The 144179-nt window shown below is 45.9% G+C and overlaps 3 protein-coding genes across 4 annotated transcripts in view; 1 reads left to right on the top strand and 2 right to left on the bottom strand.

The window, feature by feature from the left end:
* The window catches only part of SYNJ2 (synaptojanin 2), a 104574-nt gene extending 72590 nt beyond the window's left edge, over positions 1–31984 (bottom strand). For both annotated transcript variants that reach the window (XM_049653119.1, XM_049653120.1), the window contains exons 1-2: positions 31775–31984; positions 5346–5432 (exon numbers count right to left, since the gene is read on the bottom strand). In XM_049653119.1, the coding sequence (XP_049509076.1) occupies positions 5346–5432; positions 31775–31901 (214 nt within the window). In that variant the 5' untranslated portion in view covers positions 31902–31984. The remainder of the gene's footprint in view (positions 1–5345; positions 5433–31774) is intronic.
* LOC125938076 (28S ribosomal protein S21, mitochondrial-like) lies at positions 11102–11399 on the top strand. Its single transcript, XM_049653155.1, has one exon. It carries the CDS (start codon positions 11121–11123, stop codon positions 11382–11384), a length of 264 nt encoding a protein of 87 aa, XP_049509112.1. The 5' UTR covers positions 11102–11120; the 3' UTR covers positions 11385–11399.
* Positions 31985–54687: 22703 nt separating the features above from the next.
* On the bottom strand, positions 54688–122957 carry SNX9 (sorting nexin 9). Its single transcript, XM_049653124.1, has 17 exons — positions 122598–122957; positions 119783–119857; positions 118381–118506; positions 96261–96426; positions 94567–94720; positions 90651–90735; positions 88461–88586; positions 88223–88340; positions 78689–78819; positions 73907–74010; positions 71950–72053; positions 68203–68280; positions 63928–64004; positions 62527–62616; positions 60597–60711; positions 58629–58720; positions 54688–56668 (listed from the first exon to the last, which is right to left on the bottom strand). The coding sequence occupies exons 1-17, from the start codon at positions 122673–122675 to the stop codon at positions 56621–56623; spliced, it is 1767 nt and encodes a 588-aa protein (XP_049509081.1). The 5' UTR covers positions 122676–122957; the 3' UTR covers positions 54688–56620.
* Between the last annotated feature and the right edge of the window lie 21222 nt (positions 122958–144179).

Genomic DNA, 144179 nt, shown 5'->3' with positions numbered 1-144179 from the left:
CACGTGGCTTCCTGTTTCTTCAGTGGTGGCCCCATCTTGTCTGGCACCCTTGGGTGTGTGCCACACATGATAGGTTTCAAGGAAAGGGTCCTGGTTCGAGCCTAGCGCTAGACTACCGGGGGTCACTATCCCCCGGCCTGTCAGTGTGGTGTTGTCTCTAGGGGATAAAAGGGGGGCTGGCGGGGCGGGGGGGGGGGGGGGGGGCCCCCCCGCCCCCGGGGGGGGGGTGCCCCCGGGGGGGGACAATTGGGGGGGGGGGGGGGGGGGGGGGGGGGGGAGGGCGCTCACCTGCCCCAGGTGTGAGATGTCCCCGTGGGTGCTCACTTTGAGCACAAGATCTAGGCTTTGTTTTAGTAAGGCAGGATCGGTGTTCTCCCAGGGAGGAAGCAGGGCAGGCCTGAGTGGGGGAGGGTCTCAAAAGTCCTTAGTGGAGGCTGAGTTCAGGGGCTTGAAACCAGTAAGAATCTTACAGCAGGGGAAAGACAAAACTCAAACTTGTTTTGGCGTCAGAAGATGAGGCTCTCGAGTCTGCAAGCCTCCACTGGCCTGTGGGGCCTCTGGCCGGTCTCCTACCCTCTCTGGCCCTCAGATGCACCAGGTGGCCTCTATGTCCCTTCCAGCTCAAGGAACTCTGGTTCCAGGGCTCTGGCCAAAGGGAGAGCACACCTGGGTCAGGGCTTGCTGGCCACAGTCAGGGGAGGTCACAGGCCAACAGACACACGAGGCAGAAAGGATCACACAGGGACACACACACCCCTCCAGAGGGCAGCAGGCTCACAGTCCAGACAACTCCTACAGCCTGAGCAAACAGGCTGGAGAAATGGAAGGCAATGACCCCAATATATATTGTTTAAGGGGAGGCAGGGTTTCCGTGTGGGAAGACGAAGAAAGTTCTAGAGACAAATGGTGGTGACGGCTGCACAACATTGTGAGCGTCCTTCATGCCACTGGACTGTACATTTGAGATTAGTCCAAATGGGAAATTTCATCTTCTGTATATTTTACCACACACACAAAAAACCGTGGAGACCTCAGTGTTGATTTTAGAAATTCTTTCCCTCAAGAGGGCTGCCTTCAAGACCCAATGCCAAGGCACCGCTGCCCCAAACCCCCTGGCCCCTGAAGTAACGGGGTCCGTGTCTTATCGAGCTGTGGCCATTGTCATCTGGCTGGGCAGGGCTGGCGCTGGAGTCACCATGAGTCACGCGCAGACACAATGCCATTTGTGCAGGGACAATGCTGGGTGTGTTCTTGCCACTGGGCCTCTGGCTTCCCCTGTGCTGGCATTTCTCTGTTTGCTCAGCCTCGGAGCTCACTCCCTAGCCAGGTTCGTGCCAGTCTCAAGCCCGGGGTTCCCACAGACCACCTTACCTATCCTGCTCGTGCAGGACACTCTCCCACTTAAAGCTGCAGACAAAGTAGGAGCTCTGGGCTTTCCCACCTGTGGAGTGGGGCGCTTTGGCCAAAGGGTCCCCAAGGCCTCCCCCCATGCCGACAAGCTCAGAATTCTAAATACCCTGTATCCACATGGCACAGTTTCAAGGATCTCTTTCACCTTCCCTTTCTAGAACACGAAAGTGGTGCAGATGTCAGTGTGCTGGCAGCTTCCACCAGCTCACGGGAGCCAGCCATGCACATCTTTCCCCAGCTCTGCACTGCAGCCTGAAATCAGCCAGGGGCGGGTTATCTACACCGTGGAGATTGGCAAACACTACACATTGGGGCTTTCCCCCCAGAGAGCTGGATGTCAAATATTTACCAGCACCCCACTGCAGATAGGTAATAAGTCATTCTAACTCTGATGAAGGCCATCAGACCATTGCAAGACTTTCTGGAGAATACTGCAGGCCCTGAATGTCAAGACTAAAGACTACCAGGGGTGCCTGGGTGGCTCAGTCCGTTAAGCCTCCAGCTTCGGCTCAGGTCATGATCTCATAGTCTGTGGGTTCAAGCCCAGCACCGGGCTCTGAGCTGACAGCACAGAACCTGGAGCCTGCTTTGGATTCTGTGTCTCCCTCTCTCTTGCCCCTCCTCTGCTTGTGCTTTCTCTTGAAAATAAATAAACATTAAAAAAAATTAAAAAAAAAAACCTAAACACTTTTAAATCTCCTGTTCCTGCAACTTTTCAGGTTGCATTGACTGCCCATAGAAATCAGCCCTACACTGGCCTGTGTGCAGACTAACCACCCACTGGGAGTCAGTGACCTGACCTTTACCCCACACCTAGTTCTCCCAGAGAGACCCCTCTGCAGGCCAGGCCTCCCACTCAGTACAGACTATGTTCATTCTCCCCTATAAATCTCTTTTGAATTACGTAATATAGAGATGAGGCAGTTTTCCTGATTTTGCACGTGGGAAAACAGCCCTAGGGAGATTAATAAATCCAGAAGGTGAGTCTGTTGTGAAGCTGGAAAGAGAGTCGAGAAGGGCTGGCTTGTAGGCTGGGTACTACATAACTCCAGAGGACACAATTCATTACAGACCTCAACGTACTCAACCCTTGAGGCTATGAGCCAGGGAGGCTGTGAGAGCTGAGGTTAAAAGGGAGTTAAATCCCTGTAATCATTGGGATAAATTCTTCTGACTGCTATACCCTCACTTTCTATGCTTTGTATTACAGATGCATCAGGAAAGCCAACTCTCTGGCTGACTGTGGAGGCTCCACCCCCTTCCTGCTGGCATTTCAGGGAAGGAGAGACTTAAGCTCTCCATGAAAACCTAGGAACCTGGGATAAAGCTTTTATGTAATTTTTGTGCATGTTTCTTCATTTCTAACATAAAAAAGCTATTTTCACTTAGGCAGACTGAAATTGAACAACTTGCCCCAAGTCACAAGCCTGAGGGGAAGTGTCTTTCTTTGTCTAGAGACCCTCAGCCTAAAACAGTCAAAAGGGAGGCCCGTCCCCAACTGGGGCTGGCTGCCTTTGTGGCAACCAAAAATTGGGATTTCTCTCTGCACTGCCCAACACCCTCAAGAGGTGAGAGGAAGACATTATAGTTCTGGGCTGGGGCCTTCCAGCAGGAAAAGAAAACCAAGTTAAAGCCAAGCACTCCTTCATGGAACTGAAGGAGATTTGAAAAACTCGATTATAAGGCCCCATCCTTCCATCCTTCAGATATCCTAGGGCCCTTTCAGGAACGTGTCGAAAACAGGCCAAATAATTCTGGCATCCTCACCACCTCAGACAGCTTTAGCAGCATGACCACCAACCCCCCACCCCCCGGAGGGTGACTCTGGCAGGTGAGGCTGGGAGTATTCAGAGGACAGAAGAAATGGGCGCTGGGGACTTGACAGGTGTCCGTGCCAGGGGCTTGGCCCTGCTCTCGCCCGGCCCCCAGGGGCTGTGCACACTCACCCCTCAGGGGAAGGGCAGGGGGTGGCTGTGAGAAGGGAGGAGGGTCTTGCAGCTCTTGGAGCTGGTCACCTCTCTCCGAGTCCTGCCCTGGGATGGTTCCACGACATCCTGCTGTGACCCTTGGGCTGGATACCCTGCAGACACCCTGGCCCCTCTGACAAATACTTCTCTGGGAGCTGACCAGTTTCTGCCCAGCTTCAAGACAGAACAGCCCAGCGGCTGAAAACAGCCCCAGGTACCAGAAGGCACAAGCTTAAAACCCAGGTCACCACCTGAGGACTGCCCAACCTTAGGCGAGCGACAGCACTGTGCTAAATCTGGGACTCGGTCAGGTGCAAAGTGGATCATTAATTTATTTAGGAGAAAAACACTGCCAATTATAACTGCAAGATGCCAACAACTGTAACACATCCTAAGAGCCAAGATGCTACAATGTAAAAAAAAAAAAAAAATCTGTCACAGAACAGACAAAATAAAGCACTTAAGTTTTCTCGGCTTCTCTTTCTCTGCCTGTAAAGCAGGACATTAATGGCACCTGCCTCACAGGGTGTTGGGAGAACCAGGTTAATACATGAAAACACTTAAAACGGTGTCTACCACAGGGTAAGAAGGGAAGGTTAGCCGTCATTCCCACATCATCATCATCACCGAGGCTAGGACCACAGGCATTTTTTGTAACCTTGGAAAAATCACTGCGGGGACAAATCCTGGCAGGCAGCCCCATTTCATGGAGAAAGCAAGTGTCTGGAGGCAGTTAGATCTGCGTTTGAACCCTAACTACACTCCTTACCTTAAGCAATTACGTTAACCCTCTGAGCCTGCTTCCGTTACTATAAACAGCGGAAAAGATGCAACATCAAATTGGCTTACTTTTAGGATTAAATAAGTTCATGTATCTCTAGCCCTTGGCACAAAACACACATTTAATAAACACATTTGTCGTGGACGTGCTGAATGCTTTTCCTACACACTATTTGAAAAATGATCAGTGCAATCATCATAGTTCGGGAGAAACCATCCCATGAAAGAAAGACCCAGAAAAGTAACGGCTTAGAAACTCCTCAGCCTCTGAGCACAGCTGCTGGGGGAGGCATGGAGCCGTGACATGCTCGGCTCAGGGAGAGCCATGTGCCCGAATGTGGTCATCTCACAGCCAATTCTCATTTTGAGAAGCAGCGCTGAGAATCGGGGATGTCACCTGTGCTCTCGTCTTGGCCCCACATGTCCCTGGAGACGCTGGGTGGGACCAACATAAGTCAGGGGGCCGAGAGAGGAGAAAGGAAATGGTGGCCGCAGACCCAGAAGAGCACCAGGGCTCCCATGAGGTCCAGGAGCACAGAGGTGACAATGCAGGGGCCCCACGGAAAGGCTGTCCAGCTGACAGCTCAGCCCCAAGGGTGTCACGCTGAGATGCCCACTTGTCCCTGTGAGTTCTCTGCCTTTTCCAAATCAGACGACATGGCCCATTTTTCACATGTACTTTCCTTTCCTCTCCCTCACGCCCCACCCTCGGCGTCCCATGGCAGGTGCTCTGGGCTCCTCTGCCTGGTCAACACGCCCAGTCCTGGCTCTTCTTCAAGATACCCTGCGAGTCCAGGGGACTTCTGACGTCCCGCATCCACCCCTTCCCGAGTACAGATCCCTTGTAAATGACAAACAGTCCCCTGGGCAGACCCCACAGACCTGACTTTGGAAAAACTCGGGTCCTGGAGGGCAAACAATGAAGGTGAGCTTCCTTTGCACACAATTCTTCTCCTCCAGCGGCACAGACAGGTGAGCGCCAGGCTGCATCCACCTTGACGTCCTCCCCAGCGTGGAGGAACAGGCGCAGCGAAATAAAGAAACGTTTTAAAAGATCCTAACAGCTAAAATGAAATGCCTAAACCCGGCAGTCTTTCCAAACGAGCACGAGAGAAGCTCTGCCCGGCTCCCTAGAAGTGTAGCATCAGACGTTCTGACAGCTGCTGTTCTGTCTGATCGGGGACTTACCAGATTTTAACCTGAGCTCCCCCAGGCAGCCGTAAGCGTCGGTGATCTTTCCATACTGGCCTTTAATGACCTCCTTCTCTTCCGGAGCTAGGGGAGAAACACATCACAGACAGCATCAGCCTGGGTCTCCTGTTGAAGTTCCTTCACTGCAGCCTTCTCCAATCTGGCTCCCCACCCACTCGAAAAAGAAAACGCAGAGACAATAGCTCGGCCTCAAGTAACGTGTGTGGAGGTTTTATGATCAGCGAATCACCAAGCTGCAGAGATTTAGACCTTCCCACAAAAAGCTTGGTCTCTGGAAGCGCCCACAGCTCCCTGGGGCCTGGGGAGGGTGAGGAGAGTCCCCAGCTGGCCAGAGGTGCTGGGGTGCAAGCCAGGAGCAGGTGCCTCAGGCCCAGCCCTGCCCACAGGCTCTGAAACAGGAATGAGTCATTGTTACCTGATGAGGGGGACCTTCCTTCCTAAATATTGGCCACTGGAGGCTCGTCCTGTGAGCGCCCTCCTCCCTGCAGGGACCTGCTAACACAGGGGAGGCTGAGCAGAAAACCCACGTGCCCCCAGGCACCCCAGGCCTGGGCCCAGGGGATCCCAAGGAGAGCCGCATGAGCAGAGCCCCCGGTCTTCAGCAGTGGCCACCGGTGCTCAGGACAAGACACGGCCCAGGGTGAAAGCAAGACAAGACAGCAGACTGACAGACAGAAGGACCATTGGGAGCAGGGAGCCCATGACCTACAAGGGCCCCACAGACCCACTGGCATTTACAGTGGCAGACCCTTGGACCCCTTCTCTGAAAAATGTTTCCACATGCAAAGAATGGGGAAAAAACCTCGATGAATCCTCAAATAAGGGCCTGGCAAACACCATTAGGGAGATTTACTAAGAGAGCAGTCACTCAGCCTCTGAATTACTGTGATAGACAGACTCTTAATCTGGGGTGACGGAGGAAAACCCAGCAGATGCTGCAGCTTTGCAGGATAGCGCTGGGGGGATCTGTGTAACCTCTACAACTGTGTGCAAAATATTTGGATATATATATATATATATATATATATATATATACACACACACATACATACATATATATATTCTTTAAAGTTTATTTATTTATTTTGAGAGAGAGCAAGCAAGCAAGCATGGGGCAGGGGCAGAGAGAGAGGGAGAGAGAGAGAATCCCAAGCAGGCTCCACACTGTCAGTGAGGAGCCCAAGGCAGGGCTCAAACTCACGAACTGTGAGATCATGACCTGAGCAGAAATCAAGAGTTAGACACTCAACCAACTGAGCCACCCAGGTGCTCCCTGGGTATATATTTTTATGGGGCTGGAGGCACAGTTTTTGTCAGAATCTCAAAGGACTTAGTGACTCTGAAAAGGTTAAGAACCAGTGTAATCAATTACATTTCCCCCCAACATTCACATGGACTTTTCTGATTGATTAGGCTTTTGATGGGGGGAGGGGAGAGTAACCTAAAGCTAATTATGAGAAGGACTGGGGGCCACGGTCCCACCTCCTCCATCCGCTGGGTTCAGAGAAGGGGCGGCCGGGAGGCAGGTGATTCACTACTCTCCTGCTGCTGCTGTGGTGACAAATGACCAGACCCAGTGGCTCAAAATAACACACATTCATGAGTTGACACCTGTGCAGGTCAGAAGTCTCTGAAATGGGTTTTACTGGGTTAAAATCAGTGTCGGCAGGACTTCATTCCCCTAGAAGCTCTGGGGAAAACCTGTTTCCTGGCATTTTCCAGCATCTAGAGGCCGTGTGCCTTCCTGGGCTCCTGCCCACCTTCTTCAAAGCCAGTGACTACATCGCTCGGGGCTCTGCTCCCACTGTTACTTCTTGTTCTCTCTCCCTCTCCTGCTACCCTCCTCCTTCTTTTAAGGGCCCTTGTGAGTTACCCAGGTAACCCAGGACAAGTTCCTTAACTTACTCAAGTCGGCAAAGTCCCTTTTGCCATGCAAGGTAACAGGCACAGGAACTAAGGACTAGGATGCTGACATCTTAGGGGCCCACAGATGGCCACAGCCCATTTCTTGGAGGCCACAAGCCTCCTGCTCCCACACGGATGATGGGTGAGAGGGACAAGGTGTTCTCTCCACTCCCTGCATCTGTTCCTGGCTGACGTGAACAACATCCTCTGCCCAGAGGTGACGACAAGCCCACTGGATTTTTTTTTAAGTTAGTTTATTTATTTATTAAAAAAATTTTTAATGTTCATTTATTTTTAAGGGGGAGAGAGACAGAACACGAGCAGGGGAGGGGCAGAGAGAGAGGGAGACACAGAATCTGAAGCAGGCTCCAGGCTCTGAGCTGTCAGCACAGAGCCTGACATGGGGTTCGAACTCATGGACCATGAGATCATGACCTGAGCCAAAGTCAGACGCTTAACAGACTGAGCCACCCAGGCGCCCAACAAGCCCACTGTTAAGGGCCAAGTACTGTGTCATGTGCCTACAGAGGCCTCCTTGAAATGGGCCTGCTCCCTGCTCTGGGACAAGTAAACCCCGTGAAAACCCAGGCTCACAGGAAGACACGAATGTCCCTCCTGCGGGCCACAGGCATGGCCAAACTCTGCATACGGGTGCTGCGGGCAGAATCAGGAGAGGTAAACCAGGCAGCCCGTGGCTCTCATCTCAGTACACATGCTGGTAAAGCAGGAGAGTAATTCGGACACAAATATATATATTTCAACCCTCAGAGCTTTACAAAGCCTTCGAACAGAATCCTTAAGCCTGACTATCATCGCGTTCTCATTTTGCTGACCAGCAACGAGGAGGACTTTGTGCGTGGCGTGCATTACCTCTGCAAACAATCCTGACCAAAGAAAACAAAACATCAGGGATCTGCTCCCCGAAGCGATGTGGTCGAATCCACACTTCAGAGGTGGGGACGCGCCCACAAGGCCAGGCTGAGGGAATAAAACTGACCGCTTGCCCTGCTGGACCACAGGTGACAAGCACGTGTGTCACAGCCCCCGTCACCAGGAAAAGTAAACTAATCCAAATTAAAAAAGACTCTTCATCCTCATATTTACTTATTACTTATTTTTTAATGCTTTATTTATTTTTGAGAGACAGAAAGAGACAGAGCGCAAGCAGGGGAGAGGCAGAGAGAGAGAGAGAGAGAGAGAGAGACAGAGACAGAGACACAGAATCCGAAGCAGGCTCCAGGCTCCGAGCTGTCAGCACAGAACCCAACGTGGGGCTCAAACCTACAAACTACGAGATCATGACCTGAGCTGAGGTCAGACGCTTAACAGACTGAGCCACCCAGGCGCCCCTGAGCCAGTCCTTTTAAAGTCCAGACCCCCTGCAGGCTGTCTCTCCTGGAAGCGTATTTTCTCATTTCTTCTTCTCCAACGCTCCTTCTGACCCTCACCGTGTACGAGGGGATATGTTCCGCTCCCACAGTGCAGACCCCTGCCCTGCCTTCAATGCCCCCCCGCCAGCACTCCTAGAGGCCTGGCCTCTCAGGCAGCCTGTTCCCAAATCACCCGACACCCCTCCTTGTCCCAAACAACTATACTTCCTCAGGTTAGAGGGAAGAAGAACTCCGTTATCCATTTTGCTCTTCAAAAGGGAGCTCACAGCTCCAATGTCTACAAGCACGAGGCAGGTAGTGAGTGAATGAAGCTGCGGGAGGGACCACAGGTGACCAGGGGACACGCGGCCCCTCTAACAGGGGGCAGATGGTCAGTTCCAGGCCAGCCCTGTGCCGGCGAGCTTCCAGTTTTTTGAGAGAAATAGGACACTCCTGATTTTTCAATGCTGGCAACCAATCCACATTTATTTTAGGCATCGTGTGGGCCGCACACACCTCTGCAGACTGTATTTGGCCTGCCCATTTGCAACTCCTGTTCTCCCTTTCTTAATGTCTCGAAAATAGTCTATTCCTGTCTTTCACACTTTGGTTGCACTTCCCGTAGGTTTTTCCACGTTAGAATGCAATTTGCTTCCCCTCCCACTGGCCACGGATTTCCAGGCCTTAAAGAAAGTCCTCTCATTGGCTCTCCCACCCTCTTCCTCATCCACCCCTTGCCCCTGGGCCTCAGCCGTGCACCCAGCGTACCGAGAGCCTGCCACAGCTGGCACTGGCTGAGACACACATCCAGCAGCGAACCAAACAGGCAAAATCCATCTACAGCAGGGCTGGCCAAGGCAGGCATCTGGCGGTGTTGCAGAGAAGGAACGTGTGTCATGAATGGGTGTGAGATGACAATGGAGGCCAACCCGGGAGGGGGTGGGAGCCAGGTTGCCACGGCACACGTCCGCAAAGGCGGGGCGGGCGAGGCCACCTCGGCACCAGGTACCGCGCAAGCTTCCTGCCAAGGAGAACAGGCCGGCTCAGTAAGCACAACACAGACAGTGACATGGGCTAAGGACAAAAAGTGAGCAGGGAAGAGGGCATAAAACGTGTGTGTGCGCATGATTTCATATGGTGTAGTCCGAGAAGGCCTCGTTGCAAGCGTGGCTTTCAAATGCAGGCTCGAAGGGAATGAGAGGGATGGCGGAGTGAAGGTGGGGGGTGGGCACTACAGGCCCAGGAGATGGTGTGTAAAGGTCCCGGGGCAGAAGCAAATTCCTGACATATCCGAGGACCAGCGAGGGGCTCAGTGTCTGACAGAGGAAATGGAGTTGGGGATCCATTGTAAAAGAGCTCTGTAGGTCAAGAAAAGACTTGGGGTTTCACTGTAGGGTAGAGGATTGCTCTGGCTGCTCTGCTGAGAACAGATCCTAGAGGGGCAAGGGGAAAAGCAAGGAGACCCCTTAGGAAGCATTACAATGATCCAGATAAGAGATGATGCTAGCTTGGACCAGGGTGGTAGCAGTGGAGGTGTTGAGAAACAGCCCAATTCTGGACACACACGCACGTATACATGCACACACACACACACACACACACACACACACATCTATACGCAAACACGTGCTTTTTCACTATGGACGCTTCCAAAGAAAACAGAGCACTGTAACAACCCTATGTACCCACACTACCATGATCCTACCACCTCCCCTGCCATCAGCTCTTGGCCAACCCTGTTTCACTCCTACCCACCCCACCCCCCCACTCTCCTGTACCTTAGATCAGTGGGTCCTATAATGTGGACCTGAGACAGTAGGCATCAACCAGCATTAGAAATACAAATTATTGGGCCCACTGCAGCCCCAATGAGTCAGAAACTCTGGCCTCGACACTCAGTAATCTGTTTTAATTAGTCCTTCAGGTAAAAATCATTGCCCTAGATTATTCTGAGCAAATCCCAAACTTCCTGTCACTTCAGCTATAAATACCTCAGTAAGAATCTCTGAAAGATAAAGGTTCCTTTTAAAAACACAACCACAATACCATCCTCACATCTAAAAACTTTACCCATAATTCCTTAACATCATCAGATATCTGCATATATTTTGAAGGTTGAGCCAAAAGGATTTGTGGACAGACTGGACGTGGGCTATGAGAGAAAGAGAGGGTCCAACGATGATGCCAAAGTTTTCTCCTGGACAGCGGGAAGGCTGGAGCAGCCGTCACCGGGATGACGGAGACTGACAGGACAAGCCTGGATGGAACATCAGGAGCTCAGGTCAGATGGGTCAGCCTGCTGTGCCCCCAGGCGCCCCAGCACAGACATGGAGGGCACAGCTGCACCGGCCTGGAATCCAGCCGAAGATACAAACAGGAGCCCCAGCAAAGAGAAGGTCTTTAAAATCCAGAGACTGGGGAGGCTGGTTCCGGAGGGCGTGGGATCCTGCAGAGTGAGGATTTAAACCCCAAGGTGATGGCAAAACGTCTGAAGTTCATTGCCAGGACTGTGGTGGTACAGGAAGGAAATGTGGAAGGTGCATACAGGACCCTAAACAGAATTCTCACCATGGATGGGCTCATTGAGGACATTAAGCGACGGCGGTACTATGAAAAGCCTTGTCGCCGACGACAGAGGGAAAGCTATGAAACCTGCCGGCGGATCTACAACATGGAAATGGCTCGCAAGATCAACTTCTTGATGCGAAAGAATCGGGCAGACCCATGGCAGGGCTGCTGAGGCCTGTGGATTGTAGGCCCAGTATGAAAATCCCTCTCCAGCTGTCTCCTTCCTATCTCAAACCTCATTTTTCCTCCCCTTTTTTATAATAATAAACTCAATCACATATATGCAAAAAATAAATAAATAAATAAATAAATAAATAAAATCCAGAGACTGGAGGGGATCACCCGGGAAGTGAGCGCGTCTGAAACAGTGTGTTCAAAAGTCAAGTAGAATCAAGAGAAATGTCCAAAAAGATGTTAAGGAAACAGGAAGTGCGTGGTGTCCTGGAGGTCAGAGAAGAAAGAGTTTGAAGGACACAGGAGTGGTCAGCAAGTTCAGATGCTGCTCTATGTCCCACAACATGATGACAGAGCGTCCTTCCAGTTAGGCACTGATGAGCCAGAAAATAGCAGTGTACGGGGAGCTGAGGGGCAAGAACCTAAATGGAGAGGGAGAGGGAAATGGAGGTTGTGTGTAGAGACAATTCTTTGAGGAACTGTGTGTGTGTGTGTGTGTGTGTGTGTGTGTGCATGCACGTGCCTATGGGTCTATGTGTCTCTGTGTGTGTATGTATGTTTATGTGCATGCACGTATGTGCATGTATGGGTATGTGTCTATATGTGTCTCGTGCATGCATGTGTGTGCATGTGTGTATACACGCATTGACGTGCACGTAGGTACGCGTGTGTGAGCATATGTGTGTGCCTGCGTGCATGCACTGCTGGAAATGCTCTGGGACAGTAAAAACTGATGTAGTAGGAGAGGGGGAGCTGTGAGGTGGCAATGGCATCTGTCTGCAGGGTAGTGGGTCTCCAGAAACTTGCAGCTACACATGGGCAGCTTCTGGTGAGGGGAAGAGGATGTCACTGGTGGTATCACCAACTAAGCAGGATGAAGCGGGAGGGGGGCAAGGGCACACAGGGCGGGGGTTGGGGGGATGTGCAAGGCAGAGCTAGCGGCTGTGACTCGTGAAGCCAAAGGGGGCCGGCGCGGGACTGTGGTGGGGTGGCAGGTCTGGGACCGCAATCCCAGCAAGGGTCAAAAATCGCTGAGCTGGAGAACTAAGGGCTGAGTTGAAAAGATGGGGGCAGTAGGTGCAGAGTGCACGTTCTGACATAGATGGTGGGGGCACCAGAGCATGGCCGTGGGAGAGAGTGGCCGAGCCAGGGTGGAGGACACACTGGTGGTGGGGGGAGGTCAGGGAGCCCAAGGCCAAGGTCTTCAGAAGGATCCCCGTGGTGACTAGAGGTACCAAACATGAGGGCAAGACTCAGCCTCAGAGAGACCGACAGAGAACAGGGTAAAATCCCCAGGAAGCAGGCAATTCCAACGCAGGGCAATGGGCAATGGGGTTCCTTGATGTGTGTGGCAAAGGGTTAACACAGCCTCCAAGAGAACTGACCTTAGATTACCATTCTAGTCCTGTTTCCCTGGTAACCTGATAAAAGTTATCTGTGTTACTAGACAGCATGGCTTAGGACTGAAAATAGTCCTGACTGGTAGAAGGCATCCGGGCTGAAAGGAACCACAGGTGACCCATCATAACTGTAATGGGGCCATGTGGACACTCATGGAATGAACGAGCCTGTTCTTGGAAGCTCTGCCACCCGACACTGGACTCTGTAGGGAGTTAGACTTCTCTGCAAACAGCCCTGGCACGCACATCTAGTGAGTGAAGTATGCCTAGGGTCTCCGGATGGCCATGTGAACGTACAGGGTCACTAGGAGGAATACTCCAGAGAAGGAGCGTGCCCCCCTGCCCTGCCAGCAAGGTGTGGTTCCTGTCCTAAATCCCCAGCGGGGTCCTGACAGACTTGGTGTTTGGACGAGGCTTGGAAGTCCTCCAGTAGGCACTGTACATTGAGATTGCAAGTTAAGTGCTTTTAGGGAGGAGGGAAGCAGAGTGTCTGGAGGTGGCAGAGAGGGGACTAGGGGGCACACATCGCACCCCCGGGGCCAATGGGCCAAGGGAGTAGAAGAGAAACAGCCACCACCTAGGCCTACCGGGGAAGGGGTGGCTTGCCCCAAAGCAAGACAGACTTGGCCTGATGTCCCGAGGCTGGGGCTGGTGTCACCGGGAGCAGGAGTGACTGAGGCAGCCAGAATGTTCTCTGCTCCTTAAGACCCGGGCCACACAGACCATATTCCTGGTCTGCAGATAGCCAGTCCAGATCAATAATCAAACCAGCCACGCGTGTTTTCTTTCTTTCATAATAAATTCCACGATAACACACCATAAGGAAACTCCAGTGAAGCCCAGCCCACATGTCACAAAAATAAGTAGGTCAATTTAACAATGCCGACAGCCCAAGACCGAGGTACCATTTGTGGCTGCATTCTTGTGCATGATTTTAAACCATCTTCTTGTATTTCAGGGTCCCAAGAGGATAGCAGCATCCAGATCAAGGTCAGTGTCTCCTCCATGAGCTCAGTTCAGACTGGCTTGTGACTGTTCCTTCCAGAGTTATCAGTTTAGAGCTAAAGCAGCTCTTCAGAAAGACAATGGATTTTCTCAGGCGGCGGATGGAGGCGCAGGAGGGTTGCTAAGCAAAGTGCAAATCAAAACATCAGTCTGTACTGGAAGCTTGAGAGCCAAGATGAAAGCCAACCCGGGAGACACACGTCAGCCCCAATAAGAAACTTTCCTGTACTGGCCACTGCTTCTCTTTCTCACCAAAAAAGTCCAGGCCACACAAAAGAGCCAGGGTGGGGAGGGGGAGGAGGGAGGGCACTGAAAAACACATGAGCAAATGTACTGCCTCCCATCGAGGCTGTGTTCGCCTGTATAAACCAACCAGAGAAAATAAAAGGGAAATTTATCATCGCCTGCAGCCACAGCTGGGAAAACATCTGTGGGACAGGGGTGGGCCCCTCCACACTCCCCTCCCTGCACTGAGGTCAGCTGTGGCTGTGACCAGGCCAGAGGAGGAGGCCAGCATAACAATACCTGTTTCTCTAGAAACATGTGCGTGTTTGCTGGGTACATAGGGGCTGATCCCGTAGCCCAGATCCTTGGGGGCAGTGTTCACCGCCTGACCACAGATCTCATTCCTGGGCCTTCATTCCCCACCCACGCCCCGCCACCCCCGGCTCTCCTCCTGGAGCAAGTCCTCATGTGTCACCACTCCCTCATATAACAAGCCCTTCACTTTGCTTCCTATGACTAACAAATTAGGTCCACCGGCCCCCTGGCACTGGAGGTTCTATTTACAGCTATCTTTTCAGTTTCCTCTCTGACTAGCCAAACCAGTTCCTCGGGACATCTCTCTCTCTTCTTCCTTCCCCAGTTATCCCTTCATCTGAAAGACCCTCCCAGCCCTGCTAAGACCCCACCTCAGAGCCTCCTCCCTTGCAGAGAAGCGCTATTTCCATGCATGCCCCTTCTTATGCTGTAGGACATGCGGGGACAAAGGTGTGACTTTCCCCTTCCTTCGGTCACTCAGCAAGGACTCCAGATGCCCACTCTGTGCCAGATGTTGCTCTGAGCACCGGGGAGAATGGCAGCAGCAGCGAGGCAGGGACTCGAAGGAGCACTGCTTCACAAAAGGGGCGTGATCACCTGGGTGGTGCCGCTGGTTGGAGGGCAGACCCATAAGGTGGAAGTCATGGGGATCTTAAGGAGGCTCAGAGGCGTGGCAGGTACCAAAGCCGGGCTTAAGTGTGTCACAGGAGGATGTGGGGTGAGTGGAGATAGCAAGGGAGGACGACCTCTTCATGTGCGGTAATGGTAATGGACCCGGGGTGGGGGTGGGGGGTTGGGGCCAAGAGAAGGCTTATTAACCTGGGATATGACCTGGGATATGACTGTCGGTTTAATGATGGAAATCACCTGGCTAGGAAGGGAAGGGGGAAATAGTGGAAACAAAGTGTTTAAAGGGGGGAGGGGACGAGGCGGAAAGATAGAGAACAGGGGCAGGGGTCAGCGCTGTAACAGAGGGAAGGTGGCGGGCGCCAGCAAACACGTTAAGTGGTGGGGCTTGCGAAAGTTCTCCTCTTAATTCCTTTTATTTTCTCAGTGATATAGGAAGCAAAACACTAGCTGAGAGGGCCAAGGTGTCGAAGGCTCGAGAAGATGTGAAATAGCCATCGTGCAGCACGGAAGAGCAACCTGGGTAGGAAAATCCGGTAAGATGACTGACCAGCGCCGACGACCCCATGTGAAACTGCGACAAGCCGGCGCCGTCGTAGTTTCCTCCAGCCACGCTCAGCCACAAGGGCGCATGCGTGGGGTGGAAGGGGCGTGGCCTCACCCCAGGCTTGCGGGGCGGGGCTGCTCCGCACGCACCCAAGGGAGGAGTGTGTGCAAGAGAGCGGAGTGTGTGTGCAGGAGTGGTCACGGCCACGAGGCGCACCGTAAGCAAGAGAAGGGCGGGGGAGGGGAGGGGAGGGTGGTGGGAAGGTTGCGGGGCTGGGACACTAAGGGCTGGCGGCTGCAGAACTGTCTGGGGTGCGAGGCGGACAGCGGGTCTTAGAGAAGGATGCCTGAAGCTGAACTTGCAGGTGGCATGGTACTTGGTGCCGGGAAGGTCTAGCGGTGTGAAGTGAGGGGAAGGGAGGGCTCGGTCGTGAGGAGGTGAGGCCAGAGAGAGGCCAGAAGCAGGGGCATCATGCTAAGAGGCGTGAGCTCACTGGGGATGGGGACAGGAGTTGCGGTGGGAGAACCCAGGAAGCCAGGAGCCCAGCTCCTCTGTGAATGACAGCGTGGCCCGGAGGAAGGGAGACCTCAATAAGGAGGCGTGTGCGTCCACAAGAGTCCACAAGAGCCGTCTTTCTAGGGGAGGAGGAGGAACCATGGCCTGAGAGTGGCAGTGAGCGACAAGAGTGCCTGCCCGCCGCCAGCAAGGCTCCGTCTGGGGGAGTGCGTGCAGGTGGAGGCAGTGTTCCAAGAGGCTGGCGGGTGAGGATCTGTTGAGCACAGGTCACAGTTCCAGGAAGATGAAAGCTTCATCCGTCTACAAAAGGCCAATTCCTATTCTATGTTTTAATCCAGAATCCAGAAAACAGACTATAATTCATTTCTCAGGCTTCTCTGATTTTTAAAAAATTGTTGTTGTTGTTGTTGTTGTTGTTGTTGTTGTTGTTTAGGAGAAAACTAGCATTAGAGACGTGACTGGAACACCAGTCCGCTTACCTGGATTAGATGCGCCGCAAAGACACAGAGCTGCAGCCTCGCGGGGGGCAAACACTGTGCACAGAGACCCAGGAAACATGAAGCAAGTTCAACTCTGAGCAGACGCATTAACTGTGCTGTGTTATCCGCATCCCCACACACAGTATTTGGGGGCATCTACTGCGACTACTTTGGCCTCTCCTTCCATACGCGTCTGTTAATTAAACATGCCTGCTCCTTCACAGAGGCCCCTCACAACATCGGGGGAAGACGGTCACGCTATTTTTACAAAAAGGCAGAAGACACCTTCTCAAATGACCCTCTTAACCACATTTCATTGATTTGGGAACCGCCTCCTCTAATTTACCAGCCGGCCAAAGGCTTTCTTTTTTTTTTTTTTTTAATTTATTTTTTAACGTTTTATTTATTTTTGAGACAGGGAGAGACAGAGCATGAACAGGGGAGGGTCAGAGAGAGGGAGACACAGAATCTGAAACAGGCTCCAGTCTCTGAGCTGTCAGCACAGAGCCCGACGCGGGGCTCGAACTCACGGACCGCGAGATCGTGACCTGAGCCAAAGTCGGCCGCTTAACCAACTGAGCCACCCAGGCGCCCCCCAAAGGCTTTCTATACCTGGAATTCGCTCCGCCCAGCCTTGGTAACAGAAAAGTCTGTGGCTGAGTCAGAACCCGACCTTTCAATCTCAACCACTTCACAGCACAGCATTCCCCAACGCCACTCCAGGAGACCCCGGCGTGCCCTGAGATGTTATGTGTGCTCCGTGAACAGAAGGTCACACGTGCTTGGGAATCCCTGGGCTAGCTGAGCAGCCGGATTTACCACCCGGCCTGGCAATCTTTTCCATGCTAACCTGAGTGCACATCTCCAGGGGGTGGGAGCCATGTCTGGACCCCCCTGTCATTTACCTGTGAAATCCTTCTGTTCAGCAGCCTCTCTCTGGGGAAGTTCGCCTTTACAGAATGAACACTTTGCCTGTCCCGCACTCCTTTCTGGGGGCCTACTTTGTCCTCCTCAACTCCCCTTTTTGAATGGATGCCACACCTACCGCCTGCCCCAACCCCTGGCAATGGTGGCCCCCTTTCTACCTTCTGCCACTCCCGGTGATACCACAACTGCTGTTCGCGCCTCAAGCGCCTGAGCCCGGCCCTGATGTTCCTCGTGCTGAGCTTTGCCTGAACCTGAGCAGGGGTGTCCCCTGGAGGACAAGTCAAATCTGGGCTTGTCTAGACGCCTGTGGGGGATGACCTGGGAGCCAGTGCATGAGAGAAACAAATGTCTCCTGGGAGAGGGGTAAAGGCCTAAGGGGAGAGACAGGTGTGAGGGCACAGCTGCAGGGCCAGGAGGGAGGGGTGACACCGGGTGGAATGCAGTGTCTGTCACAGGAGCCTCCATGGAAGAATGGAGAACGGAACCAGCACTCCCTTGTCGGGCACTGCTGACAGCCCAAGACGGAGTGGCCAGTGCTGGCTCCATGCCTTGGGCCATTTGACTTCTTCCTTTTGAGGAGGACTTAGATATCCTTTGCCATCTTTTCTGGTAAACTGTTCTTTGTGATCTACGGGAGCTCTTTTATATCCAATGATTATCAGTCTTTGACCCTTTTATATATTGCAAATAGTTATACACAGTTTCCTTCCAGGCTGCTGCTCGTTTTTAAACTACCTTTATGGTATCTTTTTATATCCTGGAGTTTTAAATATTTATGTAGTCAGTCTATCAGTCTGACACAGGGTGAAGCCTGAGCAGGGGTCCTTGGGTGCCCCCAACGCTCTGTTTCTAGATCTCACCCTGGTGATATGGGTGAGTTCACTTGGTGAAAATTCATGGAGCTGTACACTTAGGACTTGCTCATTTATATATATTTCTTAAATCTGTCAGGTTTTTTTTTTCTTTTATGACTTCTGAGTGTTATGTTTTGTTTAGAAAGCCTTTCACACTATGAAACTGTGCATGCTCCTCCTATAAGTTCTTTTAATACTTTAAAAGTTGAGCTCTTTATATATATATATATATATATATATATATATTTAATTTTTAATGTTTATTTATTTTTGAGAGACAAAGCATGAGCAGGGAGGGGCAGAGAGAGAGGGGGAGACACAGAATCCCAAGCAGGCTCCAGGCTCCGAGCTGTCAGCCCAGAGCCTGACGCGGGGCTCGCACTCACAAACCATGAGATCATAACCTGAGCCGAAGTCGGATGCTCAACTGACTGAGCCACCCAGGCGCCCCTCTTTATATTTAACCTTAATGACCTCTGTAATTTCTTTTAAAGTCTGATATACTATAGGGCTCTAACTTAATTAACATCCACATAGGCTTAACAAAACCTAGGAACCCCATAAAGGTAAACCATCAACTACGTTACTAGATAACATTGCTTTTGGTAAAAATGACCTTAATCGGCCAATTGCTCCCGGACAGGGAAGAGCCATACATGAATTATACCTGCCGACGAGGACACCAGGCTCAGGGCTTGGGGGAAGCCTGGAATCTATACTTGTCGGGGTTTTATAAAGGATATGGCTCCTACAGGGTGCAAGGCTTAATGATGGGAGGAGCTAGGGACCCGATGGATGGCTGTGCGAAGCAGTCACCTGCAGGAGCTCCCGGAGAGACCACTCACTGCCCAGGAGAGGGAGAGCCAGCGCTGTCCTGTGGGCAAGCCGAGGTTTCTGCCCTCCTCCTTTCAGACTAGAAAATCCAAGGGGAACCCGATCTGAATATCTGGCTGAATAAACGAAGAGCCCCACGGGGCACAGCACTGGTTGACGACACCAACCAACACCATTCGTTGAATATCCACCTTTTCCCTGGCTGATTAAATCATCACCTAAGTTATAATAAACTAATCTATTTACATAAGACTGTGAGCCCTCTCTTCTATTCTATTGATTCTTGTCCATTATACCGTTCTTCTGGTTTTGTGGTGTGCTTTACTATCTGGGGGATCAAATCCGTCCTCACTGATCTTTTTCAAACTCTTCTTGGCTATTTTTGTCATTCCTTCGTCATTCAGCAGTGTTTCTGGGGCTGCTCCGCGCCCCAGACAGGGCTGAGAAGACAGTCCCGAACAACAGACGATGCCCTTTGTAGGGGTTTCCTGGGGCTGCTGGAACAAAGTAGCACAAACTGGGGCACTTAAACTAACTGCAGTTTATGCTCTCACGGTTTTAGGGGCCAGAAGTCCAAGATCAGGTATTGGCAGGACCCTGCTCCCTCTGAAGCCTCTAGAGGAGGCTCATTCCTTGGCTCTTCTGGCTTCTGGAGGCGCTGGGTGGTCCTAGGCTGGTGGCCAAGATGTCACTCCAATCTCTGCCTCTGTCGCATGACCGTCTTCCCTCTGTGTATGTCTATTTCTGTGTCTCCTTTTTTTTATAAAGACACCAATCCTACTGGATTAAGGGCCCACCCTATGCCGGTATGACTTCACCTGAATTTACATCTTAATTATGGCTGCAAAGACCTGATTTCCAGGTAAGGTCACATTCAGTCACCGTGGGTTAGGACTTGAACATTATCTTTTTGGGGGACACAACGCAACCCGCACCACCCTGCTCCCATAGAGCCTGCACTCTCATGGTGAACAACGTCACGTAACGTATGCAAAAGCAAACACAGAAGTTGCTTTTGGTGACTAGTGGTAGGAAGACAAGAAAGCAGGTGACAGAAGGGAGACAACGGGGGCGTGGGGAGCGTGGAGTGCACAGGTTAGTTGCGCGAGGGTAGCCAGGAAAGTCTTGCCCAAATCATCGAGTTAGCCCTGAATGAGGAGGCCGCAGCCGAGCAGAGGTCTGTGGGGAGAGCACTGCAGGCAGAAGGCACCACAAATACAAAGATGAGGCAGGAGCCAGTCAGGGCTGCTCAAGTGGCTTAAGCTCGGGAAATGGCAAGAGAGGAGACTGGAGAAGGAGCCAGGGCAGAGGACGGAGGTGGTGCAGGCTCGAGCAGGCCCCTGCATGGGGGCTGGGGAAGCCTTGGGAGTGGTGGCTGGAACACTAGTTAGGAGGCCAGTCCAAGTGACTGGACTAGTGCTGTACCTACGCAGCGGGGCGCTGGTGGCATCCAGGTATATATGCAGGTAGAGAAGTCTGGACTTGCCAGGGGATTGGGTGGAGTGGAGGAAAACAGTAGGACCAGGATGACTCAGTCGTTTTTGTCCTGAGTCTCTGCCCCACCCATATGGTGCTGCCATTTAGTTTAAGTGTGTGTGTGGGGGGGGGGGGGCAGGGGGGTCCCAGACATACTCCAGTCGGCCCGTTATGTTTTATATCACACTGCTATTGGAATTTCATTGGATTTTACACATAGATACTTGCATTTATAGATTAACTGGAGAAGAACATCTTCACATTGTCAGTGTTCCTATCAAAGGAAACAGTATACCTTTCCAATTATTTGATGCTTTAGTGAAGTTTTGTAGTCTTCTCCTTTTAGACCTCACATATTTTATTATGTTTATTCTCGGAAACTGTTGTTGCTGGGGGTAGAATCTTTTTTTTTTTTTTTTCCTATTTGATACTCTAATTTCTAATTGACTAATCATGGTGTCTTGGAAAGTCATCAATTTTTCTCTGCTGAGCTTGAAAAGCAGCCAGCTTATTAATTCTCTACGTCTCACAATCCGCCACGTACCTGTCACCTGGCTCCAAGAGTTATCAGCATTTCTCCAGGCTCATTTCACTTGCTTCCTCCCCCCGCCATGTGTGTGTGTGTGTGTGTGTGTGTGTGTGTGTGTGTGTGTACGCGTACATATGTGTCCATCCATCTGCTTCCCATAGTATTGCCAAACAAATCCCAGACCTGATATCGTTTCACTGCCAGATACTTCAGGATGTGTCTCCTGGCTGTTCTAGGTGCACAGTCTTATCACCTGCACCCAAAAGGGTTGACAGTGCTCAGGAGGGGAGCACACACAGGCCACAGGGCTGAGGCTTCTCCTAGAAAGCCCAGGGGGAAGCCAGTGAGTGAGCTAACCGGAGTCACAAAGTTCAACCTGTAAACTTTTCTTACAGGATCACACGCCCAGTCTTCGATCTGGGTCCATTTTCTCTTTGAAGACAAAATTCTTTTTTTTTTTTTTAAACGTTTATTTATTTTTGAGACAGAAAGAGACAGAGCATGAACGGGGGAGGGTCAGAGAGAGAGAGGGAGACACAGAATCTGAAACAGGCTCCAGGCTCTGAGCTGTCAGCACAGAGCCCGACGCGGGGCTTGAACTCAAGAACCGCGCGATCATGACCTGAGCCGAAGTCGGACGCTTAACCGACCGAGCCACCCAGGCGCCCCTGAAGACAAAATTCTAATAAGCTCTCAGCTACGTAAATTTCCTGACAGCAAAGGAAACCAGAAACCTGAGGCCGAGAGTGCTGAAGTCGGACACATGCCTGAAACCCCCCAAGTCTGGAGCCATCGGTCTGCAGGCAATGGCATGTCATGACAATGCCTCACTTCGCCTGTGTGATCTTATGTGACGCGCGCCCCTACGTTGCAGGGGTAAGCTACAAATTCCAGTTCCACAGTGGGATTCAAATTTTATCACTGCCATAAAAGTTCGAAAAAGGCCTTTAGAGGACTACCTTCTCCAAGGCGGCCTACGGCCCACACGGTGCCTTTCTGTGAATTAGAGAAAAGTGCCCCCTCTAGACAGATCAGCTTGGAAAGCAAGGGACGTGGTGGAGGAAATGGAGGACAGTACTGGCTCGCTCTTCCCCTCTGCCCCACGGCTCCTCCCTTCCAGAGCCACAGGCCCCTCCCCTCTTGAGCCACAGGCCCCTCCCCTCCTGAGCCACAGGCTCCTCCCCTCTGCTCCAAGGCTCCTGCTCCCCTCTCCTCTCCTGGTGGTCTGCGTAAAAGATAAGCAGATACCACTATGTTGGACCTTGTCACGAGGGCCTGGCTCAGGCCCGGGCTGGTGGCAAGTTATTTCCGGCCCAGGTTTTCCAATATTCCTTTCTTTACCCATAGCATTTAAATAAAAACAAGTCCATTATTGAAGCAGGCTGTGATGCGAGTGTCACAGTTCTGTTGAACCAGAGCACATTGATCGATCGGACTGCATTCTATCAGTCACTCTTTCTGCCAGCGGGATCCAGCTTGGCTCCGGACCTCAGTTCTGCTTAATCGGGAAGCAGGAGCCGCCGAAAACGGCCTCCTCTCCTTAAAGAGTTTCTCCAACATACAGGATTTATCAGCCATGAATAAGATTCATGGTGAAGCTTAAGTTCTGCAACACACAGTCAGTGAAGCAGCTGGAACTAGACCACACATTCCCAGGCACACAAACTCCCCCTCCAGAGCAGACTGTTAAAAAAACAAAGCTATGTTTATGTTGAAGGACAGGATTTTCAGAACGTTGATGGAAATTAATAAGGACCAACTAAAGGAGCTATTTACTTTAGCACACTTTATGCTATTTTAATAAATACCTTACTCTGTGGCCCTAATTTAAGCTAAATTGTTACTGCTTTTTAAATTTTTTCTGCTGGTTATCGGAAAAGGGCAGAATCAAGGAGAGATCATCTCATGCATTTTAATTAATTCATAAGTCTCTAATACAAAATGTATAGCATACATTCTTAGCTCAGACTTAGATCAGAGCCACCTTAGATTTTACCTGGCCAGATAATTTCTCCCAAGATTCAAATGTGGATTAACTCAATTCCCTCAGATAAGGAGCCAGGGCTAGATAGAATTCAGGTCTTCCCTCTCCTACCAGTAGGCCTCACCAGAACATTCTAGAGTCAGACCCAAGGAAAGGGAAGTAGTTTGCTTTTTCTGAGTAGAGATTACCACCACCAATGGGTAATAAGTCAATACAAGTTGAATACAAAAAGGCAGCTGGCCAGTAGAGAGAAGAAACCGTACGTCACGCACTGTTCGCCTTAAATCGGCCATTTTCCAAGATCTTGATGGGTTCCAGGCCACCCGAGTCCTATGCCGGGTCTGAGCATCAGATGTTAACTCCCTGCCCTCTCCCCACCCCACAGCCCCCAATCCCACATCAATTCCAAAACTAGGAATGTTTTCGGTGGCCAAGTTCTGCTTCGGACCTCACACTGCTTTCAAGAACAAAGGAACGTCCTTCTTCATTTCTTAGCACCTGGTTTGCCCTCAGCATCTCCTCAGATCTTGTCAGGGGGCAGCAATGGCAGAAGATGAGGACTGTTGGGGCACCTGAGTGGGCTCAGTCGGTTGAGCGTCCGGCTCCTGCTCAGGTCATGATCTCGCGGTCTGTGAGTTCGAGGCCCGCGTCGGGCTCTGTGCTGACAGCTCGGAGCCCGGAGCCCGCTTCGGATTCTGGGTCTCCCTCTCTCTCTGCCCCTCCCCCCGGTCATGCTCTGGCTCTGTCTTTCTCTCTCTCTCTCTCTCAAAAATAAACATTAAAAAAAAATTAAAAAAAAAAAAAGATGAGGCCTGTTCTGGGGGAGTGGACAAATGCAGCACAGCAGCTTGTGGTCAGGGGCTCCAGGAGGTCAGGGAGGGTCGGCTCCATCAGGCTCGGCCTCAGAGAAGGGAGGAGGCGGGGCAGAAACGCACAGTGATGTGGGAACAGAATTCAATACTAGCTCCCATGATACTACAAAAGGCTCTCCGGGAGAGTTCCTTATCCTGCAAAAACTGCCATAAGATTAAGCTCAGACTTTCGCGTTCATACTTTGGAACTGCTCCCAGGAATTGGTTCTCCAGAAGGAGCTACCCTGCCTGCCCTCCTTCGCTACCATGCTCCAGGTGAACCCTCCCGCCTGGAGCCATTTTCCGAACCCGGAAGCTTTACAAGCAAATGGCAACCCTCCAGCTTCGTGTGTCATGAGTGCAGACTGCCACCGCCCCAGGACCCGGCCAGAGGCATCCGGCTGTCCCGGACAGGCCCTTTGCCAAGCGCCGTGCCCACGACAGTCGCCCAGTGCCCACCTTGGGTGCAAACCACAATTCTGTCCCCCCAGTCGGCACAGCGCCCGAGTTCTTCAACACAAGCAAAGGTAGGGCAGGAAGATACCTTCACTCCCTCAGGCATTTCCCCCCCACTCCAAATTGAGGGGCTCTTCAGGAAGACACCAGTCCGACATGTTATCTGTTTGATGGTCCTCACACTCGGAAGCATGTCCTGGGGGAGCCTGGCCATGCTTATAAGCCTCCAGGCTAAGAAACCTAGGACTTTCTTCAGAGCTTCGAGTCCTAATCAGGCTCTGTTCTAGGTGCTGGGGACATCCGTATGGAAGGATACCAGGCGCAAGCCTCGGCCCTGCTGGAAGGCAGGACTGAAGCCCACACGCTTCTCTTGAAGATGTCCCCTTTGTGAGATCACATGCACCTCTCAGTGGGTAGCTGCTTCCCCAAGCCTGGACACTCCTGTTTACGCAAGCATCGGACAAAGCTCCAGTCACGACGGGGATGCTGTACTGATGCTTACACTCACCAGCACCCCTGATCTCCACCGACCACACGTGTGTTTTGAAACCCAAAATAAGCACACAGACGATGGGACGCAGCTAGTCTTTTTCATACACACATTGAATCTTCTTTTTTTCTAGGGAGGAGATTTTTACTAAACATGCTGTTCTCTAGAGCCTCCGGGCGTTGTTCAAATCATGGCTCCACCACTAACTAGAGGTAGAACCTCATAACGAGTTCTTATGCTTGTCTGTGCCTCACTTTCTCCAAGTGTTAAATGGAATCTAATTCGTAGCTGCCTCATTGTGAGGATTAAATAAATCAATACATGTCAACCCCTTAGAATAGCACCTGGTACACAGTAAGTGCTCCATAAATGTTAGCTATTTTTTTAATGTTTATTTATTTTTTGAGAGAGTTGGGGGGGGGGGTGGAGAGCAGAGAGAGAGGGAAACACAGAATCCAAAGTAGGCTCCAGGCTCCGTGCTATCGGCACAGAGCCCGATGCAGGGTTTGAACTCACAAACCACGAGATCACGATCTGAGCTGAAGTCGGACACTCAACCGACTGAACCACCCAGGTGCCCCAAATGTTAGCTATTTTTTTCCATAAATATTAGCTATTATTATCAAGTTGGACCAAAGTTATGTTGTCAGCTAAAAATTCAAAGCAGCTTGCAATGAACATCCTTAAAGCAAAATGGGCTCATGATGTATGAGTATATCCCGAAATTAATATCTGTCCATTGATACCAGGATAGTATCTACCCTTGATACTAGATCAAGGTCATACATATTTCTTAAGGTTTTCATTAAATTGTCCTCAAAAATGACTCACATTCACATAACAGTACCCCGAGGCTCCTTCCAGCATTCCTTAGAAACAGAAGGTGCCCATAACTGGGCTCTTTTGTGTTGACCTTGAAGGTAGACCCTGGCGTGACCACTGACAGCCCCTTATCTAATAGTGTATGGACGACATCTACCCGTGCATGGGCAATGTCTACCAGAGTGCAGATGACGCCTACCCGTGTGGGGGCAACACCTACCAGTGTGTGCACAACAGCCACCAGTGTGGACAACAGAAGCACCAGCCACTGCAAAAGCTGCCTGGAAATGCTAGTGCAGCTCGGGGGGGCTTTGCTTGCAAACCCTCAGCTTGGTCAGGTGCAGACACCCTCGCAAGCTGGATCGGATTTTCTCCTTGAGGTGAGCTGGCCACCACACCACCTAGCCCTGCCTGGAAATGCTTAGGGACTCCCCTCCCCCCCCCATCTTATTCCCAAGTCTGAGCCTGGGGCAGTTCCCCAAGGTGTTAAGGACACTTCAAGTGGGGGGGGGGGACAAAAAACCCAACAACAACAGAACATATTCCTCATCGCAGGTGGAAAGGCTGACCCAGTCCCACAATAGAAGCTGAGCAGCCAAAAATCACGCAGTGGGACCTGGGTACCCAAGGAACATCCCAGAAGTGATACCCAGACTTACACAGATACTCAGAACACTTGCCAGAGTTCTGTTTAACAAAATATGTTCTACCCTCTTAGCTTGAGAAGTTCACCCCTGTTGCTAACTGGAAGATCAGGTCCAGCATGTGGCCAGTGGGGGCAGGTGCCCTAGCCTGAGCCCCTTCTCTTTCCACTGACACTGTCCCCACTCCTGCTTCTGGGCTTCATACCCCTCCGCCAGGGGCCTCATGCACACACCTGAGGACACCCCAGCCAGGGTGGCATGGGTCCACCTCCACCCCTCCGGGCACCCCTGCCACACTCCCTTCGTTGGGGTCTGGAGTGGACACGTGCACTGTGCAGTCTGTCACCGACCCTGGGAAAAGGCACAAGCATGTTGGAAACAGACTGGGCACCACCTGGGTAGGAGCCTCCAGAGTCCTATGTATCTGGACTGAGGTCCAGGGAGGCGGGTGCAAATGGCCCGACTCCTCGTTTCAGTGAGAGGCACAGGGCAAGCCCCCAAAGGTGTCCTTGTGAGCCCATCAGTGCCATCCCAGGGTGGGGACACTCTGCTCTTCCAGCTGATGGTTTACTCTTCCCATGGGATCACTTTGGTTTTTCAAAATGTATCCTGGCCAGAGTCTCAGAATCAATTCACACCACCATCTCTGTTCCTGCCCACATCTCAATCCGTCCCGCAAACTTTGAACTTACACAGATACACACGGATGCAAGTCAAGAAAAAAGAAAAGCCAAGCCAAATAAATTAAAATCTTATTTGAAATCGAATCAATAAAATGTTAGGAGATTCATTTTTCATAAAAAATACAGGGACGTGTGACACAGAACTGAAATATACTGACATATCAATGCTGGGTGACAGGTACAGGGGATTCATTTTTCCTTCTACATTTGTTCACTTCAAATGTTCACAATTAAAGGTTAAGGGAGGGACGCCTGGGTGGCTCAGTCGGTTAAGCATCTGACTTCGGCACAGGTCATGATCTCGAGGTTCGTGAGTTTGAGCCCCACGTCGGGCTCTGGGCTAACAGCTCAGAGCCTGGAGCCTGCTTGAGATTCTGTGTCTTCCTCTCTCTGCCCCTAAGCTGCTCATGCTCTGTCTCTCTCTCTCTCTCTCTCTCTCTTTCTCTCTCTCTCAAAAAATAAACATTTAAAAAAATTTTTTTTTAATTTTTTTTTTTAACATTTATTTATTTTTGAGACAGGGAGAGACAGAGCATGAACGGGGGAGGGTCCGAGAGAGAGGGAGACACAGAATCTGAAACAGGCTCCAGGCTCTGAGCTGTCAGCACAGAGCCCGACGCGGGGCTCGAACTCACGGAGTGCGAGATCATGACCTGAGCCGAAGTCGGACGCTTAACCCACTGAGCCACCCAGGTGCCCCTAAAAAAATTTTTTTTTAAAGAAAAAGGTCAAGGGAAATGTTTTTGAGCCACATGGCCCTAAAAGGGAGGCTGGCAAGATCTGAAATCACATTCCTACGGGTGAGTTATGAAAACGACAGGTAGAAGCACACACTAACCCAGTTTGTGTATTTGTAAATGTTATGCTGAGCAGACCTACCAGTAGGAAAAAAGACCCGGGCATGAGCCTTGGAGGCCAACAGGCCATGTGGCCCAGCGGGGGTGGGGAGGGGGGGTGGGGCGCTTCCCAAGTTAGGAGCCTGGGGCCCCCCATCGGGTCCTACCCGCGCTTCAGTCTTCACCCCGGAGTGCTGATAATATGGCCACTTACTGATTCTCTCAGGTGCTCTTAAGCAGGTCGGACTTTAAGGCACTGACCTATAATCCCAAGCCACAAAGCCAGGGAAAGTGGGCAAGGCAACAGTTCAGAAGAAGCCTTGCCATTTCACCAATTCAAACAAAGCAGGATATTGTGGCCTCTATATAAACACAGCAGCTGGGAAAACCCAGGCCTGGTGTTTACACAGAAACTTTTCCCCCAGAAGCTCAAAGTAATTTAGGGGCATTTACTAATTAACTTAATTAAGTCTCCCAGGCCTCCTTCCTACCCCCATCCCTGCTGCTGACTGTTCAACAGTAGGCGTGGCTGCGGGGTGGGGCGGGGAAGACCCAGTCCCACTGGCTCACAAACACATGTGTAAACACACCGACACTCACAGGCCACCCTTCCTAGGGGCTGTTTGGAGAACACTGACCTTTGGAGTATCAGTGTTCATTCTGACAATGAAATCTATGAACAATAGTCACACTTCCCTTTGTGTGGTCCACACTAGGTCTAACAGAGACAAAGGGAAAGACGGCAACTACCTTTTGTCCCAATGTGCCAACAAAGGAACATCTGCATGCTAACTCTGGATTGCGGACCACAGGGAATTGTTACGTGCTATGGCTTTTCACCTATACTTGAGAAGCCCCCCACTACTAAATCAGCTCACCAAGAAAACTTAGTAACAACTTTGAAAATTGGTGCCATCCGTTTAGCTTTTCTGGTTCCGAATTCCTGTTCCCACTGATCTACATTTAAGTTAGATTCTCAACCTAACTCTTTTAGAAGCAGGAATTTAGAAGTATTCCCTCAGCACCCTTCCTGCTAGCAGGCTAGATGGCCTGGCGTGGGGACCGTCTGCAGAGTCACAGTGGAAGAGAAGGACTTTGCCCAGCAACAGACCAACCGAAGATCATCAGCTTTTTTCCTAAACTCACCGCCCAGTTCAAGCCCCTGAGCACTGCCTGGAAATGCTAAGCAGTTGTGAGCCCCTACCCGGTGGTGAAACGCCTTTTGAAGTGTGGGTCCTCATGGGATAAAAAGTGCCTTGAAGAGCTGCGGGATCTCCAGCTGCTCCCTATAAAAGCAGCATGCCTCTGCCACAGGGCTGGGCAGAATTTAGGAACTCTCACTGGCTGGGGAGAAACCACCACCCACATGCTAATAAACCGTTCGCTTAGATCTTCCTGGCCTCAGATTCCTCCCTGGGGAGACCCATCACAGGAAATCACAGCTGAATTCAGAGGAAGCTGCCCACAACCTTGAACCTCCTAGAAAGGGCAACCGGTCAGGATTCCAACACCAGCTATGCCGGCTTCCGCAGATGCACGGTCCCACGCAAAAGCAGACATTGAAAGCTTCTGGGGAAAAAACGAAAGTACTCTTTTCCTCCTCAAGGAAAGGAAAGCGCAAAAGCTAGCCCTTTGAAATCCAGATGGGAATTTCAAGTTCAGAGCCATTCTATCAAATTGTGGCGCGTTTAGGATACTTGAAAAGTTTGAAACAACAACTTTCTAGTAACAGAAGGCTATCAGAATCCTCCTCTGGACGAGCAATACCACCAAGCACTACAGCTGCTTTTTAAAAATAGTTTCACTTAGCGACCGACTTGGGTTGAGGTCATGATCTCACGGTCCGCGAGTTCAAGCCCCGCGTCGGGCTCTGTGCTGACAGCTTGGAGCCTGGAGCCTGCTGCGGATTGATTCTGTCTCCCTCTCTCTCTGCCCCTCCCCGTTCGCACTCTGTCTCTCTCTTCAAAATAAAGAAACATTAAAAATTTTAAAAAATAATAAAAATAGTTTCACTTAAGAAAAACAGACTTTACAAATTAAGTACTCAACCCAAGTTCTACTGAAAAATGACCACTAGGTTAAGTGACAAATGTGGACTTCAGGACATGCCAGTTCCTTTCATTACATCCTCTGTACTAGAATCCAGCATACTGTAATTCCGAAAGTAATGTACATGCATCACAGCCCAAACTTCATTTCCAAATGGAAAATATGCATTATACTACTTTCATTAATCATTTTTAAAGTCTTCGCTTTTGAAAAAAAATAAAGCCTTTTTGTCCAAGTGGCTTCAAAGGAACTCTTAAACAGGCATGAACCTTGCTTAACGCTGCTGTAATCCAACTGAAGGACGTTTCAATCTTTTTGATGAAGTAGGATTTTTGCACCATGAAATTAATCTCTCAGCTCTGATAAATGTGGTATGAAGTAGACATCTGAAATGGAATGGAAATTTCTGCGGTTTTTCTTTCCAAGACCTCAACAAATGACCAAACTTGGATTGGGGGGGGGGGGACAGAGCGCAAACTGGAATAATCTGATAATAATTTCACCGACGATTCGATGCACACTATGACACTGACAATACTGGAGACATTGTTTCAGTAACCAAGTGACTGAAAACAAGCCAGATGACTATAGGCTAATGACATGCTGAGGGAAACTGAGATAGAAGAGATGATTCTTCCAAGCCCTATATCCTAACTGAAGGATGCACGCATACAATGCAGGGAAAAAAGACTAGACACATTGATAAAGTGTTTGTTCCACCAGTGAGTGTACCAGTTGTCCACAACCTGGACAGTGACCTTCCTCTGAGCTGCGTTTAGCTACCAACAAGGTAATATGGTCCAGCTGGACACCAACAGGAAGGCTACTCTCCAGTGTCCATAAAGTTCTAACAGTCCTACCTGGTTTGGCTTGCTTTGGCCATCCTCATGAAGTTGGCCACCAAACAAGAGACGGGGTGGCTGGTGGTACCCGGACACCATGCGCTGTATTACGTTATAAACACAGCCACACAGGACTCAGGTAGAGGTGTGTCACCTCAGGCAAGCAAGTTTCATAGCCTCTTCAGGCCTCAGTTTACTCATCTACAATCTGGGGATAATAGTAGCTCTTTTGTGGAATTGTGAAAGTTAACATGAGATCATCACTAAAGCCCTTGGCACCGTGCCGGTCTCAAGACTTCCTGAAGCACAGACATGAAATACACTGGCTGGGCACCCAACTTCAAATACATCCAAGCACAGAGGTCGAGTCACCAAGCAGTACATCTGCTTCCAAGTTCTTTCTCAACTTTGCAGAACTGACGCTTCTCGGCCAAGTATTTACGTAGGGCAGAGGTGCCATCAGAGAGGGGTTTCTTCGGCGCCCGTGTTCCGGCGCTTGCGTCCCCATCCCCTCCGGGAGTGAAGCTAGCCCACGCACACCAACGGGCACTCACGGATTTCATCAACAGGTGCAAAAGAAAACGAGCGCCAGGCACAGGGGCGGGGCGGCTTCTAAGTCAATCCCCTGGGATCTCTCTGAATCTGTAACGTGTCCCGGCGGAGCGCGGGGCATAAAAGGCCACAACCGGCTCTCCAAGAACGCGACCGTCAGGCGGGCGCGGTGAGGGCAGACCCCCAGGAGGTGCTGCGGGCCACCGCGTCCCGGGCCCTGCCAGAGGGGCACTCGGGCGTCCCCGGCGTCGCCTCATTCCAACAAGGGCGCCCCCCAGCCTTCGCGCAACTCCCTCCCCCCCCCAACCCCGCACCCCGGCTGTCTCCACGCCTCCCGGCCACGGTCACCTCGGGGAAGGGAGGTGCCCGTTTCTCGAAGTCTCGGCAAGGCAGGCGTCCTCGCCTCGGGCGCCACTCCCCGGGGGCGCCGTGGGGTCGCACTCACCGAGCGTGGCCACGGTGCCGGCCTCGAAGAGCAGGCAGTCCCCGCGGCCTCGCGCCTCCAGCAGGACGCTGCTCTCCCCCGCGGGGTCCAGCCGCCCGAGCAGCCGCAGCCCCTTGCTCAGCGCCATGGGCGCCGGGGCGCGTCCGGCCCGAGGGCGCGCAGCCCGTCTCCGCTCCCCGCGCTCCCGCAAGTGCCGGGAGTTTCACTTTGCGCCGGCTCCCGGCCCCGCGCAGGCTCCTCCCCGGCCTCCTCCCCGGCCTTCTCTCCCGCCCCCTTCCCCCTCTCCGCCCTCGCCGCGCCGCCCGGGGCAGGTGAGGGCGCCCGGCCGCCTGGCCGCCTCCGGCTCCCGCTCCGCCGGGGCGCCGCGCTCCCCCCAGCGGCGAGGCAGCCGCGGGCGGCCGGGCGGGCCTGGCGGCGGCTCCCCGCGCCCCCGGGGCTCGCTCTGGGGGTTGATCCCGGGGCCGGGGCCGGAGGGGACGTCCTCCCTGCGGTGGGCGGCGGCCGAAGAGGAAGATTCCACACGTTCCTGGGCGCGCGGGAGGACGCGGGGCGCCCCGGGGAGCCTGAAAACGCCGCTGGACGCCGCGGCCTTCTGTGGGCAGCCCGGGGCCTGGCCCGCGGGGCTGCGACGCTGGAGTCCGGGGCCGAGGCCGGCCCTCGCCAGGCCCAGCCCGAGAGACCCTGGGCCGGTCACTTCAGAGCTAGGTGCCTCCGCTGCCCTGCGGGGAAAGCAGGTTTGGGGTTGGGGTGAGGAGTAAGGGTTGACTCCCAGAAGGGGCCGAGCGAGTGCCCGGCGAGTGCCGAGTGTTCAACAAATGTCGCCTTTTAGTAGCTTTCTATACGTGAGGATATTGTGGTCCACTGGCACACCAGGCAGAATTTGGGGAGATCAAAGGCGTGTGGGCTCAGAGAGAACAGAGACCGTGATCTCTAGGCGTGCCGCTTATGTGACTTTGACTTCTCTGGGTCCGCTTTCCTTGCCTGTCGGATGGCGGCAGTATCTGTCCAAAGGCTAATCTGTTGGGTGCGGAGTCAGAGGAGGTCAGGACCGAATGCTTAGGAAGTAACCAGCGGGGCAGCTGCGAGATGCGGAGAGAGGGGTCTCTTCCCTCTCCCTGCGGATGCCTTTCCCCCTCCATCGTTCAGTCCCTCCTCCCACTCTGTTGGGTATAGTCCTTGACTTCAGGGCCGGCTGTTACCAGCCCGTTTGTACTCGAAGCATATGGACCCCTGCACATACCCGTGCATCATCCATTATTGTATGCTGCCTCTCGGTGTATGACCTCCCAGCTCAGTCCAGGAAGGCAGGGTCCCTCTGGGCACTGGGTTCTAGCCAGATGTAGGACTCATCTTCAGGGGAGGAGAGAAGGGCAGGGGATTACCTAAAATGGCTCTTGGGGTGGGTTTAGAGGTTTTATCTCCCTCTGCTGTGATGGGTATGTATGGGTATGTATGTATGGACAGCCCCAGAGATCTCTCCATCCGGGTGTTCCTCCCAAAACAGCCGAGCCCCTCTCGCCCCAACCTACTCACACTGTGGGTCAAGCTGTTTGTCTCTGGCGCATGTTCCAGAAGGAACAGAGCCCCCAGTGCCAAGCAGGACGCTGTGGTGCCCTTGCAGAAATTCGGGAATGACCAGGAACGACAGACATTCAATCCTCTGTGGACAACCTCCCAGGTGATGATTTGGGGAATAAAATAAATGTGAACACGTGGCACAGATTCAAGTCATTCCTCAGCCTTCTGTCCTGTTACTCACAAATTCACTTACAAAACAGTGGATATCCCAGGAATGATGCTCATAAGCTGTCCAAACACTTTCATCCTCTATAAGATGGAAATTTTTATCCTCTTGAGAACAGGGTTCCCATGAAATGACACAGACTAGCCTTTGGCCCACTTTTCCTTTCCTTTTATTTATGTTTTTAAGTGTATTCATTTTGCACGAGAGAGGGAGAGGGAGAGTATGAGTGGGGGAGGGGCAGAGAGAGAGGGAGAAAGCGAGAATCCCCAGTAGGCTCCGCTCTGTCATTGCAGAGCCCCACTCAGGGCTTGAACCCATGAACCTTGAGATCATGGCCTGAGCCGAAATCCAGAGTCGGACTCTTAACCAACTGAGCCACCCAGGAGCCCCTCCTTTCCTTTTAGACTTGAAGCTCACTTCTTCCAGGAAGACCTCCCGAAATAACGAGGTCCCAGGAGATACCGTTTGTATGCACTCAGATTCACAGAGGTACACTTCAGCTCTCATTTGCTCACGTGTTGCTTGAGAAGTGTTTTTATATTTCTTTTCTTTTAGCTCTGTTTCCCAAATTAGGACTAAGATCTCAGGGAGGGCTGTAGACTTTTTAACTCTCTCCCTCTTTGGTGCCTTCTGTAGCATCACATAAGTGAAAGCTCTGCCTAGTACATGCTGTATATATTGTAGAAATTTCCCTACAGCGAAGACCAGCACTTGAGCGTTACAGCTTATAGAATCTAAGACACAACCAGTTGGAAGATGAACCACTCTTTTGTGTACCACTGAGAAAGAAAAAATGCTGCCCGCTGAACTGTGTAATTAAATCGTTGGCCGTACCCTGATTTCAGCAATAGTATGATGTACATCTTAGACTCCGTGAACTATAGTGGCTGCTCCCCTCTCTTTGATAATTGGCTGAATGATCCCAGAGCCTGCTGGGTTTTCAGGTCACTGCCCTCTGGTTTGGAGTGAACGGTCAACATGGGGGCAAAGCACTGGCCTGACATGCCCTCTGCCTTGATGGGTCAAGGGTCACCCCGGCACTGGCACATTTAGCAGATGGAGAAAGTAACAGAGCTGGAGACATTCAAGAAAAAGCTCGGCTCTGATACCTAAGTGGCGAGTGCAACCTGGAAGACAAGGAGGCCGGGCCCATCCGAGGGGGAAAGTTTGGGGGTATTCGGGTCCTGAGATGTAGCGCTCCTGGAGGTCCCATGAGTGGAAGGGGAGGAGGTAAGGAAGGAATGAAAAGTCACCTCCATCAGCCCCTGGAGTAGGCCACCGCGGGAAATTCAACTTGGCTTCGCTGTGGGGAGGCAGGCAGGTCCCGGGGAGCCTGGAGCCCAGCGCTATCAAAGCAGAGAGAGAAATAGGGTCTTTCACATAAATGAGAGGCTGTGTCTGGGGCCTGATTGCATGAGAGGCCAAAAGGACAGCAAGGAGTCAGAAAGGAGCCCAGTGTTCAGAGAAGGGGACAGTGTGGCACCATCGACGGGGACAGGAGAGGTAGGGAGCAGGCTGGTGGGTGTGGTTGGGGTTGAGCTGAGTTTAAGATAAGGAGGGTCATCCAGTGGAAAAAGCCAGAGATGAATGGTGGAGGCTCTGAGGAGGCTGTGTCTGCAGGGGCCTGGAGACAGGCGTCTGAGCCTCGGAGGGGCAGGGGGGAAAGACCAGAAAGAAGTAGCCTGAGAGATTAGAGAAGCCACGGGAAGCAGGGAGTGGTCAGTGGTTTGTCAACCTCAGCAGGGTCTGTAAGAATGAGGACTCAGAAGAGCCCCTTGGTTTGGGTGGCCTTTGAGTGGTTAGTTTTATTAGAGGGTTGTGCAGAAAGCTTGCAAAGAATTGAGGAAGAAATGCAGGCAGTAAGTGTAGTCTGCTGGCTCTAGGGGCCTGGGTGGGAGGAACACAGATACGATGCAGGCGGAGGGGACGGTAGAGGCTTCCTGAGACGGGCTGGGCCTTGGCATGTCAGAGGGGAGACCGCACGGGAGGGAGAGGGGGCGTTAAAGACACTTCATGGAAAGGACGCGTCCCCTCTAGACATAAGAAGGGAGGCCCTCCGTGCAGAGGGAAGGATGGGCTCTCCGGAGGGAGGGAGGGAAAGGACAGCGAGAGGGCAGGGTGGAGAAGGATAGGAGGCACCGTCCTTCCAAAGGCCGGGCCCTGGCTGAACCCCCAATAAGCAAAAAGGGGGTGAGAATAGGAGCTGAGGAGAGTGGGAAAGGCCCAGAACATTTGCTGTGGCTTAGGGTATCCAGAAGGTGTGTTCCAAATCCCTTGGGCCTGAGGAGATACTGAGACCCTAAAGCTGGGGACAACCTCAGCTGAATCCCCCAGGATTCTTGGCCAATGGAGGCGAAAGTCTGAATTCTGTCAGCTCTACCTTAAAAAAACAGGGTCTGACCACTGTTTGCCTCCCCCTCGATTCAAGTTGGGTTCCCTGTGACATACACTCTGAGCTGGGGATCTGCCAGCAAGAGGTGAACTGGGGAGGAGCTGAGGGAAGGGGAAATGAAGGTGAACTGCCGTGGGCCCCACTGACCCCTCGGGACCTCCGGAGTGGGGCGGCCCCTGGTCGACCAGTCTTTGCCTCCAAGGCCAGGCGGCTCCTGCCAGCCAGGAACAGCATTCCAGCACTGGGAGAATGGCTGCGTCCCTCCACTGCATCACCCCTGCCCCCTCCTGGCCCAGGATCATGAGCCTGGAACTCGCCACCCTCCCCGCTGGCCCCCATCAGCAGCCGTGTTCCCAGAAGCCCACGTCCCCTGTGACTCAGGACCCTTTTCGCTCCCGGACCATCTGCTCCGGGCTCCGCTTTGTTCAGCCAACACACCTAACCTCGCTCTCCTGCTCTTCCTCAGATGCGCCCGGGACCTTTGCACTTGGAATGCTGCTCCCCCACGTATCCCTGCGGCTGGTGCCCTTCCTCTTTCAGATCTGCTAAAAGATTGTCTTCTTAGCGGGGCCTTCCTGAGCGCGCCATCTAAATTTCCTCCACCCACCGAACCCCGTTATGGGCTGAACTGTGTCGCTTCAAATTCACGTTCAGCATGTGACTGTATTTGGAGACAGGGCCTTTGAAGAGCTGATTCGGCTAAAACGAGGTCATATGGGCGGGTCCAAATCCAACCTGCCTACGTCCTTAGATTAGGACACAGACACACAGAGGGAGGACCGTAAGAAGACACGGGGAGGAGATGGCCGTCTCTAGACCAAGGAGAGAGGCCTTAGAAGGCCCACACTTACCAACACTGATCTCTGATTTCTCAGGGATGAACAGAAATAAACTTTTGTTGTTTAAGCCCACGGTCTGTGGAACTTTGTTCAGGTGGCCAAGCAGACGGATAGACTCTGTATTTTGTATCTTCTGCCCTGCTTAAATTTTCTCCTTTGCACGCATCACTCTCTAACATAAGAAATCGTTTGTTTGTTTACTTATTGATCGTGTGTCACCCTCCTCTCACTATATCACAAGCTCCCTGAGCAGGGAGGCTCTTGTGTCGTCTGATGTGTCACTGGCATATCCCCAGTCCTAGGACAGTGCCCGATAGGTAGAGGGATCCAGAGGGGCCAGGTCCCTCTTAGCACCACCTTGTCTTGTGAGGATTCGCAGCTTCTGTGGTTGTTTCGTGACAGCGATTCTTACCCTGACTGATGAATTTATTGAACAAGTATTTACCGAGCACCTACTCTGTGCCAAGGATTGTTCTAGACGCTGAGGAGGTAGCCCCACAAAAAATGGAGAAAAGTCCTTGCCCCACAGGGGACATCAAACGAACAAAATGCATAAGATGCCAGCTGGCGATAGTGCCGTGGAGACAAGAAAGTGCTGGGGCGGGGGGCGGGGGGTGCAATTTTAAACAGGGGTCCCGGAGGGCTTTGTTGAGAAAAGACATCAGAGTTAGGAACCGAAGTAATCGAGGGAATGAGCCCTACTGATATCGCAGGGAAGGGCATTCCTGGCACCAGGAAGAGCCAGTGCAAGTCCTTGAGGAGGGAGGAGCCCGGACAGGGGGTGGCAGAGGGGACGTGGGTCACTCTGACACTGGCTTGTGCTCTGAGAGACGGGAGCAGAGCAGTGACATGCTCCAATGCTGGTTTCATCAGACCATCCTGACTGCTGAGTTGAAACCTGAGGGTAGGGCAGAGGGAGAGAGAGCCGGGAGGGTAGAGGGGAGGCCATTGCCATCCTGGGGGGTTGCGGGCAGCCAACAAGGAGGATGGAGGGGGACGGAGAGAAACAGCCCTACTCTGGGTAGGCTTTTGAAGCTGTGCTGTCAGAGCAGGTAAGTGTCCTGGAATCCAAGGGAAGGAAGCTCTCAAGGAGTTGATGGCAAAGGCTGCGGCAGGTCTGGTAGGACGAACACTGGGGTTCGGCCAGGTGCCGGTCACGGCTGTCCCTATGGAAGCATTTGCAGAAGATGGGTGGGGACACACAGGTTCTTTTTTACGGTGCGTTTCTTCTGGTTTCACCCTGTGTATGCTCACGGATCTAGTTATCGACTTCAGGTGATTAAAGGCACACAGTAAACTTGGAGGCCGTGACTCTGAGCCCCCTCGATTTCCCCGGTGAAACACTCTAGGCTCCCGTGACTGCTCCCCGTGCCTCCTGGTCTCCATCACTCATGTTATACTCATCGCTTTCTCGGGCTGTCTTCCAGTTCCCCCACTTCTGAAAGCCTGGTGAACACGCCCGACACGGTCCTCTGACGAGGCTCTGACTCGTGTGGGGCATAATTAAGGGGATGCCACATACGGTTTTCTGGATTCCCTTCCATTTCGTGTACCTTTGTACTTTCCCTAAAAGGGATTCATGAAACATACGACTAATTATGACTTAAATGTTACACCTGAATAGGAGCTTTCATCTAAATACACTCACAAATGAGAAAATACCCTGTTGTCAGACCACACGCCCCATTCTGGGGTTCGGAACACTATGATCACTGTAAGTATGCTGGAAAAACAAACCAACCTATCGGCAAATAATGAATGTATTTATTGAGACTCTATATGCACTGACTGGCTTTCAAAGATTTCGAGCCCTAATCTTAAATCAAACTACAAAGTTTTCAAGTACTTTTTTTTTTTTATTGATTTGTTTTGAGAGAGACTGAGAGGGAGTGCGTGCAAGCAGGGGAGGAGCAGAGAGAGAGGGAGAGAGAGAATCCCAAGCAGGCTCCAAGATGTCAGCATGGAGCCCAGTGAGGGGCTGGATCCCACGACCCTGGGATCACGACCTGAGCCAAAATCAAGAGTTGGATGCTTAACAGACGGAGCCACCCAGGAGCCCCTCGAAGTACTTTTTTATATACAATATCTCATTAGATATTTAACAATACTGTGAATATTTAAGGCAAAACCCCAATATTCTCAACTCATGGATGAGCTGACTCATTCATTCGCCCATCCTCAACCTACCAGGAGCTTGTTTAATAGACATTCCCTCCCTTAACTCTAAATCCTTCATAGTGGCTGGATAAATTGCATAACCTTGCAGATTGGTGTCCTTTTTCCAAACAATATTAAATGTTCCTACATACACAGTCAGTATCCATTTTTCCAGTTGTCTCCTGAATGTTGTCAGTTGCTGCTGGTCGTTTGTATGAATCACACAAATAATGCTTACATGGTGTGACTGATGTGTCCCTTAAATCCCCCTTTTTTTAAAAAAAAATTGTTTTTAACGTTTATTCATTTTTTTGAGAGACAGAGAGAGACAGAGCATGAGCGGGGAAAGGGCAGAGAGAGGGAGGCACAGAATCTGAAACAGGCTCCCGGCTCCGAGCTGTCGGCAGAGCCCGACGCGGGGCCCGAACTCACAAAACTGCGAGATCCTGACCTGAGCCGAAGTCAGATGCTCAACCGACTGAGCCACCCAGGCGCCCCTTAAATCCCCTTTTAATGCATGTTTACCTTCCATTTCTTTTTTTCCCCATTGCAGTTTATTTGTTGAAGAAACCGGGATGCATGACACGTGCCCAGCAGTCCTCCACAGACCGGACTTTGCTGAGTGTGGCCCTGTGGCGTCATTCAGCAGGTCTCTTTGCCCTCTGTATTAGCCGTAGCTCAAGGGGGGCAGGGGGTAGCGGATGGGGAACATGGAGCAGATCCTGTCTCGGGGGGCTGGTGTGCTCTTCCCATCAGGAAGCATACGTCTGCTTGTTCCTCTTTGTGATGTAGCGACTATTGACCACCGATGCTGCAATCCTTGCCAACAGTTATGTTCTATTCTCTCATCGCTTCTTCGTTTGTAGCCAGAATTCTTCTGTAAACAGAAAATTCCCATCTACTGTATGTTTACCCTGTGGCCACACAAACAAAACAAGCAGAATGGGATTCTTTTCCTTTATTTACTAGCATTCAAAATAAAGACTTATTTTGAACTCAGTGAATTGGTCCATGAACATCCTCCAGTGGTGACCAGTGAGTTTGTCTTTCCACTTTCCTTGTCCCCATCCACTGTGGTTTTGTCCTCACCGATGCTCCAAAAGTTCCCTCCTTGGCCGGCGCTCCTTCTTCAGCCTGCACGTGACCCTTCAGAGAGCTCTGACCAGGCCATTTCCCCACCACGTGTCCCTGCTCTTGCCCTTGGAGGCAATTCACTCTCTGAATCCTTCATGCAGCTGTGGTCTTCGGGGTTGCCTTCACATGGGCAGAATCACATAGGAGTCAAATGCAAGAACTATGCAGCCTGTTCCTGTGGGTTTGGAACCTGGATCTACCCTTTCCCCGATGGGCAATCTTGAGTAATTTACTTAACTTCCTGGTGCCTCAGATTCCTCATCTTTTGTGTGGATTCATGAGAAGGAAGCTGCACGTAAGGGGCAAGGACAGTGCTGGGCCAGAGTGGACGCCGGGGAGGTGCTAGCCATCAATGCACATCGCCCACTGTCCCGCTGGCTCTGCAGAGCCAAGGCTGTGTCTGTAGGGTTACTGTTGGACACCTGGAACCTGGTGTTCAAGGAGTCCCTGTTGCGCGAAGGAATGAAAGACCCACGAACACTTGCTTGGAACTGGCTGGGAAACTGAGCCTCCTAAGTAGACACTGAGCAGCTCAGACGGCACCTGTCTTTATCTTTCATTCCCAGAGTCCAGAATCGAAATACTGATGCACAAAGTCCTGGTAACACGGGAGGCACGGGGGAAATACTGAGTTGGCACAGTCATCGGAGCAGTGGGAGGGTGGTTCTGTATTCCTGCCCGTAGCCCAGGAGAACTGGGCAACCCATCGGATTGAGCTGATATTTACTAGCTGCGAGGAAATCAGGTGAATTCCTGTCTAGCTCTCTGCCGTTGCTCGTGGCAGAAACAGCAGTGGATCTTGGCCGCCATCCCCCACTCCCACCCCTCTGGGGTTAGGGAGACCCTGGTGGGCTCTCAAGTCCCGTGGCTCAGCTGCCTGGGAGAGCTGGACGGGTTCCTTTGGCCTTTATGCTGTGGGTTGCGTGTTGGGCAGCCTTAACAGGAGGGCGGTTGGAAGGTCATTTCATTATTATTTCTGTGACAAAGGAATATGAGACACGACATCTATCTATCTACACACACATGCTCACACGTGACTGTGCTTATGACCTCAGGTCAAGGTAACTGGGTATGAGCTTTCTTAACTTTTTCTCATAACGCACCTCCAGCAGCAGAACCTCTGGGCTGCGGCCTCTCTGAGGATGATCCCAGAGCCCGCCAGCCACAATTAAACCTCTCCCGGAGAGCGTGCCTGGCAGCCAGCCCCCACCCCCCCATCGCAGGCGGTGGTGAGCTCAGCAAGATCACCGGATGCCCCGGTGATTCAGAGACACACGTGTTTGTGCCCTTTCCGCCCCCAGGTCCTGGGCGTCTTCCCTCCTGGTCTACTACGGTAAGACAACAATACCTGCTGCTTACATGGGTCGAAACAGAGACTGTTTGTGTGGGCACCTATGGGCTCTGGGGACCAGGGGAAATTTCTTCACTCTTGTGGCTGAGACCAAGCTCCGCCCACAGGTGTACCAGCTGCCAGTCGGGCCTCGGGCCTGAACCCAGCATCATCACAGCTGGAGAAACAACCCAAAGCACACCTGCCCCGGGTCGGGCTGTGGGGCCTTTCAGATGCCGAGAACGGCTAGGAGCTGCTTGCGGACTCTTCAGCTCAATGCCACACTCGGGGAGAACCTACCGGTAGCAGAGTGATTGTCTGGACTGGATTCTGACTGCTCAGTCATTGTCGACTGGAGTTCTGACCACAGAAGTCTCTGTCCTGTACCCCTCCTCTGCCCCAGCCTGACAGCCAGGCAAATAGATGGTGGGTGGGAGGAAGGGGGGAGGGCACACCAGTCCTCCTCTCCACATTCCTGCTCAAGAGGAGGCTCTGGCCTCTGGAATGTGCTCGCACTTCAGCAGATGGACAGGCCTGTTTCCTTTCTATCTGTGACCCTCCCCTGAAATACCCCTCTTCTGAGTGGGCTCCAAGATCCATAGATAGAGAAAATGCCCTCAGGCTTTTATAACAAGGCCTATACACTGTCACTCTAGAGAGCAGGGAAAAATATTACAGGGGGTAAGTGTTAGTTCAAGGTTCAAAAGATTTTTCTAGCAATTAAAAGTTAAAAAAAAAAAAAGAAAAGAAAAGACTGCCTTGTAAGTTCCCCATCTCTGGAGGGACACAGGTAGAGGCTGAGCAGTGGCCCCTCCCGTGGGTGTGTGAGAGAGGAAAAACATTCTTTATGCTTGTGTTTCTCTGCACGTTTGAAAAATTTCAAAACATAAATCTGTAGTGGAATTAAACATGTTTCTGGAGCTAAAGCAGCCATTTTGTGATCATGAGACAACAGGTCAACATGCTAATGTTGCAGGTAGGTTAGTCCAAGGACAGTAGGGGCCCGGCAAATCGGCTTTGTGCAGGATAGAAATCAAATGCAAGCTGAGAAAGTGAAGCAGAGTTTACTGGATAGCGAAAGTGCTAGGTAAAGAGCAGCTGGAGTGTCTGGGAGACTCCGAAGGGAAGGGCGAATGAGTCTTCATCATTTGGAGCTAGGGGTTCGTACTGGAAAAGGAGTCCAGGATATGTGTTCCTGCAGGGATCCAGGGTAAGGTCTGATCAAAGGTGAGCGGCTGAATAATAGGTGTTTTTTTATGGATCATTGAAGGTAGGGGCTGCTGATGCCAGGGTAGGCCGAGGTTTGTTTGAAGCCAATGTTCTGGAACACATTTGGGATCTGACTCTTCCTAGATGTGATCAGGTGTTTGGGAGCCTAGGACGAAAACTCAGAGAACGATGAACTTTCTTGCTTCCCTCTTACAGTGGGAACATCATGAGGGCCTTGCAGGAAAACAGAGATGGAGTGTTTCTAAAATGGGGTCCCTCCAGTCTCCCTACCTCACTAAGAATTATGGTACAGAAAGAATCTGAGCTGTTCCCCCAGCTCTAGATGACCTACCTTGAAAGTCCTTGTTTCAGATTTTGATAGTGGAGTTTTCTGTTGCTTCCAGCCGAAGCATTCCAAAGTATCTCGGATACACTGGCCCCAATACATCATTACTGCAAGATTTAACTAAATTAATTTTACCCAAAAAAGAATGACCATGTAATGATCCGAAATTTCACTGGACTTTTCAAAACTAACTGTAGGATGAAGCAAAATTTAAGAGTAAATTTTTTTTAAATCTGTATTTCAAAAATTTTAAACATACAGAAATCCAAGTCAGCTCGGTCCCTCTTATAATAAAAAGGCAAAAGACTTTCTCCAGAAGTCCCCGACAAATTTCCACTGAAGTCTCATTGGCCAAACTGTGTCACGTGGCTGGCATTAGCTACAATGGGGACTTTTCCTGTCTCTTCGATTGAGATGGGCAAGAGAAAGGGGAGGGGAATGAATGGGTTTGGGGCTGGGTGACAGCAGCATCTCCCCTATCTAGGACAGCCAGCATCTGATAATCAGTCTTGTTATTTTAGCATAAGCCTTAACGCTGCCCTAGAAACATTTACAAGTTATTTTAATTTTTTCCACATGTTATTTCTTTCCTTCCAAGGCAATCATGAAGTGGAATGGGCAGGAGTGATCCCTGATGGGCTCACGAGACACGGGCGGAAGCCCATATAAAACTTGCTATTAGACACCGGCTCTCCAGACTTCCCACCGTGTGTGTGTGTGTGTGTGTGTGTGTGTGTGTGTGTTCTCTCTTTGAGAGAACTTAATTTTCCACTGTGTTGCTGATGAATTCAGCAGGCTGGAGGGTTTTTCCTCGACTGCTGAGTAAGGCCCCCATCATTGGTATGTTTGGCATAGCTCTAGAAGCAGGAGGTCAACTTGTCACTGGAACCACGGACATATTTCTTCAGGGAGCATGGAGGAGAGACTGGAAAACTGTGACAGCCTTTCTCAAATCAAGCTATGTGGCTTTTTAAAGCACAAAACTGAATGTGAATCCACGTTAAGATGTAACAAAAATGAGAGCTAAGAAACGGTGTGTCACAGTTTACTGAGCAGGAAAGAAAGCAAAAGGGAGGTGTGACCCCAGGTCACTTGGCTCTTATCCTTCTTAGGTCCTTATTTCTAGAGCTTCCTAAAGGACCCCTTGTTAAAAGAGGCGTTCTGGGGGCGCCTGGGTGGCTCAGTAGGTTGAGCGTCAGACTTCGGCTGGGGTCAGGATCTCATGGTTCGTGAGTTTGAGCCCCGCATCAGGCTCACTGCTGTCAGTATAGGGCATCCTCTGTCCCCCACTCTCTCTCTCTGTCCCCCCCTCTCTCTGTCCCCCCCCCCCTCTGTCCCCTCCCCCCCCCATGATCTCTTTCTTAAAAATGAATTAACATTAAAAAAAAAAGAGGCGTTCTGTTTGCTTCTCACTAAAGACGTGGCTTCGGAACTACAAAAATGTCCCAGAGTTTGAGCTTCTAAGTATATTTAGGTTAAAAATCCGAGGTGGTTCCCCCTCTAGCTTCACCTCAGCCTCCAGTCACAGCAGCGCTTTGCAAGCTTGACCTGCTTCCTGCCCTCCTCTCCCCGGCAGACCACCTGGGCCTGGGCAGATGTATTTAAACAATAATACGGCCTAGACGGCCAGGTGTTTTTCACTCCCTTTACTGCTCTCTCTTTCCCTTCTCTCTGCCCCAACTTTCCCATTCTGTCCAAAACCCTTCCTACAAAAATCTCCCACTCTGCTCAGGAGCCAAACAGGCCAGTGGGCTCTGAAAGGAAACACACCTTGTTAGCAGAAGGATCCTCTCCTTTCTCTTCGAGGCTCAGCTACTTTCTATTTCCACTCCTTTGGCCAAAGGGTGAGAGCAGAGCTTTGCTCTGCCTTCAGTGACCGCTTCCCACAGATGTTCTGAGAGTGAAGAGCCCCCGGCGATTTCCACAATGACCGCTGGATTAAAATACTGGGTCTCGCTCAGACAGCTGACCTGGGGAACCAGCTGGAAGCCTTTACGGGCTAAGTGGAAACGGCCTCTGGTCCACTTGTGAGGTGATTCATCCCTCCCTCTTCATGACATTCCTCTGTCCACGTGTTAAAAGGAAAGAGAGGGGGGAGAAATCATGGGAAGAACAGGATGTGGTCCGTGGAGTGTGTCTGGTGAGTCTGGAAATTGGCTTTGTCTTTCAAGCAGCAGCTCTGAATCCTTACCTGAGTTATCCATACCTTTAAAAAGACAGGGAGGGGCGCCTGGGAGGCTCCGTCGGTTGGGCGGTTGGGCGTCTGACTTCGGCTCAGGTCACGATCTCCCCCTTTGTGAGTTCAGGCCCTGCATTGGGTTCTGTGCTGACAGCTCAGAGCCTGGAGCTGCTTTGGATTCTGTGTCTCCCTCTCTCTCTGCTCCTCCCCGGCTCATGCTTTGTCTCTCTCTCTCTCTCTCTCTCTCTCTCAAAAATAAATAAACATTAAAAAAAAATCAGAAAAAAAAAGAAAAAGCCGCTAACCCAAGTATCTCTAAAGGTGGCGGGGAAGTAAATCTGAACCACAAAGAAATTTCCAAGGCCCTAGAAAATGCAGTTAAACGTTATACAAAACAAGAAGATCAAGAAGAAAGGGCTCCTCAAGAAAAACTTTAATTCCCTGGGTGGCAGAGGGGGTCAAAATTTCTGCAGTTGTAGGTATAGGCCTACCCTTTATGTGAACTCATTTCCCACTCCGTTCGAGGGAAGAATAAACCCTTCCAAATTACAATGGATCGATCTGTCTAGAGTGATTTAAACACACCAACAAAAGAACTCAATCTCACGAAAATGGTTTATTTGCTTTTGTAAACATCTGTTTTGTTTTCCTTCTTCTTCCTCTTCATTGTAAGGTGGGTTGATAGTTTTCCAAATGGTACATTTCCAAACCGGCCTGCTTCATTAAAGCCAACCTGTTTCTAGACACCTGTTTATTAAGAAAAAAAATTTTTAATGTTTATTTTTGAGAGAGAGACAGAGAGACAGAGTGTGAATAGGGGAGGGGCAGAGAGAGAGAGGGAGACACAGATTCTGAAGCAGGCTCCAGACTCCTAGCTGTCAGCACAGAGCCCGACGTGAGGCTCAAACTCACAAACTGTGAGATCATGACCTGAGCCGAAGTCGGACGCTTCACTGACTGAGCCACCCAGGTGCTCCGTGTTTATTTATTTTTAATGTTTATTTATTTTTGGGAGAGAGAGAGAGAGAGAGAGAGAGAGAGGGCAGGGGGAGGGGCGGAGAGAGAGAGAGGGAGACACAGAATCTGAACCAGGCTCCAGGCTCCGAGCTGTCAGCACAGAGCCCGACTCGGGGCTCGAACTCAAGAACCGCGAGACCGTGACCTGAGCCGAAGTCCAACACTTAACCGACTGAGCTGTCCAGGCGCCCCTAGACACTTGTTTAGAGTCAGGGTGAACTCACCCTCTGGCTCAATAAAGAGCGACTACCCCAGTCAGAGGAGGGGGGCTGGTGTAGCTCTTGCCGCATCAGAAATAACTCCAAGCTCAGTGGCTCCACGTGGCAGGGGTCATTTCTTGCTCACGCAAGTCTGCGGGGGTGAGGGGACAGCAGCCTCCCAGGCTGCCTCCGTCTGTGTGTTGGCTCACAGTTCTAAGCCGCCTGAACCCTTCAGCCCCTCGATGTCAGCGCTTTACTCCCCCGTCACCTCGGGCGGCGGCGAAGGATCTGGAGGGACGCCCACCAGCAATCGCTCTTTGGCCAAAGCCAAACACACGGTTTTACGGAGACGGGGAAGCCTGGTGGCGTCGGGGGGCCCGGAGGAAGGAGCAAGCCACGAGATGCTAAGACACGTGATGCCTGCCGCGGGTGTTGTCAAAAATCCACCTTCGTGCCGTGCAGTCAAAATATAACTTAAAGACAGAGTTTGGGGTAAAGAGGAACAACAGCTTTACTGCTTCGCAAGGGAGGCCGCGCGGGGGTGGTGGTTACAGGGAAACACACAGGATCCAGCCGGTTTCCCCAGGAATTGTGTGCCTTCCGCCAGCCTCGTCCGTCCGTCACGTTCTCGGGGTGGTGCCGGGGTCCTGAAACCAAGGGCTGACGAGGCAGGAGGTGAGGTTTGCAGAAGAGGGTAAAGGTGACTTAGAGTAACACTGGGCCTCACTGAAACTTTAGTGCAGCCGTCTCGATTTTGCTGCCACTTTATGCTTCTAAGCGGCTTCGCAGGGACGACTGGAACAGATTTCGAGCCGTACGTGTGCCAAGTGCTGTCTGCAAATGGGAAACCTGCCCCAGCCTTAGATTTTAAAAAATAAACCGTATGTTTTCCACTTTCAGCAACGATGGAGGACCGGAGGCCAGTTTACCCCTCCTTAAATGAAGAAAAAACTGGATAGACGATATGAAAAATGGTTTCAGACATCAGACAACAGGTGGTGCCAGACTCTGATCCTCGAGAGGAGAGACACAAACAGCGTGAGCCCCCCGAGGGCCCCAAATTCCTGCCTGAGTGCAGATTCCAGGCCCAGAGCAGGGAGGGGGAAACCAAATTGAGTTTTGTGGTCTTGCCGAGTTGAGGAGACAGAGATCCGTCAGGGGGACCAGGCGGCCAGGACCGGAAGGGGCAGAGCAAGGAGAAGGAATCTCCCGAGACGGGGGTGAGGGGCTTCGGGTCTGTGTGCTCCGGGGGCGAGTCCCCTGGAAAGACAAGACCGGCCGCTTCCGGCTGCACGCATTCACGTGAGGGAACCATGTGAGGACAGTCACACGACCGCCAGAACTCAGTTCTGGGCCAGACAATCCCCCCAGGTCACACAGGGCTGGAAATAGGTCCGACAGTCCCCAGTCGGAGTGTGGAGGCAGCGCCTTTAGGGGCTCAAGCTTGTCCCACGAAACCCGCCAACGCCAATGCAGTCAAGGCTCCGGTTACTGCAGAGGAAAGGCCAGACTGTCTTGTCATAGCTCCCGCCACACGCCTTTCAGTTCTCTGTAGCCGTCACGAGCACGCCCTGAAGGCGCCCACGCCAGTTGTGTCTTTCCACAGTGTCGGCCTCGTTCGGTCACACAGCAAAGTCCACATAATCGTGACGCAGGCCCAGCATCCCAAACTCAACGACGCGCACAAAGTGGAACACAAGACAGGTCACACAGCACACACGGTAACAGGGGCAGGGTGGGGGGCGGGGAGCTAACGAACCAAACTCGAAGTCAGTCTGGGGACGCGCAGTTGAAATGAGGCCTCGGTCCGTCCGGGTCAGCTCTTGCTGCCTCTTCTGTCCACGCCGTGGAGGACCCCAGTTCTGTTTGGGGATCATTCCGGCAAAGCCTTCGGCGGCAGCTGCCTTTTTATTTATTTTTAATTTTTGTTAACGTTTATTTATTTTTGAGACAGAGAGAGACAGAGCATGAACGGGGGAGAGTCAGAGAGAGGGAGACACAGAATCTGAAACAGGCTCCAGGCTCTGAGCTGTCAGCACAGAGCCTGATGCGGGGCTTGAACTCACGGACCGCAAGATCATGACCTGAGCCGAAGTCGGCCGCTTAACCGACTGAGCCACCCAGGCGCCCCGGCAGCTGCCTTTTTAAAGTGGTCAGACATAGATAGAGGGGTCGGTGTCTGAAGAGTCGGGCAGCTGCAAAAACCCTCCCTTTTTAAAGAGATTTCGTCAGTCTTGGGCCCCTGCAGACCTCCTCTTCTGCTTGTTCTCAGTGCTGGGGTGTCGTCAGCTCGTCAGCTCGTGCTGGTCTCTGATGTCTGGTGGCTGTGGTACCCTTAATGCCTGTGTCATTGCTTGACACAGGCCCCTGCTTGACACGAGTGACTCCATCTTGCTCTCTACAGTATCCAGCCTGCTTGCCGTCCCTCCAGCTGCCCCATGGCCCTCTGTGCCTAAGACGTGGCATCTCCTTGAGGTCCAGGTGAATACAGAATCCTAATAGCCAACACTTATTAAATGAGGGAGTGAACTGAATTTAGCCTGAGACTGCCGTGTTTCCTTATCTGCACGAGTAGGAACTGGGAAGCGGGTTAACCAGGAACAGAGCTATCTATGTGTGATTGTAGGTACACCTGCATCCCTAACTTTTCTGTTATTAACCGCTTTTTTTTCAGGTCTTCACTGGGAAATTATTTACATTCTGATGGCTAAGAAACAAAATAGAAAAACGTTATTAGTATCTGACCACCCAAAACATACCGGTGCCAGAGCAGAGAGTCCATTTAAAAATAATCTGAAGTAGGCAAACCGGGAGTTCACCCCAAAGTGGGCCGGGAGCAGGTGCCGGCTGCCCTCCATCCGGGAGGCTCCGGGACTGAATTCTAGCAAGGCCCCAGGCCTCCCTCTGGGTCTGTCCCGTGCTTGAGGTTGGCTTTCCAGCCAAACTACATCACGTGATACTGGGTTTACCGTTCGGATAACAAGCTCAAAGGGTCTCAGCCGATCTGGACTCTCCTGAGAGACCGTGCTGTTGCGGGTGTGGCCGGGAAGGCGCAGGTGTTTGTGGGCCAGGCTGCTGGCGAGGACTTCCACAAACCTCGGAGAGAACCGTTCCCTTTCCTGTAACTCAACCCACACCAACCCTGGGAAGTAAACAGATCATGAGGCTCCGTCATCATCCGTGAGGGATCGGGGTTTGCCAAGGCAGAGGGAGTCAGTGAATGTTTACTGACGCTCCAGACATGGAACGGAAGGGGCCGGGGAGGCGTGGGGCAGAGGGGGCGGTTCCTGGACTTTGATGTCCCCGCGGGTGAAAACAGGGCAGAGACTATGATGGAAGATGGGAGAGCGTCAGCCGCCATCCCCCCACCTCGTTACTGCTGCAGTCGGTGCTCGCTGACCGTTTTGAAATCAAGGTTTGGAGCAGAAAGAGGGCACCCCGACGTTCACCCTGGATCGCGTCTGCTCGCGAGCTCACCTTTACCCCCTGCCAGGTGCGATGTGCCTGCAGCAGGTGGTAAAAGTGGCGGCCAGGCCCTGCTTTTGAATGGGCAGAGTTGACAGGTGACGAAAGCAGACGGTTCTGGGACACACCCTGCCCTGCCCTGAAGCCCACGGGGACCGTGTCCCGGAGGGGTGCCTGGGGGCGGCTGTCCAAGTCCCAGGGGTGGCTGTATCACAGGGGTGCTGCCCCCGGCAGAGGCCAGGGGGCCCGGCGCCTCACGCTCACACCCCGCTCTTCCGTAAGTGACTCACGGAGCATCCCAGTGCTGGGAAGGGCTTTGGGACACGTCTGCTCTCGTCCTGGCAGTCCATGGAGGAGGGGCCCCGGGGTCAGAGAGCATGTGTGACTTGTTCGAGGTGACAGACGTTGGCGTCAGACTTGGGACCAGAGTCCCGGGCTCCAACGCACAAGTCAGACCTCTTTTTATTACCAAGGGTTTCTCCAGGGGAAGGACGGTCTTCACACGTTCGCGGGTTCCTCTGCGCCGGGGCTGAACTGACCGGCACCCGCTGAGTGTGCGAGCGTGAAGGGAGTCAGCGCCCGGCCCGGCGTTGGTACTAACAAGTACCCGGGGAACAGAGGATGCGGGAAAGTAAATCGCTGTAAGAGCTTAAACACTTTGAATTACAATACAAGCCCACTGTTTTAAAAAGCTCCAAAAAGTATAATTTTACAATAAAGACCACTCATAATCGTACCCCCAAAGACCACTAGAGAAACTCACCGTTAGCTTACGTTCCGCTTCCTGGTCTAAGTGCCGTGGTTTTAGCCTTGGCGCGCCTCCTGTCACCTCTGTTCCAGCACTACCCTGGGCTCTTCTTTTAGGTTTTACCGATAATAGCCTTTTATCCTCAGCCACGTGCATCTATCGAGCACCTTCTGTATGTATCCTCGTCCACGTGCATTTATCGAGCACCTTCTGTCTGTACCTGAAACCACCTCTTGATCCCCAGGAAAGAGCAATTGTCTGTGTGCTTTAAAGTGGGGTTTCTCAGTTTGGGTACACATTTTTTTTTTTTTTTTTTTTTTATCGTGAGGGCTGTTCTGTGCATCGGAGGATGTTCAACAGCATCTCTGACTTCAACCCACCGGATGACAGGAACGCCCTCAGGAAATGTCTCCTGGGGGGGCCCGTTACCTCTGGCTGAGAACCACTGTGAGGACAACTTACGGGGCTGCGATCCTTTCCAACAGGGAGGCCTCTGTGTCCACGTTCGGCACCAGACGCTGTGACATCTCTTTATCCCCAGAGGAGAAGTGCATGACTCTGGCTTACTGGTGGCCCAATATCACTTTCAGTAAGTCAGTGGCTTTTCTCCAGAATTAATGACTCACCACCAGCCCTACTTCCCAGGCTTCCCCGACTCGGCTCCAGGGGTTCCCTGTGCAGGGCGGCTCCAGGGGCAGGGGGGTGGGGAGCCGGGTGGCCAGCCCTCAACCTTTAACGCAACAGTACTTCCAAACTTAAAAGTAGCTGGTCTTGCATAGCCCGGGTCCCTGGATTCAAGTCACACACCTTACCTGTCTGTCTCCCCACCCAGAGAGTCTGCAAACCCTACAGACCGATTGCCTCGTTGAACTTGGCTTCTCCCCGACCACCCGCCCACCCCGTATGATATGGGCATGTATTTCCCCCTCAGGACCTTTGAACTTACTATTGGCCGAAAAGCCAAAAGTCTTCATCCCGGAGGTTTAATGGCCTTCAGACAAACAGGCTCATTGGTTGTCCTGTGAATCGTCAACGACGTTCAAATATTCTCCATGTCTGGCGTGAGGACTACAGTTGACACGCTGCATTATATATTCGAAAGTTAACAGAGGGGCTCTTAAAACTTCTCACCACGCACACACGAAATTGTAGCTACGGGAGGTGACGGAGATGTTCGCTAACCTTATTGTGGTTAATCGTTTGCAAACATACTCAGATATCAAACCATCACACTCTGCACTTAAATTCATACAATATTATACGTCAATTATATCCCAACGAAGCTGGGGGAAAAAAATCTCCTTCCTGCTTTGCTAAAACTTCAATTTGTTCCTCTGTTTTTTTATACCGTCTGCTGGGGGAGTGTGAAAGATTCTTCCTCATCCTTTAGCCATCTATGCAAATGTATATATTTTTGGCGGCTCGTGGCTCTATTCATATTCTTTTGTTTTAAAAACGTTTTCGTACAAAAGTAACGGCTAGGTCTGGGATTTGGTTATGTTCTATTTACGAGCAAATAAATTAGTCTGTTACCGGGTTATGGACGCTGGCAGGAGGCTTAGGAGAGTCCGACGACAGACTTTATTTATTACCCACGGTGCAGCAAGCACGGAGAGCTTCAGCTTCTTCCTACCTTGCAGGTCCCTGGGGGGCAGGGGGACCAGAAGACCCCGAGGGATGCCTGCACATGCAGTGGGTCCTATTACAGGAGAGGAGCCTGCAGCTTTCACAGAAGCAGCAAGCAGGGCTGCTTTTCTTCCGGGAGGAAGACATTATGTCATCCATCAGGGATGCTTGCTGGAAACAGCCCTGAGAAATGACCTTGGTCAAAGCAGTCTGGGCACAGCATTCTGGGCACGGCAGGCAAAGCCAAGCAGAGTGTAAGAGACCAGCGGAAACGTGCCCCACCCTGCCTGCCAGAGGAACTCAAGTTTGCCTTACTTTCTTGGAGAAAAGGATTTGAAACCAACAGGTTGAAAAAATTAAGACACATAGGGGCATATTTCATGCGGGAGTATCTTCCCTTGTTCCAGGCTTGATGTGTATTTCTCTGTTCCGATCGTGTGTCCCTTGGCACCTGGCCAATCTCCCTGCTCTATCTGTTCCCAGCGGGGAGGGTTGGGGCCCTTCACCTGCTGTGTGAGAGGCGTGTGCACAGACTGCCCCCCTGTATCTGCGGCAGCTGAGACCCGCTGGCTGCTGGGGACCGACACTCATTACTGCAGCTGACCTCTGTCTGCTCCTTCTCTGTGAGCAAAGTGTTCTGTTCGTTCCATCCAGTGCCTGAGCCGTGTCCTCCTTGGCGACCCAGACATCTGCGAATCCTGCAGGGGGCCGACATCCGGGGACTGCCATTTCTGGTGGCAGGTGACCGGTGTCACTTGCTCGACAAGGAGACTCACCCATTCTTCCACCGTGCCTTGACCCCTCCTCTCCAAACGCTGATTTTTACATGGTCAAGATCGGTAAATATCATATTCCGTAATTATAGCTCTTCTGTGACATCTAACGGTTGATACGAATGAAAACGAGACAGCAACATGTAAGAACCACATGTGTTTGAACCCATAAGAGAGTGAAGTATGTCCTAGGTCCTTAACATGCTGCCACTTGCAGGAGAACCGTCCAAGTATCGACGCTCAGTGGGTGATTTTTCACTTTCAAACTCCTGTTACTTTGCCTGGCTTGCAGTCAGCTACCATTTTTCTCAGCACCTCAGGTCATCTTGTTTCCTTGGATTCCTTTTTCTGGCCCCTTCCTCGGACCAGTTAAATCGGTATATGTGGGAGGTATCGACTTGACTAGGCCACAGGGTGTGCAGGTATTTGGTACGGGGTCCAGAGGGGGAGAAAGCTCCCCAGCAGGTGCAGGCTGCCGTGCGATCTGCTCTGTGGCTGGGGCCGTATGATCGAGCACGTTGCGCCTGGAATGTCAGAGCAGACAGGGATGCTGTTTGGAGCCTCTGGCAGCGCCCTGTAGGTGAGTAGCAAAGCAAGCCCTTGGGATCTGGGGGCAAAGCCTTGCCCTCCTCCACAGATAACCACTCCCCTTGTGCCACACAGTTCTTGCCTCGCTATCCGGCCTCAGGAGAGACTGAACGCTCACCCCGTGGGCCACCAAGTTACCAGGAGACCCGAGCTGCCCGCCACGAGCTGGGTGTCGGCTGACCCAGCAGGACACGGAGCTGGACACGCACAGCAGCACTCCATCATCCGACGGAAGGGGGGCATACACGATCGGGCCCGAGCAGGCCCCGGAGGCACAAGGAAGCTACAGGAGAAAGCGGCAGAAATGCCCACGTCCCCACTCCTGCCACATCATCTTCTCTCCCCCAGGCTGATCGATGGCCTCCTGGGGAGTTCTCCAAGATCAGCTGCCGGGGACGAGAAGGCTCAGGCCTGGGGGACAGAAGGTTCTGCCCGACGTACAGACACCGCCCGAACGCAGACAGCGGCAGCACTATGGACCCTCCCGGGGACATCCCTAAAGGACACGGTGAAGGGCGATCCTCCCAGTGGCGGAACTCTGAGCAGGACACCTGGCCGTTCACTTTGCTTGGAAGGAGAAATGGCCCGATGTGCAATTAGGTATCAATTCTTGGGCTGGGGCCAACGGTTTGGCTGGATGGTCAGATTCGGAAAAACTGGTGACAAGAAATTTGGGGAAGAGGAATGTGGACGGTCCTCTCTTCCAAAAAGTGAAGATATTTGTGTCCTATAAATGCCCACCATAGGGTGACTTCAGCAGAAGAGGGTTTTAATAATCAAGCGGATAGGATGATCCATTCTGTGGACACCAGTCAGCCTCCCTCTCCAGCCGCTCCGTCCTGTCCCAGTGGGCTCGTGAACCCAGTGGTGGGAGGCTGCCCATGGAGGCAGGGATGGAGGTCATGCATGGGCTCAGCAACAGACTTCACTCACCGAGGCTGACCCTAACCCTGCCACTGCTGGGTGCCCGATAAAAGGATTTCAATGGTCATCTTTTCTCTTTCTTTTGTGTGAATACCTGTGTATGCGTAAAGCAAGTACCTGATTTCTTTCCTCTTATTCCTTATCATGTAACATAAGATTTCCATACCACAGAATTAAGTTATAAGATATCACAAAGTGCAAACATCGCTTAGGGAACTCACACACACACGCTCTGTAGGCGGTTTCTCTGCAGAACCCAGATACACTGGGCATCAGTATCTGTTTCTTACAGCTCTCTGGTGATTAGGACATGCTTCTAGGACTGATAACTCTGACTTAAATAATTAAATGATCAGTTCCTATTGGGAGAATTAAGTTTTGGGGACAAATTCATTCCCTGGACTATTTTCAGCAGCTGGAAGCAAGAAGCAATTATCAAAAAAAAAAAAAAAAAAAAAAAAAAAAATCACACAAACACCAAAGTGTTTTGAAAATGTGCTTTCAGAATTTACTGTACAGTTTTCAACAATTTATTTATATGTTGGCTTCTACATGCTCTTACATTTGTGTAAAACATTTATACATATTCTTTACAATTTGTACATATATTAAATGGCTGTATCATAAACATTGTTCTATGAGATTTTATAAAAGAAAAATCAAATAGGGAAAATTACTTATAAAACATTAACAAAACCCGTGATATTAAGGAACAAGAAATTCTCATATTCATGTTCATTTGATTTCCTCTTCTACTTATTTTTTGGTTTCATTTCATTTGTGCTGGCCCAAAACTTTCATTTTCTATACTAGGATCATCAGGTCAGGAGAACGAAAGCAGTGGAGATAACGCAGTAAGGCAACTGTGGAGGACAGACATGCTCGTCTGCAGGAGGAACATAGTGTCTGTGAGTGTTCAGATTTAAAGCTGACAGTCGAGAAAGATTATGTTTTGCTTTATGCCATTAACTGGAGTCCTAGTGATCAGAAAAATTCTGTCTGAAGTTTAGGGATGCAGTCAGGGAGACTTTCACGCTGTACTCCTTAAACATAAAAGCTCCGGGGGTTACTGTGTATTGTTCAGGTTGTCACCCTTATGGGTCCCCAGACTTTTCGATGTGGTGCGGACGGAGAGGTCTACTAAGCTGTGTTTTCATTTTTTCCAGAGAATACCCTTGGCCCGCTCGTCTGCCATCCAAATCAAGTGGCAAATCACGCTCTCACACGTTTCTCATGCGGCCGGACTGAGCCACCGTCGGCTCAGATTCGAGGTGAAAGTTCTGGGGGAGAAGGTGTGTTCCCCCCCCCCCCCCGCCCGAGCACTCGCTCCCGAGCACGGGAGTCCGCAGGGCGGCTCCACCACTGGGAGCAGAGGAGCCGGGTCAGATGATTTTAGAAACATCCCCAACTTTCTCAACATAGTCTTTCTGGCAAGAACCGTGCCCTAACCAAGCTGAGGAAGGGAGCGCCAGGAGAGCGAGCCCTCCCCAAGGAGGGGACACTCGAAATGGTCCTGAGGGAAGTGGGTGCACGTCAATCTGATCCTCAGTTTCTGCCCAGGCGCGTGCTCTGATGGGACCACGGGCCACCACCGAGCCGTACGCGAGGGGGCCGGCCGCCCCAGGAGCCCCTCTTTGCTTCCTCTCTCCCGAAGACATGAGCGCCCGAGTCATAAATATGTCAGTGAAAGGCATGTAGGTTTTCCTAAATAGACAGGAATCCCAAAGGACTGAAAAGAGTTATAAAAATATACAAACATATATATTTTTTATTCTGGCATACTTCATATTTTTAAGAAAGCAATTAGTAATTACCTGACATTGGGTAAGAACCAGAAGATCGTGGGTGATGTAAAAATTACATTTTTATGTAAAATATCGGTGGGGGAAACCCCTAATTTTCTGTTCAAAATTCTGATAACTTTAAGTACTTTCCAAAAATAGAGACGATTTCCATCGTTTTAATAACGGATGTGGAAATGAACAAAACAAGACTATCCCTAAGTAACCGGTGCGTTTCAGTTGGTTAATAAAGTAGATGCAGTTTTTTGCCACTCTATTTCTTTTTGGTTTTCTTTCCTTCCTTTTTGATTTTGATGACAGGGGAAAAACATCACATCGCGTTGCCCCAGGTCAGAAAGAACACTTGGGAGTTCGCTTCGTGTGCCGTTCTGTCCTACATCACCGGGAAGCGGCCGAGGGCCTGCCTCAGCTTCTCTGCAATCTGGTGAAAAACGAAACAACCTTGAGAGATCACTCCTGTTACGAATTCATAGTATTCTATTTCCATCTCTTATGAGTAAAACATTACAAATACTCCAGCTGAGGGGCACCTGGGCGGCTCAGTCGGTTGAGTGTCCAACTTCGGCTCAGGTCATGATCTCATCATGGCTTGTGGGTTCGAGCCCCGCGTCGGGCTCTGTGCTGACAGCTCGGAGCCTGGAGCTGCTTCGGATTCTGTGTCTCCCTCGCTCTCTGCCCCTCCCCCACTCACACTCTGTGTGTCTCTCTCTCTCAAAAATAAACATTAAAAACATTTTTTAAAAACAAATACTTTAGCTGGGCTATGCTTCTAGTCTCTTCCAGCACCAGGCAGCCAGAGAGACCCCCTGAGAGCCCAGAGGGTGCCGCTTCTTCCCAGCACGGCCCCTTCCTCCCTGGGGAGCCACACTGCCAGGCTACTCACTTCTGCCTCCAGTGAGGCAGAGAGAGAGGGTTTCAGGCTCGCCCAGATCCCCCTGCCTTGCTGGACACCACGGACTCCTGAGGCCCCGATGCTGAGCACGCCTCTCTGATCCCGCCTGCTGCTGGGCCGCCAACGTGGAGACAGCACACAGGTGCACCGTTACGGCCAGTGCCGTATTGCGGAGGAGATCATGTGTCTACCCTGCCCCCAAGGAGACCACCCGGTCCTTGAGGACACAGATGTCTTCGCCATTCTTGGAGCCTAAGTATCTGGGATACGTGCTTGGTGTATAATAGGTACTCAATAAATGTTTGCTCCGTGAACAAATATGCGCGTTTTACAACTTAAGGGTTACTTTCTCATAAAACTTGTTGCATCTAACAAGGACGGTGATTGAATGCACGGGTTTCTACTTTGAGTCACAAGGTCATTGATAATTACACCTCACTTGGGCTTCAGATTACTGAACAAATCAACATTATCAGAATTTCAGCAATTTGCCTTCACTTCTTTTCTCACGTAGAACAAATGCAATCTGCGATTCCAACACATGATGAGAAGCAACCTTACAGCGGCACCGGTTAACACGGAGCGTGCAGCCGGAGAGCCCAGGAACCACGCTGCAGAGGATACGAAGGCGGAAGGGAATTCTTTCTAGAGACTCAGCGCCAAAACCAGCCGCTTCTGACACGCAATTCGCAACACACGGACAGCACACCGATCACAGCTTCCTTTCAAGAGTCTGTTGGAGACAGACATTTTCGGCGCTGTCTCGCCCAGAGAGGACACGTGCGTGGACGGGAGTTTGGGGCCTGCCTACCACCATCCTGAACATACATGAGATAATACCAAGGAAACAGTGGAAAACTGAGTAAGAAACGGGCAGCCAACACACACAGTCAATCACGCAGTGACAGGACTCGTCTTGCGACATCTGAGTTTCCACTTACACGCCAGGTTCTTTACTGACTGGACACCCTGGTCAACGATAAAATTACTATGCAGAGTATAAGAGTTTACATTTCTGTTGCAGTTTCCTAAATGAAAACATTTGGGGCTTCTTTCTCTCGCTTGTTTTCTTTCTGAAGTTCCTTCTGTGCACAGGGAGACGTCATTCCCACAGGCCGCCTGTGGTGCCCCTTCCCCTTCCCTGTTCCCTAGGCACAGAGAGGCTGCGGGGGTGGGGAACCTCCCAGAAAGGACTTATGGGGGCCTCACAACCAGCCTCCAGTACTCCTTCTTCCTGAAGAGAAACCTTTTCTAATGCTGTATCATTCAAAAAGGAAAAGGCAGATATAATTAAAAGGGTTTTAAAAAACACACCCAATAATTAACCTCCTTTGGTTTAATACTTAGGATTAAAAAATACAAACAGGTTAACTCTGTAGGGTCAAAGTTAAGTGACCACAAATCCTCTGTGTGTGTGTGTGTGTGTGTGTGTGTGTGTGTGTGCGCGCGCGTGCGCGTGCAAAGGGCCTGGGGCCGGCGGCCAACTTACTGTTTCGTAGAACTGCACTTGCTGTTCCAGGTACAGGCGGATGACGCTGTTGTAGTCATAGATCCGGTTGCTATGGAAGTGATTCATCTCAGCTACAACCAAACCCAAGACATCAATCAGTACCCCTGACCTTCAACAGACAACACCTAGTTTCTCTGCTGGGTTGTGATCCGTCATCAACTGGATTTAATCTGCTTGGCTTCAGGGCAGGGGCAGTTCTTGACAAATCGCTTTATACAGAGGCTAGAAAATCTGAGCAGTTGATGGCAAACAATACTTTCCGGCAGAGAGATGAGTTTTGTGGATTTACGTGTTAGATACTAAGAAGCCTGACACGGTCACGCACGTGTGGACTACTGTCCCAACAGAACCGATCGAGCAGAAGGCTGACTTGGTGGTTGTTCTCTGCGGACAACAGTGCAGCTGAGAGCATCACGTTATGGAGGACCTAGCAAGGCGCCTCGTGGGTCCTGCCCTGTTCCCCCTCGCGCGGCCACTGCCTGGGCAGGTTTCTTGGGGCGCCCTGGAACAGCTGTGCAGACGGATGAGACACAGAGAAACCCTCTTCTGTAACGGAGCTTCGCTGCCCTGAGCACCAGGGCTCTCGGAACTCGGCGTCTTACCAGGCGAGAGGACTTGACGCCCGTTCTTTATCTTTGCTGAATCCATCGATTCACAAATGACTCCCTTGTTGAAATTGGCCTCTCGGCGCCACCCCCACCCCATCACCAACTCTGGAGGGGACTTCTCACACCTCCACCTTGCATGTCCCCTTGTTCTCTGTGCCCAGAAAGCCAGCTGCTGGCACCAATTCCTACAAAAAGGGAATTGTTCTGAGTTTCGTGTTAGCTAGAGTCATGCGAAGCTTCTCGTTGATCTATCTGGGTAACTTCAAACACAAGTTCAAAACAAATTTCCCATTGCAAACCCTTCAAAAGCCAAATCTTCACTCAGGCTTTCCCATTTCTGCCTCTAGTTGCCCTAGTTCTGGATATCTTCCAGACATTCTTCTCTTTGTCCCACTAGTTCCCTAGCCCCGAGGGGTGTTTCCTGGCAAAGTCTGTAAATGGGCCCTTCTCTTCTCTGAGCACCACGTCTTTTTCAGCCCCTCAAACTCTCAGACTGCAGAAGCAGTGGTCTTCTCTGTGGGCTTCCTGACGTCTGCCCCCTTCAGTGTCTCCCACCCTCTCCCGGAGCAGTGGACCCCCTTGGCCCCCAACATCAAACCTCTAGTGGCTTCCTAACGCCCACGTCAAGTCTAGGCTCTTCGGCTTGGCTCTCCAGGCCCTGCACAATCACCACACTTACTCCCCAACAACCTGCAGGTATACTTTCTGCCCGGAGGCCAAGAGGAGAGAATCTTGTCCCATTCTTTTGTGCGCTTTTGTTCCAACTAGAACATCCTTCCCCTTTCTCCTTTGCTTACCCCTGTTCTACCCGTCCATCAAAACAGGAAAAATCCGTTCACGGCTCCTCTCTGCTGGAAAGCACTCAAATCTATAAAAATTAACTAATATCTTCTTTTTATTAACAGTCAAACTTTGCTGAAAACGCTCTGTCCAATCTCCCTTTACATTCTAGCGTCCCGGGGGACAGAGGTTACAAAGTGCTGAAAGCTGAATTTGGGAATTTCACACAGTGTTACGAAAGGAGCTAATATTAAGGGTTATAAAAGTAATTTTCACTGTCTCTAAGAGATAATAAAAATGTACAGGTTTGATCAGGTTGTCATCCATAGTTATGTCACGGAAATGTGCAAAAGAATAAATAAATATTACAAATCTTCATTAACACTGGGATCCTGCAAACAACGGGTTTATGAGAATACTTTAAATCAGCTCTTAGGTACCTACTAGCTGTGGTTCACGTTTGGATTTCTCTCCAGCAAGAACAGCAGATTTGCTGGGGGGTGGGGGTGGGGGTGGGGGGTAAAAATCTCCGCTAGCTGTGCACGAACCTCTCTCTTACCTTGCAACGCGTAAGACATGGTACCAACTCGCTTCACCATGTTCTGTTTGTCCTGTGGGGTGATCTTACTAGTTGCCACCAGTTTGTCACTTTCTTTCACTTTTTCTATCGCTGCCTGTGAAATACAAATGCAAGAGTATGAATGAAACAGAGCTAAAAGGATTAGCCATTAATCTAAAATAGAACAGTGCCAACATATTCTCTACCTGACTGGCTACTCAACAAGAAAAAAATGTCCCCACAAAATAAGAACACAGGAAAGCACCTAACTGTAACTTCCCGTAAGTCGCTTGGAAGCAAAAAGGTTGCTGTTCTTGAAATACAGAACTAAGCTAAAATGGGACTGTTTAACGCCACGACAGAATAGAAAACCAAACAGCGCTCTTATTTCTGTAGTACTTGTGAGCCAGAGTCAGGGCCAGGACAAGAGTGGTATGGAAGAGGGAAAGAGGCATTAGCAGTTTGCAAAGTCGTTTGATCAGGGACACGGACGAGCGCATGCGCCCGGGGCCTCTCCCCCTCTTCTGTCCTGGAGCGGCGGGTCACCAGCTTTACTCTGGTTTCTGCGAGGAGCGCTGTACCGATTTCAGATTAATGTGAAAGCTGCCAAATGTTTCCCACTCCAGGACCATCAGAGAGCTCATTAGAGCTGTCTGGAAGGAAAAACTTCACACTCGCGCATACATCAGGCTCCATGCCCAAAACCCTTAAGTGCTGGCACAAATCCCTACAACAAGCTAACCCTTCTGAGCTGGGGTGTTTTTTTGTTTTTTTGTTTTTTTGAGATTTTTATTTTAATTTCCTCTCAGTTTTATTTATAATTGACACACAACATTGTAGAGCTGACGTATGTATATATTGCAAAACGATTACCACGGTGCTATTAACATCCCTCACCTCACGCGGTCACAAGCTTTTTTTTCCCCGCCCCCTTATGATGAGCATTTTTAAGGTCTACTCTCCCAGCAATTCTACTTCTGGGCGCGTATCTGAAGAAAATGAAAACATGGTCTCAGAGCGATAACTGTACCGTCAGGATCACTGCAGCATTACCCACAACAGCCAAGATGTGGCAACACCGAAGTGTCCGGCGACGGGTGGGTTGTAAAGAGAACGTTCTGAGTTTTGTATGAAAAGACCTGAAGTTGCACAAAGCTTCCTGTTTACCTACGCCACCCCCTCCTGACACTTCCGTTGTCAAAGTCAAAGGCTAACGGGGCCTCGTGCCAGGACTGTTAGGGTCACAGACCAGCCCTCTGTGGAGATTTTCCTAACAAACCCAAGTACATCACAATACCCTAGAGAAGTACTAGAGTGGATAAAATAAGTCCATGTTCTGAAATAACGTAGAATCTGAAACAGAGAAAAATTAACCAGAATCAAAATGTGAGGACACCCTAAAACATTTCTAAGTTCAGTTTAAAAATACCTTTACGATGGGAACTACACAGTTTCCTTCTTATTACCCTAAAAATGTAAAATTGACGTTGACCATTGAAGTTTTAGTCAGGAAGCCCTTCATCAGGCCCAGGGACAGAACATCTTATTTCATATCAATAGGGAAGGATCTCAGAGGACTTGCCCAAGCAGCTTACAGGGGTCTCACAAAGGGAAAGCGGTATTCCTAACATTGTCTTCAACTTCAAACAGCAGGATTATTTTGTTTGATACTTGACCTAAGCATGTGCATGAAGGAGCGTTTTTCATATTTTTGTTTCCTCAAAATTATTTTTTATAGAATCCAAAAAACTAGAAACTCCCCATGATCTAAACGTGTTACGGGGACCTCACTATTTAAACAGACCGAGCAGTTTCCAGCTTATTTCGGAAAGCCCCTCCTGACTCAGGGCTGTGCTGACAGACGGGGACCGCGCAGGTGGCCGTGAGTGGCAGCCAGATTCACCCGTGTCATCTTCTGCAATCAAATTACCTTATGGGCGCCAATAATATCAGGGAAGCAGCCAAGGAAACCTTTATATTCATGATTGCATTCCATGAGGAAATGGAGATCCTTCTTTGGCTGTAACAAGACACAGATTTGGTTATTACTGGCAGAGAAATCCAGGCAACGGAGGACAAGAAAAGAGTCATACCTGAGGGCTGTATCGGCCAAGCCCCCAGGTAGTAGTTACTATGGTCAAGGGCTATGCATTCAGCCTAGTTTTCCTGTAAGAAAACAACCCTCCAAGGCTATTACACTCTCAGTTGTAGATTGAAGAGAAAATGATAGAACATCAGATAATTTTTAGGTTGGCTGGTAAAATCAGCTACTTTGAGGTGGCTCAAAATATAACATTATGGGGGAAAAAAGCTAGTTAATACTGTCTGTTTATATATGAGCAAATAAGATGTAATCAATGTTTCAATTTTAGCAGAGAATGTAAAATATAATTAAAAATCTGGCAATCACCTTAAGTGGCAACCTAAAATTTTTCAATTTTTTTGAATTATAATTTTTAATAGTTATGTTATGCACAGTTCTAAAAATTAATCTCTTTATAACAAGCAGACGTAGTCAATGACCAACATGAATGTGCGTGCACAAGGATATATCTCAAGAACTGACCTAAAAACTTTTTTTTTTAATTTAGGGATTTGAAACAACATACATGGTTATTCCCCATTAGGGAATTTATGATCTGTTGTCTATACAAAAGAACTGAAGTTGGGCCACTGAAGACCCCAATAAAAGCCACGTGGCTGTTACAAAGACCTGCCTTTCCCAGGGGCCACAGCAGGTATGTTCTCCTCGTGAGCTGCTGACTGCTGAGATCCTTACGAGGCAGGCTCTCCCGTCACCATTTACCAGCTGAGTGAAGCAAGGCTCAGACAGACTAAGGGTCCAAACAGTGACTTGAACAGTGTTCTTGCTACAACGTTCCAACCGCCTGTTGGTGAAGGATGGATCCGAGCCATCGACACCGGAAGGTATTCCTTTAGTTTTCTTTTTATTTATTTATATAATTTATTGTCAAATTGGTTTCCATACAACACCCAGTGCTCATCCCAACAGGTGCCTTCCTTAATGCCCATCACCCACTTTCCCCTCCCCCCTCACCCCCCATCAATCCTCAGTTTGTTCTCTGTATTTAAGAGTCTCTAATGGTTTGCCTCCTTCCCTCTCTGTAACTCTCCTTTAGATCTCCTGAAGATACATTCATCAAGCACTTTTGCTTAACCAAAGAAAAACTACTACCAAATACCATTAACAAAGATACACAGGGATAGAAAAGAGAAGGATATCTATTTGCGAAGTTTGTTTTAAAATAGGTTAAATATGTGGATTCGACAGCATGAAATCTTTACTGGAATCGCATGTCTAAGTGGATACCTGTTCTGCCACAAGACCGGCAATTTCTTCGTAAGTCTTTCCTGCTTCTGTTATTGCAGCATTGAGATCCGTTTCGCCTGAAAATCATTATGCGACATCAGTGGTCATAAGTTGTATTTTCACTTCATTTATTTTAAAAATTTTATTCTAGAAAATCCTAAACGTTTCAAAACCAGAGGATAGTGTAATGAGTTGGTATCTACCCGTCACCTGGCTTCCCAATGAACAGCTCATGGCCAGTGTTTTTTCACCTGTACCATCCACTCCTTACCTCCCTCTTTCGCTGGCCATATAACAGTTCACTCATAATTTTTACCTAAAAGATAAGGACTCTTCAAAAAGCAAGGACGATACCAACACCACACTGCAGAAAAGACAAACTGTTCCTGACATAAATTATCCAGGCGGTGTGCAGCTCCCTGATGTCCGAAATCAAGGTGGCTGCTTTCAGGAAGCAAAGAACATCCAGGTGGCCGAGAGCCTAAGTGTTTCTTCTGTCTATAGGCTCTTTCTCCTCCCTCCTTTTTGTTTTCTTGCAAATTTCTTTTTCGGGTGTTGAAGAAACCGGGTACTTGTCTTGCTACCTACAGGCTGGGTTCTGCTGACTGTCTCTGTGGGGATAACACAGTCCTCGGTTCCCTGTACAGTCTCGGTCTTTTATTTGAGGAAAGGTTTGTAAACTGTTGCTTTTCCGCTTCGATTACTCTTTCTCGATCTGAAGCACTTCTATAAAAAGGAACCTTCCTTTATCAGCTATCTGCTTACCGTGAGGTACTGGACGAGAAAAAGCACATTAAATGCTTCCTTCTCTTTACCATTTTCAGAATAATGAGTTGATTCCCTAACCAGTCCCCTAAAGGTAACGGAGATCAACTTTTTAAAAAAGCACTGAAATCTGGATTTAAACGTACTCGATAAGCTTCACTTCACAGAAAGTATTACTTGCACTAATGCTCAAATTTTCTCTTTACAGGCCAGCGGAAGGCTCTTCAAACTGGCATCTGAGTTCTTTGTGCTGGGAGCTCTGGTTCATGTGGGTGGAGCGCAGTGTTCAGAAATCCCCCTGTGGGTGGCGCTAGAGGCGCTTCTCACTCCTGGATTGGATATTTCGGGGCCTTTTCAACGTGCAGCGTGAAGCAAGCTGCATTTTTTTAAAAACAGGGAAATCGTAATGAACTCATATTGACATTTCCAATTCAAATTTAGGACTACAGGATTTTTCATAATGGGTTTTAAAACTTTTGATCTTTATGTTTCTCTCTTTTAAAACTTGGTTCCTGACAACAGTAAAAGAATTACGTATTTGCTTTCCCCCACAGTACGTAAAATAGTTTTAGAGGCTTTAGAAAAACAATACCAACATTTTATGCTAACTACATGATTACTGAAAAACGAGATTTTTGAAGTCTTTTTTGGCTTTAAGACACCTGCTACTAGGCACGTATAATCAAAATTCGTTGTTTTAAGGTGATCTGAAGTAATTCTCTACATGGTTATGCCCTCCTCTTGATGCATCCAATGATTCAGTTTGCTTTTGCTTTTTAGGAATTTTTTTTTTGCATTTTCATTTAAATTTGTTTTCTAATAATAAAAGTAAAACAACAAATATAAAAATAAATGTAAAACATTCACATCGTTCCAAAGTCGAATCTACGAAACAAGATAAAGCTAGAGGTCTAGAGGTCTAGCTTCTGTACCCGTTCCTCTTCTCCCCCAAAGATAACCATTTAAATATTTTTATCAGTTGTTTTTCCATGATAATCCATAAGGATATGAAGCGCCTCATAGATCTGTGCAAAGGCCATGCTAACGGTCTCTGTGTTGTTCCAGTAATTAGTTCATGTATTCTTAAAGGGAGTGTGGAAAGTTATAGTTAACATAATCCAAGATGTTCTCAGGAACTGGAATCATCTGAATTACTTCAAGATCAAAGAGTGCAGCGCTGCCCCAAGAAGCCAGCACGTGTGGGCAAAGGAACACGTGATGAGACACAGAACTCAACTCTGCTGACCTTCATTTGCCTTGAAAGGTCAGAGGCCAGTCTTGAAAAGTTCTTTAAAAACAAGATCTTTAGTAAGGTGAATGATATTCAACACAAAGCGTATTACATTGAGTACTTTTAATAGTTGGCAAAGTGCCACTTGCAACCGGAGTATTTGATAATGCACTGAGGATAGTGTTAAGCACAGAAACATGGAGAAAGCAAACAGTGCTTCTCTGAGTGTGGTTTGTGGTTCGGAAGGGAATACACAGGTGGGCGCCGTGGAGGAGGTCATCTCTTACTGTCTCCTCCCCTCTAGGATGTCCTGATATTGTCGGGGCCTCACTCTACTGCCCCCCCTGCAGCCCTCTCTATCCCTCCTTTCTTCTAGGTCGCTTCAGGCTGAAATTACAGAAGACAAAACGCTGGAGAGAAGCTGGTCATTTTGAAGGTACACAGACTCCACTAAAATGTACATACAGAACGAGAAATATATGGGAAGATTTTATAAAGTTACCAAAGAAGATCTTTAGGAACCATTTCTCAGATTACCGAATGTCTTCTGTTTCCCCCTTTTCAAGACTTTTGGTTCAAATTATCTGCACCCTCTATAAATATCACATTTAGTGAAGAGGAGTGATGTGTCTTTCCCAGCATCGACCAGGAGAACCAGTGAGTGAACTGCTGTTTACACATTCTGTGATCTAGCTCTGAATGATTTTTAAGTTTTATACGTGACTTCAAGGGACGAAAGACCTCAAATATGGGTCCACGTGTGATACAAACTTGGAAGCTATTGGAAGGATCATCGTTGGGCTTAAAAATCTAATCTTGGAGCGGTTCCATTCTAGCTTGGATGGGGACACCTATAAGACTGCTGCTCTCAACGTAATAATATCACATAAACTCAAAAGCCACACTTTCCCTTCGAGTCACTGAAGCACTGTAGGAATGAAGAAATCCAAATGAACTAAAATCAGAAAGGGCTGAGCCTGCCACGCGGGTGGAAGAGGGAGCCCTCCACAGGCAGAGGAGCCCCGGGGGGACGGGAGGCGCTGCATGTGCGCTGTGAGGGACTAGAGCCTGGGGAGCCCCAAGTGCAGGGCCAGTTCCCCCACACGGGTTGTGTGCAGGAAGAGGTGACGGAGGGAAGTGAGGGCGGGGCCGGAAGACACCCAGCTCTCAGGTGAGGCTTAAGGAAGGCGCAGACTCGGGTGAGCTCTGACATGTGAGCGCACGGTCGGGGTCCAGCGACTTCAGAACAAAAGCTCTCATCCCATCAACGCACTACAGAACCACAAAGATGAGCGTGCTCTCAGGGTCTTGCCGGCACCCAAGCAGTGGATGTGGTCCTAGACTTGGCCTCTGCATCAACCCCGTGGCACCCTGGCCAGAAGCTTATCTTTCCAGGCCTACGTTCCTCATCTTGAAAGAGGGGGCCCGATTAACTAATCTTCAATGCTCCCATCAATCTGAAAGTTGGGATTATAAGACACAATTCAGCCAGGCCAAAAAGAAATATTCATACACAGCAGCCCCCATACATTTTGGTGAGAGACTAATTTCTCGTCCCTGAAGATACTCAGACACTGACATCCAAAGACCTATCTTCCCTAGGAATTGGGATACACAACTCGGCTGAAGTACCAATTCTATCATTTCTGTAAGTGATGGGACACACTCAGATTTAAGAACTGCCACTCACCTGACAGATACCTGGACTCCCTACCTGCTCCACAGGGCAAACTAAGCAAAAGCAAACCAAATAAGGGGAAATAGGTTGCTTGTTCTCGCAAGTGTGGGCAATGTAAACGTACAATGAATTCGAAAAACCACAGGTAAGATCTACAACGTGGGACAAGTTGAAAATAATTCTAAGCTGCGGAGAGACAGAAAGCAACGTGAATTTGTTACTTAGTCAAATTTTCCCTCCAAACCGCGTTGGTGAATTCTGGCCTTTGTAACAGGAAGACTGGACTTCTGAGTTTGGCGGGGAGATGAGAGCCAGGGCGGAGGCTGACGTATCACAGCTGCCCGTTCGAGCGCAAGAGCTGTGCCTGAGCACAAAGAAAGGTGCAGAAGGCCAGCAAGAAAATACATAGTGTAACAACCCTCCACTCTTCTCAGAAGCAATGAAGTGAGGTTGCAGGAGTCCTGAGTGGAGCAGCCCAGCCAATTTAAGTGTCGGTGACAAGGGCCCTTCACTGCGGAGCCTCTGTCTGCCTACAAGAGGCTGGAGGGGTGGCTGGTCTGCGAGACACTTATGGCCCCAAGACAGATAGACACAGACGTACCTTGATAACCGCTGGAACTAAACACTGTTGCTAAGCTCTGCAGAGCCTTTCCTATCTTCTGATACTCCTTGGGTAATGCTGGAAGAGAAAAAGGAGTGCACGGTTAACCAGTCCTCTGAGCAAACTGAAATGGGCTTTGACTATTTCCTAAGAGTGATTACTTTTATCATAAAAGAAATTTGAAATGATTCAAAATAGTCTATATTCTTTAATAAAATTGTTTTGAACAAAGGATTTTTTAAAAATAAAATTCATTATTCACGGATGGTTCAGTAAATGGCGGATGCTATTATTATTAACCACCGTCACCACCGCCCGCATCCTTCGGAGCGACTGGGAGCTCATTTGGAAGATGTCTGGCTGACAGAGAGGACTTTCATGTACACCACCCGATCACCACAACAACCCATCTACCGGGTGGAGACTCCACATCTTGGTTTTGTGGGTTAGAAAAATAAGGCTCAGATAAAGTGAATGGACTTGCCCAGGGTCACATGGCCGACAAATGGTGGGTTTGGCACGTGTGATTCCAAATACATTGCTTTCCTCACTGTTATGTATGTATGAACGATTATTTGCATAAATAAGTAAGTAAGTAAATAAATAAATAGATAGATAACTGAAAGCAGCAACGTGTGGAGAAAAATATGGCAGAAGGACTCAGGACCAGGGAGGGGGGGTTTTAGCTTGCTCATCTGTATAACATGATTAATGAAATGATCTCTGAGGTCCTTCTAGTGCTAACATTCTAGAATTCTACAGTCACTCTGGAAAACTCTGAGCAGAGTCTATCTTAGGCTATTTTCTCTGCATCTGTAAGTAATCCCTTTCAACACACCAAGTGCTTTTCAAAAGAAAGCCTTACTTGCATTTGAAGGCTTAGTGCAGGGTCTATCTTAAGGAAGATTCAAATGTTTCTTTAAAAACATCTAGTCCAGAGAAATCTGAAATATGGTCTATAAGCCGCAATAATCAGGAGACATGAATTCAAACCATATTGGCTTAATTTTAATAAACTGTTTACCTTTTCGTAACTCAGTTTTTGCCTCTATACGTGGGGTTAAAGACACCTGCTTTACCATACCAAGCATGTGCTACATTTCTCACTTTACAAATCAGTTATTTTAAGACACTCTTTTGAGAGAAAAGAAGAAAGAAGATATGCTTAAATTAAATCCCAAATCAAGTGCTTCAACTCTCCCTCCCCCCGCCCCCCACCAAAAAGGGCACCCTTACACCAATATCCTCTATTTCATAAATCTGGCCTTATGGCTCATATGGAACCTGAACTTGACTAGATATTAGACATAAGGGATTTAACTCTTTAAAAGAAATCATAAACCCAGATTTTTGTGATATCCTTAAAATTTTGATTGGAGGATTTGCACTTGAAATATTTCTAAAAAACAGGGAGCATCTTTCAAAGAATCTACGATTTAAATGATTTATTATCATGGCCTCAAAAGAGCTTACAGCTAAAATTAATTATTTTAAAATGAAATCACTGTTTGAGTGAATGTCACTCCCCCTTCCGTGCTGAGTTAGTTCCCTGTGACCCAAGGCCTGAGCGGGTTTTCTTTTCTAGTGCTGCATTTGTATACATTGCCGTGTGAGGCTTACTTCTATATTTAGGGTACAGCATCATATGTCTTTGCCATGACAAAGGAGCAACTGTTACCACTCCCAGCGTCTGCCCCCCGGGCACGAACAGCTGGCACACAAGTGGTTTTGTTGATATAAAGTATTATGTGAGTGGCAGAGGGCCATTCGGTATAAACAGGGCCTTTTTTTCCTGTAAAGGGCCAGACGGTAAATATTCCAGGCTCTGTGGGGCCACAGGTTTCTGTCGAAGGTACTTGACTCTGTCACTGTAATGGGAAAGGAGCCACGGACAGTACATATATAAGCGGGCATGGCCGTGTTCCACTTTTACAAAAATAGGCCCCAGGCCAGATTTGGCCCGCTGGCCACAGTTTGCCAATTCCTGATGTAATAAGGGCTTGGACTGAATAGATCTTAACACCGCTATGAACTTTGCTGTGCTAGGGTCTGGATTTAATAGATCTTAATATTGCTATTAACTCTGCTGTGGTATCTTAATAATTCATTCACAAGTTACCCCACATTCAGTTTCTTATTCATTAAAATTAGTTTTTGACTTCCAATTTTATTCTTTTCCCCTCATTTAAAAGAAAAATACCACCTGCTAAAAAACTTTACAAAATGGATAATTAAGCTCCTTCCTATGCTGAGTACCACAGTTTAAAAGTGAGTATTATTTTTGTAATTCAAAGTAGAAGCCATTTTATTAAAACACACAATCAACCGCCCACCCCACCCGCACCCAAACCCTGAATACAACCAGTATTCTTATAGGGTGTATGAGCTGAAAGCCAGAAGATTCTTAGATACTGGCCTCATGGTTGACCTACTAGCCTTAGTACTAGGTTAGGTGACTTAGGACTCACGGCACCTCTTTCTCCAGAGATCATCACAAGCGACCATGATGAGAGCTCAGCTCTCTCTCTCTGGGGCTCTGGAGGCCTTGTGGCAATAAGGGCGGGATGGACGCAAAGAGGAGGAAGCTCCCGAGAGTCTATGGCCATGGACAGCCACATGAGCACTTCTGCAGCGGTGACCGGGTCTGTGAAGCCTGCTGGGCCTTAGAGGTGGGAGGGCAGCCGCGGGGTGTTGACCCCACAGCCGACGCTTGAGTGCTTCTAGCCTGGGCTATGTGACAAGAGCTGCAAGGACTTGACTGCAAGACAACAAAGGTTCAGCAGGGTGACAGTTCAGAAACCAAGGCCGTGTGGGGAGGGGGCCGGGGGAGGTACGAAGTCTTCAAGAAAGTGGAAGTGCAGGCAGACGGCAGTGGCTGGCGGAGCTCCTGCCCTCACCCTGCTCCTCGTCTGACCCAGCATCCTGCTTTCTCTTAAATATTAGGTCTGCAGCCACATACAGGTGGTCCCTGACTTAACAATATTTTGACTTTATGATGGTGTCAAAGTGGTATGCGTTCAACAGAAACCGTACTTGGAATTCTGAATTTGGATCTTGTCCTGGGCCGGGGACACATGGGAGGATCCTGTCTGTGATGCTGGGCAGCCGGCGACCACGGGGATAAACAGCGGGCACAGGGCACGCATTCTGCACCCGTGCAGCCATTCTGTCACTTTGAGTCCGGTATGAGACGTTCAACCGTCTCGGTCCTGTGTGAGACGTCTCTGCCCAGCTGCAGGCTGATGCAAGCGTCCCGAGCCGGGGGGGGCCAGGCTAAGCTGTGAAGTTCGGGAGGGTAAGTGTATTGAATGTATTTTCACCTTAGGGTGTTTTCCACTCAGGATGGGCTTTTTGGGATGGAACCCCGTTGTAAATTGAAGAACTTTCTATAAACAAATCTTACCAAATGGATAAACATTACAACGTAAAATCATGACATTAAAAACAACAAGCATTCTCTAAACACGAGAAAGGATTCATTATTCACAGATTATACACCCCAAATAACTAGACACAGTTAAGGGGACACATTTTTGTGAGAGTTCTTGAACTGGATTTGTCGGAGTCCGTTTTCCGTCATCTGATTAGGGCTGACCAGTGAGGGTCCCCAGAGAGCCATGGGTGTGACATTACTGCATGACGTGCATTTCTGTTTGAGGGGACGGTTCCGCAGTGTGGTAAAGGTCACAAAACGGGGCCTGCACTGCCACCTACAAACCCAGAAGTGGCCGCGAGGACGGCACTTACGTCCTGTGCACCGTTTCCAGTGCTCCTGGCCCACGGTCAGTAGCTCCTTCACACCATCATCCATGGCTTTGGTGAATTTACCGACGGCATCACACTTCTGTTCTCTGTGGGGCGAAACACAAGACGGCATGTCCTTGACTTTGCCACCACATGGTCAGTGTGAGGTGCAAGACGAGAAAAATCAACACGGTCAGGGAGACTTGCACCAAACATAACCACGGGCAGTGGTTTTCTGGCACTGTAGCAACGCCCTTTACTCAGGCTTGAAGGGGCACTTGGGCGGCTCAGTCGGGTAAGTGTCCAATTTCAGCTCAGGTTTCAGCTCGCTTTCAGCTCAGGTCATGATCTCGTGGCTTGTGGGACCGAGCTCTGCATCAGGCTTTGCACTGACAGCACAGAGCCTACTTGGGATTCTCTCTCTCTCTCTCTCTCTCTCTGACCCACCCCCACTTGTACTGTCTCTCTCTCTCAGAATAAACAAACTTAAAAAAAATTACCTAAAAATCTGCCATTTAAATTTTAACTCTGCTTCTGTTCCCCCTCAATTCCCTGTGAATTTTAACTAAAATCATTCTAAAGGAAATGAAATCATGGTTTCGTGAATATCTTATTTGGTGGAGGTACCATCGGGTAGTTTATTCATTCATTCCAATAAGTACTTCAATGAATCGGAGAAAGTGACCTGGATACACAACCATCTGAGTGATACTGAATAACTCAGTTCTTTGAAGATATAAAAAATGCCAACCTGAAAAAATCATCCCAACATAATGCTAAATGAAAAAAAAAAAAAAAGCTTATAAAACAGAATGCATAGTGTGAGGTCTTTTTTTGCTTAAACAATTTTTCTCTTAGATACATATGCACAGAGGAGATTTTGGAAGACCTAGGTCAACACATATTAACATTGATTTTTCTCTCTGGGCAGTTGTAACATTGTTTTTTTTTTTTTCCCTTGTCTACACATTTGGTAACACATAAGCAAGAATTTTATAATAAGAAAAAAAACTTCTTAAAAAAAGCCCAAGATTTCTAGTTAGTTTTTAAATAGAAAAGGAACTACTCCAGATTTTTGGCCAAGCCTTCATTTAAAAAAAAAAAAAATTACATAATTAGAAACAACAGATGAAAAAATAGCACAAAACTGCAGGTTAGAGATTTACTTCCTCTGAGGCAATGTTCAGAGATTTCTGCCTTGTTGAATATCACGTAGGCATGCGCTGGTTCTGTGCCACTTTGTTTTATCATGCTTTATTATTATTTTTTTTAATCAGACCTATTTTTTATTTTTATTCATTTTTAATACAATTTATTGTCAAATTGGCTTCCATACAACACCCAGTGCTCATCCCAACAGGTGCCCTCCTCAATGCCCACCACCTGCTTTCCCCTCTCCCGCCATCCACCCTCAGTTTGTTCTCTGTATTTAAGAGTCTCTTATGGTTTGCCTCCCTCCCTCTCTGGAACTCTTTTTTTTCCCCTTCCCTTCTCCCATGGTCTTCTGTTAGGTTTCTCAAGATCTACATATGAATGAAAACATGGTATCTGTCTTTCTCTGACTTATTTCACTGAGCATAATACCCTCCAGTTCCATCCAAGTTGCTGCAAATGTCAGGATTTCATTCTTTCTCATTGCCAAGTACTATTCCATTGTATATATAAACCACATCTTCTTTATCCATTCGTCAGTGGGTGGACATTTAGGCTCTTTCCATAATGTGGCTATTGTTGAAATTATCATGCTTTATTAGAGGTAACTAGAAACCACCATGTCCATTATGAAATCATGGACTTCAAGGTAAAAAGGAAGCAGACTTTAATCTGATGCTACAGCTAGAAAGACAACGCTTCCCTGCACAAGTGATGTGCTCCCCATCATCCAACCACAGCCTCCCCGGCCTGCGAGCACAGGAGGTGGACACAGGTTTGGGAGGAAGGAAAGGCTGATCTCTCTTACATTTCTAGTAAGTCCAAGTCAGGGGCCTCTGGTTCCATGGTGGAAAAGATCATAACTCCTACCAGCTCGTCTTTCTCAGCCTTCCTCTTCCCAGTTTTCCATTCCTGCAAATAAGAACATTATAATATTACCGTGGACAGCACAGTCTTTCAAAACTCCCTAATGCGATTGGCTCACTGACTATCTTTCTAATTGTCGACAGCAGCTCCCATGCCATCGCCCTCTCCACCGAGGGAGTGCGCACACCCCAGATGTAATCTCTGTACACGAAACACGTGCCAATGCGCAGAACGGTCCCTGTGAGCCCAAGTCCCTTCAGAGCGAGGGGACTCAATCCCTATCCTTTCCCAACGCACAGCAATATAACAGTGAACATGAACACACCCTATATTCCTGACCAAGTACCTCAAAGTTTTAGGTTAAATGTTTTCTTAAAAAAGGTAAAAGCTTTTCTAAAATATAAGATAGGAACCAATATTATGAGCTATTTAAAAAAAAAATTTTTTTTTGTAAGATAGATCTATAAAGATCTATCTACACACACACACACACACACACACACACACACACACACACAGAAAAGCGCCTAAAGCCATAATATACAGTGTGACCAATTCTCACAAAGTGTAAGATAATAGCTGTGTAACCTACCCCAAGGCCAAGAGAAACAAGATGGCATTCCAGAAGGCCCCTCATGTCCCTTCCCAGTCCTGACCCCTGCCCTCCCCCACAAAGGTAACCACTATCCTCTTTTAGAGTTACCAGTTCCTCACTTTTCTTTCAAGTTATCCCCTCTAGACACAAGTCCCTCATGGGTAGGTTGGCTGGGTTTCCGAGCTGGTGAAGACCACCCTACCCTGTATTCTCTGTGTCTGGCTTTTTTGGCTCAACCTGTGCTTAGGAGCTACAGCCACACTGTTGGTGGAGCCACAGGTCATTGGTTCCATTCTTGCCTGAACACTCCCCAGTTTGTTCATCCTACTATGGGTGGCCACCGGAGGCCCTGCGGGCAGGGGGGCGGCGGTTGAGCAAGATGTCATGTACATGTGCCCCGATGCGGGCAGAAAATGTTCGCCCTAGTAGGTAACTCTGGGTGACTTTCCCAACTGGTTTCACCCATTTGCACACCCACCAGCAGGTGTGACTGAGCTCACTAAGACGCTAGGTTTAGTTCAGCCATTTCTGGTTAGTGGGTAGTACTGTTCTCGGTACTTCTGATTTGCATTTCGGTGATGACTAATGAGATTAAGTACTTTCCCATACATTCGTTGGTGATTGAGATACTGTCTTTTGTGAAGTACGTTACCAAGTCAACCCTACAACTGGGCTGATTATCTTTCTTACGGATTTGTATGTGTTTTCCTATATTCTAAAAGGCAGCCCTTTAGTTGGTTCTAAATGTTCATATCTTTAGCTTGTTTTTCACTTTTAAAGGCTTCTTTTGATACACAGCTGTTCTTAATTTTAATGCAGTCTAATTTATCAACCTCTTCCTGTGTGATTAGTCATTTTTGTGTCATATTTCAGAAATCCATCCGTCCACTAGGGGTATGAAGATATTCCCCTATGTTACCTTCTAGAAGCTTTATGTGTTGCCTTTCACATTAGACTTGCAAACCACCTGGAAATGATTTTTTTCAAAACTTTATACAATGGAAACTTCCAAATACATATAAAAGTACACAGAAAAGTCTAATAGTTCCCCTCTCAGACTCAGCTGCAAAACAAATATCAACATTTGCCAATCTTGTTTTTTCTATTCTCCTCCATTCTGCATTTTTTTCCTTGATTTTACTGGAAGTCCCAGATATGGTATCATTTCACCTATAAATACCTTTTTTTTTTTTTAAATGTTTATTTATTTTTGAGAGAGAGACACACACACAGAAGCAGAAGCAGACTCTGGGCTCTGAGCTGTCAACACAGAGCCTGATGCAGGGCTTGAATCCATGAACTTTGAGACCATGACCTGAGCCGCAGTTGGATGCTTAACCAACTAAGCCACCCAGGTGCCCCTCACCTATAAATACCTTATATAGAGAAGGCTATTATAGGACTTTAATACAGAAGACCACATTTTCAAAATACATAATCACAACACCAATGTCAACCCTAACAAAATCAATAGCAGACTGTTGTGCGGTAGGGACCAAGTTTCATTTTTCCCCAGTGAAGCCACCCAAGTGACCCAGCACCATTCACTGGAAAGACTGTCCTATCCCCACTGGACTTTGTACCATCTCTGCCTTACATCGCGTCCCTTCTATTCTGTTCCACTGATCTATTTGTCTGGCCTTATGCCAATACCATGCTTTTAAAGTTAGTTTAGTTTTATAACAGGTCTTAATATCCAATAAAGCCCTCTTCCTACTTCATGCTTTTTCAAGAGTACCTTGGCTAGGCTATTCTTAGTGCTCTCATTTTCCACCCGTGGCATCTTTTCTGTTCCCCAATTCCATGGAACACTTAGCTAGGTTTTCTTTTATTTCTCTCAAAAATGTTTCACAGCTTTTTTTTTTTTTTTAAGGTTTACTTACTTATTTTTTGAGAGAGAGAGAGCCAGAGAGAGAGTGAGCGAGCTGGGAAGGGGCAGAGAGAGAGAGGAGAGAGAAATCCCAAGCTGTCAGCACAGAGTCCAATGTTGGTCTCAATCTCACTAACTGTGAGATCATGAGTTAAGCCAAACCAGGAGTCAGATGCTTAACCGACTGAGTCATCCGGGCACTCCTTATAGCTTTATTTTTAATTTTATTCATTTTGAGAGAGAGAGAGAGAGAGAGAGAGAGAGCGAGCATGCAAGCAGGAGTGGGCAGAGAGAGAGGGCGAGACAGAATCCCAAGCAGGCTCTGCACTGTCAGCACAAGCTCGACATGGGGCTCAATCTCACAGTGAGATCATGACCTGAGCTGAAATCAAGTTGGATGCTTAACCAACTGAGCCACCCAGGAACCACCACATCAAAGCTTCTTATGTAGAGTTTTTTGTACATTTTCTTGTATTTATTCCTAGATATATTTTTGATGCTACTGTGATAGTTTTTTTTTTAGATTTTCATTTTGTGTTTATTGCTGGTATGCAAATATGTGTCTTGCATCCAGCTATCTTACTAACCACTTATTTCTAATAATTTCTCCTCAGGTCTTTGGGATTACCTACGTCCATCCATCTAAATGAGCTATTTCTGGCCAAAGAATCACAGCTTTCAGTGACTATCTAGTTTTACACCCTCATTTAGCAGGTGAGGAAACTGTGACCCAAAGAGATCAAATGCCGAGGCCAAGATCACAGAGGGACCCTGCAGCAGAGCCCAGACTAGAGCTCAGGTGTCCTGACTCCCAGGTTCTTTCTTCTTCCTATTATATCAAATCCTAAAGCCCCAGTGTCCAGATTTCTTTTTTTTTTTTTTAATAATAATATTCTGTATTGAACACAACCTTTAGAAGCGCTTTCTAAATCAAATCTTTGGAAAATCAGGACTTCTGTTTGAGCCTTGTGAGTACCAGCAAGGCAAGAAAGTTGGGAAGGGATTCCATGCAGTTTTCGTGTCTCCAAAGTAACAGAACTGATGGACAGAACTCCCTCAAAGAACCTAATTTCACCACTGTATGATTTCACGGCACACTGTGACTGGCATCACATCTCACCAAACAAACCAGACTTGCCCAAAGCAGGTGCAAGTCTAGACCTACAATCTTGACCAAAAATTGCTGAAGCGCCTCGGTGTTTTCTAGTTCCTGGCCTGGTTATATGCCACACACTCAAATAAGCCCGCCAATTCTAGAAATAAGCAGTAACTGAAAAATAAGGCCCAAATAATTGTACAATATTAAGTGTATGGGTAGGTCTGTAAACATACACAGAGCCTGATTATTTATACTTATTACAAATGTGTTCATGTTAACAAGGGAAAGGTACTACAAAGCAGTTTAGCAAGTAAATCTCTGCCTGAAAGTTCCAACAAAGTCTATAATATTCCGGTATTTAATTTAATAAAACACGAAAATAATTTCATGACTTTTTTTTCTAGGACTGTAATATATTTCCTATCTCCTATAAAAACTTATGCTTTTATTCTTTACATTGCTTTCTAAGATATGTCATCTTTGTTGTAAGAGAAATATGGAGAAAACATCTTTCAGAATAAAAAGGTACAATTTAGAGCAAAAGTTTATGGAGAGAGAGAACCATCTCCAAAGCAGACAATAATGAGATGTTAAACAGCCAATGGTTTCTTGACCTTCAACACAGAATACACGGCCATTGGCAGAATGACTATCTACGGGACAAAGAGAGACCAGCATTTAGTCTGGACTTGCGGCTACCGTTCTGGAAAAACGCCTTGGCTTGGAGAAGGCTGGTCCAATGTTGAATCTACTTTTTGTTTCATAACGTTATTACACTGCAAGGTCAAAATGTGATCTTAAGAAATCATTCACTCTGTTTCCCTCACTTCACACTGATAATATCCTGCATAGTTTGGGGCCTATCCTATTTTTAAAAGCATCCAGGAAAAATTTTCATTCCTCATCCTATCATATCCTTCACCTCCTGCCCAGTCTGGGCCAATCCATTCCCAGCTGATGGAAAACCATTCTGGCAAGCGGTTCTTCCACATTATCATGACTAATTTCCCATGCTTAGGATTTAGGTTTCTGTCCCCTCATTGTCTTTGGAGGAAATGAGAAATAGCGAGTCAACATAATTTTAACTTTCAGACATAAAATTGGTATGAATGTGACAATTCTCAATATGATCGATGACTGTCATAACAAAAGGTCCTACCTTTTCATCTCGGAAATTTAGAAACTGCTGGAAAACCTCACTTTCTGAGATGACTGGGTGACGACACATCCTGGTCACCCATGCCTGAAGTCTCTCCATGCGCATCTTGATAAATTCTTCTTCAAAGCGACCTGCAAGGTGGACAAGAGTGATATACACCCCTGTCTAAAGCGGATTACCGTCAGCACAAATGAAAGCCGTTTGTATCTACTGGGTCTTTGGTAGAAAGTTATTTAGTACAAGGTAAAACCATAGGGATTTTTCACTAAACTAAAAACACTAACCTAAAAACAAGCTGTTAACACAGCGGATGCTCAAAGAGCTACAGGAAAGAGATACAACAGGCTTTTTAGTTTTTAAGGATGAGATTCTGATTTAACAAATTAACAAATTTTGTAGCTGTGACAAGAAAAATCACAGCTACAAAGTACTATTTTCTTCAAGGATCCCTGAGTATTCAACAAATTTAGAAGCAAATCTTATCTAAGTATGAAAAACTTCCTCTTTCTGATAAACTAAGACTATGCCAGTCCTGTGTGGCCATATGAAGTCTGTAGGCAGAAAGGGGTGAGAAAATGGAATTTAATAAGTAATCCTTACAAAGCGTGTAAAATTTTTATATCTATAAAAATGTGTCCAAATGCAATATAACCTCGAATTTAGTATTTATGAAAAGTAGCTCAAGACTGTAGCTCTTTATTTCATTGTTTTTTAACGTACTTAAACCAAAAATAGAAAAGGCAATTTTTCCACGAATGCAGTAAAGCTACTACCCCAGAACTTATGACCATTCTAAAACATAGCCAAATGAGTGATATTTCTGTTTTAAAAGCAGAAAATCAGCTTAACAAGCCTGACATACCAAACATCAAGTGAACACTGAAAATGTTTTAAGTCTACCAAACAAAATCTCTGTTCGTTAAAAGGCTCCTGGAGATGAAAATACCAGCTACAGTTGAGTGAGGCAATCAGCTATTCCCATCCCCCCAAAACAATTATAAAGCTGGACAGAACCCAGAACCAAAAATAAGTGTTCTGGAAACCAACCAAAGGCAAACAGCCACGTGAGAAGTGTTTATACTTGCAAAACTGCTGAACTTTATGGAAATCTGTGGCGTTCTGTCTGGTGTGGGGCTGCTCTCATCTCCCCTGTGGCCCCTGTACCTCCCACCCTCTCCCTGGTTGACATGGAGGTTCTGACAGTGTAGAGCAGACTGTGAATGTGAAGGCTGGCCACTGCAGGTTCCCTGGCGAGGAAAAAGGCTCACGTGACCTGGAGCAGGGGGACGTGCTCATACTCAGTGGTGGTGGCAGTGACAATCCAGAGGCTGGGGAACAGAGAGGGCCAATGACCCCACTAGCCAAGGTTGCGTGGTCCAGCCAAGCATTTTCCGGACTGAGGTTGTGTGCAGAAACAGTGGAGACCAGATGGAATCCGAGTCAGCCACACATTCCTGGCCAATTCTGAGGCTGCACACACTTGTAAAGGAGACACAAAAGGTCCGCAAAAAAGTAAAAGCCAGGGTGGCTAACTTTCCCCTACCCAAAGATCCATCAGCAGAGGACAGAAGCCGTACTGGCTTGAGGCAGGCTTACTACTAATCTACACAGACACAAGGGTGAGCCCCAGGGAGCCAAACTTAAAAAATAAAAATAACTGAACTTTAGGGGAGAGACAATTCAGAGACTTGGCCTAAGCAAATTACTTCCCAAACAATCAAATAAACATAAAGTAGAAACAACAACCTTCAGAGATGAAAAATCAGAATTGAGAGTTGCTAAAATATATTCTCTAAAATTTCCAGTTTTTGACAAAAAATTAAGAGATATGCAGAGAAAAAGCAAGGTATAACCCATACCGACAAAAAAGTAGTCAACAGAAACCATCTCTAAGTGTCCCTGGATGTTGAATTTAGCAGACAAAGCAGCTTCCAGAAATACATTCTAAGAGCTAAAGTCATGTTTAAAAATGCAGAGAAATAGGACACGGAATCAAACAATAAAAATTCTCTAGAAAAAGAACTTACAAATAAATAGAATGAAATGTTTGGAGCTGAAAATACAGTAACTGAAATTAAAAATTCACTGTAGAGGCTCAAATGCAGATTCAAGATGGCGGAAGAAGGAATCAGTGAATCTGAAGATAGTGGTTTATATACACAATGGAATACTGCTTGGCAATGAGAAAGAATGAAATATGGCCTTTTGTAGCAACGTGGATGGAACTGGAGAGTGTTATGCTAAGTGAAATATGTCATACAGAGAAAGACAGACACCATATGTTTTCACTCTTATGTGGATCCTGAGAAACTTAACAGAAGACCATGGGGGAGGGGAAGGAAAAAAAAAAGTTAGAGAGGGAGGGAGCCAAACCATAAGAGACTCTTAAAAACTGAGAATAAACTGAGGGTTGATGGGGGAGTGGGAGGGAGGGGGGCTGTGGGTGATGGGCACTGAGGAGGGCACCTGTTGGATGAGCCCTGGGTATTGTATGGAAACCGATTTGACAGTAAATTTCATATTAAAAAAAAAAAACATTTATAAGAAGTAAAAAAAAAAAAGTTATCTAATCTGAAGAACAGAGGGAAAAAAATGGCTGAACCATGCTTCAGAAAACAAAACACGTGAACATACTTGCAGTGGGAGTCCACAAAGGAGAAGAAGTAAAAAAAATATGTGAAGAAATAAAAGGGCAAAGTTTCCCAAATTTGATGGAAAATTTTAATCTGCATTTCCAAGAAGCTCAACAAACCTGGATAGGATAAATAGGAGTATGAATCCACACCAAGATACAGCAGAATCAAACTGTCGAAAGACAGAAACAAACCCTGACAGCAGCAAGTGAAAAATGACTCATTTTGTATAATGGAATGTGCTCTTGTGTGTGTGTGTGTGTGTGTGTGTGTGTGTGTAATCAAAAGAACTGACTGATTTGTCATCTGACACAAAGGAGGTCAGAAGCAACGGAAAGACATATTCATCATGCTGAAGGAAAACAGTCAGCTGTGAATTCTATAACCAGCACACTTATCCTTCAAAAATAAAGGCAAAATGAAGACATTCTCAGATGAACAAAGATGAGAGAATTAACTGATAGCAGAGCTGTATTAAAGAAATACTAGAAGAAGCCCTTCAGGTTAAAAAAAAATACTATGTCAGGCTAAAAGGAAATTACCTAAATTCATAGGGAGAAATGAAGAGCACCAGGAATATGTGGGCTAACATAAAATATGTATTCTTTTCTAATTTCTTCTCTTCTTTAGAAGACATAAGATTGTAGAAAGCAATAATTATCATACCATATTGCTGGATTTATGATATATATGATGACAGAAGCATAAAAAGAGGGAATCAGAGCTATAATGGAGAAGAGTTTCTATCAATTTTATTAGAATTGAGTATTAATCTGAAGTGCATTGTAACATTACAAAAAAGATGTACACAGGGGCACCTGGGTGGCTCAGTCAGTTGAGCGCCCGACTTCGGCTCAGGTCATGATCTCATGGTTCATCTCATGAGCATCTCACGAGCTCCGTGTTGGGCTGTGTGCTGACAGCTCAGAGCCTGGAGCCTGCTTAGGATTCTGGGTCTCCCTCTCTTTCTGCCCCTCCCCCACTCGCACTCTGTCTCTTTCTCTCAAAACTAAACATTAAAAAAAAGTTAAAAAAAAAAAAAAGATGCACGTAGTATCCTCCGAGGTAACCACTAAGAAAATAATTTTTAAAATTTAGTGGAAAAGTGAGAGAAATTAAAACAGCATATTGGAAAATATTTAACGCAAAAGAAAGGCACTAAAGGAGGAACAAGACACATGGAAGACAAATATCAAAATGGCAAACGTAAATCTAACTGGGTCAATAATTATTCAATATAAACGGTCTAAAAACTCTAATCAAAACGCAGAGGTCGTGAGACTTGATAAAAGAGCAAGCTCCAACGATGCTGTCAACAAGAGATACAGATTCAAAGACACTAACAGATTCAAAGTAAAAGATGAGAAAAGACATGCCATGCAAACAGTAACTGTGAGAGAACTGGGGTGACTATGTTAACATCAGACAAAACAGATTTTAACACAGGAAATCTTACTAGAGACAAAAAAGCTCATTAGGAAGATATAACAATTACAAACTGTATATATACCAAAGACCCAGCATGATTTTTTTACAAATATCTACAAATGGACTCTTAAATTATTTGGAAAGGCAAAAGAAAAATAGCCTGAAATTATTTTGAAAAAGAACCAAGTTGGAGAATTTATACTACCTGATTTAAAGATTTACTACAGAGCTACATGAATCAAGACATTGTGGTATTGGCAAAAGGATGGACACAAAACAGAAGAGAATACGGTCCAGAAACAAAACCAAAGTGGGGCACGTGGGTGGCTCAGTCAGTTAAGCGTTTGACTTCGGCTCAGGTCGTGATCTCGCGGTTCGTGAGTTCGAGCCCCGCGTGGGGCTCTGTGCTGACAGCTCAGAGCCTGGAGCCTGCTTCGGATTTTGTGTCTTCCCCTCTCTCTCCGCCCCACCCCGGCTCATGCTCTGTCTCTGTCTCTCCCTCAAAAGTAAATAAACATTAAAAAAAAATTTTAAAAACCCCACCAAATACGTTCAATTGATTTTTGACAAAATGCAAAGGAAATCAACAGAGAAAGAATAGTCTTCCCAACAGGTAGTGCCAGAATCACTGGATATCCAGACGCATAACATAAACTTCTACTTTATTATACCTCACATCTTACACAAACACTAACTCAAAATGCACCTGAAACTACACAACTTTCTGAAGAAAACAGCGTGAACTTGGATTAGGCATACAGGTTTTCACCATGATACCTAAAGCACAATCCACAAAAGAGACAATTGGTACTCTGAACTTCATTAAAATTAAAAGCTTTTTGTTATGCGAAAAACACTGTTAAGAGAAAGAGAAGCCACACCTGGGACAAAATATTTGCAGATTATATTATTTCCAGAATGTAAAGAACTCTCAAAATTCAGTAATGAAAAAAACAACCTAATAAGAAATGGGCAAAAGATTCAAACAGACATTTCACCAAAGAAAATATACGGAAGGGCAATGAACACATGAAAAGATGCTCAACAGTAGTTATAAGGGAAATGCAAATTAAAACCATGATGAAGTACCACTACATACCTAGTAGATCGTTAAAATAAAGACAAACTGACGTTGCCAAAAGTGCAAGCAAGGATGTGGGGCTCCTGACACCCTCATCCACTGCTGCCGGGGATTCCGAAATGGTACAGCCACTTTGGAAAACAGTTTGGCAATTTCTTTCTTTCTTTCTTTTAATGCTTATTTCTTTATTTTTGAGGGGGGAGGGGCAGAGAGAGAGAATCCCAAGCAGGCTCCATGCTCAGTGCAGAGCCCAATGCGGGGCTCGATCTCACAACTGCGAGATGGTGACCTGAGCCGAAATCAAGAGTCAAACGCCCAACCTACTGAGCCGCCCACATACCCCAGTTTGGCAATTTCTTAAACATGAAACATAAGCCTGCCAAATGCCCCCGTCATTCCACTCTCAGGTATTCACCCAAGAGAAATGACAACTTACACTTATACAAAAACTTGTATGTAAATGTTTTCAGCAGCTTTATTTATTATAAATGCCCCAAACTGAAAACCCAAATACCTTTCACCAGTGAATGGAGAAACAAACTATGGAAGTAGCAATAAAAAGAAACTGATGCACATCTTGTGTGTATCTCAAATGCACAACGCCAAGAGAAAGAAGCCATAATTTAAGACTGTGTGCACTGTGTGCAACCATTTTTTTTTTGAGCCACGCCCCCCCCCCCGCCCCGGTTTCATTGATCTATTCCACTGTTCTTTTAGTTTCTATTTCATTTATTTCTGCTCTGCATTACTTCCTTTTTTTCTACTGGTTTTAGACTTCGTTTGTTCTTTTTCTAACTCCTTTAGGAGTAAGGTTAGGTCGTATGAGATTTTTCTTCCTTTCTCAGATAGGTCTATATGCTTCCATTTATAATGACATTCTGGAAAAGGCAAAACCATAGAGACCAAGAACACACCAGTGTTGCCATGGGTTAGAACTGGGGAGAGGGGATAAAGATAAAGGGGCAAGCCCAAGGGAATTTGGGGAGGGAATCTGGGGACTTCCTGTACCTTGAATGTAGTGGTGGTTATAAGACCATAGTGGTTGTCAAAACTTTTTTTTTTTAATACTTTTTGGTTTTAAGTTTATTTATTTTGAAAGAAAGAAAGAGAGAGAGCAGGGGAGGGGCAGAGAGAGAGAGAGAGAGAGAGAGAGAGAGAATCCCAAGCAAGCTCCACACAGACAGCACGGAACCTGATGTGGGGCTCGAACTCATGAACCGTGAGATCATGACCTGAGCCAAAACCAAGAGTAGGATGCTTAACCGACTAGTCACCCAGGTGTCCCAAAACTCCTAAAACTATACACCAAAGGAGTTAATTTAGTGTATGTACGTTTAAAAATAAACTTAAAAACTACAGGCTGGCCTTTCCTTTGGAAATGACAAGTACAAATAAGCACAACTTTCTTTAGAGAGAAGAGCATTCCGGATCCATACCGCAAAAACTCACTACCTCAGAAAGTGTCACCCAAACAGCACGATGGATCAGGACACTTCCTATATATTAAAATACTTCAAATTTTTCAAATCTCAGTAGAGATTAAATGGTATAGAAGCTAATAAGACTATGAAGAAACAAAGTCTCATCCCTTGGAAAGAAGATGACTCACCTCCTGGGCAGAAGAGACCCAGTGAGTCCACATGAAGCTGGGCTATATTGAATTGTCCACATGAGAAAGTGAATTATACCAAGAGTTTAAAACCTACTCCTTGCCTGAAATTAACGAATTAATTAATGCTTACTCCTCCTGAAAAATTTTCTGACGTCGCTGGTTTATTTTCAAACTCTGACTTCAGGTATTATTTTGTGCTTGTTAGGATTTTCCTACCAGGTTCCAGAAAACTGGAACGAAGGTCAGGGGGAGGGGGATTTCCAATTCTCCATTTTCAATGAACCTGACTTAGGCTTTCACCAAGTATGTGAGTATACCAGTTTGGCATCCAGGAATAAAACCAGATTTGTTCAATATTATTTCACAGAGAACAAAATCTCTCAACAAACTAAAACTGTTAGCTGTAAGTTCCTCATGGATGGATTATCAAGGGCACAGAAATATCATGAGATCATCCACTTGGCATTCCTTTCTCTTCCCTCCAGGATGTAAGTGAGAGGGGGGTTTATATAATAATGATCTTGTGGGTATCACAGGCAGGAGGCAAACGAGAGAGGGGACAGATAAAGTGGCTTCTGTGCTTTTCAGTTTCCTCGGCACATGTCCCAGTCAGAGAATCAAAGCTCAACTTTCTTCAGACTGAGCGGCTGTTGCTTTCTTGCTTTCTATGACATCCCTCTGGCTTCGGGCCTGAGCTTTAAAAAAACCAAACCTTAGTTTGGGGGCGGAACTGTGTGGCTCTCTGATGCTTTAAAATAGCACTGAGTTAACGGATCCAGAGAAAACAATGTATTAAAACCTAAAAGACGTGAGAAATCCCCACAGCCTCGAAATAGCTCCTTAGACACAATGAAGCCCATATTGTGCCAATCAAGTTGATAAAGGAGAATGCTAAAATTCAGGAAAACAGACTGAAATTTGAAAACAAGGAGAAAGGCAGAACTGAAGTTTTCAAGGAAATGGATTTAAATTTGAAAAAGGAAAGCTGTGATTTCAAACAATAAGGGTGACAAAAAGGAGGAAGATTGAGTATCTGGATGGGGCACAGAACCCGGGGCACCTCTGCGGGGTGGGAGGAAGCGACAATCTGCGCCAACCTGGCCGCCCTGACGTGGCCTTCACTCAGCAACCCCCCCCCCCCCCCGGCTCCAGGAGGGCCCGCTCAGGAGCCACCCAGATGAGGGCCAGGACGGGTCTGTCACCTACTTGGCAATGCAGCCCCACTCACCCCTCTGCTACAATTTGAAATTTTTGAAAAGTTTTCAAAAAAAAAAAAAAAGAAAGTCACAATCAAAACAACTTCTTTAAAAACAAAACCTTCCATCTCCTCCAACAGTTTCAGAGAAACCTAAATACACAACAAAATACAGCGCCAAGTTTTAAGGAGATTGTAACCGTCTTACCCGAGGTAACAAATTCTGGCTAACGACTAGCTGATACACATCCTGTGACGTCAACAGAACAATCTGGAATCAGATTCAAGCGCCTGTTTCGGCGGCATCGAGTGCCTCGGCCGTGAGAAAGCACGGGGCGGCACACGGGGACACGTGACACCTGGCAGGCAGGTGGCTTCACCCCAACGCCGCAAGTGCCTGGTGCTGGCTCGGCCATCTGGCTCCCAGAGTCCCCATCCCTCTCCCAGCTCTCCCTCCACCTCCGCTCTGGCCGAGTGAGGACTAAACCCTCTCCGGTCTTCCCTGACCTCCAGGAAAGAAGTCCTCCTGCCCAGATTCCACACTTCCTCCCCCCGAGTTCAGGTTAGCCGTTCGGGGTCTCTGACGTGGAGCCTCTCTGGCACTGACCTTTTAGGCCCTACTCTCATCTTGGATCCTTCCCTTTCTAGTCTTACTAGTTTCATTTAGTTGCAAGTTTTGTGGCCGCATTTTAAAACTCTCATCTCTAGTGAAGTTCAGCCTCTTTACACACTTTTATTCCAAGACAAGCATACGGAGTTCTGAGTACTACTATTCCAGGGTCTATACCGGGCTGCAGATCAAAAAAACAAAAAAACAAAAAACCAGTGACAGTTCTCAAAGCAGAGAGAAACAAATACTCTCTAAGTGCATTTTTACAAGGGGCTTTCAGAGCACTGTGAATTACTGACCGTTTGATCATTTGACCATATTGATATTGATCTTCACCATATTGATCATTTGAGGCAGGGGGTGTAGGAGAAACAAACAGGAGAAATAGGACACTTTAAATAATTAAGGCAGAGAGTGATGATCAACAGTAAACAAAAACATTTAAACATTGTCACCAAAGTAACGGAGTAAAGAACTTTGCAACTTCTTACATTAATCCTTAGAAGGTCTGTGGCTTCTACAACATCTGATATTTACATTTACATATTTCTAATGAAAATAACACAGCTGAACTGCATGACAGGTTTACGTCATTTGGATCATACATTGTTATTTCCATTTCAGGTTGTTTGGAGCATTCCTATTTTCTCAGGTGTCACTTTTCACATTGAAAAAAGTCACGTATTTCTTTTACAGGAAATCATGTAGCAATAAAGACACAATGACCGCTACAACTTAAGATGGGTATGCAAGAACTCTGATAAACAATTTTAGGCAACATTCTCATTAGGTGTTTAGGTAACTTCCAAATATATGTCCAGTATACATGGATGTACAACACTTAGCTACTGTTTCCAAACACATATGTTGTTCTTCTAGAAGATGGAAAATGTCATTACTGATTTCCATTAGGACAGATGCTCTATCTGCAGTCTTGTTACTTGTCATCCTGAGTTGAAGGTCACATGCACTCACCTGTGACTTGTTTATCCGGAAGAGAGGGGATTGGAATGGCTGACCCAAACTTAACCAGGAGACGCTCATATAACCAGTCAAAGTGCTTATACCTGTGGTTTACAGATCGATTAGTGTTCTATAATGCAAGGGAGAGAGAAGAAAATGTTACCAATGCCAACTATAGAAGATGAAGAAAAAAGCAAAGTGTAGCTAGGAACGCAGGCACGATTCTGTTTTTGATAACTCAGATACTCACAGTAGGTGTTAGCTGATATTCAATGTAGCTCTTGAGACCATACATTTTGGAGCCTTTCCTGGGATCTGCTACCACACAGTCAAACGTAGAGGTAGGATAAACCCACATTGGGCCATAATCTCCAACCTACACAATGTTCCAGGGAGAGGTGATTTTGTTACATGCAAAAATAGTCAATATGCTAGATAGAAGTCATTAAAGGATTCTTTTTAGGACTAGAGGACTAGAGGTCCTTTGGAGGGTCATTCTTGCTCTTCTCTGAGAAGTTATGTAAACGCTCCCTGTTCCTGATAAGATTGTGTATTAAAGAACACACTTGCCAGGACAAACCCTTCTGCTCCCCATGTGGGCATCTCAGGCCACGGAGGAGAGATGTCTGCCTCCCTCTCCTGGGGGAGGGCAGGATGGAACACAGTTTTCCTCTCTCCCGTTCAGTGGTCCTAGTCGTATGTGTTGACGGGCTAGTTTTAAAACATTTCCGATCTGTCACAGACTGATGCTTTTGTGAAATACAAAATTACACACCTGGATGTCTCAACAACATCAAACTGCCATCAAATTCTTTCAAGGCTCACTCTCATGTTCTGCATGTTCAGTCCTAATTCTTTCTAAAGGTGGAAGGAGGAAAAAGTGGGGTGGTGTATCAAAGTTCAGAGGTTATGAGGTCAGGAGGGTGACCAGGGCCCAAACAATCTTACTGGAGGACTAAATGGAAGACCTTGACAAGGAGCTACTATGACTCCTTGACAGGGAGCTCAGATCCAGAAAACTCTCTGAAAGCTGTGGAGCAGGAGCCTCTGGGGAGCGTCTCTCAGTGACTGAGACCAAGAGAGGTAACTCCGATCAACTAGAGCCCAATATCCAGAGGCTTTTAATTTTCTTAGTGGGTAGAGTTGCTGTGCCTCAAAGGCAAAGAATCACATCTCTGCTTTTTCTTGGTTTTCTGAAGACTTGAAGGCATTTTTCCTCGGCTTCCCTTTTCATGCCAGGAGCCTGCCCGGGCAGGCCCGCCTACAGGGTTCAGGGGCCGTTTCTACCTACAACCTATGGGTCCCTCAGCTCCGTTCCAACCCTTCTGGGCTTGTGATAAAGTCCCTTTTGAGGATCTGAGGGGCAGGGCCGTGGGCTCCAGTCCTGTGGAGTTTTAAATTTAACGAAAAGAACAAAATAATGTATGTTCAGAAGTTACATAAAAAAATCTGAAGAAAAAATTTAAAAATTAAAATAATCTCTAACCACTCAGAAGATAATTACCCCAAATTTGCTTTGCGGGAAAGGGATAAAAGGGGCTCTTGGTTGCAGCCCTTTTTTCTCGAGTTTCTAGGATTTCAAGCTTTTCAAAGATGTAGGAACACAATAAAAATAAATCCAATGATCAGTTCTGCAGTTCTATCAAGTTTCCCAGGACCCAGAGATTATAGAATGAGACCAGGTGTTTCCACCTCCTATTGTTGGGCCTACGGTGATCACACCCAAGGCCCCCACTCCCACCTCCATCCCTGTCCTACAGTTACTAGGTTAAGTCCATAGGATCAAAAGACAGCCAGAGTTCTCTTTTCCAGAAGTTAGATAATGCTTAGACAGAAAATCTATCAGCAGTCAACATTTGAGTGAAACCAGAGAGCCCGTGTCACGTTATGTAATAATCAAGTTATTCTTTGAGAGAGATTCTTAATGGTGTCACCAACTCCCAGTTTTTATTTGCTAGCTCCTTATTGTGACCTGACAGCTGGTTTATTGGAAGAAAAAGCTAACTGTTACCAATGCAGTGGAAAGAACATCTTATTTTGATAATATGCATGTACTTTGCCAGGGCAGAGACCTAAATATCTGGATTAGGACTTATTAGCTAAATATATAGGGCTGGTAGAAAGACAGTATATAAAAGATACTTCAAGACACTTTGGAGAAAAAAAATTATTGAACAAAAATATGCTGTAGGTGCTGCTGGTTCAATTACTAATAGTCTTAAAAGTAAAAATAAAATATACCTAAACAACATAATGACAGGCATTAATGTATGCTAAATATTTTTAGTATTCTTACAATACTAATACATATTGTCAGTTACCTGGAGCATTAGATGTGTGAAAAATACCTTCCAAAAGACTAATAACCCTCTAGGCTTTCAAGCATTATAAAAGAGCTTAATTAGAAACGAAGCAAGCAAACAAAAGTGAATGAACTTACAATGATAGGAATTTTCTCTTTGGGTTTTGCTAGTTGCTTGGCCAACAAATACTGTTCCATACCAGGTTTTGCAAATCCGGGAAATCTGATCATGAAGATAAATGCCCGTGAGTCTTACGTGTTTCCTGAGAGGAACTCTCCAACTCTTGTCCACATTTACTTAATACAACAGTTTTAACCTTGTTCTGTCTTTCAGATGTACCAGGACTAGGAAACTGTGGTAAATGAAACCTAATGTAATCAGATTGTTCAATGGCCAATTAGTCATTTAATTAAGCTTTATCTGGTCAGAGAACAGTTTGACTCCAGAAGGTGTGATATTTATGGGTACTCTATTTGCTTAACTGGATCTGAAACACTCTATCACCCCACAAAGAGTGAAGGGCAGCCTAGAAAAACGTCCCCCAGGGCACAGGAGGAGAAAGTACCGAGAACAGCCATCTGAGTTGAACACATGGGCCAGTGGCCACATGCCAGCATTTTTATATCCAAATTAAAGCTGCCTTTTGACATATTCCCTCAAGGAAGCCACAATTATCCCAAAGAAGCTGTCGCTGTCCATAAGTATTTGTGCCATTTCCTTTTGGATTATCTTCAGACCTGGTTTAGGGGACACAAAAGAAAACCGGTCTCCTTAGTAAAGAGACTCCACACACATTCTAAAATTGGAGAAACACTGGAATAAACATATAGCCATCCAAAGTGCTACTTTTTTTTTAAAGATTTGTTTTTATTTTTATTTTATTTTAAGAGGTTTCTTTTTTCTTTTTTTTTTTAATGTTTATTTTTGAAAGGGGATGGGGAGGGGCAGAGGGATGGAGACAGCAGCGAGCCCGATGTGGGGCTCAAACTCACCAACTGTGAGACAGACATGGCCTGAGCTGAAGTTGGACACTTAACTGACAGAGCCACCCAGGCACCCCCCCCACCCCTCCCCCGCCCGCCAAAGTGCTAAAGAGGGCAAGATTAATTTGGGTTTCAGAAATGTTTTTAATAAGCAGGAAAAAAAGACCCTCAGAAAGCAAAATACCTATAATAGGAAAAGAAGTATTATTTCTATAAAAAAACAACTACATTACTTCTATTTCACTCAAATACCAAATTAAAGGCCAACATGCTGGTCTCAGGGGCCTGTCTTTTCCTTCATCTTCAAAGGACCTACCTCTATCCTCTTTTCCCTAAGACATCCTTTAAACATAGCTCATACAAGAGAGAACAAAGAGGGGTCTAGGAGCTGGATGGCCTTGGGTTCGAATTCCAACTCCAACAATTAAAAGCTATGTGACCTTTAGAGCTCCCGTCTCCTTGTGTGAAGAATGAGACCAATATGACCTGCCTTTTAAGATGATAAGGGAATTAAATGTAAGAGTTATATAAAGAGCCTCACAAATATACTCATAAATTAAAGTTATTTCTAACTATGCCATCATCTCTTTGAAAGTATTCCCTACAGCCTCTGGTACAGCCAGCTCTCTCTGTGCTTCTTCAACATTCTGAGCATACTTCTGCTATACAATTTATCACACTTAATTGCCATCATCCATTTACACATTACAGCCGACCGGAAGCACCCTGGAGAAGGTATTTGTATTTCCAGGACCCAGAGGAGTTGTGGGAAAAATACACTAAATACTTAATGAATTAATGGACTCATCTGGAATAGTTCTATTTAAAAAAAAATTTTTTTAATGTTTATTTGTTTTTGATAGAACACGAGTAGGGGAGGGGCAGAGAGAAAGAGAGACACAGAATCAGAAGTCAGCTCCAGGTTCCAAACTGTCAGCACAGAGCCTGACACAGAGCTCGAACTCATGGACCACAAGATCATGACCTGAGCTGAAGTTGGATGCTCAACCGACTGAGCCACCCAGGTGCCCCTGGAACGGTTTCATTAAAACAACCTATGCTTCCGCTAGAAAATACTGATGGAAAAATTGAGGAAGTCAGAGTGGCAATTCCTTGACTAGACTGTAAGCTTCTGGGTGCAGAGTCTCATTTCACACTTCCTTTGGTATTCTTAGGGATCACAGCAACACTCTAGGGCCGACTCACTTAACACTTACCGAACAGCAGTGCCATTTACTAATTCTCTGAGTGTTATCAAGATAGATTCTTATAATGCCCAAGTACACTTAAATTTCTATTCTCCTTCTCTAGTGTAAGGTTCATGTTCTAGGACTGGAATACAGCTATCATATAAAATGGATTAACTCCTGAAAAATGCTAATACTTTAAAAAGTTTTACAACTGTTATAAGTGAGCCCTTCATACATGAGTCAAGTTAAATAAAAAAACACACAGGATCTTAAACAGCTCTCAGCACCAGAGACAGAGAGAGAGAGAGAGGGAGGCCTCAGAGGTTCAGGTGCAAATGAGGACTCCTCTGATTTGGTTTCAACCTGAACTGAAATTTTAGAGCAGAGAGCATTTTAAATTAAAGCCAGCCCCTTCACTTCAGAGATGAGGAAACGGAGGGTCAAACAGGTTACCCGTCTTCCCCAAGATCACCTGGAAGAGGGGAGCCAGGGCAAACAGAAACAGGGACCCGGGCATGAGACAGAACCTCACTGACCAGCCAGGCACACTCGGCCACACATTTGTTGTAGAGTTTGTGCTTCCTCACTGTCCAAGGGGGGCTTACATGGCAGCAAAACGGGTTTAAATGCACTTGTATTTAGGTTTAAAGAACAGACTAATTCATGTCACTGCGGACCACACTGAGAACTTCCTATTCCACCAAAGGAAACAGCACATAGTCAATACGAATGACTAAGTTTATATGTGTGCAATGGAGCCTGAAAATACATAGTGGAAGAAACTGGAGAGAAGTAGGAAGAATGGCTAGAAGACCGCTCATTTAATCATCTGATGCTACTTAGATATACTAAGGGGAACCTGCACAACTCATATGCAGATCTAGACCCAGATCTTGACATCTAGAAATACAGCAAACATTAGGTTTACAACTTTTTCCAGATACGGATTAACATTCCTTCCTATCAGCTTTGCATCATGGACTTGGAGCATTGAGAAAAAGTGGTCGTAATTTTAGAAAAACCGTATTAAACACACTACGATAAGAAGAGTATTTGAAGATCCTTCTGGAAGTCAGAAATTCTGTCTCCTTCGAGCTACGCTGTGAACTACAGACTTATCCAGAACTCTCCCCCAGGAAATCCCAGGGCACGATGGCCGTATTCCCCCCCTTCCCAGATGCTTTCCTTTAGGCACTGTGTCTACAAGTACTGTTCCAACACTTTTTTTTCTTCTTAAATCTAAGAGAAGTCTACGTGAAAACAAAGTCTTGAAACGTATTAGGCAAGTAGTTGAGAGACTGAGGGACCGACCAGGATCCTGATTAGATCACTTGGCACCTGTGTGAGCTTGGACAGTTACTTAACCTCTCTGGGCGTCAGTTTTTCCCACAGAAAAACAGAGATTACACGTACCACAGAGGGAGATGGGGGTCACACAGCGCGTACAAACCACGCTGCACAACGCCCGGCACAGAGTAAGTGATCAACAAATGGTAAAACATTTAAAAGAGAGTTACTATTATTAATATGATTATATTTAGCTTTCCTGTGACATCAGCAATAAGAACTTAATGTGTCACAGAGCTGACAAAGATAAAAGTGGTATTTGGCAGATCGTTACGTACAACTATTTCACTTTACAGTGAATAAATGTATTTACTTTACATATATATATTTATAATATATATATATGAATACAACATATACACGTATAATGTATATATTTAAAGTGAATAAAATTTTTTTTTCTTTAAAGAAGCTAAAGCTGAGATCCAAATCACCACCCCACACTTCACCCCCTTTCAGATCGCTGAAAAGAGGAACGCCTCCTTGGATCTCCTGTCTGTTTCCGCATGGAGTTCAACGCCCTTCACACCTACTTGTTAAGTGGCAGCTTCATAGAGGAGGAACCAGCCCGGCTGTTGCCTCGCTGAGCAGCCCCTGCCTCTGCTGACTCTGAATCCTTGAAGTAGGGGGCGGCCGCCTTGGGGTCGTCCCAGTCTTCGTCCCAGTCATCGTCATCACCCGCGGTTGCTAGGGGTGGGCACAGAAGATCCCCACGGAAGAAAAACAAAATACAAATGCAATGACTTAATTTTCTGAGAGTAACTATGGACAGGACCTACGTTAACCAATTAAAGAACAGGAGACAAGGGCGTAGCACAGGATTATAATGCAGACTGGAGCAAAGGCTCTAGTTGGGTTTAAAGCTCCAATTGTGGATTCTGCCTTTTAGTGCAAAGGACAAGTTAGAAACGAGGCCGTCCCTCCAAGTAACTTCAGACAGACACAGACTGAGAGCGGCTCTGAGGTGTGTACCCAGGGCAAGGCCCACACACAGATAAATCTCGCCTTATAAACTTGCAAATAAGCATCGAATACCTTCTCAGTCACGAATACTGGGGAGTGTGGGGGAGGGGGACGGGGGGGGGAAATGACAGATCTCTGAAAAGAAATTAATATGAACGATAACACTGGGAAAGGGAGAGAGGAGCAGGGTGGGAGTGGAGGGGGAAGGGATGGAGAAGAAACAAGACAAGAGGGAAGTGGCAGTACCAGGAGCCTCATATCCTAACAGTGACCTCTGTCAGGCTTTCCCTTCCTTCCTGGTCCTAGTCTGGGCTTCTGTCTCCCACCCGGAGGGCTGCAGGTATCCTGGGATCTCTGCCCTAGCGGTGCCAATGGGAGAAGCCAAGAGACAAATGCCAAAACGAAAAAGAAAGGCACTGAATGCACTGGGAGGATCTGGGCCGAGTACAGAGCCAGGAGTTAGCTGTTGGGTCGCAGCCCGAGCCCGTGTCTCCTGCACCTGCCAACAGCCCAGCCCCGGCTGCCAGCAGGAGCCTGCCCGCCACCCCCGTGCTTCCTGCGCATGGGTTCCCTGCCACTAGCACATTCGTACTCCATGTGACGTGCTCAGACAGGGGCCATAAAATAATGAGGGGCAGATCTCTTTTTATTTAATTTCAGAAAGACATAAATACCCTTTTTCTTAATTCCTGAATTGTTTCCCCTTCTATAAATTCCTCTTTTGCCTCTGTATTTCCATTAAGGCCTGGGAGTCAAATGAGTAGTTAAGGAAAAAGAAAACAGGTAAGTCAGAGGTTATAAACCAGCAGGTGACAAATTATACTCACTCTGTATATGCAGTTGTTTTGGCCCAAAGTTTTAAAGCAAATGTGTATCAGTTGCTAAGATTCTGGAGTGGGAAGATGCCATTAAAAAACAGATTTCCTGTCTCTCTGGGGGACCAGGAGCACGAGCTGGGTCTCCTGCAGTGGCAATCGAGCCAACGGCGACAGGAGGCATGCCCTTCCATCTCCAGCAGCCACTGGGCCACTCTGTTCTGCTTTACAAACCCTGCAAGCATTCGCGACTCCATGACAGATGACAAAGACGGAACTAAAGATTATAATGAACGACTACCCACATTTGGCTCCAGAAATCTAGGTTTGCTGTTAGTGAGCAAGAGCATTTGAGAGCGCTCCTTTGATTAAATTCTATTTTTAACTCGGATGCTGTCACTAGTCCCCTTACGGGTGGGCCCGATCACCAGCAGGGCCCTCTTCCTCACCTGGTCCTTGGTAGGCCTGGGGGTGACCAAAGGCAGTGTCCCAGTTATTGGAGGTGTTTCTTTGGGCCGCGGCCCCCTCTGGCTTGGCTCCCCAGCCATCCGTGCTGTCCCAGTTTCCAGATTTGGAAGAACTCCAGGCTGACCAGGGGTCATTGCCACTGCTGACCTGTTGTTAGGGGTAAAAAAAGAGAAAGAATATTTATGACTTCTTGAAAACATTACTCAATTCAGTAGGAATTACATAATAATGAATACAACAGGGGTGCTGAAAAAGTTGACATAAATTTAAAACAATTTTAAATTTAAATAAGTACATTCAAATAATAATTTACATTTATTTTTAATGTTTATTTATTTTTGAGAGAGAAAGAGACAGAGTGCAAGTGGGGGAGGGGCAAACAGAGAAGGAGACACAGAATCCGAAGCAGGCTCCAGGCTCCAAGCGTCAGCACAGAGCCTGATGCAGGGCACAAACCCACGAACCGCGAGATCATGACGTGAGCTGAAATTGGACACTTAACTGACTGAGCCACCCAGGTGCCCCTAAATAATACATTTTACATTTAAATAGATGAGGAAAACACAAAAAGCAGCATCAATCTTTTTTTTTTTTTTTTTTTTTTTTTGATGTTAACCTTTTGCCATATTTGCTTAGGAACTTGACAACCAGGAACAAGGAACTATGAGACACAGCGGCTGTCTACTCCCTTTCTTCTTCCTTCCCTGTCCCTCCTGCCCCATTCGCCTCCTCCCCCACCCCCCCAGCAACTACCTTTCTGAATGTGTATTCATTTCTGCCCACGGTTTTATACTTCCACTACTTACTAATTACATTGTAAATAACTTAAGTTTTAAAAACTGACCTACACAACATTACATTGTACGTATCTCTTTGCAGGTTCTTTTTTTTTCCCCACTTAAATCATGTTTTTGAGATTATACAAGCTGATGAGGTTCTGTTTTACTCACATTAGCAATTTTAGAGCAAATCTGTTGTATTTTTTTTTTTTCCAACGTTTTTTATTTATTTTTGGGACAGAGAGAGACAGAGCATGAACGGGGGAGGGGCAGAGAGAGAGGGAGACACAGAATCGGAAACAGGCTCCAGGCTCCGAGCCATCAGCCCAGAGCCTGACGCGGGGCTCGAACTCACGGACCGCGAGATCGTGACCTGGCTGAAGTCGGACACTTAACCGACTGCGCCACCCAGGCGCCCCAAAATCTGTTGTATTTTTGACTAGGTTTTTATTTTTATTTGAAAAAGTAATACATTCCCAGTAAAAAAAAAAAAAAAAATAACAAAAAACCTCAAAAAGAATAAAAGGATATGCAATTTAATAAATACACCTACCACTTAAGCTGCCATTGTTTCTGGACAACTATTACTAATCAGTTCCTTATGTATACTTAATCAAATATCCCACCCACAGAGATCCTTTTCGTTTTTAAAATTTTTTTAAAGTTTATTCATTTTTGAGAGAGAGAGAGAGAGAGAGACAGAGTGTGAGCAGGGGAGGGGTAGAGAGAGAGAGAGACAGACAGACAGACAGACTGAATCCAAAGCAGGCTCCAGGCCCCGAGCGGTCAGCACAGAGCCCGACACGGAGCTCGAACTCACGAACCGTGAGATGATGACCTGAGCTGAAGTCGGACGCTTAACGGACTGAACCACCCAGGCACCCCTCCTTTTTGTTTTTAAACATACAAGTGGGTCCAAATGATACTTTGTGTTCTGTACTTGTGTTTGTCTCCTTCATTTAATGGCCTGAAACGTTCTCTGAGGTCCATCAGCACGAACGGGTGACATGGCTCTTCTACGCGGCTCTAGGAAGTTCCACTGCAGTTGTCTCCCAGTTGACCCAGCATATGCTGATGCTCACATATCGTACTTTCAGTGTTTGGCTACTGCAAACAACGCCGCCATGCACATGCTTGTACATCTTTTCCCGTGTGTCCCATACGTCTCTGTGAAATTCCCAGAAAATTAATTTCTGGGCTAATGAATGTGCTTCTTCAGCTGACAGATTGTGTCAAATTCTTTTCCAAAGAGATCGTACAGTTATGTTCCTCTGTTCCTATGACTTGCTGATGGGTTCTGCCTTGCATAACAGGGGGCTACCATGCTCCAAAATTATTTTTAAACTTTGTTTTTTCCTGTACTTTAAGTAATTTTATAGTTCATTTATTAATAGCATATACTTTTGGAACAGGCAACGCATGGCACCTGATCTCAGGGAGTATTACGGTAAGACAACGGCGGCCCATCTCCCACACGGCCCCATCCGCTCGGGGCAGCCACGAGCGTTTTATTTCCTTGGTTTACACCTTTTAAACCTTCGACTTGGAACTTACTTTGATGGAGGAAATAATATAGGAATCTGACTTAATTTTATCTTTAAAAAAAATTTTTTTTTAATGTTTATTTATTTTTGACAGAGAGAGAGAGAGAGAGCGCGAGCATGAGTGGGGGAGGGGCAGAGAGAGAGGGAGACACAGAATCCGAAGCAGGCTCCAGGCTCTGAGCTGGCAGCACAGAGCCCGACACGGGGCTCGAACTCACACACTGCGAGATCATGACCTGAGCCGAAGTCGGACGCTCAACCGACTGAGCCACCCAGGCGCAACTGACTTAATTTTATCTTGTAGTCAGTCTGTTGGTCTGACACCATTTAATGAAAAATCCAACTTCCCCTCACTGATTTGAAATGTCACCTTTATCACATCCTGGACTTGGACCTATCTCTGGGCTCCCTCTTGTACCGTCGGAGTCCATCTGTACAAGTACCAAGTGACCTGGGAGCCCACCAGATAGAAAACCACTCGTACTTTATCATAAATCTGTTATTTTTACACACGAACTTTAGCATCAGCTTAATGTTTTAAAACTAAAACAATCTAAACTTTTGCATCAGGATGTAAAGTTTTGAAAAACATGTTGACTTTCATTTGAATCACCTTAAACTTACAAATAAATTCAGGGAAAACAGTGCCTTAAAAAAATAACTTCAGTATTGGATCTGTTTATCTAGGAACATGGAATAGCAAATTTTCACTTTTCTTGAGTCTTTTTTCTCACATAAAAAAAATTGGTGTTTAAAAAAAAAAAAGAAAGAAAAAAAGAAAGAAAGAGAGGGGGATTTGCAAGAAAGTTACCCGAACTGTGTAATATACCTAATATTCTAGAATACTACTCTGGTTGGCCTTTTTTAAATTCTCTACTGACAGGGGGTGGGGGGGGGGTGTGGAGAATAACTGCCCGCCAACACACCAGAAGCATTATAAAAAATGGAGTGTATGTTTTACATGCAGAAATACGATTCCATTCGAACACCTCCTATACTTTCAAGAAAAAAACACAAAGTTACTAGTGGTTTTGTTCTAAGTCAAATATTAACAGCAGAAAGACATTTCATCCATACACCTGTGAACACACAGCTTCCATGAGGATACTCAAGAGCCACTCTAGTGGATTCTGTAGATGAAGGCAGTCATGCTAAAGGGCCTGACAAGCAGACTTCATTTAAGAGAATCCCTTCCTCCCATGGTTTTAAGGGAGGGTGTTCTAGTAGGCCATATGTACTCTGTGCCCTCTAAACTCTAAACAATGAGGTTTTATTTTCAGAATAAGAACTTCAAAAAGTACAGAAAGCTTGGATAGTCAGATGGCAGTAAGTACAGGTATTCATTTGTTTAATATATCTATCAGTTCCTGAATGGGTAGGCCCCACCGTGGAATGACAGGCCAAGGGCAGCATGGTCAGGGGCATTGGTTCTGGTCAGGCTGCCGGGCTGAAATTCTGCCTCTCCCTCTTTCCAGCCAGGAAACCTCAGGCTAGAATTTGAAACCAGGCAGGTGGCCTCAGATTCAGAAAGACTGATGGCAACTACATGAAGTGAACTGAAAAGAAACAGAGGCTTACAAAGTAGGACAGCAAGTGCGAGAGCTCAGCTTTGCCATGACCCTGAGACTGTAATGATAGCGAAGAAAGATTTTCATCAACAGTGAGGCAACAATCAGATGTGAACTGTTCAGAGCAAGCATCCTAAAGAAAAGACAGTTCTTTTTAGAACTACTTTGTTTAAATAAAAACACTAATTCGAAAAGATACAGGCACCCCTATGTTCAGTGCAGCATTATTTACAATAGCTGAGATACGGAAGCATCCCAAGTATCCATCAACTGATGAATGGATAAAAGAACACACACACACACACACACACACACACACACACACACACGAGAATATTACTCAGCCATAAAAAAGAATGATCTTGCCATCTGAACAACATGGATGGACCTAGAAAGTATAATGCCAAGTGAGATAAGTCAGTCAGAGAAAGACAAATACTGTATGAATTTACTCATATGTGGAATTTAAGGGAACAAAAACAACAAAAAAAACAATGAACAGAGGGGGAAAAAATCAAACAAAAAAACAGACTCCGAAGTACAAAGAACTGATCATCACCAGAGGGGAGGATGGGTGCAGGAGGTAAAGGGGATCAAGAGGTCACTTACGATAAGCACTGGAAACATACAGAATTGCTGAAACATGATACTGTACACCCGACACTAAAACAACACTTTACACTAATTACGCTTTCATTAAAAAACAAATCAATGAAATGTTTAAAAAGTTTAATTATGGCCAAAATATATAAAACTGCTTTGTGTATAAACTGCTTGGAGTAATCTATCATTTGGTTCCATATGATGATCTTAGCTCCTACCTATGTTGTGAAATCCTTGTCGGCAAATCTAGTAACTGTTTAGCTTTGTTCTCTGTTATTTTTCCTGACATTCCCTCTTCCTGTTTCAAGGTGACTCCTGCTGATAAATCTTTCAAAACCTGGCCCACTGGAAATCTTTCCAGCTTCAATCACGGACTTCTCTGTCTCTCTCTATCACGGACTTCTCTCTCAGATGACCAGTACTGACCGCCAGGCTCCTCCTCTAATACCACACAGTCTGCCTCTTTCCAACTTTCTCTGAACCCACCTTCCCACACTTTGTCCTCTGACATTTCTGCTTTCAATACCCAACACCCCTTGGGTCCCCCAACCACAGGCATTTGGCCAAACAACCCATTCTGCTCCTGACCCGAGGTTTCAAACCTTCTGCCTCTTCTCTTTCTTCCCGCCTTCCTTCCCTCTCTCCTGCGCGGCAAGGTCTTTATCCTCTTCCTCCCCCCCCCCTTTTTTTTAATGAATATTATACCTATTAATCCTAATGACAAGTTTTACTATTCCCAGTATACGGACGAAGATGCAACAGTGAGGCTTCTGTGCCAGCAAGAGTGTGTTTTGTCTCCTGAGAGAGAAATGTGTATCATATCCAAGACTCTTCTATTAGATATGCCTTGGAGACTGATTTTTTTTTAATATGAAATTTATTGTCAAATTGGTTTCCATACAAAACCCAGTGCTCATCCCAACAGGTGCCCTCCTCAATGCCCACCACCCACTTTCCCCTCTCCCCCAACCCCCCATCAACCCTCAGTTTGTTCTCTGTATTTAAGAGTCTCTTATGGTTTGCCTTCCTCCCTCTCCAGAACTCTTTTTTTTCCCCTTCCCTTCTCCCATGGTCTTCTGTTAAGTTTCTCAAGATCTACATATGAATGAAAACATATGGTATCTGTCTTCCTCTGACCGACTAATTTCACTTAGCATAATACCCTCCAGTTCCATCCACGTTGCTGCAAATGGCAGGATTTCATTCTTTCTCATTGCCAAGTAGTATTCCATTGTATATATAAACCACAACTTCTTTATCCATTCGTCAGTTGATGAACATGTAAGCTCTTTCCATAATTTGGCTACTGTTGAAAGTGCTGCTATAAACATTGGGATACAAGTGCCCCTCTGCATCAGCACTCCTGTATCCCTTGGGTCAATTCCTAGCAGTGCTATTGCTGGGTCATACCTCCCCTGCTCTTTATGGTACCAAACACCTCCCGACTCTGTCAACCACAAGATTAAGAACACCTCATTAGTTCTCTCTGCCCAGGGAGTAAATTCCAAGCTCCTTAGTCTGTCAGTCAGGACCTAACTTTTCCTTGGTCGCAACCCCATTCTCATTACTCACCACTGACCTGCTTTATGCTTCGACCTTCAGGTTCCCAAGCTTCCCTGCACTCTTGCCTCCGCTCACACTATACTCTCTATCTGCATACAAAACCTTCTTCCTCAGCTTCCCAAATTATGTCAAAGTCCTGGCCCATGTACGACCCCGGCCTCAGAGCCTGCCGGCCTCACGTTCTCCCAAAGTCAGTCTTCTACTGGAGTTATTTCATATCAGTTGCTCACTCCCTGTAGTAATTCATGGGCATAATGCCTTCTTTTTCTAAATGTTTTTTAATGTATTTTATTTATTTTGAGACAGACAGCACAAGCAGTGGAGGGGCAGAGAGAGAGAGAGAGACAGACTGACTCCCAAGTAGGTTTTGCACTGTCAGCACAGAGCCCCACTAGGACCTCTATCTAATGAACCTTGAGATCATGACTTGAGCTGGAATCAGGAGTCGGACGTTTAACCAACTGAGCCACCCATGTCTGAAGGCCTTTTAAAAACAAACAAACAAACAAAAAAAAACATTTCCCCCAAAAGATTCTCAAAATGTCTTACATAAAGTGGCAAAAACTCACAAATTTTTTTTTTTTTTTTTACTTAAAGTGGTTAATATGTTTTTTTTTAATGCTTTTGTCACTGGCTTTTCAAAAAATACATGACATTCTTGATCATTTGTAGCAAATACATATTATTCTTGGCAGACACCTAATCTTCATAACATTATCATTTTTTTTCACAAAGAAGGAAATCAGATTTTCCTTATGTTCAGTGACTTCAGTCTTTTCAAGGAAAACAACCTGCTGTGGTTGATCACAGGATGAATAATTTTCAGCACGTGACACTACCATACTCTTAAAATAGCAATGCCTTTCGAGTTATAAATGCAGTTATCAGCCCACTGCAGAAAAGTTGGCAGACAGACAGGCATTAGGTGGACAAAGGGGTGGGCACGTGTGTTTGATAAAGCAAGAATAGTAAAATGTTAATGGTAAAATCTAAAAGGTGAAAACATGATTATTCACTATGAAATTCATTTAACTTTTCTATGCGTGAACTCTTAACAAAATGCTGGAAAATCCAACACACAAAATTTGTTCATATAATCATTTTGCCTTCTGAATTCCAGTAGGGTGTATGCAGGGGATCCAGAGAAGGGCTGTGTCCCTCAGGGCCACCAGTGATCTCCTGTTGCCTATAAACATGGGGCCTGGCATGTAGTAAGTTCTCAATAAATTATTTGTTAATTAGCATGCTCCCAAAGCATGTTTGCCCGAATCTCTATCATGAACACATTTTAATCTGCCTTGCACTAGAACTGGCTGATATGTCTGATGCTCTCCCAGCCCCCACTCCGATGAAATTAAAATGCTTCTTATGGCCAGGAGCAATGTACTCAACATATTTGCTGATCTAAATTTAACAGCTACCTGATCCTCATAAGACAAGTAGAGAAATCCATTTATATTGGCCTTATGTCATGAGACATTTAAATGTATCCACTGGAAGGTAAGGTAAGGTAAGTTTCTTAAGAAAGCAGACTGGCTTGTAGCTGACAGAGCCAGAAGGACCATAAAATGGAGTCACAATGGCCAGGCAGGGGTGAGTAGTGATGGGCGTTCAGGACGTGATCACCAGAGGAAGGCTGGGCATCTTCCAAATAAATAATATGGGGTAAAAAGGGGCAAGGATAAGAATACTGGTTTTTGTTTTAATGTTTATTTATTTTTGAGAGAGACAGAGCACAAATGGGGTAGGGGCAGAGAGAGACAGAGACACAGAATCTGAAGCAGGCTCCAGGCTCCGAGCTGTCAGCACAGAGCCTGGCGCGCAGCTTGAACTCAGGAGCTGTGAGATCAGGACCTGAGCCGAAGTCAGAAGCCCAACTGACTGAGCCACCCAGGCGCCCCAATACTGGTCCATTTAAGGGAGTTTTAAATCCCTTAATGAAACTGTAGGAATCTATTTCTTGTGGGTATAGCGGTTAAAATCTTAGGCTTTGAGAGCTGTCTAGGTTTGAAGCCCAGCTTTACCACTTTCTAGCTGTATGAACTTGGGCAACTTACATGATCTCTCTTTGTTTCCATGCTTATACAATAGATATAATAACGTGAACTTCGTCACAGGGGCTTTGAAAGGATTCAATGAAACGATGCACACAGAGCACATAACACAAAACCTGGTCCATGGTATGCGCTCAGTAGAGGTTACCTTATTACATGGCAGCTCAGCTAGAATATATAGAAAAGAATGAAGACTGGCAATTCGCTGAGTAAACGCCATGTGAATGGTTCACCTGTTAGTATGCGCTTTAGAGGAAAAGATGGGAAGTTGCATTTCCAATGGTTTCATTGCCAGATCATGCCTCAGGGGCGCATCCCCTCAGAGGGGATAACAGCCACTTAAGATATTTTCTATTCTCGCTAATGATCCGTTGGCTTCAGGTAAATAAAAGAAAGAGGAAGAAGACAAACCGTTCACCAAAAAGTTCAACAGCAACTCTTAATTCTTGGGGTGCTCGGCACAAACATTTTCTGGGTGCTAGATGCCAGAGCCTTCCAGGTCCAACCCCTCCTGTACCAAATAACCTGGCCACCAAGACTTGGCTTAATGACCCTGCAGCCTCTGACTTTTTTGCCTCCAATGCCAATAACCCCCGACCGCAGGCATTTGGCCAAAACAACCCGTTCTGCTCCTGAGCCAAGGCTTCAAACGCAGGGCTGCCTCTTCCTTCCTTTCTTCTGGCTTTCCTCCTTCTCTCCCTCTGCGGGGCAAGGTCTTCATCCTCTTCCTCGTCCACCTTTTATGGTACCAAACACCCCCTAACGCAGCCAACCATGTGACTGAGAACCCCTCACTGGTGCTCGCCGCCCCTGGAACAGATCATCGGTCAAGTCTCAGTGACCAGCTGTCCTAGGGGCACAGCCCCGCTGCGCTTCCTGTTCCCACCTAGCCCACGCCCTGTGTCTCCATGCCCCAAGACGGCCCTCGGTGAGATACTTCACCTACAACCATCGCCTCACCTGGGGAAAAGGGTTACGTCACGAGGTTTTAAATGTTTATTTCCTCTTGCATTCAAGTTTGAATTTTACCTTATTTATGGTAGGAGAAGGAGAAGATGAAGAAGGTGGTGACTGGCTGAGACTTTCAATACAACCAATCTGAGCCAAAATATCCACCTTAAAACAAAAGAAGTGCTCAGTAAACGGGGCAAAGAAAGAGCACACCCAAGCTTCTAACTAGAAACAGCAAATTCATGGCAAGGCTAAGTTCACCAGAAAATTCTAGCATGCTGCTCATTCCCAGACATTCCATGCAAAAAGCAAAGCCCCAACTGTGTATTAGTGGGTTGTCTTCAGTGCATATTCTAGAGACTGTTGTCCTATCGCGGTATTACTAAAGCACTAAAAATAAGCAGAAGCAGCACAGAAGGAACGGAACAAATAGCATGCGGGTCATACATACAGCCGATGAGAAAAACCCCAGAGGAAATGCAAAGTCAAGCTGTTAAAAACGTCAAGATGCCGAGCCAGTGCTTTCAAAGCCACCAGACACGTGAGATGAGCGAAGCCACCCGGCTGACAACGAAGGAACTGCAGAGTCACAATGGAACCCAGCAAGCCCAGGTGAGAGCACAGAACCCGTGAATGCAGGAGCAAAGGTCTCCGGTGCGTGCTCCTGGCTCAGTACGCAGCGTCGTTGTGGGAACACGTAACAGATCGGCTCCCATGAAGCTACTCGACGCCCAAACTGGCATCGTTGTCAAGAGGACAACTGCGGAGCCCAGTGTCCAGGCTTTGAGCCCACTGTGCAACTACCCAGTAGGGAAGTCATTACCAGAACATTCACGTGGTGCTACGAGAATGCACTTTTCACTCTCCAGGTAGGACTCTCTTGTTAAGTAAGTGGTGGTATTATTTCCATTTTATAGATACAGATAAACTTGACTTTGGAAATCAATTAATACAAAGGAGGCCATCAAGATGATCCAGTTTTCCACTTAAAACTAAAACTATTTAAAAAAAATACAAAATATATGAAGCAGTTTTCCAATCATTGGGCATCAGACAATAAAGGACCTGATTCTGCCTAGAGAGACTTTCGAAGCCACAGATTAGGGATGAAGAACCCACACAAAGACCAGTGGTCTCTGTGAATTGAGAAGACAGAACTGGCAGCCTGGAGCGGAGGGCCAAAGAGGAAGAGAGCTGCACAGAGAACCATCTACGGACCTGGGCCCTGGGCTCACACTAAGCAGCAGACCACACGCAAGGATGAAGTATCAATCTCTCGCATCAGATGGTTCTCGCCGGCCAGAGTGGAAAACCTCACGAGTCACAGGGCATCGGGTACACTACTAAGAAGGGTTTGCCTCAGTAGGCAGGCAAAAATACCCCTAGATTAAATGTTGCTCTGGTCCCACTTCAAAAAGCTTAAAATAATGTGACAGGATTAAACTATTTCTAAGTAACTTAACTGTATACCAGAACAAGACCCAAAAATATTTATGGGAATACAAAAATATCCAGCATATAACAAGGTGAAAATCACAAGGTCTGGCTTCCAATAAAAAAAAAAAAAAAAAAAAAAAATCACCAGGCATGAAAAGAAGCAGAAAAATATGAACCATGGATAAGAGAAAGACCAATCAATCAAAGCTGACCCAGTAATGACATAGATAACAGAACTGGCAATATTTAAGAGCAAGAAAGCTTCCAGATATCGATGAGCTAGAGGAAACATTTTGAATGGGCTTCCAAGGGGTGACAGTTATAAGCCTAAAAAAGAAAAACCCACTCTGGTGGAAATACATTGAATCAATGTAAACCGCTGGGTCCACAACGATACCAAAACATAAATAAATAAATAAATAAAGATGGGAAAACTCATTTGTCACTACTTGAGGCAGCTATTAAAACAACTTCTTACCTGGAAAACTGGGAGTTAAAGGGAAGGAACTAGATATCTATACCTAATTCCAGCAGAAATTGTTTCCCAAGGTAGCTAACTAGCTCCAACTGGTAAAGGAAAAGAGCTATTTTACAGAAGAAAGCCACCTCTTACAGTGTGGGAGAAACAGCCTGACTGATTCAGGCAAGGCTTATCATTGGTGGTAAACAAATAGGAGAATGGTTACCAGCACTGAATCAATACCAGACAGATGACCTTCTGGTCACAAGGAAACAATGTAACTAGATAGTGGAAGCACAAGACTGTCATCAACCTGACCCAAGGTCATTGTGATCAATGACCAGACACTACGTCTTCTGAGGTGATATTGCGTGAATATAGGATATCCCTATGGTATATTCTTGTCTCAAATGTTCAATTTGAATCCACTGAGCCTTTAGGTACAACTTCCAATTTGTAAGAAGTACAGAGGATAGAGGAACAACTTGAAGGACACCAAAGGAACAATGTGGCAAATCCAAAAGACTGGAATTCTACAGTAAAACTAAGTCAGAATAAAAAAGTAGGGATTGTGCTGGAAAGAAAGGACCCATGTGAGGGACATAATGGACACAACCAGACATAACGCTTGGTCCTGCACTGAACACCAGTTCATAAACGAGCTGTAAAGGACATTCTGGGGGCTGCTGGGAAAATTAAAAGTGGTCTGGATATTATGGCAGATGAAAATTTACTGAAAAGGAAAGGATCGTCAACCTTTAAAAGGTTACAAACAGCAGGTACTCAATGTGTCTCATCCAGGTAAGCACGTGGGTAACCATGCTCACGCAGGGAAAATAAGGTATGCACCAAGGTGTAAACAGTAGTCATGCATGGTGTGGATGTGACGTTTTTCTTTTTGCTGGCCTGAATTTTCCAATTCTCTACAGTGTTTATGTACTGCTTCTAAAATGATAAAAGGTTACTTTAAAAAAGTATTTTTAAAGAAAATAAAAACACTAGTCTGCAACCGCTGACCACAAAATGAGAGGTTCTGGTTTTGTTATATTTTGCTGTATTTTCTTCTATATGACATCTTGAGGGGGACCTGGACCAGTAAGAAGCAAACTCCTACTTCTGACAACAGGGCAAGGACTTGTGTGGGTGCTGAGATCTGACTCATTCACTGGTGTCCCAGTAAGCAGACAAGATGTGGTGTGAGAAGGACAACCTTCACTGCACACATCACAACAGCATCCATATGGGAGCAGCCGGGACAAGATGCAGAGAAGGGCAATGACGCCACTGTTTCTGTGTCCTCTGAAACTAGGTTGGATACTGAGAGTGATTTAGGTCTGAGGATTAATGAAAAAGAGAACATGTCTTTCATTAAGGTTGCTTTTTTTTTTTTTTTGCATTTTTATAATATTCATTTATTAGTTTCTTGATGATAATTTGAAATAATTTGAGAAAAATAAACTGTAGCATTTTGTAAATATAAAAATTAAGTGGTATACTCCCAGTTGGTAATTGTAGGTTTGTAGTTTCTTTTTTTTTGATTTAACTTTATTTTTTATTTTTTAAAATTTACATCCAAATTAGTTAGTATACAGTGAAGCAGTGATTTCAGTAGATTCCTTAATGCCCCTTACCCATTTAGCTCATTAAGGTTGCTTTCTATCTGGCTTTCTACCAAACCAGCAAACAAGAGTACAAAGGACATACAATGGCTCAACAGAAGTCAATTCATGGTCACCACTCTGGCTGCCCACCTGGTTCCTTACAGGAGATGCTCAATCAATACAGGTCAGAGTAGACCACTCAGTCTGAGAAGTGTGCCAGGTAAGAGGAGTCCTGAATCACGGGCTCACTGCCCTTCTTGTTTGTACCTTGGAGCAGAGACAGTGGAAGCATTCCAGGGCTCCCGTAACACCACACACGGGATTTCTCGCCGTGCCTCCCTCACATGCTCGCACACTCTGTTGTCAGCTGGCCTACCCTGCCCTGACTTATCATTCCACTCTCCCCTCATACATGGTCTCCTGCTTGGAAGGAAAGATGGAAGGAAGGAATTTTGTAACTAGAAACGTCCAGGGCAAGACTTTGTCCAGGGATAAGGAACAAAAATGAAAAGAAAGTTGCTTGCTCTATGAAGGTTGAGGCTTATTATAGTTTTTCTTCTTTCGTTTTTGTAACTCATCTGCTTGACCGAGGTACTAAAGCCTTTACCTGACATTTTCTCCTTCATCAGATTGTAATGACCGTGTGCCAACTGTGTCAGGAAAAGGGAACAGAAAGCAAAGACTGTGGTTTCTATGCCCAAGAACATTTCAATAGTTTCTGACAACAATTTAACTCTTTTTCTCAAAAGAACCTACAGTAGGTACAAAATCTCTTATGTAAAGAGCCTAGCCATTTCTACTTGGAATGTTTAAGAATTTGAAAATTTTCCTGTTTTCTTGTTTATAGATCTTTTGTTCAGAGGAAATTACCTAATTGTAATTCATCTAATTCAGATAAACCTTGACTAACTTCACAAAACCACTGGTCAGAATATAAAACTTGTACCTTCTTTTAAGAATGAGGCTAGATCACAAGAACCAATGAAATCCATTTGCACTAACTGCAAATGACCCAAAAAGTACAACGGGTTTAACAAGCCCTTTGTTAATTCATATTCTGAACCCACAGATGTCAATTCCAGATATTTATTTTTTAAATACAGAATATTAAAACAGTACAATTCATATTAAGAAATGGGGACAACTGGAGGGTGCCTGAGTGGCTCGGTCGGTTAAGCGTCTGACCCTTGATTTCAGCTCAGGTCATAATCTCACAGTTCGTGAGGTTGAGCCCCACATGGGGCTCTGTGCTGACAGTGCAGAGAGAGATTCTCTCTCTCTCCCTCTCTCTGCCTCCCCTGCTTGTGCTCGCTTCCTCTCTCTCAAAATAAATAAAACATTCAAAAAAAAAAAAAAAAACCACACACACACACACACACACACACGCACGCACAAAAGAAATGGGGATATTTGTATTAGTTTAGAGAGTTTACTTATTTCGTCAGCACGAAGTCTTAAGTAATATTGGTAGCTTTATGTCCCAAATAGGATGAGGCTACGAGTAACCTCCAGATGGATCTAACAAAAGTCCATGCAGGACAGGCTTATGGACACTTGTGATGATGGGCCGTGCTAGAACAATGCTCACTGGCCCTTCACCAGAGCAGTTTTAAGGTAAAAAACAAAACAAAACAAACCCTTTGCTTCTGTCATTTGTTTCCTATTAGACGAAAGCAAACAACGACAAACCACCCTAAACAATGAATTTCATAGCATGTACTTTTTTTTTTAAGCATTTTATTTTGATTTTTTTAGCGTTTATTTATGAGAGAGGGAGAAAGAGAGAGAGAGAGAAACAAGCAGGAGAGAGAGAGTCCCAAGCAAGCTCCGTGCTCAGCATGGAGCCAGACGTGGGGCTCAGTCTCATGAATCATGAGATCATGATTAAGCTGAAACCAAGAGTCAGATGCTTACGTGACTGAGCCACTCAGGCGCCCATGATAGCATGTAGTTTTGGAAAGGTTCCCTAGGTGCATAAAGCTGTCTTATGTAAAGCAAGGAACCGTGATCAATAAAGCATGGAAAATTAGTATCACTAGCCTAATGCAGTTTTGGGGAGAAATGTCAACAGATCCTTTAAACAGATGTATACAACCTTCCTTACAAAGCTCCGTAAGCAACTAAAAAGAATTCACATGGGGGTGGGGAGACAGAGAGAACCTTTCCAATAGGGTTTTGTAAAGAGGAAATCTCAATAAGAATTATGAGAAGTCTATGGCATTACAGATCTCATTTGAGGTAATGAAATAATAAGCAAACTTAATACCCATGTGACATTTTCTTTTGCTGATTTATTTTTAAATGGTCTACAAAATGGCCTTAAAATGGCCTAAGCATGGATTTGGGGGTGGGGGGGGGTGGAATGAGAAAGGGAAATGTAGTTCCAACATAAAATTACTATGGTCTTCCTTATCCCTTAACCAACAAAAAAACCCTTCATAACAAATATCATTACACTGAAAATCTCTGAATAAAAAGACGTCATTTCCCTAAATACCCATTTAACTTTGAGCATGTGTTTAATATCCAAATGGTTAAAAGATAGTTAACAATCTCAGTGGGTCTCCTGTAGGAGAACGAGCTACTTCTGACTGGGAAAAACCGGTGGGTGGTAGAATGAGGTGCTATGGTGGCTCCCAGTCCCCCAGTCGATGTTGAGAACACAAACCTCCCTAGAGAGAATTCGGGTTGGACTCAGTCAATCTCATAACACTTTCCATTGTAAAATACCTTTTTAAAAAAATTGTTCATTTACTTATTTTTGAGAGAGAGAGAAAGAGTGTGTGCGTGAGAGTGCAGGGGAGGGGCAGGCAGACGGGGAGAGACAGAATCCCAAGCAGGCTCCGCGTTGTCAGTGCAGAGCCCGACACAGGGCTCGAGCTCCTGAACCAGGGGATCATGACCTGAGCTGAAATCAAGAGTTGGATGCTTAACCGACTGAGCCGCCCAGGAGCCCCTGTAAAATACTTTTTGCTGTATTGACAAATGAACCAAAAAATCACTCCCACGTTTGTAGAGAACTGTATTATGGTGCAAGGCCTCAGAGAGGTTATGGGAATAGAAAAAATAAGGCAAAATCTCTGCTTCTCACCAAGTTCGCAAGTTTATAATTAAGTAATATAATCTGTGATTAAGAATCACAAATAGCACAGAGGGAATCAAGAAGAGAGAATGAAAGACACACACACACACACACACACAAAAAGAGGCTTCATAAAGGACATGATATTTGAACCTAACCTTGGGGGCTGGGCAGACTTGAAAGATGGAAGGAGTCACTCTATCATTCTTGGAGGCAAAAGCAAAAGATACAAAGAGAAGGTGGGACAGCATGGGGTCTATCTGGAGAAGGGCCAGTTTGGCTGGAGCCTATCATAAGGACAAAGTAAGGATGGGGCCATGTGGAGGAATCAGACAAACATAACAGGTTGGAAAAAGTCTCGTCGCACCTCAAGTTCAGATGCTTTTCTTACACAAGTTCCCTACCATGCATTGTTCAGTGTCCACCTGTCCCACTCTGACAGGGTAGTGGCTACCTGCTCGACGGATCTCTCTCGATGCGCAGAAGGGGTCACTTGGTTCAGGAGGCGACGGGGGAGCCCCTACAGTTTCTCGAGCAAAGAACCGAAACACTTAATCATCTTATCGTAGAGGCAGTGGTGTGTAAGATACTGTCATGAACAATTATTAAATCTCTATCAAGTACTACATTACATACTTGAGAAGCAGCTCTCCATTTACTCATTCCTACAATCGTACGAGGTTTCCCAGATGAGGAAATGGAGGCATGGAAGGGAAGAAATTTACCTAAGTCTCACGGAAGTATGAGGCCTGGGATTAAAAGCGAGGGTTTTTCCTGCCCTTGCCCATGTAAAGGATGCAGGACCCTCCCGTCAGTAACTGTGGCTGCCAACGGCACTTGGCTAGGGTTTTATGAAAGAAGGGCAGTACGAGCATGTCAGAGAAAGGAAATGGGAAAGGGAGAAAGAGAAACTACTTCTGTGGGGAAATGAGTGATTGTGCTCATGCTCTGAGACACAGAAGGGATAGGCGGACGGAGACGTTCAACAAGAAGCCGGAAAATGAGCAAACTGAAGAGAAAATTCGAGACTGGAGACAGGCATAGGGGAACATCCACGTGGCAGGAGAGGGAGAGGTTGGAAGAAACCAGTGCAGATGCATGAGAACACCCCTGGAAAAGGGAAGAGGTGAGAAAAGAAGCAAAGTATTTATTAAATGTCTTCCGTGTACAACACCACTTTCTACAAGGGGCCTAATCCTGCAATTCCAGAAGCCACAGCTCACACAGCGTCACATTCAGGTCTGGTGGCAAGGCTCTGGTGCTTCCCACTATGCCACCCCACCCTGGGGACGGTGCTGGTGGCAGGGGATGAGGAACCCGGCAACAGGAAGACAGATTCATGGGGAACTGGGAGGCGGTGTGGTAAAGACAGAAGCAGTTCATCCCAGGGATGTAGATCTTGCCAGTATTTCAAGATAGAAAAATAAACCTCTCAAGTCAAAGGCTTCAGATGAAACATCTAGTTTCACAGAACTTTTAATTCACGTGTAATCCCTATTGTTCTTCTTCAGAAAGTACAGGGGTGTCTGGGTGGCTCCGTAGGTTAAGCATCTGACTCTTGATTTCAGCTCAGGTCGTGATCTCACGGTTCGTGGGTTCAAGCCCCACGTTGGGCTCTGCGCTGACTTGTACAGAGGCTGCTTGGGATTCTCTCTCCCTCTCTGCCCCTCCCCCTCAAAACAAATAATAATAAAAAAAAACTTAAAAAATTAAGTACAAAACTTCCCATTAATTTCTCAAAAGTAAATACTCCACAGAAGCAGCCACCTCCGAGGTTTGTAAAGATCTATAGTGAGAAGCTTCTCAGAATCAAAGCAATGGTGTAACTGAAACACTGATAACTGGGTGAAAACCAAGACTGGGGCGACTGTCCCCACACACGTCTCTGAATGGCGGCTGGTGGCACAGCTGCCACATGAAACGCTCTTGCAGCTGGAAAATACCAGATAAGTCCCTAGTAACAAAACTAGTATGAACCACTAGAAACTATTCTCCTTTTCTAAAGGTACTGCAATAGTGGTCCTCATCCACCTTAAGATCTGTATTAGAGTAAGAAAACAATGAGAATTCGATTCATTTTCTGGTTATGCTTCAATAAATGTTCTACACACAATTTGCATCTGTGGTGTGTGCGTACTCAAGCACGGGAAAGATAACATTACTGATGTGCTTTTAAAAAAGAATCAGATGTGGGGCGCCTGGGTGGCTCAGTCGGTTAAGCGGCCGACCTCGGCTCAGGTCACGATCTCGCGGTTCGTGAGTTCGAGCCCCACGTCGGGCTCTGTGCTGACAGCTCGGAGCCTGGAGCTGCTTCGGACTGTGTGTCTCCCTCTCTCTCTGCCCCTCCCCCACTCACACTCTGTCTCTCTCTCAAAAATAAATCAACTTTATAAAAAAAAAATTGTTTAAAAAACAACAGACGTCCACACCTGTACATCTAAACCCACACTCATGCTTCCCACCATGTGGCCGCCCTGGGCTCTGCCTGGCCAGGTCCCTATGGTCAGACGTGTGTGTCCCCATGTCCTCATGTTGGACCTTGCACGGTGAATCTGCAGCCCACGTGGCTGAGTCCCAAGAGGAGCTCTATAAGTAAACTCAGAACTGCTGGGGCACAGAGTAGATGCATTTTAAATATTAATGCATGTTACCAAACCGTCTTCCAAAAGGCTTTGTTAATGTATCCTTCCCCCACCTTTGCAGCAGAATGCCTATCGGCATATTCCTTTCCTCACGTGGGGTATTAAAACATTTTAATTCTCTGCTAATTTAATAGCAGACACTAAAAATGAGTATTTTCCTATATTTATTGGCTGTTTGTACTACTTTTCCAATGAAAAATCTGTTCCCACCCTTTGCTCATTTTTTTTTTCTCCTGAGCTGTTCATCTATTTCTATAGATTTGCAAGAATTCTTTGTATGTTAACAGAATTAGCCAGTTTCTGTGGTATGTGCGAAATATTTTTCTAGTTTAGTATTACTTTTTTACTTAAATGCATCCATTCTTTCCTTAATGGCCGCAAGACACTGTGCTGTCTTTCCATATTCCAAGGTTATGGAAAAAATGTCCTTGATATTCTCTCCAAGTACTTAAAAAATAAACAGCTTTACCGTTTTCCAAGCTAAATTGTCCCAACAGATTTAAAGAACACTGCATCATATTCCTCTGACATTTCCAATCCTAGTCTATACCACAACCAACAACTGGACTATGTTTTACAGGTAAGGGATCCCCCCCCCCATGAACTAGTAAAGGGAGAAAAAGATCACAGTGGGTCATTGTGATAAAAGCACCCTGTTATCTCCTCTACACCAGTGACTGCATGACCTCTGCAGCTGCTCAGTAAGCAGCCAGAACCAGAAGGTACCTCAAGCACCCTGAAATGAGGAGTTTTAAGAAAAGCCCAAGGAAGTGCTTTTTACATATTAAATTACAAATTTATGAACTAATTACTCTGACATGTAGGACAGATTAAGAATACAAAGTCAAGGAAGGGTCAGACAGATTAAAAAATAGCAGGCTCAAAATAAGCTATTCAAGGAGATCTGCAGACGGATAGAACCTTTTAGAGAGATTAAAAAAAAAAAAAGATACACGATTTAGAGGAAAGATACAACAGTCAGAAAGTTGGATAACCAGGAGCTAAATGCAGGGCTTTAATCTGCGTGTGTGGGAAGAAAGCCAAATTTCAAATCATCGGTGCCGAGGACAGCAGACAGATGCTGGTTCGGAAGTGAACGGTGTGCGGAGGGGACAGGGGGTGTGCCCTGCACGGCCTGACCGGGGGACAGAGAGAGCCGGCGCCTCTGACATACTTGTCCTCCAAATCAGACTGACCTCTGGGAGAGAACACAGTGCCAGAGTAATTAGAAAATCCCAAGAGGCACATCCCTGGGACAAAAACGGTATTTTCTCATTGACATCCAGAAAATGAAAGAATGAGTAAACCCGACAGCAAAAGTTTTAAAAGCTACTAATTGGTAATGGCTGCCTGGTTTCTTGGGTCATGACAGTTTTCATGGTATGTATGAACATCATCACCATTTTGGCCTATTTAAGTTATTTTCCTATCCCAGATAACCGAAAGCATAGACGGTTATTAAAAATATTTTTACTTGGGGCGCCTGGGTGGCGCAGTCGGTTAAGCGTCCGACTTCAGCCAGGTCACGATCTCGCGGTCTGTGAGTTCGAGCCCCGCGTCAGGCTCTGGGCTGATGGCTCGGAGCCTGGAGCCTGTTTCTGATTCTGTGTCTCCCTCTCTCTCTGCCCCTCCCCCGTTCATGCTCTGTCTCTCTCTGTCCCAAAAAAAAAAAAAAAATGTTGAAAAAAAAAATATTTTTACTTGATTTAAATTAAATCCAAATGCTCAGTTAATTATGGTCATGCTTGCTTTATTCTGTTACTTCTAGTTTAGTTCACTTTTTCTTTGCTTTCAAAGGATCTGGCTAGATTTAGTATGTCCGAACGGATTAGGAAAATCCGACTTCGAAAAGGGGGTTATATTTTCTTCTAAATAACCTGGAAGAAAAAACATTTACACTTATGCTAATCCGTCTGTATTGCTACATTTAAACACCGAGGAAGCTATTTCACACAGGACAAGACTGGAGCCTGACTGCAACTTTGTGTGCAGAGTGCTGCAGCCTATCCTGAGATAATGATTGATGTAGGTCCTTGAATTAAAATAAGACGAATTGGGACGCCTGGGTGGCTCAGTCCGTGGAGCATCCGACTCTGATTTCGGCTCAGTCATGGTCTTGCGGTTTGTGTGTCGGGGCCCCACGTCCAGCTCTGTGCTGACAGCAAGGAGCCTGCTTGGGATATATTCTCTCTCTCTCTCTCTCTCTCTCTCTCTCAACACTAAAAAAATTAAAACAAAAATAAGATGAATATTTCCATCTTTTGTCTCCTTCATTTATTCTACGATCATCTGAACATCATTCCCTTTCATTAAAATGTTCTCTTTTACTCAGTGCAAACCCATTTCCCTGAGGTTTTTGTCTAACTCAGTGAACTCAGCTGGTTGACTTTGCGCCCAGGGGACGTCTGGCAACATCTGCAGATAATTTTGGTTCTTACAACTGGGGGCAACGGGATGTTACTGGCATGTAGTGAATCAAGGCCAGGGGTGCTGCTGAACATCACAAGCTGAAGCTCAGTCCCCAGAGGTCAACAGGGCTCACGCTGAGAATCCCTGGGGAAACTTCAAGGAAGGTTTAACTACCATGGCTTCACAGTTTAAAAAATATTATTTTATTTTGTTGAGAGAGAGAGAGAGAAAGTGCAAGCAGGAGAGAGGGGCAAAGGGAGGAGGAGGAGGAGAGAGAATCTTAGGCAGGCTTCGCACTCAGCACAGAACCCAACATGGGGCTTGATCCCACGACCCCGGGATCATGACCTGGACTGAAACCAAGTGGGACACTCAACCGAGCCACCCAGGTGCCCCTAACTACTACCGTCTCACATTTTATCTTGCGTAGTCTCTAACTGCCCAGGGTCCTCAGGTATTACAGAGTTACAAAATATAGGCAAACGCTCAACTGTGGTGATCACTCTGCCTCTGAATTTTAAGTATTTGGGTCAGACTAAGTTGTAACTCAGGATGTCCATCAAAAGCTATCTAAAAATGTGTAAAACCTGCAGTTAACATATGGTAATAGCACTTGGAGAAATTCTCTCGGAAGGTTAAAATATAAACATTCTGTACGCAAATAATTCTCAAGCGATACGACTATTAGGCTTCACGTAATTCAAAACCTTTTTTGTAGTTAAAGAGTATCACGAAATAACATCCCCTGAAGCCGAGTTGCTTCTAAAGATTTAGGAAGGGCAACATTTTGATGTCCATCTTCTGACTGTTCGTGCTGACACTCGCCCAAGGTAATCATTTTACAATAACTGGGCAGAGTCACCTGAACTGGTCAAACTTCCCTTAAAATCAATGTAGAATTTCAGTGTATTTTTCCCAAATCATCCCACTATTGTAAGTCTTCTAGAAGCAATACAAGATACCGAGTGCTAAGTGCTGGATTTGCAGCCACTGTTACATGCGTAGTGTCCACAAGACGAGGGGGCTCTGAGAGTGTAACGACCATGTCAAGGTCTGAGAAATCGTCTCCTGTTGCAGCGGAGTTTTGACACAGATCACCTCAGCACAGGACCCTGCTTTTCTTTCCCCACTTGAGAGGATATTTGTACCTTACAAGGTCCGTGTTCATATCATGCCAGACTTTTAAAAGCAACTCTCAATGAACACCCTGCATTCTCTCTTATAATCATCTTTAAAAAGTGTTTAGCCCACCTAACAGGCAAGTTCTTTGTTAATACCCAACAGAAACGCCACACACACATCTAACAGCTATTTTGTTTATGCTTTCCGGGGATGGCAATGGCTCGGAGGCATCACAAGCTCTCACAGATGCGCTGTGCTCAGTCCAGCCAGATGACGGAAGACTCACCTGGTTATTACTGTTGGCAGCTGATGAATTGGCCTGAGTGGCACTCGCTGACAGAGAATCGAGGAAGGCTTGGTCGGCCACTGAATTTCCACAAGAAAATGGGTCTTTTCCATCACTGGGCAAAATCTGAATATTAGAAAGAACCACAGTTACTTTCATAGATTAGGGTTATTTCAGAGTTAGAGTCTGAGGGCAAGCAAGAGTTGTCATCTATTATGGAAAAGGGGTTTATATTTTTAAAAGGTAAGCAAGCCCCAGAACATCTGTATTAACCATCCCTTTCTAGAAGTATGCAGAGTTCTAGAAAATGCAATTAATGCCAGCACTAACTTAAATCCTTAGATTTTTCTCATTCTTGTCTATTTTTAGAGTCCTGAATACACAGTGCACCGAGGTAAAGCACAACATAAGTATAAGACAGGTGGACTGAGTCCAGGGGCCCATGAACCCTGTGGAACTCTACAGAAGAGGTTGGGGTACATGCACGTGCACATATTTCCGAGAGAAGGGCCCCAGATTTCATCAGATTCTCCAGAGGGTTCAAAACTCCCCACCCCAACTCTCGATCAGAACAACAGACAGACAGTCTTCCCATTCTGCAGGCAGTGCCCAGGTAAACATCCTCCCAGGGCATTATTCCTCTCTGCTGGAGAGGAACCATAGGTACCTTGTTCTTGTTCAGTTTTACTCCCAGGGCACCAGGCCACCTTAGTTTCAGTCACCTGAGTGGAAAGGCAAGCTCAGTACCCAGGACTCAATTTTGAGTGACCTACAGACAACCAGCAGGGGGCGCCAGGAGGCTGGCTCAGGGTGGGCTGGGGGGGGGGGGTGTCAGCTGAGTGGGTGTGTCCCAGGCTGGGAGGCTCCTCCCAGATGCTGTAACACTATCCTTGGCATCTATGGGAACACAGCTTAAAACCAGGCAATAGGTCCCAGAAGTTAGTTCATCCAAGGCCCTCGGTCTATGGAAATGGGGAGAAGGAACTGAAGAGATATGTCCGGAACCAGCAAAGAGAAAAGAGAACTACTTCAAAAAAAAAAAAAAAAAAAAAAAATCTTTTTAAACTTTGTGAATGAACTCTGTAATGTAAACAGTATTATAGGCAGCAGCTATTACACAATATAAACACAGGAAAAATAGGGGCATTTATTCAGAGTACTTAAAAGTTGCTCTCCCTAAAAGGAACTTAATCTAAATATGGAGTCACTCTTTGGAGCACAGGTCTATAGGTAATATTTTTTCTTAGTTCTACTTCAATGTATTGTTCACATTTTACATAATTACCAGGTATTACTTTTACAGTGGAAACTTTCTGATTAAAAATAAAGTTGCTACTTTCCATAATTCATAAAAAGACGTTTGACAAAGACCAGGTTTTACTATAGGACAATAAGTTCTTACTTCGACATAGTCTGTGGGAACAAGCCCTCGTTCTCCTTTGCTGTTTCTTCCTTCTAGCCATCCTCCACCAACATCCTAGTAACGTTTAAAAAGAGAAAAGAAAAAAGACCAAGATTACAGTTGGAGTTGCCTGCAAAATTTTGCTTCGGGAGTTGTCATACAGGAAAAAATAATTAACGTAAAGCTCTTTATTCCCACTGATCTAACACTGTTCAAAATTTTAAATTCCTAAGGCTTCTCTTTTACTTTAGAAAATGATATAATCTGAAAACATTAAACAAGTAATGAAGATTGCAGAGTAGCCTATTCAACAGAACAGAATGCCATCATCGTGTAATTCCTTTCTATTTATCGGTTGGTGGCAGACTGGTGGCAGTCGGTTCGCAGCTCCGACTGTCAAGAGGCAGAAGGATACCACCCCCTCTGGAAGCCGTGATGTGCTTGGTGACCTCTATGGCCAACAGAATGAGGTGGAAATAATACGGGGTGAGTTCAGAGTCTGGCCTCAAGGGGCTTTGCACACTTTTTCCAAAAGAGCTGCTGTGGGAATAATCTGGGTTGCCGGATGATGACAAAAAAAAGGCCCAATTTCCTTGTTGCCCCAACCAAAGTCAGCCACCAGGAGGGGAATCGCCAGGCACATGCGTGAGCGCAGGTTAAAGCACTTGGCCCAGAGCTGCCCACCAGGTGACTGAAGACAGGAGAGGCATCTCAGGTCAGTAGAACCATCCAGCCAACCCATAAGTTCTTGAGCAAAGTGGCAAAAGGTTTTTCGATTAAGCCACTAAGCTTTGAGATTGCCTGCTGTTTAGGAAAAGCTAACCGATCCATGGTTCCTTAGCTCTTCTGGATAAACAATATTAAATAATAAAGTCCTCTAGGGGCGCCTGGGTGGCGCAGTCGGTTAAGCGTCCGACTTCAGCCAGGTCACGATCTCACGGTCCGTGAGTTCGAGCCCCGCGTCAGGCTCTGGGCTGATGGCTCAGAGCCTGGAGCCTGTTTCCGATTCTGTGTCTCCCTCTCTCTCTGTCCCTCCCCCGTTCATGCTCTGTCTCTCTCTGTCCCAAAAATAAATAAACATTGAAAAAAAAAATTAAAAAAAAAAATAATAAAGTCCTCTATACCAGAATTCCCACTTTCCAATCTATTATTTCAACAAAGACCTACCTTTTCACCTTATAATAGTAAGAGTTGTCATAAGTTCATAAATCGTGTCTTAGTTAATAACTACCTGAATCTAGATAACACATTCTTCTTCAAAAATCACTTTAAGCCACAACTTTGTCCATTTGTAACCATGACAGCAACTTAAATTCAATACTATTTTACCAAGAAACCAAGATGATTTCTCCATTAAGAAAAATCAGAAGGGTAAAGAATCTTTAATTTCTCCTATGATTAAAAATAGGGCCTAGTTACTTATCTACACCTGGTGTATTATCTAAAGCTCATATACTGTTCCTACCCAGTGATTCTTTTCTGTATCTAAAGCACAGAAGACAAGTTTTGAAAACAGTACCTATATTAAGAAACCATCATTCTCTTGCTCATTCGCTGTCCTCTGTCCCTGGTCTCCGTGCTGCCCTGGATCCCTCCCACCTGGGGGAGCCCCAGCATCTCCCCCTTTCCTTCCCAGTGCCTCTCGGTTGTCCTGGCAACCCTCCTCACAGGCTACTCCCTGAGGTGTCCAGGGAGGTGGCCTATTCCCAGCTCTTACCCCCAGCTCGGCATTTCCATTTTTATGATGCAAAGCTATAGGGAAGGGCTAATTATTCGCTTTTCTTCAAACTCCACACATCCAACAAGAAACTCATTTAACCTTTCCAAAGAAGCTCTTCTTCATGACTCGTATACTTTAATAAATTTACCATTCTCTTAGGTTAAAGGTCAGAGCCAAAAACCTTATGGATCCTTGCCTCTTTTCTCCCACCAGTACCTAACCTGGCACCAAGTCCTCTGGGGCTGACTCCACAAAGCCTGCCGTGTCTAGCTTTTTCCAACTCCTGTTGCTACCGCCGAAAGGCGCATCCCCAGACTCCAGCCACACCAGTTCGTTCAACATACCTCTGCTAGGTTAATTTCCCTGAAGTGCAGGTGTCATCTCGCCACCTGCCTACGACAGCATCAACAATAAAAACCAAGCAAAGCTCTTAAAAGAATCCACTACTTACAGATGAAGCCCAAGGTCTACAGCTTGGCCCACAGGTCCTATCCGATCTGGCTAAGAGCCAGTTTTCTTAGCCTGTCTGCTACTGGCCTACGTGTACCCTGTACCCTTGGGAACCCTTGTTTATGTGTAGTGTTCCCAGCAGAGAGCAAGAGCAGAGGCTCAGAGGCTCAACAGATGTGGCTTTGAATCCTTGCCCCGCCACTAACAGGCAAAATGATCTTGAGCAAGTTGCTTAACCTCTATGTCTCATTACCCTCATTTGTAAAACAGAGATGAGAAGTCCTTAGCTCATGGAGTTCATGGGGAAAACACATTCAAGAACACACGTGTAGTATCAGCCAAACATCTGGCTCGTAGGGCTGTCAACCAACAATAGCTGTGACTTCCAAGAAACACTGAATACGTTCTAATCTCTGTACCGTGATCTGGCTGGGATCTGGCTTGGATGTCTCTTTCCATTTCTGTCTGATGGAACCCCATCCAACTACCTTTAGAGGACTTAACTTTTATCAATGTTTATAAAATAGAGTCTTACCTCATCATCAATACTTCATAAGCACCAGAAAAAAAATTCGTGTCGGTGTGAATGATCAATTTATTAAATCCTTAAGAGACAATCGGGTTTAAACCTAATAGTTGTCTTACCGGATTTGTAATTGTGATGATTTCTCCTTCATTAACCGTCAGTTCGTTATTTCCAGGTTCAGCAGCAAAATCATACATAACCCGAGCCTATTGGGAATAGAGACAAGCAGAGGAAGTTACAAACATAAACTTAACAGTAAAAAAAACAACCTTTATTGTCCACTTTGTAAACATGCTGGTAATGAACAAACACTTCATGGCTGTGGTTATTTTGAAATAAAGGAAGACATATCACCAAAATGATTCATCAGCCCTATTGTGAAGAAAAAGGACACCAAGAATGAGAGCCCCTACTGTTTTGGAAAGAAGAAGGGTGGCCCACGCTGCATTTAGAGATCAGCCCCCAAGGTGTTCTCAAAATACACTTGTTTCATCGGCGGGGGTGGGGGGTGGGGAGGGGTGGGAAGCACACCTTTTCTTTAAAGAGGTGAGAAGTGGAAATAGAGATATCCGTTCATTCTGGGCCCACTCACTCTCAGGGACTGAAAGAACACACACACACACACACACACACACACACACACACACGTAAGATTCATACATGTTTAGATTATTCCCTGGCAGTGAAAATGTTCACTATGCTTTATCTAGAGCCACTGGGATGAATTTTAATAATGCAGTACCCCTGGCCAACTGAACTCAGAATTTCAGATGTGGGTGGCAAGATGTATTTACATACTTCTACTAGAATACTTCCTACTATGCAGTGATCTACACAGGGCTGTGCATACTGGCCAGGTAACCTAACAGCTGTGATTTGCAAACGTTCCCTGCAATAAAATCGTAACTTCGTGGAAAACTGACTAAAGGAAAGCTGTTTTGGTTGACGTGAGCAGCTGTGCAGAATTCCCAGGAATTCTGCCACGCACATATTCCAAGACAATCAGTGTTGTAAAAAACATGTCTTATATATACTTTTGTAGTATTTAGTGAATATATATTTTTAATGCGCTTCAAATTCTAAATATTTGTCTTTCATGGATTATCTCATAAAAGAAGGTCCATCATAAACTGGGGATAACATGTACCTAGGAAGCATAGGGTTTATTTTCAAAGTAACTGTCCCAAGCAGCAAGTTCAAGTATATGCACAGGGCTAGTCAAACAGGACTAATGGAACTGCACTCACTTAACAAATATTTACTGAACACCCACCATATGGTGAGAACTGTTCTTGCCAGTGAACTCTCCCCACACTTGCTTAATGATGCCTGAAATCCTTAGAACAAGGATTAAGGATTCACATCTAATGATAAAAGGTTAAAGAAAAAAAAAATTCCAAATACTAATTTATTTTGAAACCCATTAAGAATAATAAGATGGACTGACGCATGAAAATGCAATAAAGCAGGTATAGCAGAATGTTATTTACAGAATCTAGATGGTAGGTTGATGGTGTTCAAAGGAAAAGGATTCTGATTTTTCTACATGGTTGAGATTTTTTTTTCATTACAAAACGTTAGAAGCAAATGCTAGTTTACTGTCTGTCAGTCACAGAATGGCATCCTCCTGGACTTCTGTCCAGAGAGGCTAGGAAGGGGGCTGAGGGGGCAGGTCGCAACCACTGAGAACTCTGTGAGCATGACAGCTGTCCTGAGGTCATTACAAGGACAACAAAACTGTGATGTCTTTTTTCTCATACAGCTGCAAAAGAAGATAGAATTCTTCTAGTCCCATTGGGGGGTACTTTTTAAAAACCATGTCACCCCAATCTCAATTCCTCATGCAATGAGGGCAGGTGCACATAAATGTGTGAGGGGGGTGAGGAGGGTCCTTGGGGCCAGGACACAACCCCCAGGGCTGCGGGCTTCCTGGGAAGGGCCCTGGTGTGCACACAAGAGCCAGACGTGGAACCTGCTGTTTTGTTATTGCTTTTTTTTAAGAATCTTGGCTAACAATTTTTTAATCCGGCTAAATCTAAGCCCCAATACAGAATACCAAAGCCTCTTCCTGTGTGCCAAAACTTGTGTATCAAACTTGTGACTTGGTGAAACAAGTGAAAACCTAAAAATGGACACCCCCTTACACATTTAAATATGACTGAACGTTAGCCATGGAAAAGATGGCTGGAAACCATCTTTTGGTTTGGCATGGCATGGGAAAATGTATACAAACATTACAGGTTTACATAAACACTGATTTAAGCCTTATTAAAAAACAAACACCTAGAGATGCTTCTTAAAAATTAGAATGGGAAGAAATTTTGGAGAACAAAAGAACACAAAAGAGAACACAAAAAAAAGCACCTCCCCAAATGAGCGTAACATGTCAAGAGAAAACAAATTTCAGCAACTCCTCTGATCTTATCAAGTTCAGGTGGCCTGGAAGTGCTGTCTTCAAAGCCTTGGGGCGCTGTCCCCCATTACCTCCGTTTTTATTCCCATCCTTGTATCTGGCTTCCGTCTGACTTCTCCCTCTCTCCCCCATCACCTCCCATTTCCCCCGTCTCTACCACTGACAGTATTTGAAGAGGCTCACCCCCACCCCCACTGCCCATCAGTCCCACTATGTTTCTTTCATGCCGCCTTTGACAGAAAAAGCCCATTTTTTTAAAAAAAATTTAACGTTTATTTATTTTTCTAGAGAGAGACAGACAAACTGTGAGTGGCGGAGGGGCAGAGAGAGAGGGAGACACAGAGTCCGAAGCAGGCTCCAGGCCCTGAGCTGTCAGCACAGAGCCCGACGCGGGGCTCGAACTCACGGACCGTGAGATCATGACCTGAGCCAAATTCGGACGTCCAACCGACTGAGCCACCCAGGCACTCCGGAAAACTCCAGTCTTTGATACTGCTTTCCCCAGTACTGGCTACACTTTAAGAAATGATTCAAGTATTTTCGGGAGCTAAGTGTCTACACACATCCTGGGCAGATGATGTGATACCGTATGCTGAACACACGCCGTCAACAGTAACTAATCTCTTCAATAGCAATACCAGAAAGTATTTCAGACGAAGGTCAAGAGATAGTAGACAGCAGCCTTAAACACAAGCTCCATTATCTGGCTACAGGCAAATAAACATTAGCAGATCCAAAGCTCTCAACGTTCCAGGCACTGGAATACTAAACGTGCTGCCACACACCTGATATGTGCATAATCCATCATCCTTAACACAGATTTCCTTTTGAGAGAAGAGAGACAGGTATAAAAATATTCAGTCCTCTTGACCAGGTTGTAAACATCTACTATTCTGTCTGCTTCACATCTCTTCTTTCTGGAAACTGTTCCTGCCTTGACTCTAAGTGATTGGTGAGCATATAATCCGAACAGGAAGAATTCGAACTCTTTCCTAGAAATATACAGCTGCTGCAGAGCATGGATGGTTAATTTTCTCTGAAAATGTCGCCAATGGCTAACTAGTTGAGGTATGGAGAAGGTCCATCTTTGGTGGAGTGGAATGGCAGAGAGAGAGTGTCCCAAGGAGATCACTTGAAGGACAAGCCTGAGGCTACTTGTGCTTGTGGACCTCTCAGTCACAAGAGCCAATGGATTTTTTTGTGTGCCTACGCTAATGTGAGTTCAGATTCTGTCGCACAAACAAGAGATCCAAGCTGATACAAACCAATAATCCCAAACCACAGAATTTATTAAAAGGACATTCTAAATAAAGAGCAACACTAGATAGAAATATACTACTGCATTTCCTATTTTGCAAAACAAAAAACAAAACACTAGAACCTAAAATGAACAAGAAAGAATTAAACAGTTCAAGATGACCAAAAAACTGTCAGCAAAAAAGTCCATAAGGCAGTAAGAATGCAGAAGGCAAGCCCCCATTCTTAAGGATCTGATTCTCTGGTTTCACATAAATCACAATTAAATCTTTGGGGGAAAGCAGCCCATCTTCAGCAATGCAGCTACCTCATTTTAAAAACAGAGACACTCAAGTAAAAGCTAAAAAAAAAATTCAAGGGATGGACAGATTTATTAATTTGACACCCTTGAGACCAGAAGTTTTGCATGTAAGTGATATTTCTATATAACTAGTTCACCTTTCCAAATGCCAAACTTGTTTTACTTAAGCACACTCATTTGACTTTTTGTGAAATTGTAGCTTATTCCTATGTCCTGTGGGGTTTTTGGTTTTTTTTTTTTTCCAAATTTTCATTTAAATTCTAGTTAGTTAACACATAGTGTAATATCAGTTTCAGGAGTAGAATTTAGTGGTTTATCACTGACATATAACACCTAGTGCTCATCACAAGTGCCCCCCCTTAATACCCGTCATCCATTTACCCCATCCCCACCCTACCTCCCTTCCACCAACCCTATTTATTCTCTATCATTGAGTCTCTTATGATTTCTTCCCTCTTTTTTCCCCATCCCATATGTTCATCTGTTTTGTTTCCTAAATCCCACATGAGTGAAATCATATGATATTTGTCCTTCTCTGACTTATTTCACTTAACACAATACACTCAAGCTCCACCTACAGTGTTGCAAATGACAAGATTTCGGGGTTTTTTTGATGGCTGAGTAATATTCCATTGTATACATATACCACATCTTTTTTATCCATTCATCAATTGATGGACACTAGGGTTGTTTCCATAGTTTGGCTATTGTTGATGATGCTGTTATAAAATCAGGGTTCACGTATCCCTTTGAATCTATATTTTTGTATCCTTTGGGGAAATACCTAGTGGTGCAATTGCTAGATCATAGGGTAGTTCTTTTTTTTTCTTTTTAACATTTTGAGGAACCTCCAACTGGCTGCATCAGTTTGCATTCCCACCAACAGTGCTAGAGGGTTCCCCTTGCTCCACAACCTCACCAGCATCTGTTGTTTCCTGGAGTTAATTTTAGCCATTCTGACAAGTATGAGGTGGTATCTCATTGTGGTTTTGCTTTGTATTTCCCTGATTATGAGTGATGTTGAGCATCTTTTCATGTGTCTGTTGGTCATCTGGATGTCTTCAGAAAAATGTCTATTCATGTCTTCTGTACATTTCTTAACTAGGTTATTTGTTTTTTGGGTATTGAATTTGGTCAATAAGTTTGTTTGTTTGTTTGTTTGTTTTTTACAGATTTTGGATGCCCTTTATCAGGTTATGTCATTTGTAAATATCTTCTCCTATTCAGTAGGCTGACTTTTAATTTTGTTGACTGTTTCCTTCACAGTGCAGAAGATTTTTAATCTTGATGAAGTCCCAATAGTTCATTTTTGCTTTTCTTTCCCCTACCTCTGGTGATTTGTCTAGTAAGAAGTTGCTACAGCTTATGTCAAAGAGGTTGTTGCCTGTGTTCCCTAGGATTTTGATGGTTTCTAGTCTCAAATTTAGATCTTTCATCCATTTTTAATTTATTTTTGTGTATGGTATAAGAAACTGGTCCAGTTTCATTCTTCCGCATGTTGCTGTCTAGTTTTCCCAGCACCATTTGTTGAAGAAGATTGTCTTTTTTCCATTGGATAGTCGTACCTACTTTGTTGAGGGTTTTTATCAAGAATGAATGCTGTATTTTGTCAAATGCTTTTTCTGCATATATTGAGAGAACTGTATGGTTCTTATCCATTCTTTTATTAATGTGGTGTATCACAATGACTTGTGACTACTGACCCATGCTTGTAGCCCAGGAATAAATCTCACTTGATTGTGGTAAATAATTCTTTAAATGTACTGTTGGATTCAGTTTGCTAGTATCTTGAGAATTTCTGCATCCATATTCATCAGGGATACTAGCCCATAATTCTCTATTTTGGTGGGGGTCTTTATCTGGTTTTGGAATCAAGGTAATGCTGGCCTCAGAGAATGAGTTTGGAAGTTTTCCTTTGACTTCCATTTTTTGTAACAGTTTGTGAAGAATAGGTATTAACTCTTCTTTAAATGTCTGGTAGAATTCCCGAGGGAATCCATCTGGCCCTGGACTTTTGTTTGTTGAGAGATTTTTGATTACTGATTCAATTTCTTGGTTGGTTATGGCTGTTTAAATTTTCTATTTTTTCCTGTTTCAGTTTTGGTAGTTTCTATGTTTCTAGGAATTTGTCCATTTCTTCCAGATTGCCCAGTTAGCATAGAATTTTTCATAATATTCTCTTATAATTGTATTTTTGTGGTGTTGGTTGTGATCTCTTATGTTCATGATTTCACTTATTTGGGTCTTTTTTTGACAAGTCTGGATAAGGGCTTATCAATTTTGTTAATTCTTTCAGAGAATCAGCTCTTAGTTTCATTGATCTGTTCTACTGTTTTTTGTTTGTTTCTAGACTGTTTATTTTTTGAACTAATCTTTATTATTTCCCTTCTTCTCCTGGCTTCAGGCTTTATTTGTTGTTCCTTTTTTTAGCTCCTTAAGGTGTAAAGTTAGGTTGTGTATTTGAGACTTTTCATGCTTTTGTTGTAGGCCTGTATTGCCCTATACTTCCCTCTTAGGACCACCTTTGCTGCATCCCAAAGGTTTTGGACTGTCATATTTTCATCTTCATTTACTTCCATGTATTTTTTTTTCTTTGCATTTCTTCTACAATCTCCTGGTTAACCCATTCATTCTTTAGAAGCATGTTCTTTAATCTGCATGTACTTGTGGTCTTTCCAAATTTTTTCTTGAGGCTTATTCCAAGTTTCATAGTGTTGTGGTCTAAAAATATGCATGGTATGATCTCAGTCTTTTTATACTTGTTGAGGGCTGATCTGAAACCAAGTATGTGATCTATTCTGGAGAATGTTTCACATGCACTCAAAAAGAATATGTATTCTGCTGCTTTAGGATGAAATGTTCTGTATATATCTGTTAAGTCCATCTGGTCCAGTGTGTCATTCAATGCCATTGTTTCCTTGTTGATCTTCTGCTTAGATGATCTATCCATTGTTGTAAGTGGGGTGTTAAAGTCTCCCATTACTCTTGAAACTTACCAATGAATTTCTTTATGTTTGTTATTAATTGATTTATATATTTAAATATTTGGGAACTTTCAAGTTGGGGATATAAAGATTTATAACTGTTAGATCTTCTTGATGGATAGACCCCTTAATTTTGATATAATACCCTTCTTCATCTCTCATTACAATCTTTGGTTTAAAATCTAGTTTGTCTGATATAAGTATGGCTACTCTGGCTTTCTTTTATTGTTTGTTAGCATGATACATAGTTCTCTATCCCCTCACTTTCAATTTGCAGATGTCTATAGGTCCAAAATGCATCTCTTGTAGGCAGCAAAGAGATGGAACTTGTTATTTTATCCATTTATCCTATGTCTTTTGATTGGAGCATTTAGTCCATTTACATTACATTGATTATTGAAAGATATAAATTTAGTGCCATTGTGTTACCTGTAGAGTTGGTGTTTCTGGTGATGTTCTCTGTTCCTTTCTAGTCTTTGTTGCTCTTGGTCTTTTTCCCCCCATTCAAAGAGGTCCTTTAATATTTCTTGCAGGGCTGGTTTAGTGGTCATAAACTCCTTCAGTTTTTGTCTTGGAAACTCTTTATCTCTCCTACTATTCTGAATGACAGCCTTGGTGGATAAAGTATTTTGGCTGCATATTTTTCCCATTCAGCACATTGAACAGATCATGCCACTCCCTGCAGGCTTGCCAAGCTTCCTTGGACAGATCTGCTGTGAACCTGATCTGTTTTCCCTTGTAGGTTAAGGACTTTTTTTCCTTTGCAGCTTTCAGAATTCTTTCCTTGTCTGTGTATTTTGTGAATCTGACTATGTGAACAAGACTATGTCTTGTTGATGGCTGGCTATTGTTGAATTTAATGGGAGTTCTCTGTGCTTCCTGGATTTCGATGTCTGTTTTCTTCCACGGATTAGGGAAGTTGTCAGCTATAGTTACTCAAGTAAACCTTCTGCTCCTTTTTCTTTCTCTTCTTCTTCTAGGACTCCAATGCTATAAATATTATTATGCCTTCAGGAGTCTCGGAGTTCCCTAAGTCTACATTTGTGATCCAATACCTTTCCCTTTCTTTTCAGCCTATTTTCCATAATTTTATTTTCCATATCACGGATTCATTTCTCTGCTTCATCCATCTTCACTGTCATTGCATCCATTCAGCTTTGCATCTCGGTTATAGCATTTTTTATTTCGGCCTGACTAGTTTTTAATTCTTTTATCTCTGCAGTGGGAGTCTTTAGTGTCTCCTATGCTCTTCTCAAGCCCAGCTAGTACCCGTATGATTACTGTTTTAAATTCTGGTTCAGACATCTTCCTTGTATCTGTATTGATTAAACCCCTGACCGTGACTTTCTGTTCTTCCTTTTGGGGTTAAATTCCTCCACCTTGTCATTTTGTCTGGGTCAGTTTTTTGGTGTGATTGTTAGGAAAGCCTGTTATATTCCTGCTCCTGAATGTAATGGCTATGTTACTAAGAGGTCAAAAAAAAAAGGTTGGGGGGTGATGGAAAGCTAGATCCTAGGTGTGTTTTGGTCTGCCTATAAAAGAAGATTCCCCCCCCCCCCAAAAAAAGGGAAGCTAGATCCTATTTCCCCTAGAAGTGAAGCTTTGCAGCACTCTATGATCATCAGACTTGGTACCTGTGAGGCATCTGAACAGGTCTTCTGGGGGTGGGACCTGCTGGACTGATTCTCAGGTGGACTTGCTCTAGTAGAGATGCACCTGCAGGGCATAGGCGGAGGTCGGGGGTGTGGGGGGGTGTTGGTGTAAGCAGCTCCAGCCTCCACTGGATGGCACTGAAGTCAGTCAACGCTGATGGGGAAGGGAAGGAATGGTGTCATCCTGCTCTTTTGTCCCTGGAGCCGGGAGCTCACACCTGCCACTTTTTAGGAAGCCCTCACAGAGAAGCAAACTATCACCTTTCTTGTGTCCCTAGCTTTTGTCAGACCCCTGCCTTCACCCTGCCGGCATCCAGGCTGTCTGCCTGCTGCGTGGCACAGTACTCCTGTGTTGTATCTCAAGCATACGGCTGGGTTTCCAAACTCCAAACTCCCAAATTTTACCTGCGTGACACAGACCCACGCTGATACTCTGGGGGAGAGTCCTGCCACACTTTTTGCTGTTTGCCAGTTTGTCACAGGATCATGCAGCAGTTGGGAGTTTATGGTAAAGCTCTGCACTAAGTTGGCGCCAAGATTTGCTGCCCTCAGCTGGTGTCTCTGTTCCTATGCTAGGAAACTGGGCAGCACACTGGTGCCACTGGTTCTTTCTATCCCCAGAGAGGCTGCCACTCCCAAATGCACTCCAAGCAGAGGAACTGTTTCTCCCCGTGTGACCCAGGGGATCCTCAGGCTACATTGTCCACCCCTGGGTCTCCACCCTCCTTCCCACAGGAGCACCGCCTGCCAGACACTAGCAATGGCGCAGACTTGTAAAGCTTCAGACTCTGCGCTCTGCTGCTCATGACAACGTGTGGCAGAAGCCCCTCTGCTTTTCCCAGTCAATGGTCTTGGGGAAGAGTGTTCCGTGTGCGGTCCACTATGCACGCTTTCACTATTTCTCTCTCTCCTTTCTCTATGGTCAGGGCTCCCTCCCCACTGCAGCATCCACAGTTGTCTTCTCCCCCAAACCAACCTTCTGTAGCCCCTACCCTCCCCAGTGTGGGTTTTTTCACCTCTGGTTGTGTAGTTTTTCTCCCTCAGTCCTCAGATTAATTTCTTGGGTGTTCAAAATGATTTGACATTTATCTAGCTGTGTTTGAGGGATGAGGCAAGCTTAGGACCCCCCACTCCTCCACCACTTAACTCCTCTCTGTATCTAATTTTTACATAACCAACAAGGTCATCAGAAAAAACAGAACTCCCTTTAACAGACTCTGAGAGCATTATGACATCCTTTATATATATATTTGTCCTTATTCTAAATGATTAAGACTTAAATGCTTTTCAGTTTATATCAATCTGTGATTTCATTTAAATCCTGGCCCGTGCTTGTTCAGTTGTTATTTTGAATCAAATAGAGAATCTTAAATCATCCTGTAAAATTGCATCTTGTTAGATTTAGCCATTGTTCCAACCTACTAAGTTTTCTGAATTCTGAAGCTGTCATCCAACTATATCCAACTATCCCTTAGCGCTTCCTGCCAAGAGTCATCAGAAAGCCTGATAAGCATGCTTTTCATAGCTTCACCTGTGTCATTAGTAAAACTGTTAACGTATAGCAGGGTTGAGGTCCAAGACGGCCATGAACATTAAGACACTCTCCCAGAGGACGTGGATCAATTATCACGTTTTAGGTAAGTTGCTCTTGAAATTTCTAAAGAAGGTGTAGGGACAGAAGGCAGGCCACCCCAAGATGGGCCACTCCGGTGTGAAGATTATTCTCAGTTGAAGGCAATGGGGACCCCGAGGGCTCAAGAGAAACTCCTGCCTCTCCCTTAACTGCACAGAAAAATCTAGAGTGGGGGTCTTTCTAAGAGTTATTTCCTGAGATAAAATTTTTTTTCTATCAGAGTTGTCCTCTTATTTATTTTATTTATTTGGGGGGGGGGCGTGTGTGTGTGTGTGTGTGTGTGTGTGTGCGCGCGTGCGTGCGCATGCAAGCTGGGGAGGGGAGAGAAGGAGAGAGAATCCCAAGCAGGCTCCACATTCAGCATGGAGGCCGATATCAGGTCTCAATCTCACAACCCTGGGATCATGACCCAAGCTGAAATCAAGAGTCAGATGCTCAAATGACTGAGCCACCCAGGCACCCCTCACTGAGATAAATGTTATCTGAGTGACCCATCTGTAAGGCAGGCCAAACATCTAACGACTAGGTAAATAGTCCTCTCATTGCCCTGTGAAGTGCATTCCTTCCCTCAGAAGTCCCAGACCCCTGCCCCCTTCTCCTTAGTTCAGAACGACATATTTGAGGAGAACTTCAACGACCTCCACTTTGACCTCAAACTTTCTAAGCGATTCAGTTCTTCTGTCCAGTTTATCTCTTAACTCATGGGAACCAAAACCACCCCCTCAAGCAAAAAGGTCTGCCCTCAGTCAGCAAGACCCCACATGACTGACCCCAACATGTGGGGTCTTGACTGATGACTGACTTGACCTTCACAGCCCACCTTTGCCTCACATTTTTCTTATATAAACCTGGAAGTACTTTGGGCACTCTGGACACAGTCTGAGATGCTCGTCTACTGGCCTCCCAGTGGTGGTCTCAGTGAAATCAATTCCTTTCTTGTTTCACCACATCTCGTTTCTCTGCCTTTGGATTTTGTCAGGGGTGAGCAGCTAAACCTCATCTGTTTGGGGACCCCGGAGCCAGGTGCTCTTATACCCCTGGGCCCCAGCTACATATATATTTCATTTTGCCGGTCTCTGGAATTTCCGTATCTGTGTGGATTCCCCATACATATGCTATTAAATTGGGTTTTTCTCCTGTTAATCGGTCTCATGTTAATTAGATTCTCAGTCCGGCTAGAAGGGCAGGAAGAATTCCTATCTGACTGTCGGTGTAGGTGGCAAGATGCTTTAACTCGCTAGCCACCATTCCCCAGCACACTGCTGAGGCTGACAGATCCCAGGACAACTGACAAGCAGCCACAGAAAGTGAGATTTCCCACATCAGCTTCCCGGAATCTCCCCCTCTAGAGTGGATGGGGCAACACTGGTGAGAATCCTTTACACGCTTTCTAAATTGAGCTTAGCAGGAGAAAAGGTTTGCAGAACTAGTTCCTTGGGCTTAGCGACTCTTTGGTTAAATTTGGTAGAGTACACATTGGTTACTCATCCATTTCCTCCCAGAGATGGTCTTTGTTTTCCTTCATCTGTGCCTTTTGTCTGTCATCTGTTGCTAAAGGCCATCTCGGAAGCCAAAGCCACAAAATTGGTGGGCATGGGCGAGCACTTAAAAGCTGCTAGACCCTCAGGAAGACTCCTATGATAGGACCAACTGGTCACATAACAGGGTAGACAGACACTAGGTCACCTGCCACCTGCAATGAGGTACACTCTAAAACAACAGTCTCCAAACCAATAGCACATCCCTCTTAGTTATTAGTGTGGCTTAAGGAAACCTAAGGCTTAGATAAAGCTGTTAGATTTTTCCTTTTATCTTGTTCTATGTCCTAGGAGCTTGGCTTTATGACCAATGGGAATATTCTCTTTGGTCTCCACCATCCAGAGGGTGCACTTGGTGGCCAGTTGAATAGGCTGGGGATCCAAGCCTCCTTCTCTCTGTCCAGCTGTGCCAGCTCTCAGGGGTATCTGTCATGAGAGGTTCCAGTCCAGAGGAACCTGTGTCATCTCAGCCTTCATTGCTTGATTAGCGCTGGGAAGTCCCATTCCAGGAGCATCTGCTTGGTGTTGGATTAGCGGATCTGGGACTGGAGGCATCTCGTATTCTTGCGGGAGGCTCAACACGGCATTGTCACCACACCACCCTTACTGCCGCCTGTGCCTTTGCTTTCCTAGGCTAATTTTAGGAGTAAACTTTTGGACCATGGGAGCTACATCATTTATGCCCTCTGGATGCCTCTTGCATCTTTGGTTAAACCACTAAAAGGCGTATTGGTTTGAGTGGCTATTAATAGATCCAACTCACCAATGGCCAGACAATGGATCCTTTAAATAGGCTATATTTAGATTTAAAAAAAAAAAAAAAAAAAGCTCTCAATTGTCTTATTAATGTAATGGCTAGCCTCAGGGACTCCCTTGACCAGATAAAAGAACAGAAATTAGCCTTAAGATTTAAAAATAAATATCCACATCCAAAGTAAATTCCAGGCTCATCTGCCTGTTTTAACTTCCCTTTCCCTACAAGATTTACAGAGATCACTCTGGCCTAATCTCTAGGCTCTAAGGTTGCTCATGTAAAAGCTGAAAGTCAGAAAATCTCAACAAAAGCACATGAGACTGGCAATAAGGATTGCTTTGCTCCTACTTTCCAGGGCTCTGTGATCAGGGTTTACTGAAGAGTAGGCATTCCTGTACTATGTCCTTTGCAGGTATATCCTAGACAATCAGATCTTTTAAATTATGAAGTACCTTTTACCTCTACTTTCAAATGACCCCACTGAATTCAGAAAGTAATCAGAAAGGCTATTTGACTATATTCACAACTTTCCCTTCACTGAGGAAATAGATGACCAAAATTTCTCCTAGGCCCTTATACAAATGACACTGCAAAAGGCCAATGTTTAGGGACTAACAGAAGCCAAGGGTAAATTTTGTATCCAGAAAAATGCTTACTGAAATGCTTCATACATACTTTACAAAGGCAGAAACCTCTTGGTTCCCATTTTAGTTAAAGTTCTCCCTGATAGTTAAAAATGTGAGTCAATCTCTTGATACTCAGGCTCTAATCCAGGTGTTTGGGGAATTAGGAATAACTGCCTTTATTTTACAAATCTCTCTAAAACCAGAACTACAACTCTAGAAACAGGTGAAAGTTCACCTATCTTTACCAATCTCCAAACCTTACCTATTCCTCTCAAAATGTGTTTATGTATTATAAAAGATCAGGATATTGGAACAAATTCTGTACCTTAAAAAGGTAAATTTTACTTAAAAATTTTTTTTTTCTCTTTTATTCAAGGGGCAGTCGGGGAGAGGGGCAGAGGGACAGAAAGAGAATCTCAAGCACGCTCTGTGCTCAGAGTGGACCCAACACGGGGCTTGATCCCACAACCCTGGGATCATGACCTGAGCCAAAATCAAGAGTTGGACACTCAACTGACTGAGCCACCCAGGCCCCCCCAAAAAGTAAATTTTAAATGACAATCACCTTGAAACTCTTTAAAAAAAAACTTTTTTGAAATTCTTTCTCTGTCCCTTGAAATTAATAATCTTATGTCTTTGAAATGTAAACACAGCCCACAATCTCCTGAAACTGAAGAAAAAAAGAGAGAAGTATCTTAAATTTGGCCTGTAATGTCCTCTCCACAAATATTAGTAGAAACAAAATTAAGGGGCGCCTGGGTGGCTCAGTCGGTTGGGCGTCCGACTTCGGCCCAGGTCATGATCTCACGGTTTGTGGGTTCAAGCCCCGCGTCGGGCTCTGTGCTGACAGTTCAGAGCCTGGAGCCTGCTTTGAATTCTGTGTCTCCCTCTCTCTCTGCCCCTTCCCTATTCACACTCTGTCTCTCTGTCTCTCAAAAATAAACATTAGGAAAAAAAAAAAAGAAAATTAAGATTTTGTTTACATCTTGCCTGTGTATTTTTGTGTGTGTCCGTGTTTTCTCTACCTCTGGATGATATTGCTAAAATTAATTTGTAAAAGACCTTTATTTAGTTGATCTGAAGGCAAGCACTTATAAGGATTGGCCATCCTAAAACTCAGAAAGATAGAAACTAACTCAAATGTTTTTCAAGTTCATGTGACCTGGGACAGTATGTGGTATGAAAGCCAATTTAAGGTTGCTGGTTTAATTAAAGCAGACATGTATTTACAGTTATCAGCATTAAATATAAACTTTCATTCTGCTTGTGTTTACTAAAAGTCAAATAAACTTATGGTATCTCTGTTGTAAAATATGTCAGAGGAAAAAAACTCAGAATAACAACTGACTTTGTCTAATGCCTCATGAAGTTTTACGGGTAGGCTAAGCATAACTGTTAAGAACAAGTAAATTAAATAGATGTAAATAAAATAAGAAGGTTTGTAGCTTTTAAATAGCTTCCAAAATCTTTGGTAACCTAAAAACTTAAAATTTCACGAAGTTAAATGATGAGTAAAATTCATTGATTGTCTAGATCATTTACAATTAAGATAAAATAAAGAAGCATTAAGTAATCTACTTCTGTCTTACTCCAGAGAAACTAAGGATACGTTTGGGTCTGTTAATAAATATACTTTGTGCTTTATTGTACTATGAAAAAAATTCATATAAAGTATGAAACTGCCAATCTAAAGAGTTCTGGTGTAACAATTCACAGTTGCTTACTACTCAGTTTTCACTAGAAATTAAGGTTTCTAAGCACTAAGAATTCTAACAAATGTAATTAAGAGCACTGGAAATAATAAGGGAAACTTGGTATGTGAGGAAAATGGGATGTGCTTTTGATAACAATAAGTATGAGGAATAAAATACATGTTTGTTAAGGAAAAAGAAAAGAATTTTGTCCTCAAGTGAGACTAGTTATTTAAAAGGGTAAAGTTTAGGACAAAATCCGAACGTGAAAAAGAAACCTGTGTAAGGTTTACAGAGAAACACTCTTCAGAAAGAAACTTTACGTGTGGCCTGTACTGGCTAAGATTAGGATAATTTCAAATAAGTAAATGAGTTTTAATATCAAAAGTACCCTGGTGCAATGTTTTAGTTTTTTTCTTTGTTAACGGTACAAAGTTCTTTTGAACTATTATTGGTCTACAATTTCGTAAGAAATTGTAAACAAAGGTTTTTCTTTACCTTTTAAGTTCTCTAACAATTATTCCATGTTTGCCAAAATAATTTCTTATGTTTATCAGCTCTTTGATTACTTAAGAAAACTGAGTCTTAATATGAAAAGAGTTCAATTTTGCTCACAACTATGTAATCTTCTATATTGGTTTTTGAAATCTTGTACTGTCATTGTGGTTAAATGAATAATTAAATATTTTTTCAAAATGACTTGTGATTCTATTTAATCAACTATCCAAATCTTTTGATATTTTCTGACATACTTCCCAAAACCAAATTCTAAAATAAAGTCTTTGACCACAATCTGAGGTGTTACAAAGGGCCCATGGAACGTTTCAAAGATTTGAGAAATTAAACTAATCAGGCTTATTTGGTATGTTAAATTACATGGGGAGCACTGTCAAAAAAGTGATATTAAACTCTCCTACATTATACTTATGTAGATATGTTATTAAAGTTAAGTGTTGTAAAAATTACATGAAACTCCTAGAAATCTGATGTCCTGGTGTGTTATAATCCTGAAGCGTATGTCACAAAAATAACCCAATCTCCTTACCAATTGCTTGTAGTGAACTCTAATCAAATCTTCAACCACGGCCATTTTTATGTAAGTTTATCGTTTACAGACAGTAATACTTTTTACTCAGATGCCTCTACAAAAGCTTCCTGCAAATGTGTTTCATCTTCAATGAGACACATGGAAAAAAACTCTGAGTACAGGTTTCTGATAACCTGCAGATCGTAAAACTGAACTGGGTAAAAATTTCTGGAACTAGCGGAAGAACCGGATTCGAGCAGAAGAATTAATAACGTGGGACCGAAATTGAGGAAGACAATTACACTTTTTATGATTTTTTGCTTGGAACATTGCTGACTTTTTAAAAATGTTTTGGTTTTTTTCCAGATTTAAGAAGACGTTTTCTCTTAAGCTAATCGACTTACTGCGATTTGATAAAATACACCTTTTTGAACAAACTGAAACTTTTCTTTTCTCCCTATCTGAACCCTCCGGAACTCAGAAACTCTCAGTGAGTATTCTTATATGCTTATGGCAATCTATTTCTTTGCATAAGTTCAATACGAATCTGTTCTCCTTATGACAGGACACCAATGGAAAAAATGGTATTATCACATGGTATTACCACATGGTATTACCAAATACCAAAGGGTATTACCAAAGCTTCAACTGGAATGTCGTATTTGAGAGACACGCGCAGACTCAGATGTGACCGGACAGCTTTAGGGAACTAACGTTGACTTCATGGAGCCAATAACGCTCCCCTGGACATTATCAGCCTGGTACCTAGCTTCCAGAGTTCCCAGCAGCCTGACTACCACAGGGGTAACTTGGAGAACACACCTGCGTCACCAGCTCAGGAAATGAACAACATTATACTGACCTGTTGTCAAGAGTAAGAGACTGGTTCAATGGGATAAAACAACCTATCAGCTCAACTTTTTAATGTGTGAAACTTCAGGGAAGTTTCAGGAGGAAGCCGTAGGGGCTAAGAGCAGGCCACCCCAAGCTGGGCCACTCTGGCATGGGGATTATTCTGAGCTGAAGGCAAGTGACCCCGAAGGTTGAAGAGAAGCTTTTGCTCCTCCCTTAACTACACAGGAAAATCTACATTGGGGGTCCTTCCCAGAATAAGGGTATTCACGGAGATAAGTTTTATCTGAGTGACCCATGTGTGAGGGCTGGGCAAACATCTAATTACTAAACATCTGGTCTTCTTATCACCCCGTGAAGCACATTCCTTTCTTCTGAAATCCCAGACCCCCGCCCCCTTCTCCTTAGTTCACAATGACACATACACCTCACTTTGCCGGTCTTTGGAATTTCCACGTCTGTGTGGATTCCCCGTACATATGCCATTAAATTTGATTTTCTCCTGTTAATCTGTCTGACAATTTCTCCTGTTAATTGTCTGACAATTTGATTCTTGGTCCAGCTAGAATGACCCTTAAAAGACAGGAATTCTTGCTCCCTAACAAAGAAAATAGTCTGTTTCCTTAAATGTTCACAAGCAATGTGTTTATTATCTATTCAAGAATATAGTCAAGGGGCACCTGGGTGGCTCAGGTGGTTAAGCATCCGACTCTTGATTTCGGCTCAGGTCATGATCTCACATTCATGAGATCAAGCCCCGCATCAGGCTCCGAGTGCTGGGCGTGGAGCCTGCTTAAAAGAGTCTCTCCCCTCCCTCTCCCCATCTCCGTGTCCTTACCTCTAAAATAAGAGAAGAATATAGTTAAGATGTTAAAGTTTTGTTAAGGTTTTATTTTAATAGTTGTTCTATAAAAGATCTTTTTCCAAAAGAAATTTCTACAAAGAACCAGAGTAGCCATTAAGAATAGCTGAAAACTTTTCTTACGCAAAAATGTCAGGAATGAACTACCACAGTGAAATTAACATGCTCTGTAAACGTTTTTCCTAAAGTGGGCTTTCATCTGTTTTCCTGAAATATGATGCACTTAGAGGAATTTTTTAACTAGTGGTCAATTAGATGAACAATTTGGGAAATTTCCACAAAAAGAAATGTAAACAGAAACAGTTCACAGAGTACAGGAATACGAATTTCCAAGACATATTTAGAATAATCTTAAATCTGAGTGTAGCAAAGGGCAAATCAATTACATAATCACAAGAGGAACAGAAAAGTTTTAAATAGCGATCATAAATAAATCACATTGTACCATCCGCTTCCACCTCACTTTCCCCTCCCTGTAGTCCACGTATGGATAATAGTTCTGGAAAAGCACTTGAGCCAAGGAAATTCTCTGAACGGAACCAAACCAAACTGCTAGAGACTGAGATGACTTTAAGCGACTTTCTCCCCAAACTCACCCAGATCCAAGCTTCTTTGGTACCGTACATGAGACCAATCAGACAAAGGTGTTTTAATAGTTATCTGATTAGGTGGCATCAAACTGGCCATACCACACATAACATCACTATGACCGAGTAATACGCCAAAACAGACACTTAGGACACCCGCACGTGACTGCCTGTTCTGCCCACTGCTTCGTAACTGCACATACACATTTAAAGTTACCTGGATTTTTTTATTTTTAAGGCCATATCAAAATGGCTTCATCATACTAAACACTTTGATGTGGTTGCTTGAAATTGGGGTCGGTTTTCCTTTTTCCATAAAGGGTGAGGTACTAAACATTTGAACTTTTGCAGGCCATGCGGTCTCTCTGCTGCCGTAGTGCAAAAGCTACCATACGCAATAGTGCAATAAATGAGTGTGGCTGCATTCAAATCAAACTTTATTTACAAAAAACACATGGCAGGCCAGATCTCGCTCAGGGGGCCATAATCTGATCTCTATATCATGGCTGGGAACACAATTATTATAAAAAAGTCATTAATATATATTGCATCAGTCATAGAAGAATCTTTGTAATTCATGTCACAAAGGGTTACTCTAATATACAGAGCTTCTAGAACTTAAGAAAAAGACCAGGAACCCATAAAAATAGGCAGAGGAGCAAACAGTTCATAGGAAAATATAAATGGTACTTACACATATAAAAAAAAGAATGCTCAATTTCACACATAAGGAAAGGCAAATTCATTTGGAAGATGTTGCCAGATCTCCACTAGGGACTGTACCATTTAAACTATTACCAGCAACATATATATGAAGGTGATTGGCTGTCTACAGTTTCACAGACAGAATAAATTACCCAACTTCTGGATTTTTGCCAATCCAGTAAGGGAGAAATGCTGTCTCAGCATAGTTGTTTTTTCTTTTCAAAGGAATAATAGCTTTTATTTTATTTAAATTTTAGTTAGTTAGCAGTGTAATATTAGTTTCAGTTGTACAATATAGTGACTCAACAATTCCATTATGTCACCCAGTGCTCATCACACCAAGTGGCCTCCTTAATCCCCATCACCTATTTAACCCATCCCCCCCCAACCATCAGTTTGTTCTCTATGGTTCAGAGTCTGTTTCTTTTTTTTTAATATATACTTAATGTTTTATTTTTTGAGAGAGACAGCACACACGAGTCGGGGAGGGGTAAAGGGGGGGGGCGGACAGAGGATCCGAAGCAGGCTCTATACTGACAGGCTGATGGCAGTGAGCCTGATGTGGGGCTCGAACTCATGAACCATGAGATCATAACCTGAGCCCAAGTCAAACACTCAAATAAATGACTGAGCCACCCAGGCGTCCCTAGAGTTTGTTTCTTGGTTTGCCTCTCTTTTTCCCCCTTTACTCATTTGTTTCTTAAAAATCCACACGAGCGAAATTATATGGTATTTTTCTCACTCTTATTTCAGTTAGCATAATACCCTCTAGCTCCATCCACATTGTTGCAAATGGAAAGATTTCTTTCTTTTTTATGGCTGAATAATACCCCATTTTCTGTGTGTGTGTGTGTGTGTGTGTGTGTGTGTGTGTGTGTGTGTACACCACACCTTTATCCATTTATCAGTCGATGAACATCTGGTCTCTTTCCATAATTTGGCTATTGTTGATAATGCTGCTATAAATGATGGGGTCCAAGTATCCCTTTGAATCTGTATTTTTGTAGCCTTTGTGTAGATACTTAGTAGTGCAATTCTGGATTGTACGGTAGTTCTATTTTCAAATTTTGAGGAACCTCCATACTGCTTTCCAGAGTGGCTGCACCAGTCTGCATTCCCACCAACAGGGCAGGAGGGTTCCTCTTTCTCCACATCCTCACCAACACCTGTTGTTTCTTGTGTTGTTGATTTTAGGCATTCTGACAGGCGTGAGGTTTATCTCACTGGAGTTTTGATTTGTATTTCCCTGATGATCAGTGATGTTGGGCATCTTTTCATGTGCCTGTGGGCCATTTGGATGTCTTCTATGGAAAAATGTTTATTCATGTCTTCTGCCCATTTGTAAAACAGATTATGTGTCTTTGGGGTGTTGAGTTTTAGAAGTTCTTTACAGATTTTGGATACTAACCCTTTATCAGATATGTCATTTGCATATATCTTCTTCCATTCTGTAGGTTGCCTTTTAGTTCTGTTGTTTCCTTCACTGTGCAGAAGCTTTTTTTTTTTTTTTAATTTAAATTTTAGTTAGTTAACAGTGCAATATTGGTTTTGGGAATAGAACCCAGTGATTCATCACTTACATACAACACCCAGTGCTCATCACAAGTGCCATACTTAACACCCATCACCCATCTAGCGCATCTCCCCCCCATCACCCTCTATCAACCCTCTGCTCTCTGTCATTAAGAGTCTCTCTTGTGGCTTCTTTCCCGCTCTTCTTTTTCCCTCAATAAAGTTTTAAAGATAAATTTACCCTTTGACTCAGAAATTTCTTTTGGTCGGTGTCTGGGTGGCTCAGTCAGGTTAAGTGTCTGACTCTTGATTTCAGCTCAGGTCATGATCCCAGGGTCATGGGATTGAGCCCTGCATCAGGCTTCACACGAGCATGGAGCCTACTTAGAATTTTCTCCCTCTCTCTACCTCTGCCCCCTCTCCCCCACTCGCGCACTTTCTCTCTAAACTAAAAAAGAAATCTCATTTTGGACTCCATTCTCTAGATGCAGAATGTGTACCAGTGAAAACATAGCACTGTTTTTCATATAAAGAGACTGTAGACAACCCTAGTGTCTCGCAATAGGGAACTGTTATATCACGAGAGAATATTACGCAGCAATAAAAGAATAAGAACAATCTCTATGTGCTGACATGGAAGGAAAACATCACTAAGTGAGGAAAGCAAGCCGCAGAATAGGGCATAGAGAATACTACTTTTTTTTCATACGTAGATTGATATTTATATTTGCCAATATTTCCACCAAAAAGCACTAGATAAATTATTTTTAAACTGGTTACCTATAGAGATGGGAGAGGAAAAGAGTGGATTCCTCTCAGTGGATTCCTTTTCACATCATTTCCATTTTTGCTGTATACACGTACCACCCGCCCAAGAATTCTAAATTAAAACGGGAGGAGGGAGACACCATTTATAGTAGTAACAAAAAATAGAAACCTATCTGGAAAAAGCCTTAAAACATTCCTGAAAGACACAGAAAGCTGGAAAAACTGGGGAGTGTGGCAGATTGCTTGCAAAAAGGGCCACAATAAATCTTTGTATCCCTATATCCTTTTGCAGGGTGACTCTGCCAGTCCTCCCATTGAGAAGGGAAGGCCATTTTTCCACCTCTGGACTCTGGTCTTGTTCATGTGCTTGCTGCCTTGGCCAAGAGAGTAACAGCAAATGTGACAGAAGAAAGGCATGAAAACACTTGCACACCCAGGGTGGCCCTCTTCTGTTACCAGGATCACCTCTGCGACCACTGAATCAGCCCGGGTTAGCTTCTACAGGGGACGCCATCCCACCCCAGGCATCCGAGCTGTAC

Source organism: Panthera uncia (assembly GCF_023721935.1).
Source record: "Panthera uncia isolate 11264 chromosome B2 unlocalized genomic scaffold, Puncia_PCG_1.0 HiC_scaffold_24, whole genome shotgun sequence".
Classification (NCBI taxonomy): Eukaryota; Metazoa; Chordata; class Mammalia; order Carnivora; family Felidae; genus Panthera; species Panthera uncia.
This window is presented reverse-complemented; position numbering and strand designations above follow the sequence as displayed.

Excerpts from the sequence above, each read along its gene's own strand:
- SNX9 (XM_049653124.1), bottom strand. The coding sequence starts at position 122,675 with ATGTATGATTTTGCTGCTGAACCTGGAAATAACGAACTGACGGTTAAT. Across the intron at positions 90,736-94,566 it reads ATGAAGCTGCCACTTAACAA|ATTTCCCGGATTTGCAAAAC; the intron begins GTAGGTGTGAAG and ends CTTCATGATCAG. Across the intron at positions 72,054-73,906 it reads GACTTGGACTTACTAGAAAT|AGAACAGAAGTGTGATGCCG; the intron begins GTAAGAGAGATC and ends TTCGCCCCACAG.
- LOC125938076 (XM_049653155.1), top strand. The coding sequence starts at position 11,121 with ATGGCAAAACGTCTGAAGTTCATTGCCAGGACTGTGGTGGTACAGGAA.